The sequence below is a fragment of the Phoenix dactylifera genome, chromosome 2, assembly GCF_051530095.1.
Source record: "Phoenix dactylifera cultivar Ajwa chromosome 2, Ajwa_hap1_PhDact_Kaust_v1.1, whole genome shotgun sequence".
NCBI classification, from domain to species: Eukaryota; Viridiplantae; Streptophyta; class Magnoliopsida; order Arecales; family Arecaceae; genus Phoenix; species Phoenix dactylifera.
This window is the reverse complement of record NC_143191.1, coordinates 5,080,791-5,224,087: the sequence shown is the minus strand read 5'-3', so window position 1 is coordinate 5,224,087 and position 143,297 is coordinate 5,080,791. Positions and strand designations below refer to the sequence as shown.

At 40.8% G+C, this 143,297-nt stretch overlaps 10 protein-coding genes, 1 non-coding gene and 1 pseudogene across 13 annotated transcripts in view; 5 read left to right on the top strand and 7 right to left on the bottom strand.

Moving 5' to 3' along the window:
• TPR8 (Tetratricopeptide repeat (TPR)-like superfamily protein) overlaps positions 1–13,025 on the top strand; it is a 22,997-nt gene extending 9,972 nt beyond the window's left edge. The window contains exons 4-11 of the mRNA XM_008787656.6: positions 1,527–1,666; positions 4,862–4,928; positions 5,000–5,099; positions 8,284–8,447; positions 11,332–11,378; positions 11,491–11,541; positions 12,213–12,657; positions 12,765–13,025. Coding sequence (XP_008785878.4) covers positions 1,527–1,666; positions 4,862–4,928; positions 5,000–5,099; positions 8,284–8,447; positions 11,332–11,378; positions 11,491–11,541; positions 12,213–12,657; positions 12,765–12,796 — 1,046 coding nt within the window. The 3' untranslated portion in view covers positions 12,797–13,025. The remainder of the gene's footprint in view (positions 1–1,526; positions 1,667–4,861; positions 4,929–4,999; positions 5,100–8,283; positions 8,448–11,331; positions 11,379–11,490; positions 11,542–12,212; positions 12,658–12,764) is intronic.
• Positions 13,026–14,952: 1,927 nt separating this feature from the next.
• On the top strand, positions 14,953–27,459 carry LOC120112892 (polyketide cyclase/dehydrase/lipid transporter). Its single transcript, XM_039132928.3, has 10 exons — positions 14,953–15,427; positions 15,526–15,646; positions 19,897–19,982; positions 20,797–21,214; positions 21,312–21,412; positions 21,835–21,901; positions 24,166–24,393; positions 25,315–25,767; positions 26,371–26,443; positions 27,001–27,459. Exons 1-10 carry the CDS (start codon positions 15,009–15,011, stop codon positions 27,243–27,245), a joined length of 2,211 nt encoding a protein of 736 aa, XP_038988856.3. The 5' UTR covers positions 14,953–15,008; the 3' UTR covers positions 27,246–27,459.
• Positions 27,460–32,842: 5,383 nt separating this feature from the next.
• Positions 32,843–37,417, bottom strand: LOC120107008 (F-box/kelch-repeat protein At5g43190-like). The gene is made up of 2 exons (XM_088715084.2): positions 36,261–37,417; positions 32,843–36,001 (listed from the first exon to the last, which is right to left on the bottom strand). The coding sequence occupies exon 1, from the start codon at positions 37,355–37,357 to the stop codon at positions 36,275–36,277; it is 1,083 nt and encodes a 360-aa protein (XP_088571210.2). The 5' UTR covers positions 37,358–37,417; the 3' UTR covers positions 32,843–36,001; positions 36,261–36,274.
• A 140-nt stretch (positions 37,418–37,557) lies between these two features.
• Positions 37,558–40,716, top strand: LOC103704394 (putative splicing factor 3A subunit 1). The gene is made up of 2 exons (XM_008787662.6): positions 37,558–40,013; positions 40,154–40,716. The coding sequence occupies exons 1-2, from the start codon at positions 37,818–37,820 to the stop codon at positions 40,421–40,423; spliced, it is 2,466 nt and encodes an 821-aa protein (XP_008785884.4). The 5' UTR covers positions 37,558–37,817; the 3' UTR covers positions 40,424–40,716.
• Positions 40,717–51,343: 10,627 nt separating this feature from the next.
• Positions 51,344–54,016, bottom strand: LOC149768193 (uncharacterized). Of its 2 annotated transcripts, XM_089928695.1 has the most exons (3): positions 53,146–54,016; positions 52,444–53,051; positions 51,344–52,361 (listed from the first exon to the last, which is right to left on the bottom strand). In XM_089928695.1, exons 2-3 carry the CDS (start codon positions 53,035–53,037, stop codon positions 51,447–51,449), a joined length of 1,509 nt encoding a protein of 502 aa, XP_089784821.1. In that variant the 5' UTR covers positions 53,038–53,051; positions 53,146–54,016; the 3' UTR covers positions 51,344–51,446. The 2 variants fall into 2 exon arrangements, with proteins under 2 accessions (XP_089784821.1, XP_089784820.1); XM_089928694.1 differs by having other exon boundaries at positions 52,444–54,016.
• Positions 54,017–61,196: 7,180 nt separating this feature from the next.
• Positions 61,197–61,269, bottom strand: TRNAA-AGC (transfer RNA alanine (anticodon AGC)). The gene has a single exon. It is a non-coding gene; the product is annotated as a tRNA-Ala (tRNA).
• A 4,523-nt stretch (positions 61,270–65,792) lies between these two features.
• Positions 65,793–67,336, top strand: LOC103704395 (uncharacterized). The gene is made up of 2 exons (XM_008787663.6): positions 65,793–66,180; positions 66,745–67,336. Exons 1-2 carry the CDS (start codon positions 65,895–65,897, stop codon positions 67,089–67,091), a joined length of 633 nt encoding a protein of 210 aa, XP_008785885.2. The 5' UTR covers positions 65,793–65,894; the 3' UTR covers positions 67,092–67,336.
• Positions 67,337–76,399: 9,063 nt separating this feature from the next.
• Positions 76,400–95,043, bottom strand: LOC120103762 (auxin response factor 17-like). Of its 2 annotated transcripts, XR_005508994.3 has the most exons (4): positions 93,771–94,962; positions 88,507–89,246; positions 77,033–77,194; positions 76,400–76,831 (listed from the first exon to the last, which is right to left on the bottom strand). XR_005508994.3 is itself a non-coding variant. In XM_039120156.2 (3 exons), the coding sequence occupies exons 1-2, from the start codon at positions 94,818–94,820 to the stop codon at positions 88,548–88,550; spliced, it is 1,749 nt and encodes a 582-aa protein (XP_038976084.2). In that variant the 5' UTR covers positions 94,821–95,043; the 3' UTR covers positions 76,400–77,194; positions 88,507–88,547. The 2 variants fall into 2 exon arrangements, 1 of the variants encoding a protein (XP_038976084.2); XM_039120156.2 differs by having other exon boundaries at positions 76,400–77,194; positions 93,771–95,043.
• Positions 95,044–99,865: 4,822 nt separating this feature from the next.
• On the bottom strand, positions 99,866–109,302 carry LOC120112889 (V-type proton ATPase 16 kDa proteolipid subunit-like). Its single transcript, XM_008787665.5, has 3 exons — positions 109,071–109,302; positions 108,671–108,956; positions 99,866–100,210 (listed from the first exon to the last, which is right to left on the bottom strand). Exons 1-3 carry the CDS (start codon positions 109,144–109,146, stop codon positions 100,078–100,080), a joined length of 495 nt encoding a protein of 164 aa, XP_008785887.1. The 5' UTR covers positions 109,147–109,302; the 3' UTR covers positions 99,866–100,077.
• Positions 109,303–113,658: 4,356 nt separating this feature from the next.
• Positions 113,659–118,353, bottom strand: LOC103702679 (BTB/POZ domain-containing protein). The gene is made up of 4 exons (XM_039132900.3): positions 118,161–118,353; positions 117,890–118,035; positions 114,965–115,080; positions 113,659–114,519 (listed from the first exon to the last, which is right to left on the bottom strand). The coding sequence occupies exons 1-4, from the start codon at positions 118,292–118,294 to the stop codon at positions 113,914–113,916; spliced, it is 1,002 nt and encodes a 333-aa protein (XP_038988828.1). The 5' UTR covers positions 118,295–118,353; the 3' UTR covers positions 113,659–113,913.
• A 1,376-nt stretch (positions 118,354–119,729) lies between these two features.
• On the top strand, positions 119,730–120,469 carry LOC148714516 (uncharacterized). The gene has a single exon (XM_089928693.1). The coding sequence runs from the start codon at positions 119,821–119,823 to the stop codon at positions 120,187–120,189; it is 369 nt and encodes a 122-aa protein (XP_089784819.1). The 5' UTR covers positions 119,730–119,820; the 3' UTR covers positions 120,190–120,469.
• A 968-nt stretch (positions 120,470–121,437) lies between these two features.
• On the bottom strand, positions 121,438–131,706 carry LOC120112460 (chlorophyllide a oxygenase, chloroplastic-like; annotated as a pseudogene).
• Between the last annotated feature and the right edge of the window lie 11,591 nt (positions 131,707–143,297).

Sequence of the window (143,297 nt, the reverse complement as noted above, 5' to 3'; positions counted from 1 at the left end):
TTGAATGCCAGCCAGTCCGCGCCATGGCGTGCCAGTCTGTGCTGTGCCAGGGGCTTGTTGCATGTGCTGTATGTTGGACCTGCACCATGTGACCTCAACCCTTAGATTTTTGCTTGTTTTTACCAATGAAGAGAAAAAAATGTCTTAGGGTGAACTACAAATAGAACCAAACAATGAGCAAGCCATGTCAATGAGTTGTCATTTATTTGTTTATTTTTCTTTATTTTCTAATTTCTTATATCAATGCTTATACAAAAGAATGTATTAAGTTAGAACATATGGTATAAAACTAAAAGAACTTACTGCTGAAAATATAAAAAATTATTAAGTATACAAGTATTTCTTAAGTACCTTACCAAGATACATATGAATAGAAAATTTATCAAAGAAAACTTTTGAACAGGAAAGAGGACCAATAGAAAAGAAATCTAAAATGATAAAAGAAACAATGTTTTTCAGAAACAAAAGTTAAAGTCTAAACAGAAACAACCCAATTTTTTTTAAAAAATCTTAGTGAGATAATACTGCTTTTGTGCACCGTTTTCTTGAAAAAATGCAATAAAAGAACTGCAGATGTTTAAGAAGCATTCCTGATTAATTGTTGGTGTTAAAATTTCAACAACTATTTACCTACAATCTTTCATTATTAAGAAGGCAATGACAGGCATTTTTGGCATTTTTTAATGGAAACATTGGAAAAAATTTGGAGAGAGAGAAATCTTCCTACGTCCAACCTTTTCCTTTATCCAAATTTCTAAATAGCTCCCATCTTTAACTACCTTATATACCCTCTTTATTTTTTTTATTACATGCCCACACCCCTTAATTCCGACTCCCTCCTCCCCCCCCCTCTCTCTCTCTATATATATATTGCATGCAAAACCACTCTGGTGGGGGAAGGGGCCACGCACAAACAAGGAAAAAAATCAAGGGTTGTAGGGGCGGGCATGCATGATGAAATCAAAAAAATCAGAAAGGCATATATGTACGACATTAAATTTACAAAATCGGGGTTTGGGGCCCTGCACCCCCCAGCCTGTATGTGGCTCTTCCCTTTTCCATGGTTATGGCTAATTTCTCTTTTATAGCAGTTGTTGCTCTTGTACCTTTCACATGCCGTCCGGAAGACTTATGAACCCTATCTTGTGAAGTAGATTGCACCATCAGGGTACCTAATGGAATCAAGTTGTTCCATAGTATCTGTTCAAAATTTGATTGCATCATATATCTGTCTGAAATTTGTTTTTACTGATGACTTTTTTCAAAAGAATGTTCCTTCATAGACTTTTGTTCGACGGAATTGAAAACAGATTTTAATCAGTGTTGACATGATTCTCCCTGTTTGAAGTATGTAGACATTTAATTATTGTTATAGAAAAAATTTCTTATGTCTTTGCATGCTTATTATACTTTTTTGTTTTGATTCTTAAGTTTCTCTCAATGAATGTGTCTTTGATCGTCCTTGTTTGATATGCATGTCAGGCTGCTTAATTTATGTTATATTTGTAATTTATTTCATGTCACAGGAGGCATGCCAAGAGATGAACTATTTGGAAGATTCTATGCTGCACTTGACAAAATCAATTTTTTTATGAGCTCACCTGGTGCAGTTGAAGACCCTGATCAAATTGCCAAAGCAACACGGTTCTTTAATGAAGCTGTAGCAGTATGATCATTTTCTCATTTTTTGTCTCATTACACATTTGTATTACACATGCGTGAATAGCTTGAATACTAGATCTTTTATGTATGTTGTAAACTTTTTTGCTTGCTTGATATTCCGTTAGTGTCTGACTTTGTTTTACTGGCTAATAATGAACTGAACTGGTCATGGGAAAATGATCTGTTTCTTCTGCAACAAGAAACACACACACATGCACCTCACACACACTTCTAGAGCATGGTCCTGTGCAAGATCCCTTATTGCCTGCATAATCACAATAATATCTGTGAGAAAGTGGTGCAGTGAAGATTTTGAGATGCTATTCCAAGCTTGGTTATAGGGCATGTCATACTAATATTCCCAAAAAGTGAAATTATATCTTTATATTATGGTTGTGATGATCTCGTTTCATTAGATATGAGGTGTCGTCCTTTGCAGGGGGGTTATCATTATTTTTGGAATATTTGATTACTTTTTTCAGAAATGCGACAAATAAGAAGTCACTTTTGGGGAAAAAAAGTCGCACTGAGTAGATTTATATGCAGACTTTTTTTTTTAAAAAAATGATCATCTTAAACAAGATCAATATGTGAAAAAAAATAAAATTTTGGTAACTCTGTTCAGTTTTTCTATTTACTTGTGTTTTTTCAACCACATATTACTATATCCGGTATATGTAAGTGCCCACATAAAGTTTACAGTTTCAATTTGTATTGCACTATTGCGTCTGGTCGTTTGTTCTTCTGTAACTTTTGGTATTTGTCTGAGTAGATATATAGTACTTTTGTCCTTTAGTGGTTGCTGGTTTGGTGATCCTTTATGATAGTATGTTTTCACTTTCAAGTTTGGAGCCTTTGGATAAATAGGTATAATTCAAATTTTGCTTAAGGTACCTACATGAGGCGCACCTTGCACGAGTGGCGGGAACACTAAGGCATGTCTCGAGAAACTCAATGTGGTTCTAAAGGAGATATTTGACTAATAGCAAAGACTAGTTCTAAAGAGAGGAATACATATTACCTGAACACTTCAAAACAAGTTTAAATATCGATATTGAACCCCGTACTAGTTTTCCATTGGAATGGTATGGTATCAGTATTGACAGGTATGTATGGAACTGAAAGTCTAACAAAACATTTAGCAAAGACTTTATGAATTCTATGTAAAAACAAAGCAATTAATCCAATACACCATTTATCATATACATATAGTTTTACATATCTAAGGATACATCTATATAATATAGGCATGTCCTCATGCCGGATATTTGAAAGTTCCTGTATCTGATGCTTATGGACACTTGGACACTTCACACCCGTATCACATGTCCAGGTAACTATGGAGGATAATGCTATTTTTCAGGCAATTGTCCAGAAATTTCTGTATAGGATCCGAACCTTAGTTGCTGAGATTGGGAGCAGGTGCAGGCGTGAAAAGCGGATATCTTAGAAACACTTTTAGTAATGAAGTGCTTATGAAGCTGGTGCAGGTTCAAGAATCCAGGAAGATTCCAAAGTGGGTGTGTTATAAGGTAGAAGATTCCAGCTACCAAGATCTGAACCTGCTGTTTGTGTTGCCCTTTTCAATAGGGGTGACAATGCTTAACCTGTTTAACTTGATTCAACCCGTAATTTGTAGGTTGATTCAACCCGTAATTTGAGTTACCTGTTTAATAAAATGGTAAGGTTCTAGTCTGGATTTTTGACCTGTTTAGTAAACGGGTCAGGTTCGGGTTGACAGGTTTTCTGACATAACATGTATGCAATCCGACCCGTACCTGGTTCATCATGACTTGATTGCCACCCCTAGTTTTGAAGCTGCCCCCAGTTCTTGTGCCTACGATGTCTCAACTGAAAATAAAGTAATGCGCAGAAGAGCACCACACATCAATTAATCGGACAGTAGGGTTAGTGTGGATGGCACGTCTGGAGTGCATGAAATTTCTTTGCTCATGTTTGAAAGGAAGCTTTGTGTATCTGAGTTGGTGATCGAGCATGTTGCACTACAAATTGTTATTGGCTACATGCGAAAATAAGCCAAGCTCATCCTGTTTCCATTCAGGAGGATGACAATATGGCATAGAGCATTTTCCAAGAGACCATGGAAAGTATGGACAAGGGTTATTAGGCACAGAGCATGTGTAGTTCTGGTGCAAGAATGCTAATGCTATAAACAGAGTTAGGCATGACACAAGAAGATTTTCAGATCTATTGGTTTACTGATCCCTTCTAACACTATAAACTAATAAAATATTAATAGAATTTATTGCCATGTCACCATCGTTCAATGAGATTTTAGATCTGGAGGGTAGCATTCATTATCGTGATTTGTTTAATACAAAATTTGATTACCTATAGTGTCAGTGCAGCTTGACTCTCTCTAAGAAATGGTTTATTTATCAACTTTCTTATGTATTTTGTGGTAGCAAGCATCACAGGAATACAGTATTTTTAGTTTATTTTCAGCTTATGTAAGTATAATGTGTTTAGATTTTAGATGTCTTAACCAGTGAAAGTTGTGGTTTCGATATTTAGTACATGCCTTTTTTCTTTGGTGATTAACTCTAGAAAAATGTTGATTAAAAAGAGAGAGATTTCACAGATGTATCTTGTGAGAAGCTTGTATATATAAATGTTTTGAATTCTTGGCATGGTATGATTATTTGGTGATTTTGGAAGCCTTGGCATTAACCATGCCAAGAATGAGTAGCGCCCATGACCAAGTTACTTCCTTTTCAACAGTAAAACTGCCATCTAATATCTGCTGACAGTTATCTTTTGAGAAGCTTGCATATATAAATGTTGTCAATCCTTGGCATGGCATGATTATTTGGTGATTTTGGAAGCCTTGGCATTAACAACGCCAAAGAATGGGTAGCGCCCATGACCAAGTTACTTCCTTTTCAACAGTAAAACTGCCATCTAATATCTGCTGACAGTTATTTTATTCAGCATGAGGAAAGCAATACCTAATGTATCTCTTGTTCTGATAACTTCCTCATACCACTTTGGTCCTTGGTGGTGCCACTGCCATACTTTAAAAAGTTAACTCTTTAGCCAATTGCATCAAGGGAACCTTACATGCACTGGAGCAATGCACTTGAGCTCATCTTCCATTTTGGGGTTCATGTGAAAGATTTTGTTGATATTTGGCTGTTTTGATTTTCAAAAATATTGAAAAGCATCTAAATATTGGCAGGAAATTGGGAATTCTCAGGGACAAATAATGAACTTGGGCAGCCTTGCTGAAGCCTTTAAGTCAAAAGGTACTCATACAGCAAAAATCTTTTATGGACAATAGATTAAATTTTTTTCACTAATTTATTATGGTCATCAGGTAATCAATCCATGCAGTTGAAGTTATACTCTGAAGCTATTGAACTATATACCTGTGCCATAGCACTCTGTGAGAAGAACGCTGTTTACTATTGTAACAGGTGTGGAACCATTATGCTAATCAAGTCAGTATAATTTAATTGACAATCAAAACCTGCTTATACTGATATTTCTGATGTATCCTATGTTGGAAACTATCTATCAAGACCTGTTTGGGAGCCTGCTGCCTATCTTCTTGATATCTCCCTGAGTACATAGGGGCATAGGGCAGCATATTGGGAAGTATTAGGGATGATGATGGATCCTAGACTCCCAGAGATTCTCAGGATGCAGAATATCACCATTTTAGGTGGATTTGGTGCCGCTGAATCTTGGGATTACAATTTCTATCGATCTTCTAGATCTCCCTACTTCTTCTCCATCTCTCCAAGCTGCATAATTCTCTCTCCCTCTCCATCTCGTTTTTGGCCAATTCCTTCTCCTGCGAGTGTTGTCATGGGATAAACTAATTGGACATCTATACAACTCTGTTAGTATTTTTGTATATATGCACTAAATGTTCTGGAATGCTGATTTGTGGGGCCCTCTTATTATTCCTAGATCTGTTCTCATAGAATTGGTGCCTGAATTTGTTTAATATGCATGTTCAAATTTCATTCTTCTATATGCTCCAAGCTGTTGCCAATATGCCCATAATTGTGTTTCTTTGGTTGTTGCTTCCAACTTTATTTCAGATTTTGATTACAATTCAATTTTTATTACAATTTGTTGAAGTCTATACCTTAAGAAATGCTAATAGTACACTCTTTTCTCAGTATTTCTGTTGAAATCATACACCGTCAACATTTATCCTATGGATATGCTAACTTTGCTAGGCTAATTGTACTCTCAGTTGTATTGGTTATGCCATGTAGTTTGAGAAGCCAATAATTTCTTTGATTTTGGGGAGAATTAGATAGTTGAAACTACATTTTCCCTATTGAATTTAAAAACACCCTGAACTGGAGAAAGCAACAATGATGGATGGTAAAGTGAGTTACTGTCATGTAATATCTGGAGTGTATTATTGGGTTTTTGAGCTTACACAAAACCATGCCACCGGTGACTAGATGGGATTTAATTCTTAAATATAGCTGTAGTAACCTTACAAAAATCTGACTGCAAGCCCACACTATGTATCCAAGAATGAAACTATAAGAGATTGTATTACCAGAAACAAGGTGACATTTTACCAGTCACAAAATAATAAATTCCTAGGCTTAATTTAGAGATCAAACAACTTTCTAGTCTTATAAATTCATAGAGATAAGAGACATTGTTTAGGATCCTCTATCTATCCTCAACTTTTAATTACTGATTATTATCGTAGATCCGTGCATAAGCTGTGGGGGCATCATGATGTACTCTATTCAATAGAGATCAACAACTACTTGCCATACCATTTTGTGTTGAGAACCCTCATCACAATAAGAACAACTTCTCGTGTTCCATTTCATAACTAAGCATGTGAGAGTAATGAAATTTCGCTCAAGCATAATATAGTACATTTCGATTGCTCTGTGCATGTACTTGGCAAACGTCAACTGAGTTATAAATGAACCATCATGTCTTACATGCTGTTGAGTATTTGTATATGCACATGCCAATCTGTATATTTTTTGGATGCATTCATTGGGAGCAGAGCCTGAATAGTTGGGGCAGGCCTTGATGGTTATAGTAATGTTGATACATTTATTAGGATCTCTAAAGATTTAGTATTTTGTAGATGGAAGAATTCCCTGTGCCTCTTCTTTTCTTCATCTGTTTCTTTTCTGGCTTGTGTACAGTTTTGAACGTCTTGCAAGCCTTCTGCTGATCCTTACTAGCACATGTTCCTGTAGAAGTCAGAGGAGGTTACTGTTCCATTTAAATTAATTGTAAATTACTTCTAAATATTGGCACAGGTTTTTGATGTATTCTTAAAACTACCAATCAATAAAAAAATCGTGAACAAAATATTAGGAGTGGAGGACTGAATCCTATTTATTTCCTTTGATGTGCTGATAATGTTGCTAAATAGTGAAATGAGCTTCTTTTATGTGGTCAACATTGTGTCAGGATTATCTTATTGAGATATCTAACAACTAACATTGCTCTAATGCTTTCCTTAAAAAAAAAAAAGAAAAGTTTCCTCTTGGTTCTAGTGCTCTTTTACTTTTGAATATTTGGTAAAAAGTGGTTTGGAATTTTTTAGCAGTTATATGTGGGATTGGATTATCTTTTGTAAATAAATGTTAGTTTAAAATTTTTGGGATATGTTGTATTGAGTTTTCCATTCATAAGGATGTCTCTCCTAGTAAGAACTTTCTTATATCCTTAGAATTTTCCTCAAGTTACTCATTTAGCAAGAATATGCATACCACTGATTTCTACCCTTTTTTTAATAAAATGCAAATATATAGAGTCTAATAAACAATTCCACCAATGGTAAACTTCAACCGAGGAATTTTGAAAGAATGCACGAGATCAAAACTACCCTGATAGAGAGAATATTAAAGAAATAATTGTTAAATAATTTAAATTTTCAGCATGTGTTATCATAGAAAATGTTCTTAGTCATAGTTGTACCCTCTCTTTCTAGCTGAAGAGTGTTGAAAGGTGATATCTTGTTGTTGAAGAAATGGGAAGGTGTAATGAAAAGATATAATAGGTAGGTGAAGAAACTGGAGTGGGGATTTTAGTTAACAAGAACAGTGAATAATCACTTAAGAAAAAGAGAGAGTAAAGAAACAGCAACTAAGTACTTTAATGTTTTAATATACTTTTTCATAAAAAATCTACATATTCCTCCTTTCTTTCTTTTCTATGAATTTGGACAAGTGATCCAGTCTTGTTGAAGAATGGAATGGATAAAAGAAAAGATACGACATATAGAATGTGAAGTAAAAAATAGATTTTTCAGTTTTAGTTTGAGAGCTCAATTTTCTTGATGGAATTCATCTGGATCAAATGTCTGTAATCAACTTTGCTCCCTTTTTCTCTATCTGATTGTTGAAAAGTTTTATCTTATCATCAAAGAACTGTGAAGGTTTTTAAGAAAAGATACATTGGATAGAATTGAAGCAAAGCTTTCTGTTGACAAGAATAGTGGCAGCTTCAAGCTTTTACTCCAACTCAGAATAGATCATTTATTTTTTCTTGTCGTTTTTTTTCAGTGTTCTGAACTATAATTGTACAGTGTACTGGTAAAATTTTTGATCACGCAGGTAACCTATTAAGAAGTTAACATGCAATATATACTTGCAGGGCTGCTGCTTACACTCAGATTCATGGATATGATGAAGCAATTGAAGACTGCTTAAAGTGCATTGAAATTGATCCTAATTACAGCAAAGCATATAGCCGTCTTGGATCAGCTTATTTTGCTAAAGGGAATTACAATGATGCTTTAAATAAGGGTTACTTGAAAGGTAACTATGTTTCTGTTGCTGCAGGAACTTGAATTTGTGGGGTTAAATGAAAAATTAAGAGTTTGACATCATGGATTGCATCTGCAAAGTCAGACTTATTTTGTGACCTCCAGATCAAATTTTGTTATGATGATTTATATTTGCAAAGTAAGATTTATCATGTGAACTCCAGACTATTGCAAAACTCTTAATGTCTGCAGTTGCATCGTGGTTCTTCATGCATTGTATATTTGTTTTTTCCTGAGTGTATCACTCTCCCTCTTTCTATTTTTCCATCTTTTATATGATTGTTTCTAAGCTCAGAAACTTCTTCAATACAAAGCAAAACTATTAACATTTTGTCATTACTGTACCATGTTTTTAATCCGAGGTTTGTCATTCTACACCTACTATATTCTTAGGACCCTTTTATGTACTTCTTTATTTTTTATTTTGTCAGTGGCTGGCCAAAAAATTTTACCAGTCTTCCAAGACATCAGGCTATTTGTTGTTTAGATGCTTTATTGGTTTCATGTTAGCTTAATTATATTACGTGAGTGTTTATTCCCCTGGTTGGGCTTTGCGCTGAACTGAAAGGTCTCAACTTTCTCATTGAAGTGCTTGATCACATTTGAAGATGAAAGCAGCAGAAAAATATAACGCTGCTAAAACATTTGGTCAAATGAAACCTACAATATGGAAGTTTAAAACAAATAATAAAGCTTCTGAATATTCATTTATTTTCTTATTTAAGTGGGTACTCCCAACATGGTCTATATCTATCGTGACTGTTATTTAAGTGAATATCCACTTCACCTAGTCTTACTCTTAGCAACAATGCACCATCAATCTTAATGTCCATATAAAACTCTCTATAATTAGAATATCTTTGGTATGTTAGAAACTCCTTTATAGCCCTTCATAAGGGGGACCTCTTGAAATTTGAACTGTCAATATCACTAAAGGAATCGAAACATAGAATATTATTGATCTCTTTGAGTAAACCCCAAACATTCTTCATTTAATTAGAAACACTGTAAACTGCAAGGATTAAAAATGTCTCCCATCCATGGATATTGAACTGCTGATAATTGAACTGATGATGGGCTGCATTGGTGCCATATGTTGCTTTAAGTTGCTGAATTTATGCATGCATTTATTGATGCTTATGTCTCCATTTACCATCAGTTACTGTCCATTGCTATCATAATTATATCAAAAATAGCTATGTATTAATTTTATTTTTAAAATTTAATTTCAGATACTTTTGTCTATACTTTTGTCTTTTATTTCAATTTATTTTTTTATTTTCCATTTATAGACAATAGCTGTCGCAAACATGTTTCATTCTAGTTGTTTGGGTTCAATCTTTTTATTCATTCTTTTTATGTAAAATAGGGGCCATATGCTGTGTAAACATACCTTTTTTGAAATCCTTTTGCATGTCCCCTGTTCAGGTTTTGATAACTCAAATCTTATTTTAGACTGTTCCATACAAATTTTACAGCATAAAACAGGACTAATTGTGGGGCTTATGTTGCATTTAATGTTCCATTAACTGATTCTCTGGATCCTTATTCTCCTTTTGTAGAGAGTCTCGAGTTTTTCTTTTTTTAATATATATATATATATATATATATATTATGTTCACCTAATTTTTACCCCATATCTACCTCCCATATCTTCTACCTTCATCTCCAATGCGTTCAGTCACGTAACGTGATGAAATAGTTTATCATTCTTAGCGTGTAATGTAATTTAACCAATGATTGTCACCCTTGGGTTTCCTGAATGACCGTCATCAATGTGAACAGACTGCTAGCTCAGAAGCACTATCTAATTATTACAGGATTGTTATTGGTTATATTTGGTCATCCATACCTCCATTTTAAGTTCCCTGTCAAAGCAAGTCTTCCTAAATCCTTTCTTACTCTGTTTATTTTTTTTAAAAAAATATATGATTTTGTTATTGTATCCACCTCCTTTAAACCTGTTCATGCAAAAAGAAACCTTATTCCTCGATGAAGCACCATCTAGTCTTTTGTCCGACAAACCATGCCATCTTTATTAATTTTTCCTTTCCCGTTCTTTTTGTACACCTCCCAAATTTCTCCTGAAACTTAATCATGCATTCACTTCAACATCCTTGCTTCACGATGCTCATTTTATGTGTTTGCATCTCCTTATTGACATTCTAACATCTACAATATTATGACCTCATTGCAGTCTACTCAGCATCTTGAGATGATGATCAACAATACAGCACATCCTGCTTAAATTGGCCTACAATTCTTTGGCAATATGCTAATGTTTCATTTGCTTTTTGAATTACATAAGCAGGAAAATGGAAGTCAATACTTTAGATGCTTCTACATTTCTACTTATGATGATTAGTGAAATCATGTGGATGCTAAAATTTCAATCATGTCTCGTAGGATGTTAACTAATTGCTGAAGTCCCATGCTAATGTGTGGTAGCAATAACCTGTATGTATCTCTCTAACTGCAGAAGACTTCTTGAAACCATTCTGTTGTATAAATTATTACTCTAGCATATGTATTCATCAGTTAGTTCGGTACCCCCTACTTCTGTGTCGTATTTAAAATTCTTATCATGATATTCCTAGAACTATATTTTAGTGTTAAATCGCCCTCTAGTTGGAAACAATTTATATGTTGGAATCTATGTATAATTGGTGTTTCCTTCTAAATTAAATGTAGTCAATGAGTTTTATGCACTTCATGTATTTCTATATTGAAGAACTTATGCAGCACTAGTTCTAAATTATATGTAAAACTCAGTCTGCTCTGATGGAGCCAAGCACTTTCCTGCGAGCATCAACTTGTGCAATATTTGAAATCCTTAATGCATTGATCCAACCTTTTGCCTGTTTTCACACATGCAGCCCTGCAGTTGGATCCAGGTAACAACACTGTTCGAGAGAATATTCAGGTATGCTTTTATATGTAAAAATTTCATAACACTTGGATGATTTTCTTTGCAAGATCTTTTCTCAGCGTAAATTTCTTGTACTATTTATAATATATGCATAAAAAAATCTCAGGTAACAGTACAGAAATTGATGGAACAACGTGCACAGGCAGATCCAGATCAGGTAATTTCAGTTCACCATGCAATAAGAAATTGTGCCATACGTAAATTTACATAGCTGTAGACTTAATTTCCTTGCTTTAATCTTTGTGGCCATAACTCTTGAAATTAGAACGCCTTCTGGTCACAATTATATTGAATCGAAGCTATTCTATAACCAGCATCACAATACTTTTTCTGCAATTCTTCCTCGTTGTTTGCGCAGCATTATCGTTTCCTAATCAGTAGTTGTTGCTGGTAAAGCATGCGGAATGATCGTTTGCTAATGTTGTGTCCTATAAATGTTTGCTGATGTACTTTATAAAACTATGTCAATTGCGGAGGATTGATTTGTATCATAAAGACCAATTTCTATTGTAAAAGGCATTAAATCTCTATTAAACCTTTATCAATTTGGATAAAGGAGGGTGAACAGATTTCATAATTCGCAAAATTTCATAGTTCCACCTGAAGGGTTTTGCAGGCCTTCAGGTGTTAATCTATCAGGCAATGTATCCTGGAGTAGAGACAATTTCCTAGAAACCATTTGTGGTCCTTTAGTTCTATTGTGGTTTCATCCGTATTACATATGCTCTCAGACCGTGTATATGCAAAATGGTTTGATGCTCTTTTAGCAAACCTGCCTCCACATTTTGATTAATTATGATTTTGTTATTTTGTGCTTTGTTTCTTCAGAACACACGATCAAGTCATGGCCAGGAATCTTCTTCACATTCAGGGTCAACAAACAGCAGCTTTTCATTCCCGTCATTTCCAGTTGGTGCCTCTCCAGATCTTGTGGCTAACATTTTGAGGAACATGACATCAGGTCATGGCCAACAATCAACTTCGCAATCTGCAGGCTCAGCCAACAGCAGTGTCCCATTCACGTCTTTCCCTGTCAACATTCCTCCCGAATTTGCTAACATAATAGGGAACATAGCCGCAGCTACCCAGGGTCACCAGGTTCATGAGAGAATGCCCAATGGAAATGTAGAGGGCTCAAATGAACCTGGTATAAGACTCGATGCAAATATCAACCTGGATGTCGGAGATTCACCAGAACAGGTATCAGATGTGTTGAGGTCTATGATGGAGATGTTTTCACCGCAGCCCGGGTCACAAGGAGGCGCACCTCGAGGTTCAATATGAGTGATTTTTTAACTCGCATTGCATTGCTGGTAAGCAAGGTGTTTTCCTGCTCGTGCATCTCCACTTAAACCATTTTTTTTGGCCTTTATTCTACAGGTTCAGATCGAACTCGAGGAGGTGAGGACTGAGAAAAGGTTTTGCTTTTCAAAAATCGTTAACTTATGTACAAAAGCTTGTGCATACATTATAGGGTGTCTGTCTCTTGGGACGTTGGTTAAATGCTACAAGTTTTGCCTTCACCCCAAAAAAAGAGGATTTGCCAACTTTTCTGCTCTGCTTTCGATTGGTGGCATTGTAATTCTTGGATTATAAACTGGTTAAAAACTATAATCCAAAATGGTAGTGATATATCACCAACCCTGTTCATATTTTGAACTCTGGGCATTTTACTGCGATAGCAAAATAATTGCCTTAAGCAATAGAAGATGACCAAATTGCCTTAAAACTTTCTAATTGAAGATATATAGTTGTTTTTGGTAACGTAGTTTCTCACATTTTCCTGAATTTTTGAAGTTTTAACATGATTATTTTATTATAATCGATGCAGTGCTGGTTATCATCCATAGACCTGGACCATTTGTTTGCAAGCATAATGAATTCTTACTTATTAGACGTGATTTAGGTAAGCAAGAGTAACTTGGCCAAGGGCTCAAATTTGGAATTTGAAGACAATATGGATATATTGTCAATGCCTGGAAAGTATATACTAAAATTTTAAAAATCATGAAAAAGTAATCAATATGAAAAAAATGTGGGATCATGGACATTTGAGAACAAAATGTTACAAAGTTGAAGAGGTATGGATGCATTAAATCTCTAAAGTACTGATCCATATCATTATGGAAACATGGGCTGCTTTGAAAGCTACTGATGTAGAAATCATTTACCTCGGGTTCGCCAAAATTTTGAGGCCGCCTGTCGCCTGATGGTATGTTCATAAAAAGGGACCCCAGATATTCGGTTGTTGGCTATTAGAAGCATGATTATTGTATGATGCATTGATTTTTAAATTTAGTCATAAAAAACTCCTATTAAGATGCTATAAAATTCTGACTGGCATTATTAGCTAATGCCTTAGGATGCATCTGTTTTTCATTGGCCAAGACACAACTAAGAGTGTCCCATAAATAGTGCTGAGAGCCAATATTAATGACCCCATCAATCTGCTAATTTTTATTATATTGCATATACTTGTTCTTGTTGTTTTCCCAATTTAGCGTTTGGTTGAATTTTCTTTTGGGCAAACACTACCTGTTACGGTGCAGTGTGGTGAAATAGAAAAATGTGGATATTTGGATTTGGAAAACATCATTTGATCAGGAACGATAGACCATGTGGTAAAATATGATGTAATATGATCTCATCACTTAATAATATATTACTCCTTTGAACTGATATGAAGATCTAAAATTTTCATTAAACAAATAGCTGGATATTTGAATTTGAAAAACATCATTTTATCAGATGAACAATGAAAGGGGTCAATCAAGAGTAGCTGCACTTGTTGTAAAGCAGTCATCCTAATGAGCTAATAGTTGGCTAGGGCCTTATTCTTTGTGCTTGGTCCCACTGCAACTCTGCAAGGCCCATCTGGTGGAAAAAAACTTCGAGGTAACTGAAGCAAGAGGAGCAAGTTAGCTGAGGCTAAGAGTGCAGTCACTAGAATAGCTACCAATACTTCCTCTTATATGATCATAGACGTGTGTTTTTTCTCATGTGTATCACACGCGAACACTGCTAGTCCAGGTATTTCGCATCTTCTAGTATGCGGTGCTAATTTTAGATGTGCTTCTCTATCGTAGGTCGTGGCCCCGTGTCTTGGCAGTAACCAAACCGCCTCGATACGCATCGCGCGTCTATCTATAATTAAAGAAACGAGGATTTCTGCATCTCAACCATGATGGCCGGTAAACTGTCATGCATCAATATTTTTATGGAACGATCTGATGGTTTAATATATATACATATATATAATAGTATATAAAAAAATATATTTTGTACATATTTTCACGTCGATCGGCGCTGCAATCGAACTATCAAATGACGCTTGGAGTCTCGGCCTAGCCCTTTTCCTGGCAGCCGTCGTTCTAGCGGTGGCCCTCGTGCGTTTCCTCACGAGTAGAACCCCTGGCACAGCAAGCGCCACGTGGAAGCACGTTTATGCGCTTTTCCGCACGAGGAGCACTCCTGGCGCAGCAAACGCTACGTGGAAGCACGTTTATGAATCCACGTGCCACGAGTGGCTGCCACCCTACTCCTTCCCGCCACTCTCCTCCACTAGCTCATCTGCCGCCGAAAAAAAAAAAACGAGAAATAAAAAATAAATTTTGTTCCAACAGGATGGCACTCTACTCGTCTCCACGGCTCCGCTCCTCCCATGAGATGGGAGCCTCCCCCTCTCCAAACCCTGCCTCCTTTCGCCTTCCCTCCTCGTCTCTCCCTCCCAAAAGACCAGGGTTTCTCCCGTCTACCCCGACCTTCCTCCCCAAATCTAGGGTTTTCTCCTCCAATTCCCTCGCCGGAGGCGACCGGAGCCCACCCAAGGAGCAGTCGCCCAAGACGAGGATAGATCGCCGTAGCCAAGCGCAGGGAGGAAGGGAGGAAGAGGACCGGCCCGTGCATTGCGAGGTGGACGTGGTGTCCTGGCGAGAGCGGAGGATTAAAGCTCGGATCTTGGTCGATGCCGATATCGAGGCCGTATGGAGCGTTCTCACCGATTATGAGCGCCTCGCGGATTTCATCCCCAATCTTGTTTCCAGGTGCTTTTGCATTTCCTTTTTCTTGAAACAGAAACGAGACCTTTTTTTTTGGATTTAATTATATTATTTATTCTTTTCTTGGGTTTTGGGGAGTGGAGTGAGAGGATCCCTTGCCCGCATAAGGGGAGGATATGGTTAGAGCAGAGAGGGTTGCAGAGAGCGCTGTATTGGCATATTGAGGCTCGAGTGGTGTTGGATCTTCAGGAGATTCCTGATTCGGTATGTGTTACTAAACTTCAAATTAACATCTTGGTCCTTATAATTTTTCATGAATTTTACAGTAGGGGCTTTAAGACACAGTCGTTTTGGTCTGTTTGAAAAGTTCTACACTAAATGTAGATTGATGGGCACTTTTCTCTATTTAATTTTTGGAGAACAATGAAAATTAAGGTTGAGAACATTGTAATAGGTGCTATAATCTGCTGTAAACAACCATCAGGACCTCTGCAATCGTGTAACCCCTCTTCTAACGTGTTCTCCGCTTCCGCCTCCGCATCCGGTAGACCGCCACCGCCTTCTTGAAAGAAAAATAAATATGAGAATAAGAGGAGGGTCGCACTGGCGTCATGAGACAGAAAATCTCTCTGATATGCTCAGCCAGAATGTGGATGTGGATGGGCTCTCTAGTGGTCATGTCACACGTAATCTCAGAGTCCATCCTTTTTGCAAGTTGTTCAACGTTCAGATTCCATAACTGGGAAGTTGCGCGGCAACTCCATTCCATCCCTTTCTCAATGGATAAATTTTTTCTCCAATGGATAAATCTGTTTCTGACCTACATGTTGTTTTTCAACGAAATACTGAGGTACTCCATCAAATTGGGTTTCATAGACACCATGGTTAACATCTCCCACTTGGACATGAAAGCCAAAAATTCTTCCACTATTTTCAAGCACATATATATAGATATAGAATACAAAGTATTTTGGAGTTTTGCACGCTTAGACGGATTTACCCTTCATAACCACACTAGGCTTGAGGTTTTACATGTCTAGCTGATATATCTCCAAGTACAAATTCTTTTAGTAATTCTCATCTTAGATATTTCTAAGTCCCATCATATCAATGTGCTTAAAAAAATACTTCAGTATTAACACCTTTTGTTAAAGGGTCAGCAACCATATCACCAGAAGGTAAATAACTAACACGAACTTCTTTATTTTCAATAATATCACGTATATAATGATATTCAGCTAGAATATGTTTACCTTTTGAAATATTTGGCCCACTATCAATTAATGCAATTGCTGCTTGATTATTGCAATATATATGAGGAGGTCCAGTAGGAATACCAAGTTTCACGTCACTTATAAAATGTTGTATCCAAACAGCATAAGTAGATGCTATACTATAAACAATATATTCTGCCTCTTATGTATGTCTAGCAGCACAACCTTGTTTCTTGCTAGATCACGAAATGGCAGCACCACCAAAAACAAATACATGTCCAGACATTCATCTAGATCACCGGCAAAATCGGCATCATAGTAATTGGTTACTTTTAATTCATTAGCTTGATAGCATAACTTAAGACTTTTAGTTTTATTGATATATCTAAAAATTCTTTTTACTGATTTCTAATGAGATATACCAGGATTATTTTGATATGTACTAACAAACCTACAACATGACCATATCAGGCCTAGTGCAAAGCATAGCATGCATCAAACTCCCTACTGCTTGTGCATAAGGAACATTTAATTTGCTTGCCCTTTAGGTGGGCAATCTTTTTTACTCAATTTTAAACCCTTTTCAGCAGGAGTAGATAATGGTTTACAATTATCCATTTTAAATCTTTTAGGGACATAATCAAGATATCATTCTTGACTTAGACAAAGCTTTTTAAATTTTCTATCTCTAATGATTTTGATACCTAAAACATAGGATGCATCTCCTATATCATTTATTTCAAATTGAGAGTTTAAACATGATTTAGTTTTCTCAATCATTTCTAAGATATTTCCAGCAAGAACTATATCATCAAAATACAAAGAAAGAATTGTAAAATAGTTCCCACTCTTCATAATGTATACACAATGATCCAACTTATTAACTACATATCCTAATTTTAAAATTGCACTGGGAAAAATAAAATACCATTGATGAGAAGATTGTTTCAATCCATATAAAGATTTCTTTAAATGATACATGTTATTTTCTTGTCCTTCTATTATAAAACTCTCAGATTGTTCCATATAAATATTTCATTCAATTCACCATTAAGAAAAACAATTTTTACATCAATTGTATAAGTTCTAAATCACAAAAAGCAACAATAGCTAAAATTATTCTAATAGAAGTATATTTGCTACAGGAGAATAGGTGCCGGCAAAATCTGTTATCAAATCTAAATTTCTTTTTTAATATCCGTTTGCAACCTATAGCTTTTTTACCTTTTGGTAGATCACATAATTCCCATACTTGGTTCTTTTCAATTGTATCAATTTCTTCATTCATAGCCTTCAACTATTTATTAGATTTAGGTGGGTTATTGCATTTTTAAAGTTAATAGATTCATCAATCTCATCTATATTTATAGAGTTTTCTATTTCTTCACTTAAATAAACATAATTATTATTTAAATATGATGGAGGTCCTCTAGGTCTTTGTCTGCCGCGAAGTTGATTTGAAGTTTGTTCACCATTTTCATTGACATTCTCATTATTTGATTCGAATGGACTTATTTCTTCAATTACTTCAAGAGGGTCATTAATTATTGATTGGTTGTTTTCATTAGGTTCTTCTAGGAATTGCATCTCTGTTTTCTACTAGATCCTTTTCTTCATTATAAAATCTATTATGAAGCTTCGGGATAACCTATAAAGCAATATTTTTTGGACTTAGGATCCAATTTATTTCTAAGAGGTTGTGGTACTAATGCTTAAACTAATGAACCTCATTTTCTTAACTTACTTAGATCAGGTTTTCTACCTGTCCATAATTCATATGAGGTTGACTCTGTAGCTTTAGTAGGAGCCTTATTTAATATATACATTATCGTACTCAATGTTTCACCCCAGAAAATTTTAGGCAAAGAAGCATGAACAAGCATTGATCTAGTCATATCTAAGAGTTCTATTACGCCTTTCGGTGACACCGTTTTATTGTGGAGAGTGCATAATGGTTTGATGAATAATTTCATTTTTTTTTGCAAAATTATCAAATTCAATTGAGTTATACTCACTTCCTTTATCAGTTCTAAGTACTTTAATTTTCCTTCCCAACTGATTTTCTACCTCTCTTTTATATTCTTTAAATACTTCTAGGGCTTCTGATTTTCTACTGATCAGATAAACATAACCATATCTGGAAAAATCATCTATAAATGTGAGAAAATATTTGTTTATTTCCGTGTGTTTTTACGTTCAAAGGACCATATATATTATAATGAATAACATCAAGTAATTCAGCTGCTCTATTTTCTTTTGGAAAAGGAAGTCTAGATATTTTGCCAGACAAACAATATTCACATGTTTCAAATTCAACATTTTCCAGATTTGGTATGAAACCTTTACTGATCATTCTCTTTATTTTATCCTTACCTATATGATCAAGTCTAAGATTGCAAGTGTAAGAATCAACAAACTAAGAACAGTCAATATAAGCAGAAGAAGATGCATTTTCATTATATTCCCAACTACATCAAGCATAAACGAATTATGACCATCAACAAGTCTGCCCAAGCATAAACATGACCATTAGAGATCAAGTGTGATATGACTACTAGAGAGCCCATCCACATCCATGTTTTGGTTGAGCATATCAGAGAGATTTCCTGTCTGGTAACGCCAGTGCGACTCTCCTCTTATTCTCGTATTTATTTTTAAGAATGCACATTGTAAAATATGGCTTGGATTGAAGCCCATGGGGCCAATGCCAAATTGATGGAATAAATGTTATAGTTCTGGTTGTTTATGTACTGTGAAGAATCCATGTTTATCAGAAGCAATGGTATCGACTTCCAACTTGTGTATCAAGGTACAAAAACAAAATGATAGAGTATGCAAAATGCATGGTTTTTGAGTTATATAGTTTATTAGAGTTTGATTCTTATTCCGCAGTTGTTCCTAATATTTTGTTAAAAAAATTTTAAAAGTGGAAAATGAATTTTGAATCCTCTTTTATCTTGATTTCCTTTTCTAGTAGCAGACTTGATAACTTCACCACAGATCTAAATTTTTTTTGTATTATCCAGAAATATTTGTGTTTATGTTCCAAAAAACTTCTTTAACATTGCACTGGATTTGTTTTCTATTGTTTTGCCATTTTTACTAGTTGCATGTGCAAAGATTATAGATATGTGTGTACTGTGTAGCATTTTTGTTTTGAAGTTCGTGTTTGCATATAACATCAGCTACATATCCGTTTGAAGTTTACCCATTATTTATTTGAGAACTCATCCAGTTTTTGTACCCCATATTTTGTTTCACTAAAATCTGTAACGATTGTGAACGAATTCCTGTGCCTAGGCTAATGGGCGTGAGCTACATTACTCCATGGTTGATGGGGACTTTAAGAAGTTTGAGGGGAAATGGTCTGTCAAAGCTGGTCCAAGGTTGGTTTTGAACAAAAAAAGTTGATCTGATTCAGCATCAGACATGCACTGTATTCATGCATTCTCTCTTTCTTATACCTACTTGGACATTTTGTTGAACTCTTTATCTCTGAACAAGCTGATTAGACTCCACCTTTAATAAATGCGAACATTGAATGAAAATTTCTTATGCAACTGAGTTTAGCTAGAAGGTGAAAATATATCCATACTAAGCTATTTTTGTTTCATTTTTCTTTTAAAATCAATTCTCTAAATGGCCTCTTTGTAAAGATCTTGTGATAAAATATTATAATCATAGAGTCCTTGTTTTGTTGAATAATTTGCTATATAGAGTCCTGAGTTGTTTGCTGCAGCTGATTGGGTGATGTTATAGAATTTTTTTCCAGTTGATTTTGAGTTTAGTTGCAGGGAGCTGATGTGACTGACTTGGATCAACCAAAAGCATAAGATGTTTAATCCTATGGGGTTGGATTTGTTTATGTAGCCACAGCTGCTGTTTTTGTTGTTGGTCAATTGTCTGTTACCATGACTATGTGTGCGTGCCGTCTTTTGGTCACGTAATTGTTGTATACAGAATTATATGACTGTTGTCTGATGTTATGATTGCTCATATGTCTTGTTAGATATGTTGCCAATGTTTTATATTTGTGTGTATCTGTGCATGTAATAAACATGGTATTTCAGGTCTAAAGACTGCCTACTGATGCTATTGTTGTTCCTTGTCTATGTTCTTTTAGATGTATTTATGTTGCAAATTGTTATCATTACAGCATTATCTGATCAAAAGTTGCTTGCTTTTATTTCTGTCTCCCAGATCTTCAACAGCGATTTTATCTTATGAAGTCAATGTGATACCAAGATTTAATTTTCCAGCCATTTTTCTTGAAAGAATTATTAGATCTGATCTTCCTGTGAACCTTCGGGCCTTGGCATGTAGAGCTGAAAGAAATTCAGAAGAAAATCAAAAAATGCTTACTGCCAGGAATAGTGTGGGTGCATCTTGTAGGTCCTCCAATCCATCTTCCCTTGGCTTGTCTGCTGCTGCATGTGAGACTGATGCACTCTCCTCTAATAAGTTGAAGGAAAAAGATGCCTCTTCTGCTTTTAGTACTACGCTTGGTTCACCATCAACTGAGTTGAACAGCAAATGGGGTGTTTATGGAAAAGTCTGCAGACTTGATAGGCGATGTATGGTAGATGAAGTCCATCTTCGTAGATTTGATGGCCTATTGGTAACTCATTTATCTTACATTGGTAACCCCTAGAATTCTTATTCATAGGAAACATGTATCATTTCTTAGCTTCTCTGATGATATGGTTTGCATGAAGGAAAATGGAGGGGCTCATCGATGTGTTATTGCTAGCATCACGGTCAAGGCACCAATTCGAGAAGTATGGAATGTGTTGACTACCTACGAGGCATTGCCTGAGTACTCATTTCTTCTTTATGTTTCTTTTTTTCGTTGTGGAAGAGTTCTACTTCTATTATGCAAACATTAAATGTATGCTTTTGTTTTTATTTGTCAGTTTACTTAGCGTAACTGCATTACTTCACACATTAACTAATGCAAACTTCTTCCATGATATCATGATATCAGGAAATGCTGATCCTCTGATAGTCACCTTTTTTAATTATTAAAAAGTAGAGTTGTTGCAAGATTTTTGTCCCAAATGTGTAGCAAAGAAATATCATGCTTCTGTAAATGCTTGTATCTATTACTTGTGTTTTATTCATCTGATAATTTATTTTAACTAATTGCTAAGTACTAATGCATTCCCTTTGTTAAGTTTATTCAGTCTCCTGTACTGTTTAGTATAAACTTGTTCCTAATGGTTTTTTTTTCCTCCACAGGATTGTTCCAAATTTGGCTATCAGTAAAATCCTGTCTCGAGATAATAATAAGGTTCGCATTCTACAGGTATGATGTAGAAGATCTTATGGAATGTTATAATCATTTTGCTGACCTTCTACTTTGATGCATCTATTTTCCTCTCTTTGATCCCTGAAGCCGTCACAGTTGCCAAACTTGAAGTGATTTTCCCCTTTAATATCTTGGATATAATCTTACTTATAGGCACATTTTTTCTTTATCTGCTTTGGTTTTCATTAACTTGCGATGCAACCAACAGCTAAATCTGTACTGATACAACTAATGAAAAGCTAGATGATATAAAGGTGTATGTTTCCCATTTTTGCACCAAAATTGACTGAGTGATCAAGCAATCAACAATGGGCAAGTCCTTGCTTTGCCAATCAACCATCTAATGGGTTGATTCTTCCGATTGGACCATTTGATAAGTCCTTTTTACTTTTATGAAAAAACACTTCAATGAAGAGGACTTCCCATTCACTGTTGGATTGAATAATGATGGGTAGGTTTGTTTGACCCAAGGTTTGCCGTACCGGTACTGGTCGGTGTACCGGTGGCCGGCCGGACCGGTACGTACCGCTGGCCGGTACTGGAACCGTACCGGCCCGGTACGGCACGGCGCTGTGGTTGTTTTGAAAAAAAAATTGACGTACCTGTGCGAACCGGCCGGTTCGTACCGGTACGATGCCGATACCAAGCGGTACCGGCCAGTACCGACGGTACGGACCACGTACCGGTCGGTTCTCCTAAAAAAAACCCGGTACCGGATTCCACGCGGATCCGGTACCGGTCTAGGTCCGTTGGTACGTACCGGCCATGGTTTGACCAATTGAGTGGATCACGCATATAGTTTAAAACAATTCATAAGGTGACTAAAATAAAAATTACAATTTTGAAGATCACTGAAGGTTAAACTGCATTACAGAAGATAACTAAGGATAAAGATAAAATGCCCACCTACTTATCACTTTCTAAGGTAATCTCAATGTGCCATCCATCCACTAGGTAAGTACTTCTAACCCAATCTTCATGTGCCACATTTGTATCTTCACAACTACTTTTCTATGTCATCTCAATGTGCCACATACTTTTCCTCGCAAGTTCCTGCCAAATCCTTCAAAGAAAATTTGAAAATTTTGTTTTGCTCTATAATCAAATCAAATCAAATCAAATTGTCAGTCAAGGTTTTCAATTATTCATCCAATTATTCATCCATATATAATTGATGGTCTTGATTTTGATTTTTGACGCAACCATATCAACTGCAATTTATCTATCTGACTTTGATTTTCAATTACAAAATTAACCCATCAGTCAGATCTTTAGTTGGTTGGCCATGTTTCCAATCCCACAACCATGATCTTGGTTGATAAATAATGAGTGGGATCCATCAGATATAAAACCCCTTTTGAATTTTATCTTAAAATTGATCAATTACCAATCATCGTTATAACTGATGATGCTGATTAGAGAAACACCATAAGAGATCATATAAGATTCAAAAAAGGTGTAATGGAAGTACTGACCTTAAAAGCCATGTTTTTAATAATGATCTCCTGTTAATTTGTTCTTCTTACTGACCAGTAGACTATGATGTTTTTGGCTGTGCCCTCCTTAGCCACCAAAAAGAAAAATGAAACACAGTAGACTATGATGTTGTTGGCTGTGCCCTCCGTAGCCACCAAAAGGAAAAATGAAACACAAACTTTCCACTATTATTGCCTAACCAATAGATAAGTTTTACTTCCAAGGCAAGGTTTCTCTCCTTTTTTGTCCTTAAAATTCCTATCTGTAAGTATGGAGGCATGATCATCTCCTAGAAACGTCTTATTTCAGATTCTACAGCATGTCCACATGTTCACTTGCCAACAACTTTGCTAATGTAAGCACCACATGCCACATAGTTATGTGCTTATTGAAACTGCGGGCATCATGTCTTTCTCCATAGTTACCTTCCTATCTAATCTCCATATTCCACACATCCTTCATAACATCATCATACATCATTTAGTGAAATAATGTGGTTAATAGTTTTCATTGTAAGACTTCCACATTAATTGCATAATGACTTGCCTTATAAGCATTGATGCTGGGCATAATATATAATGTCTCAGTTTGATGCATTGCCTCTTTTTGCAGAATCCTTGTCTCTTTCTCATATTATGTCAGGATGATGTAATTTTCATTCATGAGTACTTTATCTTCATGAAATCTCTAGCTACCTCCTCTGGTGTGTCAGCAGTATGTTCTCACTTAGTTATTACAGTTTTTGAGAGGAAGAAAAGAAAATTTCATTGTTTTTTGTTTTGCAGGAGGGTTGCAAGGGCCTATTATATATGGTTCTTCACGCCCGTGTTGTTTTGGATTTGCATGAAGAACTTGAATGTGAGATTAGCTTTGAGCAAGTTGAAGGGGATTTTGATTCATTTCAAGGAAAATGGATTCTAGAACAGCTTGGAGATCAACATACACTATTGAAGTATATTGTAGAGTCAAAAATGCACAAAGATACCTTCCTATCAGAGGCTATTCTGGAAGAGGTATAAACATTGTGTAGTTTGTACCCTAATGCATGTCTGTATTTTGTGGAGAAGATAAATATCTGTTACAGACGTCTGCATAGAAATTTCTATGCAGGTTAGTATATCTTCAGTCAACAGTTTTGAGAAGCGATCTCACTCACTGTTTGCGAAATATTGAATGCCATATGTGGAAGCTCTTTCAGGCATTTATATTGTGGTTGTTCTTGCAAATTTTCTCTTTTCGTAAAAAGATTGATAAGTTATGCCTGATAAATTTTAATATTTTAGGGCCCTTTTGAATGTTCACGACCTTTTCTTTTAATCAATATTATTTATCAGCAGTGCCTGTAAAACAAGTATAACCTCCTTATGATATTGTGTAACATTCACATCCATTTTGCTTAAAAGTCTATTTTGATCAGCTTCTCTACATGCATATTACATATTTTCTGTTCCTTCTAGTTGGACATAATCCAATCTCTGGTATCCATAGAAGAATCTTCAATTAATATCATTTATTGCCTTCTCTTCAAAATCGATATGAAAACTACTAAGGAATCCTGAATTAGAAGCTTGATTGGCTCTTCAAAAGAGGCATTTTCTGTTTGATTGATCTATTCGTTGTCAAATGAGGCTCGCTGGTGCATTGTTGTTGGAAGGTAGCCTGAATTTGTCAAGTTGTCATGTGACTCTTTGGTAATGACCAGATATCATATCATTTGGGTTATAATCTGGCTCTGCTACTATATGTGTCTGGCTCAGCTCCTATGAGAGTTTTCTTCTATTCTGATCTTCCTTTATGAATGGCAAATTTTGTGGGTTACTGATTTCTCAGGGATGATAGATACTCTTGTAGCTTAATAGGTTTCTTGTGTTGAAACAAATTGGTGAGCATTAATTTCTTGAAGTCTGACAAATTACCAGTTCTTTATATTTCAGGTTATATATGAAGATCTTCCATCCAACTTATGTGCCATTCGTGATTTTGTTGAAAAAAGAGAAGCTGCCGGAAATGAACCCCCAAAGTATCCTGACAAACTAGTGGTTCCAGTTTCCAACTATGTGCATGTCATAGAAAGCAAGCCAGCTGAACATGTTTCTATTACCGATGTCTCAGCAATTCCTTTGAGACAGAGACCCAAGGTTCCAGGTTTACAAAGAGATATTGAAGTTCTCAAAGCTGAGTTGATGTCATTTATCTCAAGGTATGGTCAAGATGGGTTTATGCCTATGAGGAAGCAACTTCGCATGCATGGACGAGTGGATATTGAGAAGGCAATAACTCGCATGGGCGGATTCAGAAAGATTGCAGACTTGATGAACCTTTCACTTGCTTACAAACATCGCAAGCCAAGTGGCTATTGGGATAACCTAGAGAATTTGCAGGAAGAGGTAATGATAAGCTGGATAAGCAATCTTCTCTTCTCCAGCTTCTCTATTGTCCTATATTTGCTGCTTCTTTATTCAGCTTTGTCTAGGAGACTAGGATCTACATCATCGCTGTATCATTTCTTGGGGATATGTGAAAATGGCCCACTTTATTATTCCCTTTGCAAATACAGACCACTTTTATTTTTTCCTTTTGGCACCAATCCGAACAGATACACATTTTGAGTTGAAGGCACATAAATACATTACTTTTATTCAAATGCTTGTATTTTTTATGCAAATGCACATATTTGTTGAGCTTGCAGTGCGCATTCATGGGCTGGAATGCATATTTAAATCCAAGGCAAAATTGTCCAAAAATTTGAAACTTGGTCATTTCCGTGTAAAAAACGAAAAATAGAAGTGGTCCAAATCTGCAAATTCAAAAAATAAAGACGGCCTTTTCTGCAAAGTTCTCTTGGTTCTTTGAACCTCTAGCATCTAGAAAACAAAATGACACTACAAACTGATTGTGCCCAATGCCTGAACTTCGTTGCCATATATCTATCTGTTCTTGTTGATTAAACTATTAATGCTGGCTTTGTAAATGACCTGTTTTCCATGCAGATAAGACGGTTCCAGAAGAGCTGGGGAATGGATCCTGCTTACATGCCCAGTAGGAAGTCTTTTGAGCGTGCAGGTGAGGGACAACTGTGATATTCTTTAAATACCACTTATCTTGCTTGGATGGACCCATGCTGGCTGTCTAACAGATGCTAGATGGCTGTGATGGTAAAGGCCAAACAGAAAGCCATGTCCTGGCAGTAAATTTACTTTCAGTTCTTGCCCAACCTCGATGCCCTGTATAATTATGGCTGACCAGTGGTGGAGCAATGGGTGCTGGTCTATCAATTTATCTGATACCATTGCTTTGCCTGATACATTTTTCAGGCTCTAGATGATTACAATAGGACCCCTGACACCACACATAATAATTGTAAGAAGTAAATCTTGACTCATCGTCTGTTACTATAGGTGATTAATGTATTCTCCATAATCTGGCTGGGTCCAAGTTATCCCTAGTAGCAGATGAAAGGTGTAGCTTTCCAAGTAGTAAATTTAATTTACTGAAAGATGGCTGCAGAAGGGCTGATGGCTTTCAAGTTTCAACTAACGTGACAGCTTAAGCTCTATATCACATTTCTTCCTCATTTCCCCCCTCTATCTTTGTCACCTTTGCTCTATGCATGTTGCTAGGACGCTATGATATTGCTCGGGCATTGGAAAAATGGGGTGGCCTGCAGGAGGTTTGTCGCCTTTTATCTCTTAAGCCGAGACATCCCAGAAGACATTTGGACTTCGACAGAGAAGAGCAACATGATTTCAAGGCACGCAGTGAACCGGATGGTGAAGAAAGGATACAAAGTAAGCCCTATATTCCTCAAGACACAGAGAAATGGCTCAGGAAGCTGAAGGATCTGGACATCAACTGGGTGGAGTAAATTTGCTGTATGTTTTCTGATCAGCATACTTTTGCTTTTTTCTCCTTGCAGCCTCTCTTTTCACCTCACCTTGTAATTCTCCAAATTAGTGTTTGTTAATCTGCTTTCAATGCCTTGTATTCAGTTCAGGGTTGGATAACCTGTTTTGTAATGGTGAGTCTCACACTGTAACCTATTCGAATGATATTAAAGAATTAGTTGTTCTCGAATCCTACTTTAAATGACCAAAAATGAGAGTAGCTGTTATTTTATTTTATTTTTTGTTGTTGTTCTGGAGGACATGCTGAAGGCTTTCGTTTCTTGTAAGCACAGGGTACACGTGTCTGGATGCTTTCAACAGAGGTATTAACAAGAGCCCAAAAAAAAAAAATATTCTCAAGCTGTCAGCAGAAGGTTCTAACTAATGTAGTGCTAAAAATGCTTGTTTATTCTTTGTGTGTGTGTGTGTGTGTGAGAGAGAGAGAGAGAGCACGAAGTTTTGAGGAAACACACGTCCAAAAGCACAGGCTTACTAGTGTTGGAAGTGGGCAAGCCTTGCAGCCAGCTGGTGCAGCCAGCTCAGAATGCTTGCACTTTTAGCACCTTTTGGACAAATTTAGGACCCTTGGAGCCCTAGCATGTCCTTAAGAGGTGAGAGTATCGTTTGCATGCATGATGGCGTAGCTCTGAAAAGGCTGCCCCTGTTAATGAGCACGAGAGATAACCGTAAGGTTTTAGAAGTCATGATTTATTGGTTCTTTTGCACATTAAGATATTAACGACCAATTAGTGAAAGTGCTGCAATAGCCAATCTGATGTTGTCCACGATTTAGCAATAGTTAATTAAGTCCAATATTTTATTGGGTCTTACACAAAGGTAGGTGCATGAGCTGTATAATTATTATCCACTTTGTCTAGAGAAGAACGATTTTTGTTTTGTTTTCTTTATATTTTATTTAAGGAAAACTGAATATTATGATTTTTCTCTCGTTCAATTTGATCGCATTATAGATATATTCAAAATTAGGTCAGCAGCGTATGGTCCCAACCATTTGCCTTATATTAGCAAGTTATGTACTAAGATTTATGTGATAAGCCAGCTAACTACTGAATTAACAGTCCTTGAAGTGCTCCTTTCTAATCTCGACTACTTATAGATGTAGCCGCCGATAGCCCCGACAGGCTTAATGCTTAAAAGCCAACCGAGTTTCAGGAAGAATGCTTATCAGCTTGTTCAACCTTAATGGACATCTGACTTAATCATCTTACAACGTGGTGTACTGTGACCGGATCAAGATTATCCTAGTTTAGCCTTCTACGGACTTCATTTGACAGTGATATATCCTATGTGTTGTGTAAACAAATTGGCAATCAAACTCTTCTTGAAAGAAGAGTGTAAATGAATTGCCACTCTTGTGAAGGATGAAGAAACCTACTTAAATATTGTCATGGCCTCGAGATTTCTCTAAGTTTAGTTTTGGCTGTAGGTTTCTACATTGTCGTTGCTTGGAGATTCCTCTTTAACTTTATTTCTGGCCTGGAAGGTATGATTTCATTGTGGTCATGTGAACTTAAAATTTAGCTGGCTTACCGGAGATGTAAACAAATGCATGAACATTCTAGAATTGTAAACATGCTGAAAAGTTGGATAACACTGAAAGGCCAGTGACTGGCACAAAACAAGCTCTGCCAGATTTCAGGCAGAGATATTGTTCCAAACAAGGACAACTACAAGGAATGACAGTGCGATCTATCTCAGCATGTCTTAACCTGCTCTCATCTATCAGTTAAGAAGCAGACAGCACAGTTCTTTAAACAATTTCACTAATATAATATATTTACAAAAATTAGTTCATCAACTGTCATCAACCTTGACATGATAATGATTCAACTTGATTTTAAATTATATTCATAACTAATTGTCCTAAAGCTGGCACTAAATAGTTGGAAAAAGGTTGATGGTTATGGTAGTCTGTAATTGATTGTCCAATAATCAATTAGAATTCCAGAAGATTGAATAAGAGGAAAACACTCATTAAAAAATAAAAAAAAAACACTGACTCAATATGCACATACTCAGATTGTTCACTGCCAATAATTATCCATATGAAAAAAGGTGTGGAACATAAACCAGGTCGACCAGCTGCTTTAAGGCCGAAAGTGCAATAGAACCAAATTAACGTAATTATCCATATGAAAAAAGGTGTGGAACATAAACCAGGTCGACCAGCTGCTTTAAGGCCGAAAGTGCAATAGAACCAAATTAACGTAATCCAATCTATCGGGGATTGAACTACTACATCTTCAAGATTCTCAAAGCGGTTCCTGAATTAATGCAAGTAACGGTCTAAATAAAATAACATAGCACCAAAAGAATTGTGTCCTCAATTGTCATCTACAACACCGGCTGCCCTTCTGATGATAATCATCTACCTTTTGACTCCAGGCTCATAACAGATATTCTAAATGTCATTGTCCAGCATCAGACCTGTCTGAAATGAGAAACCTAATCTTGCCCTGAGTGTCATAAGATGGTATCATTTTGAAGTTAAGTATGTCTTAAAATATCATATATCAAAGCAAATTCAAAAGAAACTTCTACTCTGCGTCACGTGCAACATACCCTGCTAATCTAAATGGGAATGCAAGTTTGACAAATGCAGGATTGTGGATGCAAATATACGTGCATTAATATTTATATGAACATTCACAGCAAATATTTATATTAACTAAATCATGTAATAATTTCAATAGCTCATGTCAAACCAAGGTCCACCGTACCAGGTTCGGTAGGCGTACCGGTTGCCTACCGGACCGGTACGGGCCGGTTCGTACCGTGCTCCGGGCGGTATGAACCGGAAAGCTCTTCCCCGCCAGAACCGGGGAAGAAGAAGAGAACCAGAGAGAGCACGAGGAAGAAAGGGAGGGAGCCCACCTTCGGCCGCCATCGGAGAGCCGCGGAGGGGCGTCGGAGGCCGGTGGGGGACGGGGGAACCCGCAGGGGCGCTGCGGCGCCGCGGCCTCCGCAGCGCCCCCGCGGGTTCCCCCGTCCCCCGCCGGGCTCCGCCGCCCCCCGCCGGCCTCCGACGCCCCTCCGCGGCTCTCCGATGGCGGCCGAAGGTGGGCTCCCTCTCTCTCTTCCCAGCGCCCCCGCGGGTTCCCCCGTCCCCCGCCGGGCTCCGCCGCCCCCCACCGGCCTCCGACGCCCCTCCGCGGCTCTCCGATGGCGGCCGAAGGTGGGCTCCCTCTCTCTCTTCCCCGCGCTCTCTCTTTTTCTCCTCGTGTTCTTCGTCTCCGGCAAGAAACCGACCTGTACTGGTTTCCAAGGCTCCGGCGTACCGGCCCGTACCGGCCGGTACGGGCCGGTTCGGCATACGCTGTGTCAAACTATACTAGTCCTCTTCTTTGCTCCTTTCTGATTCACATGCTAAATATGAACTCCTACGAGCCAAACATGGACAACCCCAGCATTTAGTCAAATGCATGTGAGGATGAGCCACCTTGCTATTCATTTACCGCTTTAGTCACATCTAGAGTCCCCATCTTTGCATGATAGATTAAAGACATATGATGCCGCTTAGATCATCTAACATCTGTGACAATTATCATATACCAGAATGAATCAGTCTCAGAGAGCTGATGTTTATGAACGAAAACATGAACAAATTCAAAAATCATTAATCGAACTCATTGCCAAGCCCTAACTGCAAGGTATAAAGGCATCCTGATTCGTCACTTTCTTCAGATGAAACAAGCAACCATGCATGTAGAATAGCACTCTAGATTGAGTTGTCCCTTGATATTGCCTTTTCATGCTTGGGCAAGGCAAAACAACTGAAAGTTGGCAATGTTATAGCATGTTGATTAAGACGCAGCTGCCTTGTTTCCTCCTTTGTTTGGGAAACAATTACAATGAAAGGAATAGAAAAAGTCTCTAAATATGCAATGAACTTTTTCTTTTGTAAGAAAAGAAAATCAGATATTAGATGGAAGCATTGCAGAAAGACCAAGATAACAGAAGAATTCCTCAGGGTAACTGATGTTGTACTATTGAAAAATACTTATATAGAAATGGACAAAAAGAGTGATCAGTTTTGACCATCTTAGTTGAGATAGGTAATGCATTATGGAGATCAAGGTCATGTTTAATGATGCCCATGGCCTTGAACCATCAAAGTAATGGAATCCAGAATCTTGATAATAAGCAATCAGTTATGATGATGAAATATGACTGGAAAATGATAAAAAAAGGTGACCATTTCTGATGCAACCACAGTTCTGCGCTGAGTGGCTATGAGACAATTAAAATGAAGTCGTTTCTGTTGTTTTTCTTCTTCTTCCTTCTTTTTATTCTTCTAACTTTTTTGTCTGTGATGGCATAAAAACAATTATACATGTGTTCCAATGCTCACCAGGACCTTCGCCTTACAAGGTGCCTGATGTTAGGAGGGAAGAACAAATGTCTCTAAGGTAGAATTAGTAACATCATCTCTAACATAGAACTAAGGGAGATGAATTGAAAATTTTGTGAAAAGCATGTTCATTTTTAATCCCTAGGGTGAAATTTTTGAAGATTGCAGCACAAACCAGGAAGGGCAAAATATGATCGGGAAAGTCTTAGCAGGGGGAGTACGGAGTTAATTAAGTTCTTCCGAGACAAGCCCAAGTGGGCTGGAGACCATACTAATGTGATAGAACAATAGATTGCCCTGAAGAATACAGCTATCTCAGGAAAGTTATTCTTCAATATTGTTTAAGATTTGGAGTGGAGCAATAAATATAAATAACAAGAGGTAAAGATAGCCTTGAGGCCTAGCCAGTTCCACATCTGGTTGCAGTTTGTAGCTAAGTTTTGCTAGAAGCTCCTCTAGAAATAAGGACAACCATTGATTTTACAGTGCATAATATATTTCTTTCATGGCCTTCTAGAAGCTTTTCCTTTTTGTTAGTTGAAAACCTAAATAAGATAATCATGCCTTCAGATAAACATTACATTACATGCATAAACATTTCCAAAGCAAATTGGTAGCGGACAGGGAACTAAAGATGTTATCACCTAGGCTTAGGGAAGAAAGAAACATTGGCAGCTCAGAAATATTCAATTTTATTACTTGTTCCAGTCAATTATAATCATATTTCAAGTCATGGAAGAGAAGTCTAATATCTTCTATATCAGCAATCATAGTTTCTTACTGCATTATTATCAGTAACCACACACTTCTTAACTATGTTTCTAACAGCCAAGGCCAGTTATTTTTGAATTTCAGTCAATAGCAATAAATTATATAGGAGGATTTGAGTAGAAATGTTCTTTATAAATTCTAGTTTGAACTATTTTAGGTCAGAAAATTTTAAAAAAAATTAGTGACTTGCTTTAACACATACCTTAAAAGCCTTCCTATAAAAGTAAATAGGATGGCATTTTTCTAGAGTGAAATTATTAAAGAAACCTTTTATTTTTTTCCTTTTTCTTCATTTCATGTCAACATAAAAGGAAATTATAGCTCAAATTAGCCCCAATAAATGTAATTTGACCTAACAAATGAAATTAAGATCCAAAATCTGTTGAGGATCCAAGTAACAGACCCATAGAAAATGTTTTCCTCCATACTTCTTCATTCTGAATTACATTTACCAATCAAACTGACTTCCCTATCTATATTTAACAACAAAACACTCAAATTCTTCCTTTCCCTCTTCCCTATGCAACAATTAAGTCTAAATCTATCCCATACTCAGATCTCATCCATTCCAACATCAAGATAAAGACTCTAAGAACCTGCAAAATTGTGGCTTTAGTGGATAAAATCAAATCCTCAAAAAAAAAAGAAGAACTCCATTAAAAAAATGCATGGCATGTTTATTGAAGACATATGACAGTAAATAAACTAACAACATAGTTGAAACTTATTGTACAAAACCAAGATAAACCAAGTGAGGTTCAATAAAACGATCCATAGCATGCCTAAATAACAAAGTCTATTTTTACAATCTGATGTCAATTGTAATGCATATTCCAGCACGAACCTTTTCTACAAGAACTTCAGCTCAACCTTTCATATAGTTGTCAATGCTTAAACTAAACAATAGACCAACAAGTTCATTAAAACTCTTTATACAGAACCAAGAGAAACCAAGTGACATTCAATAACAAGATCCATAATGCACCTAGATAACGAAGTCTTTTTCTGAGTCTGATGTCAATAGTAAGTATTGTAACACATGTTCCAGCAGGAAACCTGATATGCAAAAAAATGCAGCTCAACCTTGCATATAGTTCACAATGCTTAAACTAAGCAATAAAACAGAGTTGAGTTTGAAAAGCTTCCACGAGAAGAATGCCTTGATTTATGACACAGAGGTAGTGCAGTTGTTCATAATTGCCAGCACACAGATAGCATACCCTGATAGAAACTCTCTTAAAAATGTATAAAACTAATATACGATGCACAAAATGCCAGATAACAGATATCACTATTCTAATTACCAGTGACTCCATGTCGAAACTAATTTCTCATATTACAAGTAGACATGGCCAACGAATAATCTCCATTGACAGGGTCAAATCATAACAGTGCTGAGAATATATATACAAAACAAATTTCATAAATTATCAATCATAATTTTCAAATTACAAGAATATTAAAATACATATGTTAGAACAATTAGAATAGTAGTAATAGCATGCTCGATTTGTTTAATCAAATTTAAAATAGAGATCATAATCAAATTTAATAAACTAATTATAATTTTTCAAAGGTCATTAGAAAACATATTTTGAAGTGTTAGGTTACTTACCTTGCGAGCGAAACCAAACTATAGATTCAAAAAATTTCAAAAATCCTTCTCAGAATTTAAAACTCTGGCAAGCGCTCAACTGAAATCTCCAGTGAGCACCGTGAGCTAAGACCGTTGCAAGTTAAGAGGAGGAAGGAGAAGAAATCGACGATGGCGATCAGCAAAACCTATCGCCGGTGAGGCGAAAGGGGGTATGGGGGGTCTTTAAATAGTCGATGGAGGCTAGATTTTCTAGCTCCCATAGGAAATCGATATGAAAAAGGAGTTTGTCTTCTACTCCAAGTCGAACAAGACTTTATCTTTTTCTTCCATCTCCTACTCCAAGGCGAACAAGGCTCTATCTTTTTTTTTTCATCTCCTACTCCAACTTTTACAGCTTGACCAGTCAAGTAGACTATGCCCAATTCTTTATTAGCTGATGAGATGGGTGTTAGACTACCAATGTAGACAAATAGCTTCAACTAAATGTATTCCAGTTTTAGTTTAGCAGTCAATGGTTTTTATGAACAAGCACCAATGGCAGGGTCCTAGCCAACCAAAAGACTAAACAAAAAGGTACATAACAATAGAAAATATATTAGCGTCTCATTGCCAACCAGTTTTAGTTTAGCAGTCAATCGCTTTACTAAATAATGTTTATTGCTTTCAAATGCTCTGCACTCTAGCTCTGCAATTTGGACCAACTCGCGATGGTCCTCTTTATACTTCGCTTGTTGATACTTTATGGCATCATCAGCAACATTCACAATCAAAAAGAAAAACTCTCTTATCCATTGGAATTATTCTGCACCTTCCTAAAAATTCTTGCAATATGAGCACCACTTCTCTCAACCAAAAGAAAGCACTATGTTTAATTCAACAAGGACTAGAAAGAGAGTAAAGAAAATCATCCAAACTTACCATCCAGCAGATAACCACATCTTTAGGTTGAAACTATCAATCTTTAAGGAAAGCCTACCATTCCTAGTTAAACAGCTGAACAATATATCGATAATAGAAGCGTAGGTAATGGACAATATATTTTTGATCTCATATCCTCATGGATGAACATTAATAACATGACACAGCGACAATGAAATAACACTAAGTACTTTTAAATAAGTTCAACCTACAAGCGTATGACAACACTAGAAACATACATGCACCCTGACTAATACTTAAAAAGAATATCATATAAGAAGAAATAATGATGCCAAAACAAGAATACAATTGCTTAATTTGTAAAAAGAGGCTTGAGAGAAGTGGCACTCATCTTGCAAGAATTTTTAGAAAGGTGCAGAATAATTCACATGGATAAGAGAGTTTTTCTTTCTAATTGTGAATGTTGCTGGTGGTGCCATAAAGGTAGCAACAAGCAAAGTATAAAGAGGGCTATCACAAGCCGGTCCAAATTGCAGAGCTAAAGTGTAGAGCATTTGAAAGCAATAAACATCGAAAGGTTTTGCTGGGGGATACAGTTAGTCCTATGATGAAAACTCTATCCATGTCAAGAACTTGATTTTCTTTCACTCATTGTTTAAGGAAGCTAATGATATATCCTTATTTTTGTCATGTTAAATTCATCTCACCCACCTAATGTACAATACCTCTGATTTTCTCCTCTAGGGGTAACATCAGCTTTCTCAAAAATTCTAATAAAATTAAAATTGCAGACTAAATCATAAAAATTCCAAGGATAGATAGCAGATAGATCATCAGTCATAAGAATTCGCCTAGAAAAAAATTCTTCAGTGATAGTTCCCCGGTAAGTCAGATGAACCGACCTCCTGTTGCTCCCTTCAATTCTGCATTCCTGAAAACGCCGCCTGATATCACATATTCTCCCAACTTTCAAGTAACCTCTCCCATAATTGATGCTGGTTAACAGAGCAAGCAGACCAAACACTTGAAAATAGGATCACGTGCAATATGGTACCACAAAGTTTTCTTTTGCTCTTGTGAAACACTGCCCAAGTCTGAATAACTTGTGGCAAGGAAATCTGAATAATTTTCACCGAGTCCATCACTATCAGCAACCTCATTATATATTTTCTTGATGACTCAAACCCAAAGGAAAAAAAATTCAAGCCTTTTCTAGGCCAACCAAAGTTTAGATGAATATAAAATGTTTAAAATATAAAAGACAAATAAAAAAATTAAGAAAATGATAAAATATAGAATAATCTTTCCTTTTTTGTATGAGGTCAAATAATTACAACCTCCTGAAGAACAAAGGAGATAATTCCCAAGAAATATTACCCCTTGTCATCTGTTTACCTTCCACTGGATCCTTTCAACAGATCGATACGAGGCTCTATCGCATGCCCAAACCAAAACATTCTGCTCCTAGTGATTACATCACACGGCGGCGGCCACCACCACCTCCTTGCAGGCAAATCAAACATTAACACAGCAGCATCTAGAGTGTTGTAGAAACAAACAATCCCCCTCCGAGCTACCGTCTCGAAATGATCGAGCCTGCGACCTCCAAATTTTCTGAAAAATCCATCAGGCATGAAGCAGATCAACCTCCATTCTTTCTTTGGCCAATCGAGCTCCCAAATCCCAACCCTAGCCATGCATCCCACCTCCTCCACGCCCCCAACCAAGAACAAACAATGTTCAAGATCAAAGATATGGGAACAAACAACCGGCGGCATCGCCACGTCTATGAGGTTCCAATCGCCGCCGATCGGATCGAAGGTCAATAGATGATCGGGCCCTTGGCTGAGGACGAGCAGTAGGCCATCCAATAACACGGCATTGCCGAGGACGGCGAATCGGCCGGGGAACTGACCCTTGAGCTCCCACCGGCCAGAACGGGAGTCGAAGACCTGTGAATAGACGCGATCGCCGGTGCTGACGGCGACGATCGTGTAATGGGGCCAGGGGAATTCATCGATGAGAGCGAGGGCGTAGGGTTGGAGAACGCTCGCCATGTTAGGAAGGAGGGCGAGGGAGGCACCGGAGAAGAGGTCGTAGACGGCGAGGCGGCCGCAGTCGTCCTCGGCCACGACGAGGCCGCCTGCGGAGGCGAGGGGGGAGAAGAGGGAGGGGGGAAGGGCGAGGGTGAGCCAGCGGTCGCCGGAGGGGCGGTAGGCGGCGGCGCGGGAGAAGTTGTCGGTGAATAGAATGAGGTAGAGGTCGTCGGCGTGGCGGCGGCGGTGGCGGAGGGAGGAGAGGAAGGTGGGTGAGCGGATGGTGGAGCGCCAGGAGCGGGAGACGGACTGGCAGAGGGCGAGGGTGGAGACGGGGAGGAGGGAGAGGATGGATTCTTGGAGGGCGAAGGGGAGGAGGTCCCACGGGAAGAAGGGGGCCGGGTGATGATCGGAGCCCGAAGATTGCTCCATTTCCATGGGGGTTTTTGGTTGAGGGTGCGCAGCGTTCGTTTCTAGTATAATCTTTCTAAATAATATGTAATATTTATACTACAAAAATGAGTTGAGTTGGGTTTAGTTTGGGTTGGATTAGAACGAGGTTCGGGTCTAGTTGAGGTTTAGATTCAAGTCCAATTCTAACCAAAAGCCCACTCAAGCTCGACCCTAGGTTTTATGGACACAACCCGAGTTTATAACCAAAATAATACGCCGGAGCGCAACCCCAAAGACCCCGATCCGTGTCGCCGAGTCGACCTCCATCTCCGTCTCTCCTCGCCATCATCGTCTCAAGGATTTCTTGCCTCCTCCTTCCCTTCCCTCTTCTCCTCCATGGATGCAGCGGCGGTAACAGCGATAGGTCGATCTAGATAGCTTCGTCTTCTATCAATCTCACTTAATTATCTTATCTCCACCTCGAAATAGAAAACCCTAGAGAGAGATGATCGGCACGATCCTCCCCCTTCCGGCCCCGCCCTCCGACGGCAACCTTGGCCCCATTCCCCCCGCCCAGATCACCGACGAGAACAAGGATGACAAGAAGCTCAAAGAGCAACCGCCCGCCGCCGCCGCCCCTCCGGCGCCGGTGGCAACCCACACGAGAACCATTGGCATCATCCACCCGCCTCCCGACATCCGGATGATCATCGAGAAGACGGCCACCTTCGTCGCTAAGAATGGCCCCGAGTTCGAGAAGCGCATCCTTGCCAACAACGCCGGCAACGCTAAGTTCAACTTCCTCATCCCCTCCGACCCTTACCACGCCTACTACCAGCACCGTGTCTCGGAATTCCGCTCCCAGCAGCAGCAGCCCCCCGCCGCTGACTCTGACTCCTCCTCTCAGCAGCAGCAGCTGCAGCAGCCGCCTCCTCCCCCCGATTCCGCCCCCGCTGCACCTTCCGGCGATTCCGCCGCCAAGCCCGACCCCGCCGCCCCGTTTCGCATCCCCGCTCGGAAGGTCCTCGAGCCGCCCGAGGCCGAGCAGTACACAGTCCGGCTCCCGGAGGGGATCACCGGGGAGGAGCTCGACATCATCAAGCTCACCGCCCAGTTCGTCGCTCGGAATGGGAAGGGCTTCTTGAATAATCTCTCGAACCGGGAGGCGACCAACCCGCAGTTCCACTTCCTGCGGCCGACCCACAGCATGTTCACCTTCTTCACTGCGCTCACCGACGCCTACTCGAAGGTGCTGATGCCGCCCAAGGGGGTGACGGAGAAGATACGGAGCAGCACGCGTGACATGACGACGGTGCTCGAGCGGTGCCTGCACCGCCTCGAGTGGGAGCGCTCGCAGGAGCAGGCGAGGCAGAAGGCCGAGGATGAGATCGAGCAGGAGAGGCAGCAGATGGCGATGATCGATTGGCATGATTTTGTCGTGGTGGAGACCATTGAGTTTGCAGATGATGAGGATGAAGAGCTGCCGGTGCCAATGACGCTGGAGGAGGTCATAAGGAGGAGCAAGATGTCGGTTTTGGGTGAAGAGGAAGCCATGGAAACAGCGGAACCAGGAAAGGAGATGGAGATGGAGATGGATGAAGAGGAGGTCCAGCTTGTAGAAGAAGGCATGAGGGCAGCAAGACTTGAAGATGGTGGCCGGGCTGAGAAGAAGGGTGAAGCAGAGGCGACGGCGGCACCTACTGATGAACCAGAGCCTCCAATGAGGATTGTGAAGAACTGGAAGAGGCCCGAGGAGAGGATACCTGCTGAAAGAGACCCGACCAAGTTTGTGATCTCGCCGATCACCGGCGAGCTGATTCCGGTCAGTGAGATGGCCGAGCATATGCGTATTTCACTCATAGACCCCAAGTACAAGGAGCAGAAGGAGAGGATGATGGCAAAGATCCGGGAGACTACTCTTGCTGCGGATGATGAGATCTCTAGAAACATTGTGGGGCTTGCGCGAACCCGTCCCGATATTTTTGGCACTACAGAGGAAGAAGTCTCTAATGCCGTGAAGGCTGAAATTGAGAAGAAAGACGAGCAGCCGAAGCAGGTCATTTGGGATGGGCACTCTGGTAGCATTGGGCGAACTGCGACTCAAGCTTTGTCCCAGAATCTTTCTGGTGAGGAACAAGCTGATACTATCAGTGACGATGGGAGGACCCTTCCAGGCCCTGCTCCGCCTCCGAGACCTGGTGTACCATCAGTGCGCCCTCTCCCGCCCCCACCACCTGGATTAGCTCTGAATATTCCTCGTTTTCCTCCGAGTGTGGCCCCTTACTCTGCTCCTGCTACTAGTGGGGGAATGATGCTGCCACCACCAAGGCCAGGAATTATGTCGATGGCTCCATCTGTGAGGCCTGCAGCTCCACCGATGTCTCTGGCTTCAAACCAGCAGCCTGTTATGATGAGCAGGCCACCGATGCCCCAGGGGATCTCGGTGTCACCTTCTATGCCCATACCGCCACCACCTGGATCGCAGTTCACTCCTTTGATGGCTCCCCGACCATTTGTTCCTATGCCCATGCCACCTCCTAACATGCCAACTGTCCTGCCGCCTCCTCTCCCACAAGGATTGCCACCTCCACCTCCTCCTGAGGAGGCTCCTCCACCTCTACCTGATGAGCCAGAGCCAAAGAGGCCAAGGACTGATGATGTTTCTCTCATACCAGAGGATCATTTCCTCACTCAACATCCTGTAATGCCTTCCGTGACTTTATACATTTCTGTTGTTACATGTTTTTTTCCTTTTCCGTTAAGCATTTATTCTTGTGGTTAATTCAATGGATTAATGGATGATTATAGGATAAATGACCTATACTACTTATTACTTTGCAGGGACTTGCTCGCATTTCTGTATCTGTTCCTAATGTTGATGAGGGGAACTTGAAAGGCCAGCTTCTGGAGATCACAGTACAGTCCTTGTCTGAGACTGTTGGCAGTCTTAAAGAGAAGATTGCTGGAGAGATTCAGCTTCCTGCTAATAAGCAGAAATTGAGCAGCCGGGCAGGTTTTCTAAAGGACAACCTTACACTTGCTTATTACAACATTGGCCCTGGAGAAACGTTATCTCTTGCTCTAAGGGAGCGTGGTGGCAGAAAGAAATGATCTCTCCTTCTTTCTTGTTGCAAGGTCGCTTTGGAAGAAGTAGAGTTGTCGGCTACAAAATAATATTTGGGTCTGTATAAGGTGGTACAATTAGTTGGGTTTGTATGATGAGGAATTTCTCAGACCTATGTTTGGTAGGTGGATTGGAACTTATCCATTACTAGTAGCTGATGAAATTCATGATTTTTAATCCAGATGTGAAATGTGGATGTAATCATGCTCTGATGTGCTATGGTGGAATGTTATATATTCCCCCAAGTGCAAGCTAATCATGACTTGATCAGTTTCTGTCACCATACTCTTGTTGCCTTCTGAGTTTCAGTTTTTATCTCTTTTTGTTGAAACCAGTGCTCTATTGCTGTGTATGGATTATAACTATAAACAAAATTAGGAGTCTATTTAATATTTTTGATGTTAATGCCTATAATTTCTTGTGTATTTTCTCATCGGCTGCACGGTCCATGGGTTCTATTTTTGATGAATCACGAATGCAATTTTTCAAATGTTGGTTAATTTATTACCTATGATGCTTAGTTTTTAATAGAAAGGTCAGTGATGCTCACTATACATGCAATGACTTTTACAATGTGTTCGGCGGTGTCCATTTGGACCAAGTGGACTCTAGCTGGATGTCATATATGCTCTCCAATTTTGTATTTTTTTATTATCGTGTTATTTCAGTCATCATATGAATTATATGTATTAAGCCTATATGTACTGCATATATCCTTTGATTTCTTACATATCGGTTGTCAGGCTCCATGCTTCACACCCTGAAGAGATAACTCATAATCAAAATATGGTTGTGACTTGTGAGAGTTCAAGAACAGTTTACTACTATTTCTCAGCCCAAAGTTCTCCCTCCATGAAGTAGCGTCAATTTATTGATCAAAGCAACTTGCTGGAAGGGAGGGGCCAACAGGCCTGCCATAAATATTGGCAGGTCATTTCAAGGAAGGCAGACCTATTGTGTAGAAATTTTAATCTCATGCAAGCAGAAAAGCAACCTTTGAGATTCCTGGAAGATTAGATCGATCATTAGAGTCGAGATAAAGAGGTGAGAAGATACTGTTTGGTATGCGAACCGGATTCATCTCTGAGGCAAATTATGAGCCAAACTGAAACATGATCCAGTGTCTTCTACCTTGAATATGACTATAAATTATTCTTTTTGCATATCATAGTGACCTTCTCAAATCTACTCTTCCGAAAGAATAGCTGATCTGAGTGCTGCACATTCTTGTTCTTCCCTTCTAAAAGGCACTATATGACACTAAGCTAGTAAGTGCACGATCAGATCATTATTACTACACAGAAGTGCCGTACATAGTTCTGAAGTAAGAATAACATGGCCAATGCCTCTGTTTAACAGGATAGTTTTGCTAGCAATGACATAAGAAGTCCTGCATACAACATTGGTTAAGTTGTAGGAACATTTAAGCTTCCTTAGGCATGTGCATTTTTGTCTTGCATCCCTTGACTTTAGCTTATTAACATTCATCTACTTGAGTCATCTTGCAACTTTCTTATGGAGATTATGCTCAAGGCATGGGAGCACCTTGCTTTGATGTCATGCGGGGTCACGGCCATCTGAACCTGCATCACGTCAGGTATGGAATCTAGTGCACATCATGATGGCGGTAAAGCAGCTGGTCACTGCTGCTTTGGCTCCATCCATGTCTCTTACCATTGTTTTGTCCTTAATTATTCTGTGGTTAAGGGTCATTTCCATGGTGCCGCGTCCCTCCAAGTGCACTGGTGCAGCCTGCCTTCCCAGGCTCTTTCTTTAACCTCCTACCACAGCTGCCCTTACCCACTCCATTGGCCGCAGAAACTGAGGATGATCTATGGTTCTCTGTTACTAGCTTGTCTACAGGTCGGTCAGGGGCTAGAATGCTCCTCCTGCATGCTGGAAGTTGGGTGATCTGAAGTTGGTCTTTGTTGTGGTGTCTATTCTGGGTATTTTGGGGCGATGATTATCTTTTAAATGGTCCTTGTTAGCTGTACTTACTCTCTACCATAATATATAATCCTTGCACAAAAAAGGCTATATATAAATTCATCATTTCAAGTTTATGAAATGAGGCAACTTTATCTTTAAGATTGTTCTGTTTATTTTGTCAGCCTGAAATTGACAAGGGTTGTAGTTGATATTGGAGATGGGACCATGCATGTTATTCCAGTTCGGGATTGTTACATGAGTGGGAGCAGTATCAAATCTTTCCTGATTGCAGGCAGTGATGTAACTCAGTCTGTTCTGCAACTTTTACAGGTACAAGACTTTTCCTTGCTTTTTTTTCAGGTTCATAAGGTATCTAGGATGCTGTTTTTTATAGATGCATGTAATTCGTGCTATGCTTCTGATGTTCTTAAAGTGATATTATGAGTGGCCATTATAGTGGCTAAGCTCTACTTACCATATTGTTATTTCAGGCGGAAATATTTTGCTTTCCTGAATGAAACATTATGAAGTAATATTTGTTATGGGGGAATTGAGCCGCCATGCCCCACGTGATCGGCACGCGTATCCAGGAAAGCTACAGCTGCCCTATGATCCAGCACTCCGACCCCGAGTCGGACCTCCTCGGCTCCGCAGCCCGACCCCGGGTCGGCTGCCCTATGATCCAGCACTCCGACCCCGAGTCGGACCTCCTCGGCTCCGCAGCCCGACCCCGGGTCGGCTGCCCTATGATCTAGCACTCCGACCCCGAGTCGGACCTCCTCGGCTCCGCAGCCCGACCCCGGGTCGGCTGCCCTATGATCCAGCACTCCGACCCCGAATCGGAGATCTTTTGATAACGACAGGCTATTCTCCAGAGGCACGCCGCGGCCTCCTGCTCCACTACTCCCTGCAACGGCTGTACCCGATGCTGCCCACGATCTCCTGTATCGACCGTACAAAGCGGAGCTCCACTACGCCCTGCCATGACCGTACCCGGCGCTGCTCCACGACGCCCCGTAACGGCCATGTCAGTGGCCATTCTATCGTGCCCCACGACGACAAACCCCCCTGAGAGACCTCCCAGCCAGGCATATATGCGGCTGGGGGGAGAAGGGGGGGGTAAGCAATACCTCCCAGAGCACTCTCTCCCACTTGTGATTATCATCTCTCCTCCTCCAATCTCCTCTGACTTGACCGTCGGAGGGCCATCACCACCCTGGTGGTGGTGCAAGGCTTGTTTGCAGGTTCCTTGGCGGAAGGTGGAGCGCAACCAGCACCAACCAAGACAACTCAGGCGGAACCCCGTTCACACCGTCGTGTCAATCGTTCTCGGTTTGGACCACCAGCAACAGTTGGCGCTAGAAGGAGGGCCGAATCTCAGAACGGTCGTAATGGCACGGCGAGGTGGTCGCGGAGCTTCCAATGCTTCCGGTCGCGGAGCCTCTCGCGCCTCTGGCCGGGAGGCTGCTGCGTCCCCAACACACTCTCAGCAGCATTCCACCGCTTCTCCTCCCATTCAGACGGTCGAACCTGCTCAGTTCGACCAGCTAGCCCAGCAGGTTCGCACCCTCGCGGAGGCAGTGCAGAATCTGCAGGGTGTGATCTCTCGGGTGCCGCAGCGGGCTCAGGAGCCGCTGCTCCCCGAGCACTCGCCTCTTCCTCACAACCCGCGCTCCTTCCTCTCCCATGGAGAGGAGCGCCGGCGCGGGGAGGATTCTCGAGTGCGGTCCATTCTGCCAGGACCTTCTCATCGGAGCTGCGCGGGGTACGAGAGGCGGACCCGGGCGCGTTCTCAGACACCCCAGTCCTCGAGGGGCCCGCACTCCAGTCGGTCCCCCTCGCGCCGCTCCTTGTCTCCCACCCACCGGTCGCGCTCCCTGGACCGGCGGGTGGACGATCTCCACAGACAGCTCCAGGTCCTGAAGGGCCACTCCAAAGATCCCTTCGCCGACTTGGAAATCTCCTCCCAGCCGGCGCTTGCCTCAAGGATCCTGCGAACCCTAAACCCGCCGGGGTTCAAAATGCCGGCGATCGAACCCTACGACGGGGCGGCGGACCCACGGGACCACGTGGAGAGTTTCAGGACTCTTATGCTCCTCCATGGAGCATCGGATCCTCTCCTCTGCAAGGCCTTCCCGGCGACCCTCCGCGGCCCGGCAAGGGCGTGGTTCGCCGGCCTGGAGGCTAATTCCATCCAGTCCTTCCACCAGTTCACCCGTCTCTTCATCAGCCATTTCGCCGTCAGTAGCCGGCGAAGACTGGTCTCCGACTCCCTCTTCGATGTCCGGCAGAACGAGGGAGAGAGCCTGCGGGATTATCTCACCCGCTTCAACAAGGCAACACTGGAGGTCCGGAATTTGAGCCAGGAGGTGGCTCTCTCAGCCCTGAAGCGAGGCTTCCGGAAGGGCAGACTCACCTTCTCCCTGGACAAACGTCTGCCGCGGAGCTTCCCGGAGCTGTTGTCTCGGGCAAACCAGTATGCAGACGCCGAGGAGGCAGCCTCCCACCGGAACAAGGAGGCCGCCGAAGCCCCTCTAAAGCCCGGGAAGAAAAGGCGAAAAGAGGCACCCCAGAGGAGGAGCCCGACGCCTCAACGCCGGCGCAGAAGCCCGTCACCAGCAAGGAACCACGGCGCCACACGCCCTCGTTCTCCGCACCGACGCTTCAACCGGTACACCCCACTCCTGGCCCCCCGGGCCCAGATCCTCATGGAGGTCAAGGGGCGGGAGGACCTCCCGGTCCCGAGGCAGATGAAGAAGATCCCTGGGAGGAAGCCTTCTCGGGCGTACTGTGAGTACCACCGAGACCACGGCCACGATACCGAAGACTGCTTCCAGCTTCGGGACGAGATCGAGGCTCTCATTCGCCGAGGACGTCTCGGTCGATATGTAAACGACCGACGTCCCCCCGCAGACCCGCGTCCAGCCAACCCGGCCCCTCAGGAGCCTCGGGAGCAGAATCGACCCGTTGCGGGAGTGATCCACACCATCACTGGGGGCTGCTCTCGGCCCGTGAGGAACGCAGGGGGCTCGGCGGAAGTATCAGGAGTGGCCGTCGCGAAGAGGCAGCGGGTCGGAAATGTAATCACTTTTTGTGATGAAGATGTAAAGGGGGTTCAGACTCCCCACGATGACGCCATGGTGATCTCTCTCACATGGCGGACTATGATGTAAGGCGTGTTCTTGTGGATAGTGGAAGCTCAGCTGATATTTTGTATTACGAGGCCTTCCAAAAGATGGGCTTTCCCCGACAATTGTTGCACAAAACATCCACCCCCCTCATAGGATTCACTGGAGACGCTATCTCGGCCGAAGGTGTCATCGAGCTGCCTGTGACTGCGGGCATTGCACCCGCAGAAGCCACGGTGCGGCTCGGGTTCTTGGTCGTCCGTGTCCCCTCGGCCTACAACGCTATCCTCGGACGACCCGGACTGAACGCCCTTCGCGCGGTGGTTTCTACCTACCATTTGCTCATGCGGTTCCCCACAGCGGCCGGGATTGGAGAGGTCCGAGGTGACCAGCCGACCGCACGGCAGTGTTTCCTAGCAACTCTCAAAGGGAAGAAGCCCATGGAGGCCCTAAGCGTCGAGTCACTTGACGCCAGAGACGAAGTGGCCTTGCGGCACGGGGAGCCGGCCGAGGGCGTAATCGAAGTTCCCCTCGAAGAAGGCCGCCCGGACCGCACGGTCCGGGTCGGTGCCAATCTCGACTTGGAAGCTCGGCTCCGGTTAGTGGAATTCCTCCGAGCCAATGCAGATGTGTTTGCCTGGTCGGCGGCCGATGTACCTGGGATCGACCCGGAGGTCGTTTCTCACGCCCTCAACGTCGACCCGACCCACCGACCGGTAAAGCAAAAGAAGAGACACTGTGCCCCGGATCGGATCCGGGTGGTCGACCAGGAGGTAGACAAACTCTTGGAGGCAGGTTTCATAAGAGAGGTGAGCTACCCCGAGTGGCTGGCAAACGTCGTACTTGTCCGGAAGGCGAGCGGGAAGTGGAGGATGTGCGTCGACTACACCGACCTGAACAAGGCGTGCCCCAAGGATAGCTTTCCGCTTCCACGGATAGACCAACTGGTCGACGCGACTTCCGGATATCAGCTACTGTCTTTTATGGACGCCTTCTCCGGCTACAACCAAATAATGATGGCTCCACAGGACGAGGAGAAAACTGCCTTCATAACAGACCGGGGGCTGTACTGTTACAAGGTAATGCCCTTCGGTCTGAAGAACGCTGGCGCCACTTACCAGCGCCTCGTCAATAAAATCTTCAAGGAGCAGATCGGCCGGAATATGGAGGTGTACGTGGACGATATGCTGGTAAAAAGCCGCCATGCAGACCAGCACATTGCAGATCTGGAGGAGACTTTCACCACCTTGCGAAAGTTTCGCATGAAGCTAAACCCAGCGAAGTGCGCTTTTGGTGCTTCGGCCGGGAGGTTCCTCGGTTTCATTGTCAACCAGCGCGGGATCGAGGCCAACCCGGACAAGATCAAAGCCATCCAAGATATGTCCCCTCCGACCAAAGTGAAGGAGGTTCAGGAGCTCGCTGGAAGGGTCGCCGCGCTCGGACGATTTGTGGCAAAGTCGGCCGAACGCTGCCAACCATTCTTCAAGGTGTTGAAGCGCCCAAAAGACTTCCTCTGGACGGCCGAATGCCATGCGGCGTTCGACCAGCTCAAGGAGTACATGGCGTCTCCTCCCCTGCTGTCCAAGCCGCAAGAGGGGGAGATGCTCTACCTTTACCTGGCGGTCTCCCCAACCGCAGTCAGCGCAGTACTGGTTCGGGAAGAGGCAAGACTTCAGAAGCCTGTATACTACATCAGCCGAGTCCTCCGGGATGCCGAGACGCGGTACACGAAGGCTGAGAAGATCGCCTTCGCGCTGCTGACTGCGACCAGGAGGCTTCGCCCCTATTTCCAGGCTCATTCTGTCACCCTTTTGACCGATCAACCACTGCGGCAGATTCTCAGCAATCCAGAGAATGCGGGACGGCTGGTGAAGTGGGCAGTAGAACTTGGTGAGTTCGACATCCGCTACCAGCCCCGACCAGCCATCAAGGCCCAGGTACTCGCGGACTTTCTCGCTGAGTGCACTGTGCAGGAGGCGGAACCTAAGCCGCCGGAGACACCCAGCCTCGATCTCCCGATCTGGACGCTCCACATTGACGGGTCGTCGAACCCTGAAGGTGGAGGGGCTGGGCTGGTCCTCACCAATCCCGATGGAGTGATAGCCGAGTATGCCTTGAGGTTCGGATTTCCAGTGACCAACAATGAGGCGGAGTACGAGGCCCTAGTCGCGGGACTCAAACTCGCCAAGGAGCTCGGCATCCGGCGTCTGAAAGTCTTCACCGACTCCCAGCTGGTGGTCGGGCAGGTTCGAGGGGAGTTCGAGGCGCGGAGCCCGACCATGCAGAGCTACGTCCGGAAGGTGCAAACACTCATTCCCGACCTCGGCAGTGTTGACATTCAGCAGGTCCCGAGGAGCGAAAATGCCAGGGCCGACAGGTTGTCCCGCCTAGTGGACGCAGACGCGCACAACTTGTCGAGGGCAATCTACCTGGAGACCCTGGATGCCCCGAGCATTGACGGGGCTGAAGCGGTGATGGCAATTGATCCGGAGCCGTCTTGGATGGACCCGCTCGTCGCCTACCTCGCCGAAGGAATCCTCCCTGAAGACGAAGATCAGGCCCGGCGGCTTGTAAAGAAGTCCGCCCACTACGTACTTTATGAAGGGAGGCTGTATCGGACCTCGTTTACCGCCCCCCTCTTAAGGTGCCTCCGCCCCGCGGAAGCGGCCTAAGCCCTCGGCGAAGTCCACGAAGGCATCTGCGGATCGCACTTGGGGGCTAGGTCCTTGGCGCATAAGATCATGAGGCAAGGCTACTATTGGCCGACCTTGATGGAGGACTCGAAGGACCACGTGCGGAAATGCGACGCCTGCCAGCGCCACGCCAACGTCCAGAGAGTCCCCTCTGTCCCCTTGGCGCCAATCACCGCGCCCTGGCCCTTCGCACAATGGGGAATGGATATCCTCGGACCATTCCCCGTCGCTTCGGCCCAGCGGAAATTTTTGATTGTCGCCATCGACTACTTCACCAAGTGGGTGGAGGCAGAGCCACTGGCCACCATCACGGAGGCACAAGTCCGGAAGTTCGTGAAGAAGAACATCATTGTCCGATTTGGAGTACCTCGGGTCCTCATCTCGGATAACGGTCGACAGTTTGATAACAAGCACTTCCGGGACTTCTGCGAGGAATTCGGGATCGAGCATCGGTTCACATCCGTGTCGCATCCCCAAACCAACGGCGAGGCCGAGGTCACAAATCGGACAATCCTCCAAGGTATCAAAGCGCGGATCGGCCGGACGGGGCAAGCTTGGGTCGAGGAACTCGAGAATGTCCTTTGGGCGTATCGGACCACACAACGGACTCCTACTGGAGAGACGCCTTTCAGCCTAACCTATGGCACGGAAGCCGTTGCCCCCGTGGAGCTCGGACTCCCCTCGCCTCGGGTGGCCGCGCACCGACCCGAGGCCAATTCAGAGCAACTCCGAGGGAACTTGGATCTCTTGGAAGAGGCAAGGGAAATGGCTCAGGTACGGATGGCAATGTATCAGCAGAGGGTGGCCCGATATTACAACTCCAAAGTCCGACCGAAGCTTTTCAGAATTGGAGATCTGGTGCTGAGGCGAGCTAAGGCATCTCAACCTACGGAAGGTGGGAAGCTAGCGCCAAATTGGGAAGGCCCGTATAAAGTTCGTTGGGTAAACCGACCTGGCTCCTACCAGTTGGAAGCCCTAGATGGCCGAGAAATTCCAAGGGGCTGGAATTCCGCTAACCTGCGGATGTATTACCAGTAGAACAACAAGGCCAGAAAGACAATTTAAAAAGGACGATCCGGGTGACGTATACCCCTAGGTCCACGTGTCTCCGCTCGCGCCCAGGCCGCATCCTCCTCAAAGAACCCGCGTATCGCGGCCGCTCAACTAACACTCCTCACCAGCAGCAACTGGCGATCCGATTTCCCAGGTAACGCATTAATTAGCGTTTAATACCCTTCTCGTGTTCCCCCCAGGCAACGCTTGGAGGAGAGGAGAAACACGGTCGCGGCTGGGCACAGAGAAACCCCGATGGGCGGCGAGCGACAAGTGGCCGACCAACGAGCGGAATTTCCCTGAGGCTTGACAACCCTCGGATGCCTGGCTAACCCGATGATCATCCCGGGAGCAGACTAGCCGGAAGCCCCGACCGGTCGCCTCGGCTTGCGCCAGCCTTGGCCGACCAACGAGCGGAATTTCCCTGAGGCTTGACAACCCTCAGATGCCTGGCTAACCCGATGATCATCCCGGGAGCAGACTAGCCGGAAGCCCCGACCGGTCGCCTCGGCTTGCGCCAGCCTTGGCCGACCAACGAGCGGAATTTTCCTGAGGCTTGACAACCCTCAGATGCCTGGCTAACCCGATGATCATCCCGGGAGCAGACTAGCCGGAAGCCCCGACCGGTCGCCTCGGCTTGCGCCAGCCTTGGCCGACCAACGAGTGGAATGTCCCGAGGCTCGGCCCTCGGATGACAACCCTCAGATGCCTGGCTAACCCGATGATCATCCCGGGAGCAGACTAGCCGGAAGCCCCGACCGGTCGCCTCGGCTTGCGCCAGCCTTGGCCGACCAACGAGCGGAATTTCCCTGAGGCTTGACAACCCTCAGATGCCTGGCTAACCCGATGATCATCCCGGGAGCAGACTAGCCGGAAGCCCCGACCGGTCGCCTCGGCTTGCGCCAGCCTTGGCCGACCAACGAGCGGAATTTCCCTGAGGCTTGACAACCCTCAGATGCCTGGCTAACCCGATGATCATCCCGGGAGCAGACTAGCCGGAAGCCCCGACCGGTCGCCTCGGCTTGCGCCAGCCTTGGCCGACCAACGAGCGGAATTTCCCTGAGGCTTGACAACCCTCAGATGCCTGGCTAACCCGATGATCATCCCGGGAGCAGACTAGCCGGAAGCCCCGACCGGTCGCCTCGGCTTGCGCCAGCCTTGGCCGACCAACGAGTGGAATCTCCCGAGGCTCGGGCCTCGGATGCCTGGCTAACCCGATGATCATCCCGGGAGCAGACTAGCCGGAAGCCCCGACCGGTCGCTTCGGCTTGCGCCAGCCTTGGTCGACCAGCGAGCGGAAGAATTTCCTGAGGCCTAACCCTCGGATGCCTGGCTTAGCGCCGGAAGAATTCCCTGAGGACTAACCCTCGGATGCCTGGCCTAGCGCCGGAAGAATTCCCTGAGGACTAACCCTCGGATGCCTGGCCTAGCGCCGGAAGAGTTGCCTGAGGCCTAACCCTCGGATGCCTGGCTCAGCGCCGGAAGAGTTTCCTGAGGCCTAACCCTCGGATGCCTGGCCTAGCGCCGGAAGAATTCCCTGAGGACTAACCCTCGGATGCCTGGCCTAGCGCCGGAAGAGTTGCCTGAGGCCTAACCCTCGGATGCCTGGCTCAGCGCCGGAAGAGTTTCCTGAGGCCTAACCCTCGGATGCCTGGCTTAGCGCCGGAAGAATTTCCTGAGGCCTAACCCTCGGATGCCTGGCTTAGCGCCGGAAGAGTTTCCTGAGGCCTAACCCTCGGATGCCTGGCTCAGCGCCGGAAGAGTTTCCTGAGGCCTAACCCTCGGATGCCTGGCTCAGCGCCGGAAGAGTTTCCTGAGGCCTAACCCTCGGATGCCTGGCTCAGCGCCGGAAGAGTTTCCTGAGGCCTAACCCTCGGATGCCTGGCTTAGCGCCGGAAGAATTTCCTGAGGCCTAACCCTCGGATGCCTGGCTTAGCGCCGGAAGAATTTCCTGAGGCCTAACCCTCGGATGCCTGGCTTAGCGCCGGAAGAGTTTCCTGAGGTTTAACCCTCGGATGCCTGGCCTAGTGCCGGAAGAACTTCGGGAATCAAAAGTCAGCAAGAAGCAACCAAGAGCTAAAAAAAAAAGAGGACGAGGGCGAGATGAAGAAATATTCAACGTGCATTAATTTTCAGGGCCGAGGCCCATACAATTGGGCAAAACGCCGACATACAAAAATAAAAAAGACAATGGAAGGTACAAGAGGTCAGCTTGGAGGAACTCCCGAGTCGGGAACGCCGGGCTCGTCCGCGGGAGGTAGGGAAGCAGCAGGAGAACCAGCAGGCGATGGCGCCGGAGAGGAGTCCAGGAGGGAGATCTCGCTCAGGTCAACTTCGGGATACTTAGCCGACACCCTTGCCAGGCCCTCCTCGAAGCCCAAGGTGAAGGCTTCGGCCCCCGCGTCCGACGCGTCATGGACAAACTCGTCAGACTGGCGATAGGTCCGCACTGCCTCCGACATATCATGGGCGAACTCGGCGGACTGGCGATAAGCCTCTACCGCCTGACGCCCGATTTCCGCCCTCTTCTCGGCCAGCTCCGCCTCAGCTCGCTCCATAATCTGAGCCTTGGCCTCCAAGACCTTCGCCACAATCCGGCCTTCGGCCTCAGAGGAGACCCTCAGCAGATCAGCCTGAGCCTCTTTATGCTTTGCCTCGGTAGCAACCCGAGCGGCCTCGGCTTCCTTCAGGCGCGAACGGAGCTCTTGGACGTCCGTGCATGACTTCTCCAGGGCCGACTCCAGTTCGCCTAGTTTGGCTTCAAAAGAGCGGATTCGGTCGCAGGCGTTGTCGGCAGACCGCTGGGCCTTCTCCCACCGCTCTCGATAGTCCGCGATCTTCCGGGACTGCTTTTCAGCCCGTTCCTCCGCCTTCTTGACCCTGCTTTCGAGGCCCGAGGCGGCTTTGAGTTGCTCCCGAGCCTCTGACAGTTGCTCCTCCAGGGCGGCGAAGCCGAGTGCCCGCTCTTCGGCCTCCCGGAGCCTCGCCTCGAGGTCCCCGGTCGTCCTGCCTGCCGCAGCCCGGCCTCCCTCTTCCATTGCTTTCAGCCGGTCCTCGGCCTTCGCCAAAAGCCCCGCCTGTTCCTTGTAGCACTCCTCCAGACGGATCATGTACTGGGCGAGCTAAGAAATAGGAAAAATAAGGGAGTCAGGCGGAGAACAACAGAGCCCATAAATGGTGAAAGACGGCCAAAAGAACACTCACCGACATGAGACAGACGCAGCTGGCGGCCCCGACGTCAGAGACATCCAACTCCCGGACCCGCCGACGGTCCTTCTCCAGCAACACTGTTTCGATGAGATTTCGGGCGCCATCGGTAGTGAAGGCAGACCCCGATTTCTCCCCGGAGCCGGATGGTGGTTCTGCAGCCTTACCCTTATCCATCGCCTGGGGAAGAGTCCGGCTGATCACGCTCGCGGCGGGGGTCGCCCCAGGAATTGATAGGGTCCCGCTCGGCCGGGGCCTCGGCGCGTCCCTCCTCGAGTCATCAGGAGCCGACCGAGTCGAAGGCCGGGTTGGGGACCGATCACGTCCGACCCGTCCGTCTTGAGCAGGCTCAGGTGGCACCTCCGGAGTAGCGGCAACCTTACCACCGGAGGGCTGATACAGCGTCAGCTGCCGGTCGGTGCCCACGACATCTCCCTGACCGGTGGGCCCGGACTCGTCGGTCGGCATCGGAGGTATCTCCTTACGGGACTTCTTCGCCGGTGGGGCCCCGCTCGGAAGAGCTCGTTTCCTCCTCCGGACTGCTTCCAGCAGGGACGCCCTACCAACAGCCTTCGACTTCACCGACCGCATGACGTCGTCGACCTCTGCAAGAAGGACGGGATGGTCAGGGACTGAGAAACCGAAAGGAAGAAGGAACGAAAGAGAAGAAAAGAGCTAAAGAAACGATGGCGGACTCACGGTCGGTGGGGACCGAGCTCAAACCGACGTTCACCAAGGTATCCTCAGAAATGAGGCGGCCCACCGGGGGAAGCTGGCCCTCGGCGACCAACCCCTTCAAGGCGGCGACGCCCTCGGATTCCTCCCTCGACAACTTCGACAGGCCAATTGGGGACTTCACCGGCGTCCCCCAGATTGCCCTGATTTCCCAGGAGGGGTCTGCATCAACGAAAAAGAAGCGCTCCTTCCAGTGGTGAATGGAGGTAGGACCCTCCTTGACAAGGCCGCACCCTCGCCGCGCTGCGAAGCACCACCACCCTTTGTCCTGGGGGTGGCCGCCAGGCCGTAGAGCTCCCAGAAAACGTTCAAGGTGGCGGGAATCGCATGCAAGCGACAGAGAACCTGGAAGACCGTCAGAGCACGCCACGAGTTCGGCACCAGTTGCGTCGGTGCTATTCCTAAACCCCGGAGCACCTGTAAGACTAGGTCTGAAGGGGGAAAGCGGAACCCGGCTTGGAGGATGCCCTCATTGATGGCGATCTTCCCTCGGGGAGGATGAGACATCCTCTCCTCAGGCCCTGGGAGCGTGACATTGCAGGCCTCGGGAAGGTGGTACCGAGCCACAAATCCGTCTAAGTCCTCGGCGACCAGTTTTGACTTGATGCTATCTGCTCCCACTTCGCCCATCCCTAATGGCCAATCTACGGTCAGGACGGGGTCAAGAAGGAGGGAAAGGCCGGAACGACTGGGGTGCACTAGTACAAAAAGAAAAAGTATGAAGAGCTCAAAGTAGAAGAGTGGGAAACTCACTTGAAGAGGAGGAAGAACGGCTCCGAGAGCGTCAAAGGAAAAGCAAGCGAACGTTTCGGCGGCAACAATGGTAGCGCAAAGGAGAAACTCGAAAATGTCCGTAAAGAAGAAGACGGACGGGGGAGGGCCCCCGATTAAATAGGCGAAAGGGCAAGTGACACCTCGATGACGCCAGAAGACGCCTGGCCGCCGAAGGGTCGCTCGCACCCCAAAGGCGAATCGACACCATTAAGGAAGGATGTCCGCCGAAATCCTCAGGTTACCAGGTCAGCAGCAACCGCCATACGCCATAAAGAAGGCGGGAAGCTTGAAGCGCGCGCGCCTCTCCGAAGGATGGCGGCAATCTCGAAACATCACTCCCTTCACCTGTTCCCCTTCTGGTTCCAGGCTCGGAAGTGGGGGGCTACTGTTATGGGGGAATTGAGCCGCCATGCCCCACGTGATCGGCACGCGTATCCAGGAAAGCTACAGCTGCCCTATGATCCAGCACTCCGACCCCGAGTCGGACCTCCTCGGCTCCGCAGCCCGACCCCGGGTCGGCTGCCCTATGATCCAGCACTCCGACCCCGAGTCGGACCTCCTCGGCTCCGCAGCCCGACCCCGGGTCGGCTGCCCTATGATCCAGCACTCCGACCCCGAGTCGGACCTCCTCGGCTCCGCAGCCCGACCCCGGGTCGGCTGCCCTATGATCCAGCATTCCGACCCCGAATCGGAGATCTTTTGATAACGACAGGCTATTCTCCAGAGGCACGCCGCGGCCTCCTGCTCCACTACTCCCTGCAACGGCTGTACCCGATGCTGCCCACGATCTCCTGTATCGACCGTACAAAGCGGAGCTCCACTACGCCCTGCCATGACCGTACCCGGCGCTGCTCCACGACGCCCCGTAACGGCCATGTCAGTGGCCATTCTATCGTGCCCCACGACGACAAACCCCCCTGAGAGACCTCCCAGCCAGGCATATATGCGGCTGGGGGGAGAAGGGGGGGGGTAAGCAATACCTCCCAGAGCACTCTCTCCCACTTGTGATTATCATCTCTCCTCCTCCAATCTCCTCTGACTTGACCGTCGGAGGGCCATCACCACCCTGGTGGTGGTGCAAGGCTTGTTTGCAGGTTCCTTGGCGGAAGGTGGAGCGCAACCAGCACCAACCAAGACAACTCAGGCGGAACCCCGTTCACACCGTCGTGTCAATCGTTCTCGGTTTGGACCACCAGCAACAATATTATTTCTGTATTTTTTTCCTACTTTGATCATTAAACTTGTACAACAACTTATTTTCTATCACAAAATAATATGTTTATTTGGTATTGTTATTTTGATCATTCATCTTGTAGAACAACTCATTTCGTCGCACTTATATTTTAACCTTTCTATATCATTTTGTTATCAACTATGGTTGCTGGCTGGAAGACGATGAGAGTATTGTTTATGTTCATACCTGAATTATGATTTGAGGAATTTGTGTCATTCATTTCCCTGTTCATCAGTTGACTGAAAAACAATCTTGTTGTTGCTGTTATTTGGATTATATTCAGAACATTTATTTTTGAATTATCTTATTTGTTAGATGGCTGCTATTGACCAATTTAACGGCATAACTTATGACTTAGCAGAAAAATAGTTTTTTTAAGGACATTAAGTATTTTTTTCAGGCAACAGGTTCGGTGTTACTAAACAAACATAATAGCCTACAAGTAACGGTCATTGTATGTATGTTTGTAAGTATGTCTGTCTAGATCATGTTAACATGCTCTGTAGCATATGGAATGGAATATTCCTTTTTTTTCCCTGTTATAAGTTGTGAGAGACGGTATGACTAGTTTAAGACAATCAAGTGCGAGATGACCTCAGCCTTAACCATCTAAAATTGACATTGGTGTCACATAGTTGTTGTCTGGCCTCACCTTATACTACACCAAGGCTGTTCTCCAGGCTTTGGCTGAAACTTGATTGTGCTTGAGATGTAACTTAAAAAGGTGACTCTGAAGTGATGTGCAAAGTTCCGAATTAACAAAGCATCCTGTTCATCATGTGGGTGCAAGGACCAATATCTGATAGAGTCTACAAGCATTTGAGGATCAATGTGGTGTATATTATTGATCCATGCAGACATATTGTTTCCAACAGTAAGGACAGTATGTAAATGGCTGCTGTGAGGCTTAAGACATAGGTTAGATCCTCTCACTAGAAGCAAAGAAATGCGTAAATTTCAGAGCATACGGGATATCTTATTAGGGTCATCATTGTTGATTGTAAATGCAAGCAGCATGTCTACACTTCCATGATAATTAGCCTTAGACCAGGAAGATAGGTATTTGGTCTTCGATTCAAGTGCCCTAATTTTGTTACGTATCAATTCCAATGATCTCTGAGTCAATGTACTCTTGTTAGTGTTGCATTATTGCAGGTTTGCATCATCAGGACTTGCACCCTGTGAAGGTGATGATGATCATGTCAATCATGCTCAACCCCTTGCTCTTGTAATTTTCTAATTTTTAGCTAAAAGATATTTCAATATGTGGAACTATGATCAACTATTATTATCTTTTCATTGTCAAATCTGAGCACTAGTAGCTCATGATAAAATAAAGAAATAGATTTCTTGCTTGGCCCATAATTACATTATCTGCCATTGCTCTCTAGAAATGAAATGCTGGCAGTTTGCCTTTTTCTTTTTCTTTTTTTTCTCTCACTTGCAGGTAGAAACCAGTTTGTAATTTGTGAACCCTCAATTTGTTTCTTTTATGATAACCTATGTTATGTTTCAATTCTCGTTATTGTTTCTAATGGCCATGGATCATATCTCTAAATGAATCAAATGACTAGATCATAATCTGCCTTTGAACTCCAAACCAAGTTTGGAAAATTCTGTTTCTGTTTTGTTCATATGAATGGAAACTAGAAAAATGGAAATAGGATAAATAATAGAAGAAAAATGAAAGAAGCCAAGGAAAAAAAATATCACACATCATGTTAGAGTATTTTGTATTTTGATTTTCTTATCTGTAGAGTTTAACAGTTTTAGATTGTACAAAAAAAGGCATTATCCAGTTATAGTCCTAGCAATTTGAGGTCCGGGAAATAAAGTAGCTGCTCTCAGGACTTGAACCCGCTCAATTGTACTTGTCAGCCCGAGCCTTCACCATTCCACCAAGCAATAGCACCTAGTTTTAAGCTGCGTAAAAGCAAAATTTATAGGGTATATTGGAATATATATTATTCACTTCTTAAAGTTTGGTTGTTCAGAAATTCATTGCATATTATGAAGTTATTCACTAATTTAGGTCTTTTTATTCATCATTTTTAAGTAAAACTCAAATATATATTAAGTGCATTTCATTTTTGAGGGCTAGTGGCTATAATAGTTTCAGGCCCCCTCTATTACATTATATATATATATGTATATGTATAGATATTTATGTGTGTGTGTGTGTGTATATCAGTATATGTATATGTAATGTAGCAGCCATTACAATGAGTTATTTAGTGTTACAACGGCTCATTATAAATCAATTAATAGCTGTTATTTACATTTGTACTGTTTCTCTAAATAAAATGCTGCTTTTTTTCTCCAAAATTCAAATTCTTTTTATGAAAAATCTCTTCAAAAAAGTCTGTACCCTCCTGGAAAGTAATAATTATTGAATGGTGATTTGGAACATAATTCTGTTAGTCTTCCAGTATTGCTCGTTATTTTCTGTTGTAACACTGCCATAAATGCCATTATGATGGCGATAAGTTCAATACTAGAAAATGAAAACCCAAACTTTGAGGTAATAATGTCTGTTATAACCACTGCAACAGTAAATGATGGTTTTGGTGGGGCTCTGTTATGATGGAATAATGCCAATATTGAAATCTTGGTTTTGAGGGTCAATTTGGGCCATGATTTCAAACCTTGCTTCAAACCAAGGATTGAAATACTAGCCGTATTGGGCCCCATACTAGCCGATATGGTCAGGGACTAGTACAAGTCTACACGATACTACAGGTACACCCATGGACCCTATATTGATCTGTATCACCTCAAACTGCTCGTACCGACCTCTTACTGCTCTTTTTTTCTTCATTTGTACTGGCTTTATTAATTACCATAACATTTGGTGATAGGTATTGGTCTGTACCTCAATTTTCAAATTCTTGCTCCAAAGAGCTGCAAAACCAGTTCAGCTATTCCAAAGCATTATTGGATGACATTGATATCTCAATACAATTCTTATTGATGATTATCTGGTCATATTTTCCATCAACCTTAGCATCAAATGACAATCATGCATAATTTCAGGAAACAAAAATAATCCGCCCATTTTAGTTAAATTAGATTGGAAATGTCTTCTTGTTCTTCTCGTCTGTTTCTGGAAATCAATTTATATAGGTATCCTTTCTGTTTTGGTTGCTGCATTCCATCATTCTCCACGGAAAGCCATAGCATTGGCGAAAATCCAACATCTTTCTTCTTCTGTTATTATAACCTGCACTTGATTACTCATATTAAATAACTTCTAATTACAAAATTTGTTTTGCATGATGGACTTTTAACCTCAAAGATGAAAAGAACTTTTCCTTATATTATATATTTCAGATCAGCACAAATTGTGCTGTAGGTTCATAGAGCTACTAGTATTCCTGCAACTGCTTAAGTTACATATGCTGACATAAAAGTCTTGCGCATTTATTTCTTGTATATATGTTGGAATGCAAGGCGGTCTCCATATGTGCTTGCTTTTGTAGAACAAGAGATGGTGGTCTGAGTTCTTTTCAAAAAAGATAAGGTAGTTTAAGTGTTGCAGTTGTGTATAGTTTGTGTCAGGCAGCAGATCTTTCTTTTTCAATTTGCATCTTCTTGTCTTGGGTTCTTCTGTTAGAAAAGTACATGGGCTTATTGCCCCAACAGAATAATTTCTGTGTCTCGAACAACTGCAGCACGTTGTTATGCTTTGGTATGTTTTGCTTGCTTATATTGTAAGTTAGATTTTTTTGAGGATCTCATTTCATAGGATATTAGGTCTGTGCAAAAGATAATATTGGCATATTGGCTACATATCTCTTTTGGTGCTGAATGCTACAAGCTTGGCCAAAAAAGAGCAATGGTACTCGCAGATTTAAATACCCCATGTTGTTGCTTTGCTTGTTGGGGCTTTTATGCTCAGCCCCTGGTGCATCCCACAATTTTAGGTTTCACCAAGGGAAACAAAGTGTTTCTCTATTCCATGTATGATCCCATCATTCTGATAATGTTGATTCTCTGATGTTTTGCCAAAGATATTATTCTTCTGCACTTCTAAGACTAAAAATTATACTGACTTGCTGCATTCCAGCAGCTTAGACAATATAAAAACATTAAAGATCCCTTGTACCTGCATTACATTATATGTTCACTCAACAAATAACCATGTACCATTGCAAGTGATTGAACATAAATTACATGGTTCCAACTTGTTTAATGCAGCACATATTCTATGTAATCGATAACTCTGGTTGTCCTAGTAGAGTTCTACCCTCCTGTTTAATGCATACTTTGCTTTTTACTTGCAATTTGCCTTTTAAAGTTTTCACTAGAATCTGCAAGTTTCACTTATATAAATGCCTTTGTTGGAAAATATGATGCTTCAGCTGGTATTAATAAGAATTCTATTTTTTTCCTTTTTCTTATATATGGATTAAACAAGATTTGCAATTTGTGTTTTTTTACGTCATCTAGGTAAGCAAGGGCTTTAGCAGAGGTGGTCATCCATCCATTGTCTCTATTACTTATTCCTCCTAATTTACAATATACACAGTGATTTGGTTTAGCAACAGTACTGCTCATGAGGTTCACCTACTAGTAATCTTTTGTGCTTATCTTACAAAAGTCAACAATGTATCTAGTTTTAGTCTGTGAACTAGATTGATATGATTAGTAAAATAGAGATTGAATGTGCCTATCAAGTTGCCCTTCATATTATAATTTTTCTTTTAGTGATGAACCGGCATGTTAAAAAGAATTGAAGTTCTTATGGGCATTTTCTAAAGCCTGCTTGGGCATTAGCCCCCCCAAAAAAATCTTTATCACAATATATTTACCTCCCATCCAACCTTCTCTGATCTCTGACCAATGTTTCCGACTGACAGGTTATTACTTCATTTCTTGTAATTTCTTCATATAACAACTTCTTTTCAATTATATGATGACTGTATACTGATTTTCCTTTCTTTTGGCATGCTATTCTTTACCCTGCCTCTTTTGATGTGCTCCTAGCACTCAACACCTATTTGAAGTACTGAAACAATACACAAGAGGGAGCTAGCAGAATACTTGGCATTTGCTTCTGACCAAGTGAAGTCTTCTTAAGGTGTGCTACTTGGTGGGATGTTGGCAATGTACATTTTGAGCTTATCCAACTTTTGTATGGGGATAGTTCGAGTGTTCAAACTATGATATGCATTTAGCAGCCGGTTTGGCCGTTGACAAAAAAAGAAAAAAAAAAAGAAAAAAAAGTGCTACTTGGTCTCATGTCATCCATGGTAGGATGGCATGCTGTCCCCGAAGGCCTTGATTTGCAGGGCAGGCACATTTAGTGCATGTATTCATGGCTTGAAATTATCAAAGGTCTCTCTTAACTGTACCAGGATTCCATTTGAACCTTGTCAAGTTTGAACTGGATGTTAATACGAATACTGCTTCGCCATTTGTTCTTGTCAAGGTTTATGTATGAGACCAGCTCTAATTTTTTAAACTCTGAAACTGTGATCAACTGGCCCATGACTGGTTAAATTGCATCAGGATTCCAAGTGTTGCATTGAATGGAAAAGTGAATGTTAGGTTTGTGCGCATCTGTCTTTAGTTTTATTCGCTCTCTTCTGGATGCTGGGAGAGGAATAAATGGAGTTTAGATTGTGATGATTCCAACTGCTAAAATGACCTCTTAAGTATCATTTTTAGCTGATTTCAGCTATTTTAATCCAAAAGCTGTTTAGGTATCGTAATTCCAAGGATAAGTTTGAAACTGAAATTATTTTCTCATCTGATGTCAGAAATATCGTAGACGGATCTTCGATTCTGAACCTCCGCCAGGATCATGGAGATAAACTTATTCTCGTTCGGATTTAAATATCTAATCACAAAAATCTATTCACCTCGGATGGAACCAATGACAGAAATCCTCTGAAGGGTTACAATGCTCGGATCTCACAACATTAGTAAACAAAATGGCCTGGTTTTCTGACGCTAGAAAGCCATTGGGGAACGAAGAGGGGCCAAAACAAAAAAGGAAATGACATGGAGATGCGGGGTATCGATCCCCGTACCTCTCGCATGCTAAGCGAGCGCTCTACCATCTGAGCTACATCCCCATTAATGAATTGTTGATAACGTTCATCTAATATAATCATAACTTCCATAGTCAATCTTCCACAACCAGGATACTTGAATCTTGTTTAGTGTCATAGATGTATCACTTGCTTCACTCATTTCCAAAAAAGTAAAAAACACTTGTTCGTTTATTTTTTTCTGTCATAATATTTTTTGAAGGATGGGATCTTTATATAGTAGGATGTCAAGAAAGAACCTTCAATATGATTTTTCAGATGGGGAGAGTTGTCAAACACAAATCGTTTGTGTATCGCACAACAGCTATCGATAAAACATAACCTGAGACATACACATCATTTTGTGATTTCAGATAATTTTAGCTCAGTAATTTTCTTGACTAAGTAATCTTGTATATTTCTATTCCTTCTTTAGTCTTTGTGTTGTACACAAATTTTGGTGGCATTATGTTGGTCAATTGTGGTAGATTTTGTAGCTTTATAGCTCATTATCTTTCTAATTTTTTTATTTGATATAGTAATGAGACAATATATTCAGGCCTAGACAGGAGCGGCTCAATGCATTTGGGGGCCCAAGGCGAACTCACTAAAAGGGGCCTTTTTCCTTTCTGTTTTATCTTTGAGGTATTTTCTGCACTGGGCCGGCCTAAGGCGAACTCACTAAGGGAGGCCTTTTTCCTTTCTATTTTGTCTTTAAGTCTCTGCGAGGGGCCTTTTTTGGGCCGGAGCCTTAGGCGACCGCCTTAGTCGCCTAAGGGTTGGACCGGCCCTGCTTGGATAACTTTCTGAGACATGCAGGTATTCAGGTTGGTTGTTCCTTTTCGATTTCTTTGCAACTGTTACCTCGGGACCTTAGTAACCTACAGATAGTAATGGGCCCTCATGATGTGGTGTATGATAGTGAGCCCAGTTTCATCATGTAACCATTCATTTTTTTCAATGAATACTATATATTCCAGTTAATGGCATGATATTTGGTATGATAAGCATCAAATTCTCATAATCAAGTATAATCTTATTTGCATCTGTATGGCAACACCGCCAATGTTCTCTAGCTATACATATGTTGTAGTTTGATCATATATACTTGTCAATTGTCATTGATTCTGTCCAGTGAATACTCTATTCACCAATTAGTTGCTTGGTATATAAGTATTGTAAGCATTAAATATCCTTTGTTTCAGAGACAGTCTTATCTGCAGTCTGGTTGGTGAAATCCTCAATACTCTCTAGCTTTATATTGGTAGTTGACATATTTACATGGTGATGAATTTGTAAAGCAACTTTTTCTTCTTATTTCAGGCAATTCATGTTGATGATGATCCAATATACGTCACTTGAAGAAATTCCATTCGGTATGCTGGAATGTACAAGCTATTTTTTTTCCTTGAACTTGTATGCCATGTTCTTTCTCTATCTATCCATTGAACTTCTTTGACCTCTAGATTCGGCGCAATTAAGTCGACAATCTCAGATAGGGTCAGCGCATCAGAGATTGTTCGGAAACACTTCGACAACTTCAGGGGAAAGATTTTTTTTCGTAAATACAAGCATTCTTTTCGTAGGCATTTGTCCCCAATTGGATCGAGGGATCAAATCAATGACGTTTCCAATACTGACAGCAGCTCTGGCTGAAGCAATTGTAGCAACTTCGCACGGGGTAGAACCTCCTCCTTAGGGAATATAAGGTTTTTCATGAGGCTGATCCTGAGCCGCCGTCCAAAAGCATGAATACCTTCGTTTAAGTGTATATTTTTGGTGTAAAAAGTCTCAAATTCAGGATCTTTCATTAAACTTCTTGAATCCATTAAGTTGGCTTTCTCATTAAATATTAAATCCTTAAATGAATGAAAATTATCATTCATTCCTTCATGGTTGTTTTTTCGGTGAAAATATCATAGAGATGCAAAGCAATATAACCAGGATCCATTTTTACTGTTAAACTTCCAGGAACGAAGCAGAGAAACCTTGTGATGCCAGTGCATGCTATGCACTGTTTAACATTTGGCCTCTAATATACTCTTTTTGGGTGTTGTTTTTTATGTAGGAATCTTACATGCATGACCCTCACAACTCCACCATGCATCCAGTTGGCAATACCAAACACAGACATGTAGGCAAAAGAAATGCCGAAGCACAAAAAGGTTAATGATTTTTGACTGTCAGCAGTGATGTTCTAGTTGGACATGCAAAATTCATCTGATATGCTCGAGGAAAAATTACTTTTCCAACATTCTACTTGAATTTTATTTGAATTGTTTTAGAATTCGACATCCGCAACTTGTTGGTTTTACAGTCCAATGTGGACCTACTATCATAAACTCTTAGCACATTTCATCCATGCCTGAAGCTAGCATTGATGGCGTGGAAGTGAACATAATTTGGGAATCTAATTGGCCACATTCTTATTGTGGCTAGCTCATCCCTATACTAAATTACATAGCTTTGCATCATTCCTTTATAAGACAATTCCATAGTTTTGCATCATTTGTGGAACCGAGTCGGAATTGGTTCAGTCACAAAGCAGGATCCAGAACACGACTATCAGGCCGAGCCCGGCCATCCCTTGCTCGACCCTGAGCCTACTTATATTTGTCCAAGCCCGGCTCAACCATCGAATTGTAGCCTAAGATTGGCTTTGCCTAACTCAATTAAACCATAGATCATGCAAACTCATCACTTGGTTTGCACTCCACAGATTTATATATATATATATCAGATAGATAGATAGATGGATAGATAAATAGATAGATAGATGATAGATAGAGATCGATCTTAAATTTTTTTTCTCTACTAACTACTAGGTAGCAACCTATGCAAGTTGTGCAGGATAGTTGATGGGACGGGTCTTAAATTAAATTGCTCATTTAAGTTAAGTTCCCATGGTTCCAGGGTGCAGTTTAATTGGGAGGCAGAAGACCATATGGAGCCACGTTAGTCTTTTTCCTTTGGGGGGGTCCGATGATGTGAACCTCTCACTTGGAAGTGGCCTCCACCGGCCATGTGCGACTCCAACCCATCGCCTTTTGCCCATCCTCTGCACCAACACCAACTCACCTTTTCCACTCACTGAAGCTGTTGATGCTGGTCCATCAATATCTTTTGGATATCTTTGAAGACAAGGAAACCCGGGGACATTTGTGTTAAGGTGTTTCTAGAGGTATATATCAATCACTATGATAAACTATCACTTGATCTTAGCAATTTTTAAATTGGTGAGAAAATGAACTAGTTTAATTAGCATGTTTCATATTCTAAGGCTCGCTAGTCGATCAAGTGCCTTTAGAGATTTTCTGATATATATATTTATATTTGCTGAAATGGATGATTCATACCATTTTAGTACGGATACGTTCAATAAAAAATATAACATATCTCGAAGCGCACAAGGCAGCTCCCTCTCTCCAACCCAAAGGGTGTTTCCGGAGTGGTTGGTTATGTACGAGGCCACCCAATATAAATGTTTTAATCTAGTCTTGTTATTGTAAGTTGGGGAAGTATTACTTCTTTTATCTTAGAAATAAAAGAACCTATAAAACTTTCATGTCACAAAGAAACCTATTCTAGTGTTGTGATTAAGCCATGGCTGATTTGGATAGGAAAAAGTCTGAATTTGACCCATTACATCAAAGTGCATTCAATCTAGCACCGCACCAAATTATTGGAAACTATGGATTGCCGCGGCAACTTTTGACCTGTATTTACCAAATTGCTTGAAATAGAGAGATTGGGATGAGGAGTTTATATTATTAGATTAGGTTTAGGTTTATAGGTTTGGTCCTCCAACCCGGCAAGTAACCACAAGTTGAACAAACTTACCAAATTCTATATGAAATTTGTAAATTGTACAGTGAGTCATGGTCTAGTCAAGGATTAATTTATATGATTGTAAAGGCTAGACAGCGAATGGCCTTAAGATGAAAAAAAATATACCTAAAGAGTTCAGAGGACAACTGGAGATTTAAATTACAGCACTAGAAGAAGTATTGGTACTTGTTTCGGTCTGACTGTAAACTACATGTAATGCAAAAGTTCAAAATACTATTCAAGGCCATACTCATCTGAATCTAATTAATATTTATTTTGCCAATTAGCATATCTTAGATCCATAAAAGAAAACATATATTGGGGTTCAGCTGCTATGGATATTCATGAATTTTGAATTCTTTAGAAAGAAACCAACTACTGAGTTCACAACCCTGGCCTACATAATATTTGTAACATAATAATAACAGTAGTAGTAGTAATAATAAATCATCATCATCATCACCAACAATGACACATAAGTGAGAAGAGCACATAGCAGTTGTAAAAGAATCAAGTCCTGACTAATTAATTATAACCTTGTTTTGCTTCATATCATTATCCTCTTAGAACTTCTACTTCATAAATTCATTTGTACAGTCCTAAGCTTACAATAGCAGTTGGACCATAGGTAATTGAGGATTTCACAAGACTTGATCTCTCTTGTCGTGCATGGTCTTACCTCCTTTTCCAAACCAGCTCACCCAAAAATCTGACTCTTCCACACACTTAAATAGCAACATCCTTCACTTTACATCTGCCTCTTCTTCTCCACCAGTACTTGCTCTTCTTCAATCCTCTTCCCTTTCTCTATTTCCATCTAGTCTTTCTACTCCCTAACGAGCATGGATGGCTATAGAGAAGACTACTTATGTTGCTATTTCCATCCCAAGGAAGTGGTTGTGGGGATATGTGCCCTTTGCTTGAAAGAAAGGCTCCTCTCCTTGGCCGCTAAACAAGGCCACCTTCCTCTATCCAAGGACACTCAAAAGTCCTTCAGAGTCCTAAGGAGGAAGCCCAACATCACCCTCCCTAAAGTATTTGCTCTTGGTTCCTTCTTGCATCGCATCGAGTCCCGACGTCCTCGACCAGACGATGGCTCCGATGAAGGTTCCATTGCCAGCCTTGAAGGTACGTACTTTTTCATCACAATTTCCTCATCAGGGAATAAGGTCTTTAATAAAAACAATAAAACAACTTAAAAGACACCAAGAACCTTCTCACCAATACTTCTTCAATTTGTTCATTTCATGGGCCATCAAGTCTTTTACTTGCTCCAAAAAAAGGTCATCAACCTTGCAATTTGATCTGACTAATAGAAAATGAAGACAGATGTTGCCAAGAAATGATGTCATCGAAAGAAATTTAACACAGCTTTATTACCTTCTAATAGTTTTATTGCCCATACATAGTTAGGAGATTAAACTTCAAGAATTCTAAGGAGATATCAATGAATAGAGCTGTTTTATCTCACATTATCAATTATTATGAATTACTACTGATCAAAATGTTCTATTTTAGCTCCTTTCCATGAGCATAGCACACTCTTGCAATAATGAAGTCGAAAATTTGTGACAAGTTAACCCAGTAGGACTTTCTATGTGCATTGAATTCATAAGTTGGTGGATTCCAAGTAGAAACTTGTAGAGCGGCATGTTCTCACTGATTTAAGAGCACTGCCTTTGCTTAAATTAGACTCCTTCATATCGATCAAGTTTGAGGACAATGGGCACGCTTCATGGGATAACAAGAAAGCAGCAAGCATGAATCCAACCATGAACACCATCAGCATCACCACCGACAAGATCCAGGCCCCCGGGAAAGAGAGGAAGGGACCAAGGAGCATGGTGGAACATGCAAAGGCTCGTGGGATGCTGAGGTGGCGCAAGCGGATTGGCCACCTTCTCCAGCTGGCGCGATGGAAGAGGTCCAGCAAGGCAGGGACATGCCATGTGGCACTGGGGGGTAAGGTAGAAGGGGCGAAAGGGAGGAGAGGCTGGATCAGGAATCTAACAAGGAGGAGGACCGCCACCATAGGCTAAGTTGGGATAGGCCTCTCATTTACTTGCCTTCCACCCAAATTGTGTGCCTTGTCACAATTGGTACATAGATATGTAAATTTATGTGCTTGTCTGAAATAGAGTTTTATTGACACCATACTTGAAGAATATCAAGATAGCACATGGCAAGTTGTGAACTCCCATGATGATGAGCTGCTCTTCTGTCTTTTAGTCATTTGTTTGTTATTATTTTGCACTTAGAAGGGATTAGATATTTTGGCTTCTTCTGCTCTGATTTCTTGGTGATATCTTTTGCCCCTGAGTTCTGTGATTATTATTGGCATTATTATTATTATTATTTTCTATTTCAGTGAGTCATGGGAACTAATGGCTTGTTTGGTTGGCGGGAAGGGGGGGGGGGGGGGGGGGAATGTCGTCAATAGGAAAGTAATGAGATGCCTCTTGTTTGGTTGGAGTTTTCAAATAAGAGACGGAAAACTTGTATTCCCATAAGAATATGATTCCCACATTTCATAGGAAAGTCTTTCCTATGAGAAACATGGGAAAGTTACTTTCTCATGAGGCGGAAATCACTCCATTTTTACTTTTTTCTAAAAATGCCCTTCAGCATTAAAGAAGCATTAAAGAGGCATTAAAGACCTAATTTTTATTAAGGGCATAATAGGAATGATATGAAACTTTCTCAGGAAAGTGGATGGTCAACCAAACATAAGCACTTTGGAAATTTGTCACTTTCCCATGGTCAACCAAATATGCCAAAAGTACTTTCATAGGCATTCTCTTTCTAGGAATTTGTTTTCCAGAAATCATATTCATAGAAGGAAAAATGCTTTCCGCGAACCAAACGAGCCCTAAGAGACTAAGATGGTGGATGTTTAGGTGATTTTGTACTTATAAGGTTTTTTTAATTGACTCTAGTCAATTCAAAAAAAAAAAAAGAATAAACATTATGTGCTTTTTTTCATCACTACAATTGAGAGGGAGACATGATCCATTTTCAAACTGAATAATCCCCTGTGACTTCAAAAATAAAGTTTTAGGACCTTGATTTGGGTGGAAAGAATTCTTATTAAAAAAAAAAATAAGGGGGGAGGGAATGACCTTGTATGGATGAGAGAATTGTCCCTATTTTTGCTGTTTGATGAAAATATAAAGAGCAGGCAGACATTCTTAACCATGTTTTTTTTAATATGGGCATTATAGGAGCTACAACCGTTACTGGATTGGTGCCTAATTTACATTACAATATTATCCACTCATTTGTACATAATGGTGTTATATATATATATATATATATATATATATATATATATATATATATATATATATATATATATATGGATTATGACAGCAACGATAGGATTTTGTCTTAGGAAGCTATACATGGATACAGAGCGGATTTTTATTCAAATCTAGTTAGATCTATATTGGATAATGAAAATTCCATATTGACAATTTGAACTATTAAATGAGATCTATTATCTCTAAATTACTTACATACAAAAAAATATATTTGATTTACAGACTCCTAGCCTATGCATCAAATGATAAAAAAAAACATATAATTTAATTTTATATAGATTATATATTTTTGTGACCAATTAATGCATAGGCTAGAGGTCTCTAAGTCACACAATTTTTAGTATATTAGTAATTTGGAGGTAGTAGTTTGCATCCAACTGTTCGGATCATCGATAGGGAACCCCTATCAACCAATATAGATCTAATTGAATTTGAATGGAGATTCATTTGAGAGTAGCCAAGTTTGGTTTTTTTTTCTCTTTCTCTATATGTATATATGTGTGTGTGTATATATATATATGTATAACAACCACTTCAACTAATATGCATTAGGATCAAGAGTCCGTATAATGTCCAATTAAGCTGTCATATAATTGCTTAATTTATGACTATAACATTATGATTCATGTTCAAAATTAATAATACGAAAATAAGGAATATCCACAAGTAATTTTTATTGTTTTATGATGTCCAGTTAAAAATGACCGGCTTGGCATGTTTGTCAATGAATTGCAAAATTAGGTTTCTAAAATTTTGTAGGCTAATTAAGGTTTACTTAAAAAGTTAACCTTAACTATATGGAACCGATATATATAACATCCCATAATATTTGGCAAAAAGAATAAAAGGATCCCAAAACATTTTTAGGCATCATAGAGCAATGATGGCATTACCAAGACACTGTTTTAGGAGTCGGCACCAGAAAGCCAACCACACCTTTTTCACATATAACACTAAGAACTGGCATCTCTTGCTTAACTTTCTCATGCGTTCAGATGTATTATTATAATATATATCACACTTTACAAGCTTGAATCCATAAAAATATTCACTTCGATCTCTTAGCCTTTGTCGTCACTCAATTAAAAATATAATTATGTGAACGGATATATGTGCTCCCCATCATATGCGCACGTGCGACCAATACATTTCTCTTTCACACGAGCCTTCCACAAGCCAGCTCTTATCAAAGGACCTTATCTTTGGGGTCTATCAAAAGAACCATATATAATTAAGTAATACAAATTACGACAGATCATGAAACTTTCAGGAAACACTAAAAGCATAAATGAGCCGAGTAACTCGTTGGCTTCTTGAGCTCGATTTGGATTTAAGTTCGACTTAATTTGATTATTATCGAACGCGAGTCGAATTTGAGTAGCTCAAATAATTTTTCAAGTTGAGCTCGGACAATAATATACTCAACTTTATGAATCTATGGATATGCGAGCTCATACGTTTCAACATGGTTGTGGAGACGTGCCAATTGGTGGAAACCCCAGCTTAAATTCATTTTGGGATTTGGGAACTTGCTTACAATTTTTTTGGTAATTAGTTAGTGAATAACATGTAACATGTAATTTTCATTTACAAGTAAAAGTCTTTATTTATTATTTATTAGATATTCATGGTTATTAAAAATTATATCTCGATATTCATGGCTATTATTTATTTTTTGGTAATTTTCGTTTTCTTTCTTTCTTTCTTTTTAACATCCTTTGAGTATGGTCCTACAATTTCTACCTTTTCGTGGGCTGAGATCTAGACTTCATCAATTTGGTGGTGATAAATTACAATCATACAAAATTGTGCAAGTATATTACGAGAAAACTTTTATAAAGAATGGCTGCAGGCCAGTGAGGCTGTGGACTGAGTAACTTCGTATGTGACTAACTATTTCAGAAATACTTTTTGAATTGAGGAGAGAGTTGTCTAGTGCGCTCCGAAATCTGTTATTTTTCGATTTTTTTTGGATGTATCTGCATCTAAACTATATGAATCATCCGATTCAGCAGCGGACAAGCACCCGTGCAAGCTAGGTTAAATGGTAGTCCAAATTGCAACAAGGAGAAAGCCAAGGATGCTTGAGTGGACTGCATAATTTGGTGGAGGATTGCTTGGCATCATATAACGAATTATAGAGCTCAATTATGCAAGCAAGAGGGGGCCGGGTCACGGGCCCTTTCATCTGTCAATGTCTTTGAATTTCTTTTTTTTTTTTTTTCAAGTAAAGCGAATAAACTATGTCAGTCTATGAGTTTTAAATCTAATACGGCTAACATCCATTCTGTTTTAAGTCTAGTCACCCTTATACTTTGCAACCCCCTTCAGTGTATTAGTCATCATGCAAACTATGACCGTTGGTATAGAGTCGTATAACGGCTTAACAGTCATTGACATTATCAATCGCTATTGGTGATAAATGCTAGTTTTCATATTCATTAGTATTTAAGAGACTAGTTAAATACTAGATAACCAATAACAGACCTAACTCAAAAATTATTAGTTAACTTTTATCTTCAGAACAAAAAAGAAAAAAAAGATTGCTATTTTAGATGAAGGATATTAGAGTTTTGGACCATGATCATTATGTAACAACATTATTAACTCCGTGGTCCAGTCTCCAAAATTTCCTCAAAACAGAAAAAGCTATGGAGACTTGTGTATGCTAGATGAGCGTGGGTTCTCGCACATACTTAGGATGTGGCAACAATTTGGTGTCTATTTGGAAAATCAAGTAAGATTGGGTTGGATTTCCTACTGGATTTATGGAGTAAGCAAATTATTTGAGTAGGCTCATATCAATTATAGAGTTGCAATCGGGTCGGGTCGCGTTGGATATAGATCGGGTTGGATGTAAATCGGATCAAAAAATTCGTCAACTCAAACCCGACTTGTTTATTAAATAGGTCAAAATTCAGATCTGAACCCGGCCTATTTATTAACCCTATAACTTGATCCGATCGGTATAATTCGTTTATTAAATAGGTCAAGTTAGGTTAAACGGATTAAATAAATTAAGTAGATTTTTAACAGGTTAAATAGGTTAAGTGGGTCGATTAAACAAGATAAAAATAGGCTAAGCAAGTTTTAAACAGGTTAAAAAGATCGTCCGATTCAATCCGATCCGAATGTTAAATAGGTTAAATAGGTCTGATGTCTGAAACCCAAATCCAATCTGAATGTTAAATAGATTATATGGGTCAATCTGTTTACGACCCGAACTTATTTAGTCCAAATCTAAACCTGCTTATTTCAGGTTGAACATGATTGGATTGATGAGTTGGGTCATATTTTGCCAGCCTTAATATCAATCCAATACCTCTTTAGTCCAAAAATTCTATAGAAGAAAAAAAAAGATTTATGGAGATTTTTTTTTCTTCACACAGGCCACATACTTACAGATAGAATTTAAGCTAAAGCTAGGACAGACTTTTAAATGAATATGAGCTGGATAGGCAACAAACCCAATTTCTAAAAAAAAAATCTAGCCCATTCTGCTGGATTTTCCGAACATACTTTTAACAATTACACAAGTATTTTATCATGACCGAGCTTTAAAAATTAACAATCATATTTATTTAAATAAGTTATCCTTGTCACCTTTTAGAAATCAGGTCAAGCATATCAACATCACATTGGCTGTCCGCCTTGTGAGTGTGGTGGATGTCCACCTCATGACATGATTTAAGATACTTGGACGGTGTGGGTAGGGCTCGCATGGGAAAGCCTTTTTTTTTTTCTGGTACTATAACTTATCCTTAATGTCCAAGCTAATTCCCAACCATGTGGGATGGCTCCTGTTGGCCCATGCATCATTGTTTGATTCAGCCATTGAACCTTCTCCACTATTGAAGCTTTCCTGCTAACCCTTGGTCATAGTTGTACATAGGAGAACAATAATGTCAATAGATTTCAAGCCATTAACATGAGAGGACCCATTGATCAATCAAGATCATGAGGAAGCCTATTAACCTGAAATTGAAGTCAGTAGTAAAAGTTGATTCGAGTTTGAGATATAGAAGTGCCAAAACTTCTTACAGTGGCTGGATTGCCGTCCTCTGATCATTGGCTAGCAAAATTGGTGTCCAGCATACTGAAATATAACTAGATCCCAAGTTTCTATCTTCTGCATGGAAATATGATTGTTAAGAAAGCTGCCTTGAGCTATTGGACAGCTCGGGCATGTCCACCAGATCCCTCTTCCTGGAGTCCCACGTTCGGCATCTCGGGCTCCAAACCCTCCTGGTGCAGCTGGTCGGCGCAGCCCCGTCCGATGACACCTTCCACCCGAGCTGTTAATTTAAGCCCTATTGACTCCATCCTCGGCACTTCACCAGTTGCCAACAACTTACTGGAGCCGATCATCGCCCCAACAACCTCATTCATTTATTCATTCTTCTTCTTCTTTACATCCCCCAAGAAACCCTCTTGGAGTTAAGCATCGGAGGGTTTGACTGGAGCCAAACTGGCGAGCTCTCTAACCCTTGTTTGTTGCCTTACAAATCCATGGAGACGGTCCACATCATCATGTCAGGATCAGCAACAACAAATTGGCATCATCTATGAAAAATGAAGGAAGAATTGCTCTGAGACTTAGGAGAAACAACCGTTGAGTATCCCTCTAGCTTACTTTAGATTGATCCTCATGCAGCCCTCTAAGAACCTCGTCTTCTTAGCAAGTTATGGGAGCTATCAATGCCATACAATTTGACCTGCTCACCCAGCAAGTGTAGGCCCTAAGAATTGTGGTGCAGAACATACAATAACATGCCCATCGATTAAGTCGTTGACGTGGAAGGAGCGCATGATGCTCTTGTCAGCACGTAATTGAATAGCTCGGGCCACATCTTTGGCCACCCGAGGAGTTGTCAAGGCCGAATCAGACCCTTTGGCACACCACCTCGGGATATAGACCATGCAAGGGCGAGCCCGAGCTAAAGGGATTTCTTTTGCAAGAGCCAAAGAGCTCGAACTAGCCCGTGCTAAGGTACAAGCCTTGGATGTTGACAGATAGAAAGAAGCAGCAACGACAGATGGTTGGGCAAGGATGACTCCCTCCGGAGGAGCCGACCTAATCGGCGATGCAATCTCAACCTTGGGGTCGAGATCCACATTCTCCACCCGAGGTACCGGCACGTCGGGAGAAACCTCGAGAACCAAGGCCTCAGCAACTGCATCAGTAAAGGTGGATTCTCCCCTCAACTTCTTCTTCCTCTAAGGGGTTTCATCCCCGAACGCTGCAACCGACCTCTTGCACATTTTCTTCTAAATTAGTGCCAGATCGGTCTTTATAGCTACAACAGCTGCAAGGCCAAGGACGAGGTTAGATAAGAATATGATGACGAGGAGAAAAGATAAAAATTATGAAAAAAAAATTTCTGAGGATCGGCTAGTTTTAGACTGACGTTAATTAGTGTCTCCTCAGACAATAATTCTTGCAGAGGAGGAATTTTAGATTTAAGGAGAGTATCCTAGGATCGTTGATCGTTGCCAAACAACTTTGGGGGTCGGTTTAAAAATCTTCGAGGTGTCCTCCATAGGGTTTCCAACTGCCATCGTTGCTTGAAGAAAACAAAAAAAAAACTCTCTTCCATCCATGAATAGAAGAGAGAGTATCTCGGATCAATTGGCGGCTTTTCTGAGGAGAGAAATACCATCAATTTCTTTTCTGAGGATGCCCCTTTAAAGTAAAGCATTCTCGGAAAAGAAAAATCGAGGCCCGAATGTTCAAAAGAAAACAAAGAAAAAGAAAACCTACAATGACCTGCCAAGAGTTCAGAACCAACTAGGTTGGGATGAGGTTGTAAACCCTCATGAACTAAATGAAAAAGGATGAAGAGGTAATCTCAATCCAACCCTCAGAATTTCCTCATATAGGCTGAGCTGAGCTGGAGGAGGATTTGTTATTTGGTCTTCAAGACTGGCAAGCTCAAAAGTAAACTCGAGAAGTATGAAGTGCTGGGCTTGGATGAAGCCATCTCCTCTTGGTGAGGACAGATGCTTCAAAGTCTGGGCTTGAGCAGACCTTAGACTCAACCTCACTTGGAGGTGAGGACTCTCGAGCTCAAGGAGAATGGTCAGACGACCAACTCTCCACCGAGGTGTTGACCTCGGCATCACTCATGGTGGTAGAAAAAGTGAGGAAAAGAGTCAAAGGAGAAAGCAAGAAAAGAAATCCGAGCAGCTAAGAGCAGACACCCACTAGAAATTAGAAGAAACATAGAGCACGCTGGAGCCAAAAGAGAAGAGTTTCGTCGAAGCACCACCCGGAAGGGAGCTTGAGCACTTTGGGAGATTTGCCAAAGAAACAAGAGCGAGAAATGAGGGAGGGGGTTACCCTTATAAAGGAGTACGGATGGTCTTGATCAAAGCAACGGTTTGACCACCCGAGCTGATTCATCCACGTGTTAACTCGGGATACGACGTGAGCAATTCACCAGGATCATCGCATTAATGGCGCCTTGAAAAAAATTCCAAAATAATAGTGCCTCAGGATAGCTTTGATATGGTGACGCTTCGAGAAGATCAACTGACACATTCGTACTCTCTTCTGGAAGCCTTGTCCTCGATTGAGATGATGATATGACTTCCATCACCCGAATTAAGATGCAGCTCGGCCTCCAAAGTAGGGGGCAAGTGATGGGAAAAATGTTGGACATCTCAACCTCATATTAGACCGACCTCGTTGACCTTGGTATAAACCTAGGCAAACAACTTCAGCGAAGACCGAGGAGCCAATTTGCACGTGCTAATAAAGATCGGCAGTTATGGCAATGCTATTGGCAATGCACGATCAGCATAATCACCGTCGTATACCGCTCACCCGAAATGTTTCTCACATTATAAACGTGTAGCTGACCGTTACCTAGCAATTAAAACATGACCTAGCAATTAAAACATGTTGCGCCAAATCAGGTAACAAACTGATAGACTACCCTATAAAAAGAGGTAGCCCAAGGCTCCTCAGGTAAGTCCATTCAGAGATTACTTTATAAAATTCATCCCTTCCACACTATTTTCTCATCATTCTAACTTAAAAATTAGAGAGTCTCCTACCGAAAATTTTTCAGCAAGCGGACTTTTAATAGATCATCCCGAAAGAAGACCAGTTCTTTTACACCTCGATCACCCCAATCAATTCGGCTCTCACTGACCTAAGAGCAAATTGAGCAGTGCTCCAACCTCGGTCTGGGATTCTGTGGCAACACCTCCTAACCAAATCCTTGCTAGGATTTAAGATTCACAAGGGAAATAACCTCATCAGGCAACTATCTCCAGGGACGTGATTATGTCATGCTCATCAAAACATTTGCAACACTAAATGCACCATTACACATAACTGGTTCAAACGCACAACGCAATGCATTCAACATAACGCATAATTGACCATGGAATCCATGTAAAGCAAGTAATACAGAGAAGAAAGTCAAATGTGCAACATTTGTTGCATTTATGCCCTTGGATCATGCCCTTTCCAAGACGACGAATGCAGTTGGCCGCATCTCTAAAAATACATAGTCCAAGCTAGCAGCAATTTATTGATGCAATTATGCGAACAAGGCAGATCAGGTTCGACAAAATCTTGACTGGCTCATACTGGATTTATGTAGTCTTCCCATGCCAGGTTTTTTGGGAACACTTCGGATCCAGGTCAATCCAACAATTGGAGACCACAGCCACTTCCACAGACATGAGACCAGTTTCCCGGCAACTTCCTTCTATCAACTACTGTATCAGTTTCACCCCATATTAGAAGAAAAAAAAATTTCACAGCTGCAGAAAATCGCAAGGCACGGCATTTCTTTTCTTGTGAAGCTGAAGCCCCAAAGATATATTCTACATGCTTGAGAGATGATTAGATAAGGGAAGGCCTGACATTAACTGAATTCAGTAATATCACAACCCAAACCAGCACAACTTCAAAGAGGTAACGTCAGGGTACCTAACTGCAGTATGGATCATCCAGCCACTAAAGTTTGCATCAAAACTGTAGCATCAGTAACTAACGAGTCTAGGACAGCAGGAGAGATTAACACTAATGTTCTTGTTAATGCTGCAGATGAATGCAAATCCATTAAATATACATATATCATAAAGCTTCCCAAGTTGTGCAAGGAGTACAAGTACAGATACCAAACCATTCAAAGCAGGGTCGACCTTCATAATTTATATTTCCTCCCCTTTAATATAAATTTCCTTCCATCAGCATCACTCTTCTTTCCTCTGTGCTACCCACAAACCCTTGTTATCTTTTTCGCACCAGGCATACTCAAAACAGCGAAAACCTTTAGGATCAATGTGAATAGAAAAGACCATCAAAAGAAGGATAATTTTGGATATCTTTGAAATAGCATCTCTTCTCATTCTTTTTTCCTTCTTCTTCCTGACTTCCCTGAGAAAAGGAGGAAATGGAAGAGACTAGTCCCACCCAATCACAGCATCTCTTCTCATTCTTACTGCCATCAGTGGATGCAATCATGTCAACGTAACCATAGAGCCATGTCTGTGGCAAATTGTATGGGTAGATTTCTAAAACAACTACCGATATTAATCGGTAAAGTAAGCTCAAAAGGAAAAAATGATGTACCAAAACAGAAGAGTAAGACATCAGTGACAGTATGAACTAGACTAGCTTTAAAATGTCAAACAGCTAGTACCTCAACAACGACTCGGAAATTTCAGACAAGCGAGTTCAACAGTAACATGAAGAAGTCAACATAACAGTTGGAAACACACTAGGTTAACACACTGCTCAAGACAACGCATTAGGATGATTTAGTTGCAAGAGGCAACATTCATGTTGTCTTCAACAAGGACACCTGCAGTGGAAACAACAGCACAACATTCAGGTTGTAAACAAGCATATTATATCCTAATAAACAGCAGAAATGCTCACTTGAACTCATGCAAATTCTTATGTGAAGAAACAAAAAAGCCAGAAAGAATAAAACATCCCGCCATTTCTATCAGACTTATGAAGGCACTTCGATTATTCATGCATACGAATTCATGCCGTCCTCATACTAAATATTTCTTCTTAAAAAAAGAAAAAATAAAAAGAAACAAAGTAGAAAAAATGGCAGCACATATTTTGCCTTCTCAACACTAAGCACTGCTCATGTACTTAAATATTTCGAAAAAGTTCATGTTCTGGGGTGCATTGACTTGTAGTTTCAAAGGCACAGAAAGTTGTTTGGATATAAATCTTCTAACTCAAAATTCTGGTTAATAAATGCTTGCATTTATTTCATAGAACACATGGAAGACATTAGAAGCCCTATCGATTGATAATTTTTCTGAAGGCTTCTACTATATTCTAAGATCAACTTTTCTCCACCACAGTTATGACATATATATAGCATGGGGTTGCCTATAAACAAGCTGAACTTATGATAGAGGACAAAATTGGTATAATACTAAGCATACTTTGGCTATTACCCAATTCTAGTCCCAACAATATGCTGTCTTGGGAGGGGTTAACTAGGAACAAACCTAATCTCTCCCTCTCTTTCCCTCTCTCTATCTTTTCATTTTGGCTTTTCTTTTTCTTTTTCTTTTTTTTTTTTGCTCAAAGTGGTTGCTCTAGGATCAAGCCCGTGCCATTGCACTTGTTAGCCAAGCCTTTTACTAAGGTTTGCAATACTAGTTTTGGTATCCATACCGATACGATGTCGGTACAATATCCTTATGAGTCAAATAGCTATACTGATGCTCGATATGTCCCCTGTACCAAGTATTGGTTCGGTATTAGTACGGTGCTTAGGGCAATACACCGGCATGGGGCACTTTGCCTTATATCATTGCACCAAGCAATGGCACCTAATTCAAGATATCATAAAACCTCCAAAATATCAAATGGTTACTACCCTTAATCCATGAAAACAAATCCCAGCTCAAAATAACATATATCATAAGGGATATTGGATAAATATATATAAAGAATCATTTATATTCCATATCAAACAACTATTTTCTTTTATTTTGCCCTCTCCAAAAATAAGCTATACACTTCTGCTAATTCAAAAGCAAGCATTGGAGATTATATAAAAAATTCTGCAGTTGAATCCATTCCTTGGGCAAATGAGAATAATAACCTTCCTCGCAAGCTTCTTGGACATTATCTTGCTTATAATCCATCAACAGTTTTCCTACCTCTCACACTTTGTAAGTGAACATTTATCTTATAAAATGCAAACCCTCAACGTAATTAAAAGAAAGAACTTGGCCCAATTAGCAGCATCAATCATTTTAGGAAAGTGAAGCATGAAGCATCAAATTGAACACTAGAGTTGAAAAGATTCTGTTGATGCAGATTATCAATCACTATTCACTACACATTTTGTATCATTATTTTCCTGATTTTGGATTATTTACCTGAATTTAGCTTGTAATGTTGCTTGTGTTTAACCATTAAAGTAACAAATCATAAGACATTATAATTATAGAACAGGCAAAGATGGAAAAGTTTCGAACTAATTGATAACAAAGCATTAAGATAAAAGGCAAGTTACTGGCCAAATTCATGCTACAGACATCATAGACACAGATCCGGAAGAGTCCATATGAAAATCAATTTGGTTCAAGGATAAAACATACCTTCCACGAAACTTAAATAGCTTCATAAATTAAGTTTACACATACACTACAATTAAAAGACAGATTAACAGCATTCACCTTCTGGCATTTCTACTTGCAGTCATAAAAGATCCATCAGTAAGAAAATGAGTTCACTTCCTCAATAAGATCATCATGACCAACAAAGAACATGAGGACCAAAATATAGCAAAATGGACAAAAGAGGGTAGAAAACAAGGTAGCAAGAAAAAATAGGTATTGCCATCCTTTAAATTTCACACTTCAATAATGGCTAGTCCCGTGTCTCATTAAAAAGTATCACATGCATCTTATTCTCAAACCTCAAACTATCTTAAAATTAAATCACATAAAAAAGATTTGCAACAATATTTTAGACATGCAAAATTGAGAACTTTAGCTACAGAACAAGGTGAAGGGCCAGAGTGGTGGGCCTCCTAAAAAATTTGAAAATAAGAACACTTAGGAAGCAGGTTTGCAAACAAATTTCCAAGGAGATTCCAGAGTGGGTATGCAATCCTAAATGGAAATTTCCTACTGCCAAGGGAGGAACATGTTCATGCCAAAACATAATACAATCTCATGAAATCAAAATAAGGAAGAACTTGATTTTCATGACCATAACTAGGAGTGCAAATAAGCCGAGCAACTCATGAGATGCTTGAGCACGACTTAACTCGTATGTTACCAAGCTCCAGTCGAGCTAAGTAGTGAAGTACTCAGCTCGAAGGATTGCAGGCCTAATCGAGTATATTTATATTTAATAATATTATATTTTACTTATAATATATATTACTAATTTAATATTTTAAAATATAATATTACATTATATTTTTTAAACCATATTTTTTGATTATGACTAAGGCTTGAGTTCAAGCTCAAGTATAGCTCGGTTGATATTTGAGTTGATCTCGAGTATTGTTTTTTTTTTTAATCGAGTCAAGCTCGAGCTTCCATATTAAGATTTGATCGATCTCGAGTCGAGTTTTGAGCCCGAGTATTTTGAATCGAGTTGAGCTCGAGCCTCTAGCTACTCGACTCAACTTGGCTTGATTGCACCCCTAACCATATCTTCAACCCATCAATACTCTATCCAAACTAAATTGTCTCACAATTCATGCATCTTCTTCTTTTTCATTTTTCTTTTTCTTTTTTGGGAAGGAGGTTATGAGGGTCACTATGGTCCCCATTTGCACCATAATGCCCAATCCTATTATCTCCCATTTTTCTATATCCATTTTACGGTTCCTCTTGATTCACTCCATGTATTCAAAATTTGTCTTGCACACATAGAAACACATCCTAAAAAGTAGAGGGCAGCAACCACTAAGCCATGCCGCCTCAATGCCATTCATTCACGATAAGGATAATATCAACATAGATACATTTCTTAAGGACATGTTCAGATGCAGGAATTACTTATCTGTATTATAAGTTGTTATTAGAGAAGAATTTCTCTTAAGAAAGGGGATGAGAGAGGAAGAGTTGAAAGCAATTGGTGTGCAATTGGGAATGTACCATCTTGATTTTTCAAGATAATACAACCCACCCAAAATGGTGGTTTATCCAGTCCCCAAGAAACTAGGATATATCTTTCCTGCTGTCTTCTCTTCTCCCCTATTTTCCCACGTTTTTTGTTGTGTTGTCAATTCCATTCTTCCTTAAAACTATAAATTCCATTTGCAATAGATTATCCATGGATCGTGCATTCGAGCATCCAAACAGCCCTTAAATCTATTTTCGTATCTTTCGATCAAATCATCTTTGGTTTTTTCCTCCACATTCCTAACCTTCACGATAAATTCAAGCCCAATCTTACCAAGGCCACCTACAATCTGTCTTAAACATCCATATCAATGCAATATAGGTCAAAATTCAGTCAACATTTAGCAATTTACTTTTGTGATTTTTTTATTTGATTTGTTATATTGAATCTCATTAGTCTTTTATATAATTCTTTTGAGAGAAGGTCAGGATTTTCTAATCTCTAGAGATTTTCATACTTATTTTTGGGGTTATTTTTGTGGTGAGTTTTGAAAACTTATTCCGCGAAGGGATATTATCTAAATATCCTACTTTATGGTATAGGATAGATCAGGAAAACTCAAAACTCATCAGGATTGTGACTCAAAAAGATTGCGATGGCCTTTCATGGGGAATCCTCTAGCATTACAAATTTTTCTATTTTAGTAAAGTATTTGGTTGTTCATTTTACCAGAAATGTGTAGGAAAATGTCTAGAAAAATCCTACTCATTTAATGAGTCATACTTGTAAGGTCATATGGCATCTTTAGCTATAAAAGGTACGGGTGCAACAAAGCTCAGGTTGGTTTCTGTTAGAACTACCTAGAAATGACCCAACCCTAGTGGTCATCGATTTTTGGAATTAGAATCAACCAATCAAGGTCAAAACCAACCAAACCCAATCCAAATAAGATTGTCCATGTCAATTTTTAGTCACCCAATTTTTTTAAAAAAAAATATAGCAAAAAGAAACTATTGATTTTATTCAAGAAAACACATCAAGGATAAAAGTCATATAAGTCCTTTATCTTGATATTGGAAAATATTGAATAATAATCTTTTTATTTGTTTTTATTGTTCAAAAATTGTAAAAAAAGGGAATATCAAGATTTTTCATTTTATGGGGGAAAAAAAAGATAACATAAAGATTGAACCTTTTTTTTGTAACTCCTCTTTCCAGATGTGATGAGGTTGAAAAATTACATATGGATTGGGTGAAGATGATGATACTGGTCATTTTGCAGTGTCATGAACTCACAACAAGATGATAGCAACCCTGATGAGCAACAAGTTAGGGCCAGGGTTCGAGACTTAGGGTTTGTTCTTTATGAGAGGAAGAAATGTAAGAGGGTTTTGGGGCTTCAAGTTAGAGATTAGAGAGGAAAAAAGAAAGTGGAAATGGAAGTGCCTAAGGAAGTGTCGAGTGGTGTATCATGGATCTGGCACCTTGATGGCGAAGCATGGAGTTAAGGACCGATCACTATTTGTGATGCTTTAGGCCACAAGGAATGCCATTAGTTTTGAGGAGAATCATTGATTAGGCGAGAATTTGTGGTAATATTGGGAGGATTGTAAAGTTTTGATGGAGGCTATGGTTTTTTTTGAGAAAGGGGAGACAACTCAGGTGGACAATTGGTAGGACTTTTACTGTCTTGTTGTTTATGATGACTGTCTTCTTGTTTATGAAGACTATGTAGTTATATAAGAAACAAGTCCCACCTTTTGTTTGGAGTAAAGTGAAGGAGAGTGCTCTAGCCCAAACTTGAAACAGATGTATATACCTACATTATAATGTAATATGTATGTATATATGTATGTATCACTTGTCTGAATTTGAACCAATTTGTATAAAATTTGAACCAGTTTGTATGATACATGTACACACAGACGTACATATGTACATACAAATGCACATATACACATATGTACATACAAGTGGAATAACTGGTAGGACTTCCACTGTCTTGTTGTTTATGAAGACTGTAGTTACATAAGAAACAAGCCCACCTTCTATTTGGAGGAAGGTGAAGGAGAGTGCTCTCGCCGCCTAAATTTGAAGTGAAGGAGAATGAACTCAACTAAATTTGAACCAGATATAAATAACTACATTGTAATGTAGTATGCATTTATATATGTATGCATCACTCATCTAAATTGGAACCAATTTGTATATTACCTATACAGACAGATACACACATACACACATAATACATACATACATTCATATATACAGGTGGAACGATTGGTAGGACTTCCACTATCTCGTTGGTTATGAAGACAATGTAGTTACAAAAGAAAAAAAAAGTCCCACCTTTTGTTTGAAGGAAAGTAGAGACTGCTCTCGCTGCCTAACCTTTTAGTAAAGGAGAATGTTCTCGCTAGGGCTGGAAATGGGCTCTGGTCCCAGGCCAATTGGGCTAGGCTGCTTTTAGTTCGGGCTACAGGCTAAGCCCGAAAGATTTCAGGCTAGGTTTGGGCTTAAATATAGAACTCATTTATTTTTCGGGCCAGGCTTGGATACATCACTAGCCTAGCTCGAGTCCGGCCCCTAAGCTCGAGCTCGAACAAGGCTCGAAACAGAGCCCGAATTCAGGTCCGAACAAGTCTCAAACCCTTCATCATCCTTCCTTAAATCTTTGGGCTCATAACTATTAAATATTGGTGTTTTCAAACTTCTATCGAATCTTCCGAAGGCATAATAGTTGGATGCAATTCGCAACATGTTAAAATGATTAGAATTCTAAATTATCAATGAGGAAACCATTTGTGATTCAATGAACCCCAGTTCACTCCACAAACTCGGGCTGGCCCAATCGGGTTCGGGTTGGGCTCGGGCCAAGGCTCAGGCTTGGGTTTTTAAAAAAAATTCGGGCCTAAGCCTAGCCCAAAGCCCGAAAAAATTTCAGGCTGGACTCAGGTAGGGGTGTGGCCCCATCCAGCCCAGCCCATTTCTAACTTTGGTTCTCGCCTAAATTTGAACCAAATGTATATAACTACATTCTAATTTAGTGTACACATGTATATATGTATCACTCGTCTAAATTTGAACCAATTTGTATAATACATACACATATACAGACATATAGACTCACACACAGACATGTATAAATTTAGTTTACATTCGGGTCACCCAGCTGTTCCAACCCCCAAACCTAGGCTCAAATTGGTCCAATTGGGTCTGTGAATGTTAGAAGGGAGACCAACCCAATCCTCGTACGAACGTGAACCAAACCAACCAAATAAGGGCATTTCAGTTTGCCTCTCTGATTGACCCAAACAAAAGTGCACAATAATAAAAGATGACAGGTGCAAAATGAATATTGATGATAGATATTGAATGGGTTGAAGTGTTTTTCCTCTCAAGTGAGCTATGTAAATGGAGAGATCTAAATATCAGCACTGCTTATAAATATCGAACGGATGGAACTTCTTTACCTCTCTATTGAGCAATGAAGTTCTCCACCTGTTTCTCTCTAGCCTCTATTCTTCTCTCATTTATCATTTCTTCACTTTTCTCCCTTCAATTACTCTCTTTTGCTGATTTTGCTATTTAAAAGGTAGAAAAATTCGACAAAACCAGGATTGCAAATTATCTACAATTAAAATAATAATAATTTTACAATTTGATACTATGTTAGGCTGCATTAATATACTATGTTAGGCTGATTATAGAATATTAAGAGCATTTGATACTAAAGATTTCTCCTATTTCTGTCAAGCCAATTATGATCTCTGTGTAGAATCAAGAGAAATTAATTTCTTTGGGATATAATTATGGCATTTTAATCCAAGGTTGGGAGTTTGGAATTCTTTTGAAAGAGATCAAAAGAACTTACTACGTGTGGTAAATAGAAAAGATCAAGTTTTGAGATGCTGTGATTTTTGTATGTCAAAATCTTGTGAGTAGGTGCTCCGAGAGGGAGACTATTAGAGATCTCAGGGATGATATGATGGATGTATATTTTAAAAGTTTGAGGCTTCAAGTAAGTTAATTTCGAGGACGAAATTTTTTTTTAAGGGGGAGAGTATGTAATATCCAGGAAAAAAAAAGGGGGGGAGGGGAAAGGTGGATGGGCCGGCCCGAAAAGACCGGGCCCATCCACCTATTACAATCATGCCCTAGGCATGATCGTGGGAGGAGGCCGTTTGAGGGGTGGGGGCGGCGGCGTTGGAGAGGGCTCGCTGGAGGGCTTTGAGCGCCGAGGAGAGGCGACCAAGAGCTGGCCGGCCGTGGAGAAAGCCGGAAAAGCCTTCCTCCTTCAAGAAGATCCCCACAAATCGGTGAAGAGATCTTGGACCCGTGCGTGTTTGCTCACGGATTTCCTCCTCCGATTTCTCGCCGGAAAGGTCGCCGGAACACCCATCGGACCGAGGTAAGCATGGCTCGCCCCTTTGCGCTGCATTTGCTAGATTTTTTTTGGGTCATGTGGGTGAGGTTTTGGCCGGTGAATCGTCGGAGAAGAGTCCGAAACAGGGGTATTCTTTCCGGAGCTTGCCGCCGTCGGCCGCCGGGTTGGCAAGATCTATGGTCTTGGGGGTTGAATCGGGACTGTGGGTTGGTTGAGAGGGATTTCTAGGGTTGTAGAGGGGATGGGAAGAGGTGGACCGAGATCTCCTTCCTTGTGATCCCACCTCCTTTCCTTCCCCTCGTTGGTTGGCCGCCGGCTGATCACCGTCGCCGGGGGTGCCGCAGTTGATGGCCATCACTGACCGGCCGTCGTCGTCGAGGATGGGCACCTTGGTGGTTGTGCCATCCTGATCCGAGAAGAGAGGGAGGGATCGGTCCCCCTATTTTGAGGAGGAAGAGTTTTCTCTCTCCTAGGTTCTCTCTCTTGTTTATTAGTTCCTCTCCCTCTACTTGGATTATTTCTCTCTCCAGTTTCTCTCTCTAGATTGGAGTCTTCTCTCTCTAGTTTGATAGGAGGAGACCATTGTTTGTAAAGACTGCTGGATAGTCGTAGGTCAATGGAGGGTTTTGGGTTGTCAGATACTCCGGATAATTTTTAATATTGTCTTGGTTATATAGAAGAACAATCTGTTAACAGACGAAAGGACGCTGAGCAGGGTTCTGCATATCCGGATTTATAGATGGCCGTGAGGACGGGTGATTAGTCTGTCTGAGTTAACAAAGGTAAGAATCCCTACATCTGATGCACTTTTATTTATGCATATATTGGATTTATCGTTGGATATATTTTATCAGTATGTTGCTATTAATTTTTGAGCTTGTATGACACTATGAGGTGTGCATTTTGTTTATTATGAAAGTATTGAAATAATTAAATTGGGAAAGAATAACATATTTTTGAGAATTTATGAAAATATGTGCTGTGATGGAAATGTGATTAAACATGTAAAACTAGACATGTAAAATGGGTTGGACTAACCTTGTCATGAGATAGCCTCTACGAGCTTATGCGTAGGATAGCTGCCACGAGCTTATGCGTGGGATAGCCTCTACGAGCTTATGCGTAGGATAGCCTCCACGGGCTTACGCGTGGGATAGCTGCCACGAGCTTATGCGTGGGATTTGTGCAGTCTTGGACTGGGTCATGAACTTGGTTAGTCCAAAGCCAGAAGTGAAAAACTTTGAAACTTGGGAATCAGAGTAATACGAAAATTGATCACATAATGTGAAAAAGGATTCATATGTATGAAATGGTTACATATATTTGCTGTTTGTTAAGCCTTTGAAATGATGAAATGATATTATTTTGATGTTTTGATCATTTTATTATTATTACTGTGTGTAGCTGTTGGGCTTCTTACTGGGCTGGAAAAGCTCATACTACACCTACTTTTTTTTTCAGAGGCACTGGATTTGTAGAGACTATTGGATGGGACGAGAAATAAGAACAGCATAGAGTCTGATTGCTGGATGGATAGAAGTTAATCTATCTTTTATTTATGGACATTTGAAATTATGTAATAAATCAGTACATTTTAGTTGGATTTGATTGAATTACATTAATCTTTGATTTTGGCATATATGTGAATATTGTACCTTTTAGGCCTTGCATGATCTTTAGGGTACTGCTCTAGGGCTCATGCGACCGGTCGCGTGCCGGACCCGGGAATTGGGTTCGGGGCGTGACAATAGCTTTACAAGATTCTTCATCCATCAAATTCTTCAAAAGCTGTCAAGAAGGTGATGATTGATGGTTATAAAAGATGCGGCAAGTTATAAAAGATAAAGGGCAGGAATTAGAGAGGGCTTTCGAAGCCCTCTCTCCCCCCTCCCTTGTCCTTGTTCCAGCCGGCTGCTCTCTCTCTCCTCCTCCTCTCTTCCTCTCTCTATCTTCCTCTCTTTTTCTCCCTCTCCTCTTCCACCAGTTTCAAGTCCGGAACTATCACGTTCTGCTGCTAGTACGGTTCGGTTCCAGTTTGGGACAGTTCCACGATGTTGCTATAGAATATTATATTATAATGTTATAATTATATTATATTATAGTATATTATACTAATATTATGATAATACTATGTTACTATCATTAGTATATCATGACAATCATATTTTGATAGCATAAAATTATTATTCCTATGATATTATATTATTATATTACAATATGATACTACTATAATATTATACTATCTGAAATAAGTAAATTAAGAATATTTTCCCATAACAGTTCTCAATAATACAAAGAGTTAAAAAATTGAAAGCACTATACAATGTTCTTTATTGCCATTTTCTCATACTAAAAATACTTTCTCAATTTGGTTACAAAATAGATGTTAAAGTTCTACAGCACTTCAAAAATATAGTTACCGAACAACAAACAACTTTTTGTTAAAAGCTCTACTAGCAAAAGCTCTACTATCAATAGCAATCCCAAATAGGACCTTAGTCTCAAAGACATTGTGCTTGTATCATAATAAAACATTAACGAAGCACCTCTTCTCTCAACTAAATTAGTCCAAACCTATTAGGTGAGTCTCATCCACCACTATTATTTTATGGTAGATCCAAATGGATGGGTTAATCGTATTGTATTATTTTTTTGCCACCAATTTTTAACTGATTGGGCCATAAATATTGTTTATTTTTCCACTCGATTTGTATCTCTTGGCTATCATTCCATATTTGTTTTATTTCACTCAATCTGCATCCTAGTCCCTATTATTGGCCTCTCAAGTACATTTAATCATCTCCAAACAATATACTCCATACTATATGCTACTAATATATGGTCCAAAGTAATAATAGTTAAATTCTTACCAGAGGTTGATTTAGTACTCCTCCATTTATATATATATATATAGGGGAGGGAGCAGACCAATGCCCACCTCCCAATTGCATTACACTACAACTCTACAAAAGCATCATGACCAAGTTGACTTAGTAAGAAGATAAAAAAGGTCTTGACATTGTATGTTCATTAAATCAGTATGAGAAAATTTTAGCAATCAATGGGTAGGAAATTGTAGAACATTCAGAATACAGTATAGAGACGTCAAGTGGAAGTTTCAAAGAGGAAATTCAAATAGCAATGAAAACAAATCAAATTTAGAGACAGGCCTTGGGATGATCTTAGGTGACAGAGTATCCATTTAAGTTTTCATATCCTCGATACTTAAGATGATTACAGAAAAATGATGTTTGGTGAATAACAGTCATCAATATATGCAAGGGCATACATTGTCAAATTGTCATTTGAGCATGTTTGAAACAGAAAAAGTTACAAGGAATGTCGAATAGAATCAGAAGGCACCTTATCCTGCCGTAGCTTTATATTGAGATACAAAGCACTATCAAATCCTAATTTATATGGCCACATATTCCTTGCAGAGCATTAATCAACCTTAAAACTAGAACCCAGATACATATATAGCCTGGATAAGTACATAAGCATAAACAAAATACCGAATCTTGAGTTAAATAGTAAGACCAGATATTTCACATATAGGAACACCACTTTGACATTAAATTCAATGTGAACTATTACAAATTTGAAAAATTTGAAATAATTAAATTATATAAAAACAAACAAAAGCATGTTTCGCTGACTCATACCTGTAGAGGCTGCATGTGGTAAGATGCAGACATCATTTCTTTTACATAGAACATGCTTCCAAAGCAGAAACTCTTTGACGTTGCACATCAAGACCATCAAGCAACTGCTTATGTTGGTAGGAGAGAGAAAAATCATGCGGTAGGACTCCACCTGTGGTCTCTCTATACTCTTTATCTGCAGCAACATCAACAGGCTGCTCAGTCTGGATAATCTGACCAAACAACTGAAAAGATCCTCCCCTAGTCTTCCTAGTCGGATTGCAAGCCACAGTTTTGAGGAGATCTGTGCCACAGTCCAGGATACTTCCATTGCTCAGTGGGGATGAGCCCTCTGAAATTAACGTACTTCCAACATTCGAATTAGTGGATACATTATTTAACTTCTGTTGCATCTTAGCGCCATACAGATTCTCAGAGAGTGTTTGTTGGCCATTCAAGGGTATGAAATTGAATAAAGTGGGGACACAGATTTGATCATGCCTGGCTCCCTGCATGCCAGCAGGAAATGTATTGTTATTGATCAATGGGGATAGATTCCCCATGGATTTACTCTTAAAACCTGTTACTGGAAAGAGCATGCTGCCCTCTCCAACATCAGAAAAGTCTTGACTTTGTGGCCCCCTTAGTTTCTTCATGAGGGGATATGGAGTTTGTATCTGAGGAGGGGCTGAAACTAGCTCCACCTGCCAGGGATTTACACTTCTGACATTCTGCAAAACCTCTGGTTCATCCCAGGTAACCTAAGAGAAATATCAAGAATAAAGTTAGAATAAGCTTGAACTTTCCAGCCAAATTATACTGGCTTTTGACTTGTATCTTTTGAATGTGCCAAAGAGAAGTTGCAAGAGAACAAAGAAAGAGATTTTCATCAAATGATTTGGCCGAAAAATAGCAGACTATTTCCTGACGTGCTTTCACATTTGACATGTAAAACGTGCAATCATTTTATTGATTTGATGTAATTAACTTTTGAGATGCCCATGTCGACAGACTAATAATGTATTACAGTAAGTTATGAACCTGGATCTGTCAAACTACTTCAAAGGTGCCACAAATGGTTTGCTAGAAAAATTATAGATAAAATCAATTGATATAGGAAGAAATACCTTAAATAACAAGATACAAAATTTAAAATAATTGTTTCCCAGCTTTCAATATACCATCATATTACTGTTTCGGAATATAACCTCATAGAAGAAAGGCCAAAAAGCATGTCAGAATCTTTTTAAATTACCATGATGGAACCGCACCACCATCCATTCATAACTAAGAAAAGCTTTATGTGTCATAAAAAAAGGTTCGGCTTTGAGAAAAAAGAAAGAAAAAAAAAAGACAGTAGAAAGAAAGATCAAATTACTTAGCAGTTTCCACTGTTTAGTTCTTTTTTATGAATTTGATTGAAAAGAATCGTTCAAAATTATTTATATCTATGATATAGTCATCTACTTAAATCATGTTCTGGACGGGGGGAAAAACTAAAGTGATTCAATTTCTATATGACAAAGGCCCCAGATGACACATTCTCTATATTACGGGCAACCAAGGATTTATTCTTAGAGGGGTTCTAGTAATCTGACCAAAGAGGTGTTGCACATCCAATTCGCTGGCAACGCTGTTACTGCAACAAAAATCTAGCCTGATGGTGTAATTAATGTTAATTTTGACTCTTGAAGGGGTATCAATTTAGAACTTTCAATGCCACCCATCCTTCCTACTACCAAAGAAGACCAAATTGCCAAAGACCAATCCAAACATGCCTGAACCCCTTTCCTCGGCCCCTTTTTTCAAACATCATCACCATCATCTCAGCTGCTTGGCACAAGTCCAGACATCACGATATTCAAAGTTAGAAATATTTCCAATTAGCTTTCTACATTATTCATATATAACACATTTCTTATAATTCTTATAAACTTTTTAGTATTTCAATCCAACAAGTTATATGAGTTGAAAGAAACTAAAAGATATCCCAAAGAATTTTTTTTCTTGAAAAGTAATGATGACAAGTGAGGTAGATACTGTCTAGTTTACAGAAGATATAGATGTAAAGACTAAAGAGGCATGTAAATATGAAGCATTGCCATATGAAAAAAGAAGGTAGGCATTGAGGGACAATTTGACAATACAGAGAGTGTACAACAACCAACCAGTATATAATGAACAAGCAACAAAGATAATTTAAATAAGATAAATAAAAAAAATAACAAAGTAAATGTATTTTGATGTTTCTTAACTATATATTGCAGCTAACATGTCTAGCTTTATAAAATTCAGCAAAACCTATCTGCAACATGTTACTAAATAGCAAATTGTAATGGCATGGTACAACAATTTCGCACCTGTACCAACCCTAGTTGAGATGCATAATGATGCAGGACTAGCTAAAGGTTTTGACAAGTTGCCAGTTGTATTTTCACAGATGCAACTAGCTCATATGACTATGGTTCCAAGCATAAATATTGTGTTCCTAACACCTTTGACTCAAAGTTGTCAAAGGCTCAAGACACACTAAGGCACCCACATCTCCTGAAGACTAGGCGTAAGGCCCAAAGGAAGGTGTAGAAGAAGCAAATGCACAGCAAAAGAAGCAGAGGCAGAAACAAGAAGAAGAAAGATAACTTCCAGTCCATCTCCCAAAAGAAAAAAGAAAAAAGGAGAAGAAAAAGACAGAGGTGAAGAGGAGGAGAACCAGGGAGCTTACCAGATGGAAGAAGAAGAAAAACGTCTCTAGTTTTTTTCTTTTCCCTTATCTCTTTTGGCCATGTAAGCCCCAAGCCCTCGATCCAAATGATGGATGCTGGGACTAAATATAGAAATGACAAACTTTTCACACCTGGTTAAGAGGCAAGGAAAAGGCGTGCATTTTGAGCACCTAAGTGTAGTTGAAATCACCTATTCAAGGTCTAAAAATTTCCTAACTTACTATTTGTTTTTTTATTTTCATTCTTAGCTAGCAAGTCATGATTGAATTCACTAAATTCACTCAAATTCAGTTCACAGAGAACTAGCTGGGACAACTTCTGATACTAGCAAGATACCATGTATCATGACTGACTAAAATAATGTGTGGCATCAACAATTAAATCCTTTCTTTGTAATAACTACGTTTAGGGCCTGTTTGGCTAGGTCCAGCTGGATAGGCGAGGATTGGACTACTAGGGGAAAGGAGGGAGGGAGTGGGAGAGAAAGAGAGGGAGAACACAGGGGTTGTGGGGCCCGATCTCCAGCCGATTCTGGCATGAAGTTCCCAAACAGACCTTTAATCATGCAAAGTTCCTAAAGATAAAATTTCAAAATTCTTTTTTCTTAATTCTACATATAAAAAACAAAGAAGTACTATCCTTTATTTGGTAAATAAAACAACTAAAATCCTTTAAAGTATCCACTATGTTTAATCTTGATCATTTACTCCTATTATCCTACTCTTGGAATAAAAGAGTAAGAACATTTAAACTTATGGGCTCAAGGAACTAGATATGCCGTTCAATTAACAGGGTGACCATTTAAGTTGAGATTCAAAGTAAGAATAAAAGGGAAATAGTTTCTCAATTTCCTCTGAAGAAGCTAAAGTTTATGATTAATTCAAGGTGCAGATAGAAGAGATTTTGTTCTACAATACATCTTGCAAAGAGATCTCATGAGTGAAGAATTTGAAGAATATACCGCCTTAGTTGTGACCTTGCAAAGTTAAAACCTTCAAGACTTGGTAACAAGTGTGAGCTTAAAGATGCAATTAATTCTACACAATGTCTTTCTATCCTAACAAATGGGGTCCATTTTTGCGGCTTACCAGACTAAACAATATAGGTGCTTGGAGGAGATGAATGTTCATCAAGCTACCTATAATAAACTAATAATAAAGGGGGTCAAGGATGGAGGTTTACCAAGCTCTATGATAGATTTTATGAGAGCATTTCATTCTTATTTATTTCCCTTGTCATTTCCATACCTAAAGTTTCAGAAAGTTTTGCACTATCACATATACACCTTGGACAATCATCGGCGTTGTGCCAATTACATGTGATATAAGATGAAACAAGAGTTGTTAGTCAGTTCAATTCAAATCTCATATGGCATGGTGGTAAGTGGTAACCACAGGGAGTGAACTGATATGCTAAGAGAGGCTAGAAGTTTGAGAAAAGGATTTAGTCGCACGTATATACCAAGCCACATTATACGACGTAAGCACAGTATACAAGAGGTCTATCAATGTATATTACTTGCCAATGTTGCCAATTTGCAAAATATTATACTTTGCTAGATCGTGAGAGACACTGGTGTAGAATACCTTAGTTCATGTTCAAGAGAGTATATGCATAAGATCAAGCTAAGTATCAATGCTTGGAGTGGATGACTGACGTTTGGCTTGATTCTTTTTAATATTGGTTTTTTTTTAATATTTTCTTTGCAGTAAAGAGGCAACAAGGAAACCCAAACACGCCCTATAAAATGCCCTTTTCCTGCTCTATTTTTTATTACATCTCAAAAGTTATCAATATGAGGTTGTGCCTCAACTTTTAATAATATCACTCTGCTTTTGATATTCTTTTTAACCAATCAAATCAAAGATGAAAAAGGGTGGCATACTCAAAGAGCTCACATGAAATGGGGTATAGTTAAAGATGATCATTTGTCCAATCTTTCGATTTGAATCCGCACGTCAAATTGCGTAGTTGACTTACATGATCTACATCACATGAAGTCACAATGTGTCCCAACCAGGGGATATGAACTCACAAGACATTAGATTATTCTCCAAATGTATAAATTTGATTACTCAATCATGTAATGCCGGGATAAGTTGAAAAACGATGCCATGACATGACTATAATATGACCTCTCATTGATTTTATTATATCAGATTCAACAACTGAAGGTACGGCAAACAGTCTCTATCCTAGAACTCCAGGAATGAGTAAAACGAAAACAAAATGTGAGCACTTTACAGTCTGATGCCATAGCAGCCATGCGTGGAACAACAAAATAAAAAATGCAATTATAATCTCCGAAGAAACATGCGGCAGTCACCATACCTTAAGAAACAATACCCAGAAAGACAAATAAAAAGGCAAAGCTACAGCAGAATCAAACAGTTCTAGCGCAATTCTTTATAAGCTAAGAATGGGGCATGGCGGCAAACTAAATTTATTTTTATAAATAATCAACCTCGTCAATGTCACCAAGCCAGATCAACAACAACAAGAGAACAAATAAAGCAAGACAAGCAAAAGATATGACAAGATAAGATGGAAATAAATAACTACCTGAAGCATACGCCATGGTGAACCGGGCCATGGGCCCACATCCTTGAGCGCAGCCGACGACACCGTCCCCTGAAACCAGGTCATCCTGGACATATCTTCCGTGTCCACGGACATCTTAACCCGCATTCCGGCAGTCCAATACACCCTCATCGCCGACTCTACAACCTCCTCGGCCACCACAAAGTCCGGCGACCCGGACCTCGGGTAGTAAAGGACCTCAAACGGGCAGTTCATCTCCGCCAATCGGACCGCGTCCACCACCGACGAAGCCGGAACCCGGCCCCTCACATTCCTCGAGAACCCTTCACCGCTGCCGAGGCTCTCTTCGAGTTTAACCCCCGCTCCTGCCGGGGGGCTATAGGGCAGATAGTCCAACGAGCCACAGGACCGGCCGTTGCGGCGTACACCGACGAAGAGCTCGCCGGCCTGGTTCTTGATGAACACGACCGAGTCCCCGGCGACGAGCTTCTTGCAGTTGACGAACTTGCTCCAGCCGGTGGTCAGCAGGTGCCGCCGCGGCGTGCCCCGGTAGATGTGCCGGAAATCCCACCGGGCCCCATGCACATCCCGAACCGAGATGGTCTGGACCGGCGGGTCCGCCTTGAAGTCCAGCCCCGGAAAAATCGAGTCCGCGCAGAACCTCGGCACCGAGAAGCCCCCGCCGTTGTTCGCGTCGCTCGGAGTCAGGATCTTCGCGAACGACACCACTCCCCCACCCCCGCCGCCGCCGCTGCCGCCGTCGACGATGTCCGCCGGGGGCGGCGCAGCCGCCGGCGGGAGAAAGCGGGGGTCGAGGTCGATCTGGGCGAAGACCTCGTCGGAATCGGGGTTGGCGAGAAAGCGGACGGCGGAGACCGAGCATAGGACGAAGGGGCGGCGGCAGGGGACGGCGGAGAAGTCCGGCGTGGAGGAGGACTGCTCGGCATGACCCTGGGGGAAATAGTACACGCGCGAACCGACGGAGGGGATTTTGGCAGCGGTTCCGGCGCAGGCCTTCCAGACATGTGGATCGACCAACCGGAGCTCCTTTGCAGCGGCCGCCTGCGCCATTAGGGCTAGGGTTCCTGCCGGGTTTCGGTGATCGCAGTGGTGCTAGGGTTTCCAATCGCGCGCCTCCGGCGGCGATCGGTAAGGGTATTTATAGTGCCAGGGAAGGATTTTTTTTTTTTTTTTTTTTTGGCCAGAGAGAGAGAAGCTTCGAAGAGTTCAGGGGAGGGATGGGGAGGTGACGGGAGAGTGGGACAGTGCCGTCTTGAGGTTGGGGGCCGGGCACGGAAAGAGGAGGGGTAAGTGCCCCTGGGGAAATTACAATTACCGGAGGGGGAGTGCCACTAGGGGATAGGAGGGGATGAGTTGGTTACAGGTTGTCTTCTATGTGACCGTTTTGCCCTTAGGGGACTTCCCGTTCTGTCCCGCCTACGTGGCGTTCCGTTTTAAGAAAAAAAAAAAGAGAGAGAGAGAGAAGATAACGGGACCCAGAAGGACTAAATTCCTAATTCCTCGGTCTCTGTTTCGGTCCAACCTGACCCAGGGATTCAATTCACAAGTAACACATATCGTCCGGATGATTGGGACGGGCACGGCAACTAGACCACTTGTGTCCAAAATATTGAACTGTGAGGGTATTTTTTGTCATTTCAGTAAATATACACGGAACGATAGCTCTGCTAGGATGTATAAAAATTTCCACAGGAGCTAGATTGATGCCATTAGATCAGTGAACTCATCACGAAACCATCCTGTCGGATGACCTGGTAGAATTAGTTATATAGTTTGTTTTGTAGTTACCTTAATTTTTCACCAAATTTACAGAATTGATTTGATCTTAAAATTAATGGAAGAATTAGTTACATTGTTTGTTTTGATAAGGCTTTGAAACTCTAGAATTTAGATTGAATAGAAATTATTGGTGTTGTTACGAGCACTGATTTATTACATCATGATGTACTAGTTTTAAGTGTATTTTTTTGTTGCACTATTTCATTCTTTTTTTTTCTGTCTAATTTTGTTATAAATATTTTTGTTATGCTAAATTTATATTTTTTGCCAAGCAAAAAGAGAATTTGTTTAGATATATACAATTCTGAAAAGGATAAAACAAACTTCAACAACTACCACGAAACAAAAAAAATATGCTTGATTGGTGATGGGATGTAAAATATGCATGCACAAACTAAAATTTATGATAGAATTTATGAACCGGGACATATTGGATACCTAAAAAATTCTAAAATGCTAAATGACTATCAAGAGATGATGAGAAACATTGAAAACGAAATTTTATAATATTATCTACGTGCAACTATCTAATTTCTTTGATGACAAATTTTAGCCCACCTTGTTTGCAGACCTACGGAGGAATAAAACCCTACATAGAGACTCGACAATGAAAAAAGTCTTGAGAATACGTGGCTTAGTTTGACATCGATGGGATGACAACCTCCAAGATGCGGACATAATAAACTCACATGCTTGTCTTTATAGTTGTGAGAAGAAATTATACTCTACACCACATGCACTACGTCAGCGGTGCACTATAGAAATAATCCAAGTTTCATGATAAGTTGAGAGGGCAACAATCTGAGATGAGCTACATAAAGCTGGCGTGGTGCACTACTAACATGGGGCATATGGTGTAGAGTATAATTTCTCGGATATGAGTGGAGCAATATTTTTGCCCGACGTCCCTAGGCAAAGCCCGCTTGACTACCCTCAAGCATGGAGCATGGTAGTCATTGTTAGAGAAATTAATTAGTTGCGCGAGAGTCAAATTAGCTCAATGTAGTTTTGCTCAAGAGAGAGAATTACCTTGCTTTATTTTTCCATGTCTCTATGAATAAGGTTTTAAATATTAGGAATGGTGAGATACCAATACAATTATTGGTGTGTACCAGGATTCCTCGAATTAAAAATGAAAAGCAATTGATACAGTATTAGTATAGACTGCAGGTTACCGACCGATATACAGCGATCTTTTTTTCATGCCAAAGATGGTATTAGCATGATAATGATAAAAAAAGTGCTGGTATCATCCCGTTCGAATGATATTTGATTCCTTATTTACAAGCCTATTTAGATGACTAAGTATTCTTCATATGATTGGCTCTCAAGAGATACTAGCTGCAAAGAGGAAAGAATTTTTCTAACAGAGAGTGTCCTAGATCACAGAGTTTTGAGAGTTTCCATGACAAGAATTTTGCCATAAATGACATCGCAGATTGTGCTTTGGATTCCCGATACAATCCCATCTCTTCTGCCTCTCACGCCAGAGTTTGGGCTTATGCAAGAAAGCCCTTAATCATCCAAAGAGACCATAGAGGTATGAGAGAGAGTCCAATACCGACAAATAATATCAAATTTTGATAAAGATGGTTTAAACTATAAATTTAAAAAGCTGTTCGGCAACTCTAAAATATAGATTTAATAGACATTATTGGTGTTGTTACGAGCACTGCATCTATTACGTCATCCTAGTTTTAAGTGTAATTTTTGTCGTACTATTTCATTCTCTTTTTTCTGTTTAAGTTTGTTAGAATTTTTTATTGCAGGCTAAATTCATACGCTTTGTGAGAGGATTTGTTTAGATGTGCACAGTTCTAAAAACGATAAACATACCTCAACCGCCACAACTTTTATTGAAACGCTCACCGAGATTTATGAGAGAAGTTACAGGGAAATACTGGACACCAGAAAATTCTAAAATGCTAAACAACTATGAGGAAAATTCTTGAAAACGATACTACTAAGCCATACGGCAGAACAGCAAATTTAATATTATCTACATGGAACTATCTAATTTCTTTGATGACAAATTTCAGAGTAAAATCCTACATAGAGACAGGCATCAAAAAAGTCTCAACGATGGGATAGCAGCCCAAGATGCGGACCCCATGAACTCTCTAAACCTCCACATGCCTGTCCATACGGATGGAGAAATTATATGCTACACAAATAAACAATCCAAGTTCCGAGATGAGGTGAGAGGGTGACAATCCGAGACGAGCCATACGGAGCCCACAGAAATTCAATACTTGGCATAATGCACTACTAATATGGGACATATGGTGTAGGGTATAATTTTTTATAATTTTTTAAATATAAGTGAAGCAATAATTTTGCCTGACATTTTTCTACAGAATAAGATTGTCCTAGGCAAAGCCTCCAGTATAGGTATGGCATAAAGCATGGTGGTCATTGTTGAAGAAATAACTCGGCATGAGTCAAATTAGCTCAATGTAGTTTGGCTTAGGTTGCAATTGTTGGATACAGTTCAGGTGCAATTTGGACAAGCGCTACAATGTGATAATTCAATAGGCTACAGTTGAGAACAAGGAGACTAATCATTGTACTAGTTAAGTCGCATAGGTATCTCTCAAGTCTCAACTACCACACGAGAGAACCTCGCTGTCTCTATGGAGATACCAATACAGTTGGTGTACACCAGGATTCCTCGAATTAAAAATTAAAATCAACTGATACGGTGTTACTATAGACTGCAAAAAGTGCTGGTAACATCCCATTTGAATAATATTTGATTCCTTATTTACAAGCCTATTTAGATGACTACTGAAATTATTCAAAAAATATTCTTCATATGATTGGCTCCCAAGAGATACTAGCTGCGAGGAGGAAAGAATTTTTCTAACTGAAAGAACCCTAAATCACAAAGTTTGTAGAGTTTCCATGACAACAAGGAGTTTTCATGACAACAAGAATGCCATAAATCACATTGCAGACGCTGCTCTGGACTCCGACACAATCTCATCTCTTCTGCCTCTCAAAACCTAAATACCTTAATCAAGATATCCGAAGAGACTATGAGATAGTCCCGTGCCAACAAATGATATCAAATTCAGCAAAGCAATGCATAAGATGTAAAACCCTTTAATCAGGCATCTGAAGAGACGGCAATCCAAATCTAACAAACCATATCAAATTCTATGTAACAACAGTAAAACCTATCCCTTCCCCGCTTCCTTGGGAACCAGTATAACAAACAGCATACATATATATATACATCGGCGTATTGGATATAGAGACTCCAACTGTTGGGTAATTGGGTAAATTCGTCCACATCTTGAATCAGACAAGCTGTTTTCCAAGTTCCATATTTATGGGACCATGCTTAGGGCAATCATACAATTAGGTTTAAATGATTTCACTGGCATAACTCCATTCATGAACAATAATTATCTATTTACGGCAACAGTTGCTCCAGAGATTTTTTTAACAGCTCCGCTTGCACATCTAATCCTATATCATCATTTGACTATAAATTTTTTTGCCATAGATGTCCTTGAATACTAAAAACTTGTTGATAGCCTCTTCACTTGCAAGAACATCAATCAGATGGAATCAAATTTATGAGTTCTCCTGCCACTCTGTCATGACAATCACACAATCCTGCATGCTACGATCAACCAGGGCCCACTTCTCTGATAAATGCTTATTACATTGCACAGACTTTTGGATAATAACTAATTAAAGACAGTTGACAACCACCAACACTGAGACATTAGTCTAGCCTGGAAGCAAAATGGAATAAGCAAGGCCACCCAGCATCTTATTCTTTCTTTCTTTCTTTCTTTTTTCTTTTTTTTTTTGAAAAAAAAGAGAAAGGGGAGGAAGGAACAAGCCCACCCCGTATAGCAGCCCCCACCCACCAAGAGAATATTCGATGTGGACAGAAATGACCGTATGTTGGACACTCCGGCCGATTTTACTCATACATTCCCTACCCGTGGGTCTGGTTCGATATCCCTCCGGACTCCGGCACAAACCTTCCATGTGAATACGTTATACTTGACACCACTGAGACTATCAGCGGATCAATAAACCCTTCCAAACCTCGTGTCTAAGCAGGGAGCATCCGGTCTCCACAATTTAATCGACATCTGTTTCAAATTTGAAACCACTTAGTTGAAAGTAAGGCCTCATTCCACTGAGCTACCACCTCAGTGGCACTCAGCATCTCTCTACCTATCTGACTTAGCAGGGACTTTGTCTGCATCTCTTCACCTATCTAATTTAGCTGAGACTTTCTAATAACAGCAGCAATCGAGACCCACTTCCTTCACACAGGGGAGCCACATGTATAAGTGCGGAAAAATGTCATTAGCTTGCATTACAAGCAGATAAAAAACGTCACCTTATAGAAAAGACTGCAGACAAGTTAAACAATTGAGGCCCCAATCATAACAAAGTCCTTAAATAAATCGCAGTATAATGACAAATAATTAGAAAGCTTTAATCATGTCCTATATGAAAATAAGAAGAGCAGAGAGCACATGGCCAGCTGCACGTGTTCTTAGTCTGCACGGGATTGACCAGCCCGAGATGAAAGGATGATGCCGACAATGAGACCATAGAGGGCAAGAGCTTCCGCAAAAATGAGAATGAGAATCATGCCGACAAATAGCTTTGGCTGCTGTGCGTTGGCCCTGCAATGACATATAAACCCAATTATTAAAATACAGTGCAAATAAGTATAAACTACATGTAAAATAACATGCATTAGAACAGGCCCATACAATATAAACCATTGTATGCAAGTTAGGCCATACATATTTGATACTAATATACAGATCAGATCTTTTGGCATACCAATAAAAACTACAGTTGCGAAAGCCTGCTTTTTTGCGGAAAATGCAAAATAATATGACCTCCCACAGCCAATTTTCTCTTTCCCTCAATTTCAGCAGCCAAACATAGACAACATTCGAATCATAAGAAAAAGATATAGGCGGAGCAAAAATATGTCAAACACCCCTGAAAAATTCCCATGTCTGCGGGCAAGTAATTGATCACAAATCTAGGAGAGGAGAGCGCCAAGTCTATCTCCGGCTTCATCGACCATGCTAACATCAAAATCAAGACAGTGACTCATTTCGCAAGGTGCAAACATGCATATCAATAGCATCAGCCTTCACCACAGGATTAATATATGAAAGGTAAAGTATTGTCGTATATGACTGATTAAATGAACCAGTGATAGGTCCCACTGAGACTCAATGTCGACATCAACATGATCAAAAATATTAAATACAATTACTGACTAGGCTACAACTCCCACCTACCATACAACTACAAATCCCACCTCAACATTTAGGCCAACTCCTTCAGGCTACAATAACTAGGTCTAAATCATGGCATGTAATCATGTGTTTCTACCGATAACACTACAGTAGCCAATAACATTCAAGGTGCCAGTGGTGAAGTCATTACAATACTATGAAACAAAATTTGCAAAGTTTAGCAGAAGATTAATACGATACCTTAATGGGTAGAAGGATATGCAAATTAAACATAACAACAAAAATTATGCTGATGCCAAGCCAATGAGGTTTGTTTAGGTTCAACAAGTAAAATCAAATATCCAAAACAATTTGATAGGGAAATTGCTCATATAACCACAAGGACAGATCACTAGTTTTCTTTTTTTTTTTTAATTTAAAAAAAATGTGTATCCCTATTGCACAACACTTCCAGACCATGAGATCTTAGTTGAAAAATCATACGTTTGGTGCTTCTAATACTTTCAAGAGATGTCATGTCGAAGTGTCTCTTGTACACCCAACTTCAAGAGGATTGTATCTCATAAAATTTTTATCATACCAGATGGCATTTTCAAGGGCCATCATATAAACATCAAATACTTTTTCAACTTGTATGTGATAACAATGATACAATTGCATGAAACTGCGCCTTTGTTTTTCAGATGAGTAATCTGTAGGACAGTATATCAATTTGACAAACTATGGTGTTGTTATTCTAACCAGAAGATTTGTTGATGAACTCTTACATCATAAGCTTCATCAGTCATACATTTACTTGATGGTCTCAAAACACTCAGTGATGCTTATATTGTCTATTTCACCTGCTACCAATGTTCCTTCTACCTAATCTAGAGCCCCATCCACTAGATTTCCAACTTGTCCAAAATGAAATGGACTATCCTGGATGCACCTAGTAATACAATCAAGCAAATGATACTGAAACTAAATCAGCATCATAATCAATATTTTAACCCTGAAGTTATCTTGGATAAGCCAACAAAATGCATCCCAATAAAATTCCACCTATAATGAAGTATGACATAAAAGAAAAAAATGTTGATGTAATGATCACATCATTTGTGATCAATTGACACCCTTTATTTCCATTTTTTATAACTTGATGTCAAGTTTAATGTCAATATTTTAATAATTTTTGGCAATAGAAGGGCCACCTTTGATAAATCAGACAAATGGCATCATTGTTGTGAAGACATATGAACTTTTTGAATGATGTTCCAAAATAACATGTCTTGGAATTTCATTAAGGTATACCACATGCTATAAGCAGTGACCTCACATTGCTGCAACATCAAATATATGACGTTCAATATCAGATCTGAAATAATGCATTTAAAGATATTAATAAAAGCAAAAATGAAGGAAACTTTTTGATCAATCAGGTATGGTAATTGAATTAATTACAGGTATAATCTAAACAAACAAAGAATAAAGAATACATAAAATTCAAGATAACATGGACATCAAACCAGGGGAACATAAAACCAGGGGAAAAGGAGAATCCAACTGTGCTAAGCAAAATAATCAAAATTTCAGATAGTAACAACAAATGTTCATTTCCTTCATGATAAAACATTCATGTTTAAAGCCCAAAGAACAACACAAACAAAATATTATGGCGGTATCTTCAATATTTTACAACACAAACATATGCAAATACTTTCACCTTAAAGCTCCCCCCGATAACACCCCAAAAAATGAAGAACAACAGAAAAAAAGAAAAACAACAAGGTACTCCTTGCTTTGCATTCATCCATGATCATAAATGCAAAACAATTTATCAGCAAATTAGACCTCCAATTACCATGAGCCACCCAAATAAGACTTGAAAAATTGCAAGTGGGGAATGTTGTTTCCTTTGCTCTAGCACAATGTGCAACTCTATACCCTACCCAGCATCCTCCAAGGAGACTTCAACATGTTAAGAACTAACATAAGACTATATCTAAAACAGAACCTGGATCATGTTAATGTAGTCGGGCCTCTAGATCTCCCAAACATAAAAGTATTCCCCTGTCCATGATGCAAGGGCCAATAAGTCTCATCAAATTTCCTAACAGGTTACCCATTTCCCTAAGCTAAAGTCTTCACCTACAAATATAACAGGTATTTGATGAGGATTGCAACAGTTTTCAAGACTAAAAAAGGCATTCGAGGAGAAATCAAAGTTTGTGGAACAACATTAACAACCTAGTGGCTTAATTAAAGACTGTTAGAGCACTCAATCATAACCCAAGTCACAAAGGAGTTCTTTTAGAGTCTATTTTTGCGGGTGCGGGGGATAGAAGAGAGGACCTCGTAGAAAGGTTCGCTGTCTCGTTACTGGACCCATACCGAACTATCCGAACCGTTCCAGCTCTTGACCGAGTCAGTTTGGTACAGCCCGAATCATTTGGTTCGGACTAGTTCAGCCTTCCTTGACAAAAAAGTTGTCTATTTCATGCTTAGAACTAAATAGAACAGAAAATACACAAACCTCCCTCCCTCCCCCGCTTTTTTTCCTCTCCCCCTCTCTTTCCTTTTTTCTATACTTCCCGAAATGGTATGGACCCGTACTGTACCATGTTGGTTGTCAACCATTGCAAGCCCCAATACCAGTTCAGTGAACCTTATTTTTCGTAAATTAAACCTTTAGGTATTAAATTCTAGATGCAAAGAAATATTACGATCAAAACGGATGGACTGGCTTTACTTATAGGTGTTGGCTGGCCATCGGAGTTGTCAAAGCAACAAGGCTAGCAGCAGCAATAGCAATAGAAGGTGTTCTTTGTTGTGACTAAGCTTTTCTATGAGGCGCAAAAATGGCACATTGGCCTAAGCAAAGTTGCCTCTCATACCATGTACCAGTACCAAACCAGTTCAGTATGGTACGCCCTGTATTGCTCGGTTCAGCCCGATACGGCGAATGTTGGCCTAAGCAAAGTTACCTCGCCTAGGGTAGGTGAGGTGCGAAGGTGGTAGCACTGTGTGCCTTGCACCTTAGGTCCAACTTTAACAGCATTGATAGCCACATGGCCCTTTAAGATTTTCATTATGCATGAATTTGCTACTTAACAACAAGAATCTCTGTTTTTCCCCTCTAACTGTGGTGCATGGGTGTAAGGTCCATAGAGCGATTCTCTAGTTTATCAATGTAAGATTGATAGGTTGTTATCCCCTCTCTCCCTTCTTTGCTATTTTCCCTGTTACCTTCGATTCCTTCTCTGTTTTCCCATTATCTCACAACCTTAAACAGTCCCTCTCACAACCGTAACAGCATCTAACTGCTGTCTCAACAAAGTAATAGCCAACAACTGCTAAACCACCCCATTACAAGAAAAGAACCAACTAAGAGTCCCTACAGGTCCTGACCAAATAGCAGCCTGTAGTGGACTATTTGACAGTCCAACCAATCCCCAACAGCTCCCAATTTTATTTCCTATATAACCTCATAGCACCAAATATTCAACTCTAATTCATCCTTGCCTGAGCACAAAGCTTTCCTTGTTTGCAAAAAGTTCAGATTTGAAATTTCACTTTCAATCACTACAAAGATATAAGCCAAATCTGACTCATAGGGCTTTGGAGAATGATCCTCATACATGATTTGAAAAATTAGTTCGCAGGTCATTAATGAAGTATATGATCTAAAAGCATGGAAGGAAATGTGATTTATTTTTGAAAAGCAGCCGCAAAATCCTGAAGGAACACAGATCCTTTCTTTTGATTCATTTGATTCCCTTCAGCAACCCTTTAATTGATGCTTTAACTTGCTGGACTTAAGGTTATTTGCATATACTCTATCAGCTGATGCCAAATTATAGAAACAAGCATGCGTACAATATCTCTTCGCATCAATCCTCCTATCAAGATTACTTTCTAGTTAATTTTCTGCATATTAGTAACATTGTATTTTAATTTCAGGTAACTTTATACACTTTCATGTTGTTTCATGATTAAAACCTGCAGAGTTTCTTCACATGTGCTATCCTACTTCTCATATCCAGAGTTTGTGTTAATTATAGAGCAGAACTTCATCATGTATGCATGACATTGCATATTAGGGTTCCACGCAGTTGTCTTGAATCAATAAACTTAGAAGAAATTTATGAACCAAAACTCCTTAACCACCCTCCTAAGAATTTCTTTGAGAGAGAGACCTTGATAATTCATTACATCTCAGCTATGGAAATATCTTGAACTAGAAACACCTTAAATGCCCAATATAAAATGTTCAAGAGTGCAACCTCAATAAATTGATTTAATCACAAGAACATTCATAAATCACATTACAGTTATCGTATGTACCTTAATGTGGTAACCCAAATTGCCACAGTTCTCTTCCAGAGAGTAGAGAGAAACTCTAAGTGTTGGATTTAATTCCATGCTGCAAAATTAGAACCAAAATCAATCACAACCTCCACCATCATCCCCGCCCCTCACTGCTGACTAAAGCTACCTAATTTATTAGCTGTTTCTGTTGGCATGTCTTTCCATTTGCTTAGGTAAGAGCTTCTGTAGAAGTGCCCCTCGCTAACGCTCTTCCACATCAAAATTTTCCTTGCGTGTTTAGTGACTGATGAGAACATATTACAAGAAAATTACTTTAATGAGCTTTAAGTTAGTTTGTGTTGGTGCTGAAAAATCAGCTAGTAAACACTGGCTTCGACAAGTTCAAGGTTTACCAAACCCATCCAGAGCTATATCTGTACTACCATAGAAAAAGGAAGCTTCTTACATAAAAGCAGCCACATACACAAACCTAATACAATTTATTTTAAATCTTGCACAAATCACTAGGAACAAAGTTCTAGCCCTTCCATTTGACATTGCAGGAACAATTAAAAGAATATATATATTCATTTTAAACTTTGTCCAAGGACTTTACAAGGAATATTGAACACACTCTAATGCTAGGCCACTCACTCTAGGCTTCTGCCAAGCAAGACCCCTTTTACCATGCAAAATCTACAGCCCTATTTAATGACAACATAATATTGCTCTTCTCCCTCAGATTAATTATATTTGCACACAAAACAGCCTCTGCACTCCTTTGAGCCTATACGTTATAAGCTACCACCACAAGCATCCTAGATATATCTAAAGGTGAATTTGAAAGGATGGATGAATAAGAGTCAACACAAGAGAGAAGTTTCCCTTTCCAACCATGGAGCCACCAGTTAAATTCCATAGATAGAACTAAACCATGGCGTTATTGTAAAACCTATCAAACTTTCTTATGGCATGAGGCTACCTAGAATATATGGTATTTGATGTCCATTCAGGGTTCCTACACAAGATGAATGAAATTTCAGAAGTTTCCATGTTAAATCATTGCAGCTTGAGATTCACGTCCTCTATATGCCCATTCTCTTTAGGACAATGATATAGAAATATTCAATATGGAATTTTAACTGACTGTGATCCTATTGTTCAAGTATATGAGGCCATGGACTAAAAATTTTAGATTGCACAGATGATCCAACAACAAAAGGTACTTGCATGATGCCAAAAGAAACTTCTCCTTTTAGTTTCATTATATTCTAGAAATGGAAGATCAAATTTAATTCTCAGAATTTATTCTATAGAAAAGTAATTAACCATTTTTTCAGATAAATGAAATAGCTTTCTTATACATGATAATTTATATAGGAAAATGAGTCAACTCCTCCAAGCATTTCTATATATTTTTTCCTAGCGCATCTGTTATAGAAAGGGGAAAAGTTAACATTTCTCTTTTAATTAAAAATCTTTGAACTCATGCCTAACCTAAAGTGCATTTGATAAAAATGGACAAAAGCATTTTAAATCTATATTTAGAACATTTATTTACTGTCATTTACATCTCAAAAAAGGGACTAAAAATGATACTAAAATGCGTGGTAAAAGATTTCCCATAAGATTACAGTTAAATCTTGCTATTCTAGAACTTAAAATAATAAAGTGGAACAAACTGCAAAAAAATTCAACCACAATTCAAGCTACCAAAGGAGGGATCTTGCACCACAAGGGTACTATACAAAACCACAAGAGACAAAAGTCCACATCATTTGGAGTCAACAGAATAAAAATAACAAATAAGAATATGGCCAGGATCTTAAAGCCTCAGATTTGAATCTCATCAAATTTCTTTCCCTCAATAGACAGTCTTGACTAAGCAGCAACTGCAAGGTACCAGATTCAAATCTGTAGTTTAAAACATCATTCACTATGTTATAGAAAATGTCTTGGTGCATTTTCATATCCAGATTAAGTTTACAAAACTTAAGCATTCTTCCATCTTGCGTTATATAGATTTTATTCATCTTGCATCAGAAGAGATGTTTCTTCGGCCCATGCCAGGGTGATCATTGTCTTATAATTTGTTTCTGCAATACCTCAACTTGGAGATTGTTTCTTAGACACATGCCACCTATATCAGTTGTCTGTTATCTGCAGTAATTTAACTTGCAGATGTATTTTCTGGACGAAATCCATCATAATAACAAACACAATCAAAAGATCAGTTAAAGATGAAATTTAGAATTAGCACCAATGACAAAGCATTCATAGGCAGTCCATAAAATAGATATCCCTCACTGCCTTCCAAGATGTGTTACCCAAACACTTTAACTTTTGAAAATAAGGGTTTACCCTTCTAGGCATTTAAATATGACACAACATGGCAGAACACCCTATGACACTCCAAAAGCGAAGAGTCCTGCTTACATCAACCAGAAGTGCTGGCACTTGGCACTTTTGGAGTAACCTGTCAAAACTAATTCATTGCAATATCTGACATTTGAACTTCTTTACTATGTTACCACTAGACAAATATTAGTGGAAATTGTCCAGAGACTTCTAGTAAAGTATCATACATCGCTGTTTTTCTTTAACATCATGATGGCAAGAATGTAAGTTTTCTCCATATCAGAAGTACAATTCATTAGTAAACCTGCCCTGTCATCTCTATATTTCAACATATTTATTTTTTATTTTTATAAATTGTGTTATACAGAAGTAACCCCATGCTATGATTTTCATAGGTTAAAGTGTCAGACACCTCCACACCTGGGACAGATTCTTCGAAAACATTTGCACTCGGACGTAGTCATGGTTCACCTATATGCTTAACATAGCAAAACTTGTCAATCTCACATTTATCATAAAATACATATATTATCCCAGAATATTTTCATATCTTTGTTCCCTTATATTTTCATAGAGATATGCATAAAAGACTTTAAGTGAAATCTTCATTAAGTTCCTGAACGAGCAAGCAAGCATATAATGGAATATACTACAGGATCTTTTGTTAAGTAGCAGAATTACGGACAGAGGTATCAGGCTCGACTACACCATGAAAAGAAAATATAGAAAAAAAAACTAACAAGCAAATATTCTAAACCATCAAAACAATCTCATTTAACCCCACTATGACAACAGAATAGAAGAATACTTAATCAGGAGGCCTTTGTCCAAATAAAAGAGACATTCAGCCAGCCAAAAAAAAAACTCAGATAGATCTCTCAACTGATTCTTAGGAACCATAATAATAAGCATCAAGCTAGATCCAATCCAATCATCCCTCTTTTGATAATAAATTTGCATCAAATAAACCCTTGGCTGAATTATTGCTAAGAACCAATAAAGCCAGAGCTATAATCCTTCAACTGGCTTGCAAAACAATAAATTAAGCATTCAATCACATAGAAAAAGAACAATTTTGGCAGATCAGGTCAAAAAAATACACTAAGAGATCAAAACAAAGCCACTTACTGAAATCAATGAAAAATCTAAAATTTGCAGATCATCTAGACAGAGAGAGAATCGGGCTTAGAGATTTTAAACAAAGAAAAAAAAAATTACCTGACTCCTGCATCACCAACAATCCCGATCGCCATGCCTGCAGAGAGGCCAGCAAGGCCACAAGCGAGCCCGGACGAGAGGTGCGCATATCCATCGAATAGGTAGTAAGACTTGGCCTTGGGGTTAATCCCCGTGCTTATGATCACAGCTATGATCAACCCGTAGATCCCGAGCACTCCAGCCATGACCACGGGCACGATCGACTTCATCACGAGCTCCGGCCGCATCACGCCCATCGACGCCACCCCGACTCCACTCTTCGCCGTCCCGTACGCCGCTCCCATGCCTTCAAATAATAATAAAAAAAAGCCATCAAAATTCAAAAAATAAGAACCTTGGAATGGGAGAAGCCCAACAATTCGACTAAACCCTACAAAGGGGATAGAGATCGAGGGATTACAGGAGAAGACGAGCGCTGCCGCGGCTCCAAGGAAGCCAAAGAAGGGGGCGGTCTCGTCGCCGCTGAAGTTCGACATGGGTGGAGAGATTGGAGAAACCCTAGATCTTGGAAACCCTAATTTCTATCTCTTCGAAGGAGAGGAACTGGGGATGAAGAGGAGGAGACGACTGGCTTATCGGCAGCAGATGGAGAGTTCTGGTCCGAATAATCATTGTTGTAATAGTAATGCCCCTATCTTTGATTTCATTTACGTAATTTACCATCATTGACATGTAATGAGAAGTATGCCGTTTCCAAAAATGAAATTCCTTTTGTACATGCACCAAGGGGAATTGCGTAAAGCCATATTCCTTTTTTTACCATAAACCTTGTCACATACATCTTAAAATAGAAATCAAAAAGTTAAATCGAGATGGGCTCTGAATCTATCTTATGATATTTTAAAAAATAAAAATAAAAAAAGGTAAAGCATCCTCTATAATACCGTCCATCCTTATATCTCACTTCTTTATTGCCATCAGTTCGTGCTGCCTTTCTCTTCCTCCCCAATTTTCTTTCTCCTCCAAAGTTTTTTTCCTTGTAAAAGTATTCGTTCTAAATATATATATTAGTTTACTCGAAAATATCTATTAAGTCGCTGCTGAATATGTATCAAAAAAGCTTAAATTATGAATTAGAAACCCATGAATATGTATCACCTATATATATACACACATACTATATACTGGTAAACATGATATTTTAGAAACTATGTATCACTTTATCTAAATATATATTAATTTGTTTAGAAAAGTGTATTGAATTGTTGCTGGGTGTATATCAAAGAGGCTTAAAATATATATCAAAAATTCATCGAGTATGTATCACTTGAATATATACTATATACTGGTGAACACAATTTCTGGAAACTGTTTATCAATTTATTTAGAGATGTGTATAGATCGTTGGATGAGTAATTTACTAGGTGTGTATCATCAGACCAAGTCCCGTGTATTGGTAAACACAATCTATGCGAAGAAAGGGACTCCATATTTTGGAGGAAAAAGAGACTCGGAGAGGAAGAGGATGGCCTCACCAACGAGGCTTCACAAATATTTTTTTTTAATTAAGTCACAGGATGGATGAACTTCATTAGTAAGAGAAGTCTCGTCCTACTTTTAACTCTTGAGTTTTTACTTTAAAATGGATATTATAAGTTACATGGTAAAAAGGGAAGACGGCTCAATACGACCTTCTCTACTGCGTGCGCTAAAATAATTTTATTCTATCTTTCTAATGAGGAATATTTTTTTATTTTCTTTTTCGATTTCTATCTAATTAGCATTCAATAACAGGTTCATTTTGTCTTTTTGGCCATTTTAGGTGCCTGATACCAGTTACATTCTACTAAAATATCTTTGGAAAGTCAAGGAAGGTAAGTTTCAATTTCTAACTTCCTCGCTTCCCATGTTTTAATTTTATTTTTCTTATGAAGAAAGTGATTTATTTATTTATGGGGTTAAGATGGGAGAAAAAATGAACTTACGAAGCAAATGATTTTTTTTCATAGAAATACTTCTTAGCCCTCCATGTTTTGACAAGAAGCATATTGATCTTGAAAATTTAAAAATTTTCAATTAATTTTAAAATTTATTTTTTTATATTACTGTGGTCCAATAGTTCATCTGGCGGTTAATAAAGGGACTAAAATGACTAAAATATTTTTGATCTTCCATAGAGGTTATTGAGTCCACCAACTATTTTTGGAGAGAAATTTGGCTAGGCTCCCATCATAATTCTTCTCATCCATCACCATCTCCTCCCCCTTTCCGCCTTAATCTAAACCTTAGTAAACTAACCCACTAAAGCAATTCAATCATCTTTTGCTTGACCAAAATTAGTAATTTTCTGATTTAAAATAGAATGAAAATTTAACAACACAGAATTATTAATTTTAAGATAATCCACCCATGAATCGCACCTCAATTCTTGTTAAAAAAAAAATAAAATTTACACATTGCACTGATTTAAATCACTTATATCCTCAAACTGATAAAAAGAACCCTAAATCTAGCGAAAATCTGACCAAAATTTTATTTGGCATGAAAATCATTCTACTACAGCCACTCAAAACCTTGAAAAACAATTTAGGAACTCGGAGAATTGAGCTAACATGGAAGATGCTGACAGGCTTGGAGATCGGCTGAGGTGAAGAGCACTAGGAGCATGAAATCAATGACAAACTAGTACACTATGTGACTGCATTATTGGTCGATACATTTGCAGACCCCTTGGAAATGATCCCACATGGCCAGGGTGTACATGTAGTCGAGCCCCGCATTCGGGGCCTTGAACCCTACCTCTAAACCCTTAACAACATCCTTGAGCTCATGTAGCATCGCCCCTATACGAATTGCTCCCGAAAGAAAAGGCTCTATTATTCCAAAAACCTGACCTAATGGAGATGGAGATCTGACAGTCGGTGGTGGCTTTGCTTAGAAAGGGAGCTCAACCTACGAGCAGAGAGAAGATGAGATATTGCTGAAGCTAATCCGACAGTGGATTCTCCGATACCTAAGTCAGTCGAATTTCATTTCTTTACTGGGTGTAATAACAGTACTATTAGGAGCTACTTTTTCTCTTGCTCAAACATACATTAAAAGAAGTTTAGCCTATTCTACAATGTCTCAATTAGGTTATATTATGTTAGCTCTAGGTATAGGTTCTTATCGAGCAGCTTTATTCCATTTGATCACTCATGCCTATTCTAAAGCTTATTGTTTTTGGGATCTGGATCTATTATTCATTCAATAGAACCTATTGTTGGATATTCACCAGAAAAAAGTCAGAATATGGTTTTTATGGGTGGTTTAACAAGATATGTTCTAATTACAAGAACTACTTTTTATTAGGTACACTTCTTTAGTAGAACAGGAGATAAAAGAAAAAAAGATCCGAAAAACAAAATGATAGTATAAGCTAATAGATGAGCTATATGTTTGATGCATACTTGGGTCGCCTAGCCCTGTTTATATAGAGGCTAGGGCGTAGATGGTTATGCTTGGGCTCCGAGATCAGAAGACGAGCTGTAACTGTCCTTTCTTATTTCGATCCTCTTAATCACATGGAGCAGTAATTGGTCCTCCTGATCCACCTAGAATTTAAATCCGCATGCTAGATGTCAAAATATCACTGGACACCTAATCTAGGCTGTAATTGTCTCTAGGCATCTAATCCGAGCTACATCAGGCTCTGCATGGCGAGCATGCACCAGTGGATGTGGACTTCGGCGGGGGGGTCGCCGGTGATGACGGATCCAACGTTGATGCAAGGGTCGAGGCAAAACACTAGGTCCAGCTAGTGGAGGAGGGCCTTGATGTGCTCCAAGAGGTGGCGAAGGGCCACGACTTCGGCTGGGCACCGGTTTGCTGCCGGTGCCAGGGTCACAGACATTACTCCTGAGATCCGGATCCGCGTAGAGGTGGCTCGTCTCCATTTCTGACGAGATCCGTGTCCAATAAACAGCAAGGAAAGGGAGCCTACAGAGAGACAAAAGACTATTATCTTATCTAAAACAGTAGATTTAAACCCTTCTCTCAAATGTAGAAAAACGATAATTACATGACTGCTTGGTGACTCTTCTTTTCTTGGTGCCCAAATGTAAGCCTGATGGTAATTAAAAAGCAAGATTTTTTCTAGAATAAGATAAGTATTAACTTGTAGCCTGATGATTAATAGAGATGGACAGCTGTGCCTTTTTGACACAAAAGAAAGGTTTCAGAGGTTAATTGAAAATTTTTAATTTTTGGACCGACATATTTCTCACCAAAACTTGAAAGGATGTTATTGTATTTTTATCTAACATAAAATCTATTCTGGCTAGCAACCACTTCCTAATGCATATGTGAGAAATATAACAGTTCTCATTGTATTTTTTTAAAGAAGTTTGGCTCGTCCACTATTTCCCTCTAGAAGACATCTAATTTTCTACATCAAATCCTATTTGTAAATGCATTTTAGGCTAATCATCAGCCAAATAATGATGGCTCAAGGCTAGAGTTGATAGACTAATAAGTGTTATGGGGTTCATTGATAGCAAGGACGGCAACAAAAAAGGTGAGAGTGGTAAACAAGCAAGAAGGATCCTTCACCTTTTGTTGCGTGGGACGCAAAGGATTCACCCTCCTTCACACAAATGTACCATTAAATCACCCACTGCATACAAATCTACCATTAAATCACCCACTGCATAGATCTCAAAGCACTCTAAACTCTATCATCCATCCATCTGCATAAATTCCAAAGCAACCAATCAGTGATCCAACGATGAATTCGCAAGAAAGGTGATTCCTTCTTTTGCACCAAAGATACAACCCTTATCCTTGTTGTGCACCAATCTGTGCTAATTCAACCAGAACTTGGTGAGTTTAGTTCTTATACATGACAGCTTGGAATGAAACCGTCTTGATAGCCATAACCAAGAAAATCCTCTCTTCGATATCTTGATCTATAGTCAGCAGCAATACATAGAGAATCCACAACTTTATAACTTTCTGCACCTCTACAACCGGCATCGACAGCTAAACAATTAACAGACAAACAAACAGAGTCAGGGACAAAAGATAGAGTTGGAACAAAATGGCTCATAGTTCAAACAACAAAATTCATATGAACTGCACAACCCAACAGCTCACCATCAATATACCGCAACCCACTCTAACATGAATCTTCAAAGGTCTGAAAAAAGGAAAATCAAACATAATACAACCAAAAGCATGCCGTAACTTATCAAACAGGGACCCCATCACGTATTTACAGCAGTTCTGGAACAATTAAAAACATTTCAACTTGCCCGAGTAGAATGTCACACAGGCTTCCAAACAGTTAGGACCTCTTGGAACATTTCCAACATCAGCTCCCTATCTGCATGGCGGAAGAAGCTATTTATCTCATCTCTCACATCATATATCTTTCCGAAATCAAACAAGTACATCATGCACCCCTTCTTTAGCTTGCTAAGTTGATAAAGCCATGCCTCATGAAGCCGCTCAAGGACATTACTGGAGTTGATATCCTCCAAGAGGCTCTCCTCGCAGCACTCTTTAAGGTCAGCAATATCGTACTTGTTTGCTGCACCAAGCAACGAGAGGCGGTGCTTCCAGAACTCATCCTGCTTAATGGTTCCATAAATATAGTTGAGAAGAGCCGAGCAAGATTCAAGCGACATGTCCTCTATATCTATTATGGAGGATTCTTTCTCTTTGAGATCGTGCAAGAACATGCTCTCAAATACAGGAGAGCTTGCAGAAAGTACAGCCTTGTGGGCCTTCAACACACCATTGGAAGTGTTGATGGTGACATCAGAATGGATGCCTTCTTCTAGCATGCGAGAGAGGCATCGGAGAGTGCTTTTGCTTGCAAGAGACTGCATCATGCTTTCGTTAGGCCATATAGAGTATGGGTCACCTCCCTGCATTTCCATATGAAATACGAAATTACACTTATTTGAAAGTTTATGAACTCACTTCAGAATTCTTGCTCAACATATTTCTTTACTCCGGTCTTCTACTAAAAACTAACAATAAAAAGTAAAAAATCTCCAGGGAATAAAATACTTCATAACCCCCCTCCCCCCTCAAAAAAAAGATGAAAACTAGACCAGAAAAATTTTTAAAAAAATGAAAGCAAGAAAAAGGATATGAATTAAGAAAAAGATAAATATTTTTTTTCTTTTGCCAACCTACCACCAAGTTGTCACAAATATCATGTGAGCACTGCTGCAGCTATTATCCTCATTTCGCATTTACTATATCACTTAGAAAAGATTGGTCAATTTTCTTCTTATATTAGGAATGACAAGAACACAACTGCTACATGTTAAAAGGCCTAAAACATTAACATGAAGAAATCCTTACATTTAACGGGGATATCTTCAGGTCCAGAAACTCTACATCGATTATGAAACGCCCATGAAAAGTAGAATCAATGGGCCAAACAAAGTCATCACTGGTCCGGAGAAGTCTTTCATGAACTGCAATTAACCAGACAACCAGAGCATTGTTGTTGAAATAGATCTTCATGCAAAAAATCTATATTTATATTTATATTTTTTCTATTTTTAATGTTGCATACAAAGCAGAAGGAATCCAGTCAAGAACAATAATAAGTAAAAACAGACTTAGTAGATTTAGCACATATTGCTGCAAGGTCAACTATAAGAGTGTGCAATGTACAACATCTTAGCATACAGTCAGCTGAAAAGCAAGTACAACACAACTCTTTTTCCTTTTGCTCATTCATTCATTTGTTCATTTGTGAGAGTAAGAGATAGATGAGAGAGAGAGAGAGAGAGAACAAAAGGTCCTTTATCATATCTTGTCAAACTACAGGGATCAAGTGGCATAAATTGGCTTTTCAAAGGTTTCTGACATCTGGGCTTGAACATTGAGGATTTAGTATCACCAGTTGAGATTTCAAAATATTTCAAAACCTAGTTACCAGATTCTGGAACAAGTTAAGTGCAGGTGCAGAGAAGTGAATATTTTAGAAACACTTTCAAGTACGATGGCTCTCAAGAAGTGGATAGTAGTTCGAGATTCCAGGAAAATTCTGAAAGAGTACCATACTCTAGGTAGAAGGTTAAAAGGTGTTACCTAACAAAATTCTCTCAACTGAGATGGTATTCTTAAACATTTAGCCATCGGAATGAGATTAATTTTCTTTTGATATTCTATCCTCATTTTACAGGGATCAAACAAACAAGATATCAAGATGCAGTTCGATGTACAACAATGCAGCCCAAATCCCTTTTTTTGGGCAATTAGCCCAGAGCTTTGTTCATTATATATAAATATCCCAAAATTTTCCCCCTAGGTGGTTTGAAATCCTTACAACATACAATATAATGTATTTGTCACTGGTGTGCCCCTTGCCTTGCAACAGCCTCTTCTCATATCTTTATTTGGCACTTCTCATTCTACCTTAGCACAGAGAGAGAGGAGGAGGAGGAGGGGGAGGGTGGGCTGGTTGAACAAGTGGTGGTTCAGAGGACCATATGAGTGGTTGTACAAGAAGGAGAGAAGGGGGGAAGAGAAGAGAGCGGGGGGAGGGGTGTTGTGGAGGAGTGTGGCCAGGTGGGAAGGTTGGCTGAACACAAATAAGCTCAAGGAGGATGCACATGTCTGGCAATCATGATTGTAAACTTCCGAGTTCCTCCCTATTCTTTGTCATGTTTCAATATGATCTCCTCACATTTCACATTCAGTAATTGGATGGCCGAATGTGGATGAGTTTGAAGAGTCCAACATTGAGGGCCCGAGGCATAGTGAAGTCTGATTCAGTGAAGGTGGGACCAAAAGGGACAGAAATAAGTAAGTGAGATGAAAGGGGAGCAACATCTAGTGCTCTAACAAGCTTGCCCAAATTTCCTTGTTCTTCTCTTTCCACTGTGTTTGGGAGAGGGACCTTTGTTTGTTCCCTGAGCTCACAGGAGAAAGCACAATATAGAATAGAGAGAAGTATTTTTACTTAGTCTCACATGGATCACTATTCACTAGCCGATTGACCCAATCAAACTTGAAAGTTACTCTTCTACCCTTTAGCAAATCAAGGGCTACAGTTAAACCTCAAAACAACTGAAAAAATGAGAGAATTATCAAAGCAAAACTCTATAATGTAATAGTATACTATGTTATGTTGTAGGTAATTTAAGCTTAGAATGGGGACCAAGGTTGGTGCATAGTTGGCCAAGCTCAAACGTCAAATTTGTTGAGCCCAAACCCGTTCATTGAATGTCACAATGGCTAGAACCAAGCTGGCTAGCTCTATTACCAACCTTAACTGTAACTTTCCATAACACCATAACAATAGCCGGTAAGTAACCTTACTCTAATTGGACCATTCTCTATATAGTTTTCCTATTTCTTACTATGTACAGTGTCTACATATGCCTAAGGTGCGTGACTATATGGTGCCTAAAATGCACTGCGATGTGATAATATACAACTTCAATGACCACATTGCTTAATTATGTATTGCAAGTAGTTTGAGCTTACCTATATGAAACATGGTTGTTGACATGTCAACTGATGGACATCCTGAAGTTTAGAACAAATCACCATTGTTTTCATCAATATATGCATCCATTGCAACCTCCATAATCCATAATATATCCAGCAAACCATTATTGCCAACATGTAAATTTCATTGTTGCTAACGTCAGCACTCCATAAAGTCAAATCAACTTTAATGAATAACAGCATGACCTTTACTCTCTTGAAGCTCTCCAGATGGTTCCCATCAGTACTTTCTAATTTCCAAAGTTGCCATTGAAGCCCAATGAATCACGGTATTTTTTATCAAGCTGTAGATAACACCCACAAACACTTTTTTCCCATAAAACAGTATCAATTATTGATGTGTGAATTAGAAATTAACAAGAGCCTCATTCCTCCAAACTATGCAATCCACGCTAGAGATGCCATCTGCAAGCATAAGTTTCCTTTGAGTCTTGCTCACTGTCAACCCACGAGTCGGACTTCTTTAAAAGGTTCTTATTAACCAAGCTTCGATAGAACACGCAGAGACACACACACACACACACACACACACACACACACATATAGCTCTTACACATTTTCTAATGACGTTTTCTTGTCCAATAAAACCAAAACCGCTTTAACATGGAAAATTCATCAACATGAATCCTTAAAACACTAAAAATCCCATCTTAACAAGCAATTACAATAAAAAAGCAGGAATTCAAATAAAAATTTACTAATGTTAACAAAACAATATTGTTGACCAAAAATCAAATCAAGTTAAGGCAGCAGCGAGAGTACCAGGTGAGATATAGGGCCGGCGGCCAGGCCCGGGGTTGGAGACCCGAAGCACGAACCGAGCCATGGGGGGCTGCTCCTTTGAGATCCGGCATGGCTCCGGGAAGAGCCGGATGTACATGTATCGGTTCTTCTCGACCGATAAGAACCTGCAACCCAGAAATATTTATAAAAAAAACAAAATTTTCCCAAAAAACATCAAGGATTAAGCATTAAAAATCGATTTTTTAACCCAAAAATTCCCAAAAAAATGCAAAAAAAAAAAAGGAGTCACCAGTTCCAGATGCCGAGCTTGAAGGCATCGGAGCGGCGGTAGGAGCAGGGACCGAAGCTCTCGATCTTCCACTGCGCCAACCTCGAGATGGTTTCCACCTTCGAGTCGCTCCCGTTTGCCCCTCCTCCACTCATCTCTTTCCCACCGAGCTTTCCCCCTCTCCATCTGGAAAGAGTAGGAAGAAAGGAGCCCAGCAATGCAAAGCAGCAGTGGTTGTACCGAAAACGACGTGTGCAATAGCGGCGTGCACTGCGTCGCCGTCGCGCTGATAATCACAGCCGCTCGCTGACATGGGGTTCACAGGAACGACCGGCTGCGATTGGCGGCGTGCACGGCACGTGGTGCACGCAGTCTAGGATATAATTTCTTCCTCTACCGTCGACTTGGTTTGCGTTCAAGCTAATGACACGTGTTCTCACACGCCCGGTATATAGAGGATAGGCTTTCTAGCAAACGAACAGCTGACACGTACGTGATACTCTTCCATGAAATATCTCATGTCGACCCAAGTCGGGATCGTCGGGTCTTGGAATACTGGGAGGTCGCTTGTTGACCCGGTCAGAGAAGACTCCTTTCTAGAGGAGACAACCAAACTGATATAGGATTTGGCACCGTCGGATTTGAGTACTGATGGTGATGATGAAGATCCATGTTTCATGGGCAATTAGGATGATTGGGCAGTGGAATAATCAGCACTTTTCTTTTTTATTTTTTTATTTTTTTTTATTTTTTTCCTGAAACGAAAGAACAGGCTTTATCTCATTTCGGCTTTTAGTGAATTATAGGTACTACTAGTAAAATTGTACTTATACATTATGTCTATACACATAAGAATCCTTAGCATGACTACATATTGTAAAAAATTACTATATGCTTACATGTTAGTTGACAACACTTGTGCTTGAGATAAAATGCTATTCAATATTCACGTGGAACTTTGGCCTTTCCCTGCCTCTTCCAAATATTGCATGCATAAAAGTTTAAAAAGAACCAAAATAAGTCGTCATTCTCTTGAATTTCATGCTTAACTTGCTAAGAGGTCACTAGGTGTTGACTAACCAGAAAAAAATTTAATTGTAATCTAATTTGATTTGGCAATTAATCTCTCAAACAAACTCACACCAGATCAAACCAAGAATATTAATTGGATATCATTCAGGTCAAGTTTCGCTAAGCTGGATTGTCCCAAAAAAACAAAAAACTTGAGTTATATTTTTGGTTTGGGTCTAGTCACTAAGCAGATCCATTAAGCTATTGTCTCGACCTCTTAATAGAGGAGAGGGGGAAGGTTTCATGAACACCGACACCTCGTCACCCTTTTCTTTCCTCGAGCCAAATACCAAGTCAATTAGGCAAACTTGGGTTGGCCCAGTATTGTGGTCCAAATCGACATTCAAGTCGGCTTGATTACGTTTCAATCCGAGTCGGGGGGCCCAGGATCGGATCAGACTTGAGCCATAAGTTTGGAGAAATCTTCTGGCCTAAGGCTGGCCCAAATACCAAAAAAGTCTGGGCCCGGCCCGATTCCAGTCCTAAATCGAAGAGAGGCCTCTAGAAGGCTCCATACCATTCCTCTAACCTCGAACTCCTGCCTTCTCCGTCGAGTGTCGACGTTAAGAGACCAAACGACCGATCGTCGGCCGCAGCGATAGAGAAAAAGATGTTCTTCTTCTTCGTGGGAGGTTTGGAGCAGCAGGCGGGGCGGGTGCTCAAGGAGAGCGCCGGCCGCTGCATCCGGTGTGGCTCCTACGCCGACCTGGTGGAGTACGAGAAGGTGCTCAAGCTCTTCTTCGTCCCCGTCTGGCGCTGGCCTGGCAAGGAGCCCACCTTCTACTGCCGCGACTGTTCCTTCCTCTTCCCCAGATCCCTCCCTTCTGGTCCCTCCTCCGCCGCCGATGATGGCCGAGGGGGCTTCCTCGATGAGGGCGCGCGGCGGCCGTCCGTTGCCGACGCTCTCCGGTGCTACTCCTGCGATCGCGTCGTCGAGCCCCACTTCCGCTTCTGCCCCTTCTGCGGGGCCGCCCTCTGAAGGAGGCGTCTCCGGCTGTGGTTTTGGGTCTGAGGGTGGAGGAAAGGTGGAACTTTTGGCTAGCTTTGCAAGAGTTATGGCTTGCTAGGGTTAGGGTTCCCACTCCCTTTTCTTTTCGTTTCGTTTTCTTTGATGTGGCTGCTCCATATGTCAAATGAAGTTGCAGTATATACAGAGGTCGACAGTGTTAATAAAAAAAATCCTTTTTTTTCTTGTAATACAATTTAAGCTACAGTTTTTTGTAAATAAAATAAAATTCCTCCTGTTTTCCTTTCCTTGACTCAATGAATCTTGGGGTAGTTTTTCCTCCCTATATTTCAAAGAAAAAATATTACGCTCAAATTTGGGCAAGTTTTTTATTGTAAACAACTAAGCGATGATGAAGAATGTTGTGGTACAGTGGCACTCAAAAGCTGGTTATACATAAATAAATAAATAAGTAGAGTTGTCACTGGAAGTGCTGCTGATCTACTGTGGGTAAAAATTGCGAACTTTAACCTATACCATTGCAATCCGAGAAACTATTTACATGGGATGAAAGTGATTAAAGCTTGGAAAGTTTGTAAAATGCTGACTAAGTTGATAGTGCAGTTGTAGTACTTATCCCATCCACCATTTTGTGAAAAACAGTTAAAACAGAGCTTAATAAGTCTGCTTCACCAATTTTGGATCTAACTGTTGAAATTAAGAAAATATGAAGGCCAGACAGGTGGATGATTAGGAAAGAAGGGAAAGGGATAATTGGGAGAGGTTAAAAAAGAAAGGCTGAAACATAGAATGCAAAAAAGCTATCATACCGAGTAACTTCTTTGTGTGTTGGTTTTGCCGAGATAAATGGAAAAAAGAAGACTTCTCCTATTTTCCAGAGGGGTAATAAACAAAAAGTCAGGAACTAAGATAACATAAATCAGTAAAGAACGTGCAAAAACAAAGAAAAATGAGGAGCAATTGAAGTCCAAAATTAGGATCCTCTCTGTACACCAAAAACAATCAAGGCATACTAGCATGCCTCCATATTCAGACTAGTGTACAGTTTATTTTTATAGGGAATGGACCGGTTATCTTCTGTTTGCTCCCGGAGCTACTGCTTGCAGTCCTCCTCAATGGATCATCTGTGAATCAGTGATTGGTTCTGAGGCCGTTGTACCTTCCATCATATATGATAGATGGTTTATTGCATTCGTATTACAAAGAATGATGATGGAAGAACCCGAAGTAGTATGTTAAGGAGCTTGCTGCCTTCCTGGGCTATTTATCTTGTTTGCTGAATGGCAATCTCTTGGCTCTGCTCTCAACTGCATCTCTCCACAATCTGTACCATACCCCAAGTTTGTCATATAATACTGGCAGGTTCCATACATTGGCCCCGTTGATCATCCGGTCCTGCTGGCCGATGACAAGCCGCATATCCTCATTCAGCACCTGGGTACGAGAGTTAACACCACGCAAGGAGAATGTAAGTTTGAAAGCACTAATAGCAACAAGCATTATCACAAAGAAGGCTCACAGTCACCGTATGATCTCTGGCAACCGAGGATATGCTTGGTATGATTTTTTGACTTTTCTAGGAGAGAAGATATGTTTTTGCTATGAATTGTGTTATATTCCCAAATCTCACTCCAGCACTCCAAAATAGTCTTTTAACAGATTGGGTTATACGCATGTTACTTCCCAAGCATATGAAAGATAGCCTTCTCGTTAATCACCGTAATATACTGCAGCTCTAGGTTATCGAAACTCTAATCCTATATGAATGCCTTTTGTACATGTGATTCATCGGTTATTTTTTTGAATAAAGCTTCAGTTGCTCACAAAGATTGCTTTGCATGAGCCACTTTGTATAGTTTTGACAATTACAGAATTGTGCACTAGCTTCGTATTAGATATACTTTCTCAGATCTGAACAAAATAGGCGTTTTCCTCTCCTTTTTAATCTATATGTTTTTGTTGCTAAATACTCATATCGTTATGAAGCTTTTGTCAACATGGAGGCAACAAAGTGCAGGAATTTGCCCTAAGTTGGTTTTCGGGCTTGAAGTGGTTGCTAGATATGGTGTGAAAACAAAGTGAGTGCACCATATGGTAATATCTTTCATGGTGATATGATCCAGTGATAGAAGTGGAGACGCCAAGGTTCTGTTGTGATCATATTATCAAATAAGAGGCATGCTTCAGTCCAAAATTTATTTTGTGTTCTGATGCTTCTTAACACTCAATTATGTGTAGGCTAATAGATATATGACATGCTGAACTCTAATTAAGGAAAGAAAACTTTCACTACACTATGCTGCTTACCTTCTCTGCAAAGTGCCTCCACAACATGTGCACGAAGGGGATGTGTTGAAGAAATGGGGCAAAATCCAAAGACATTCTGTACAGTAACCTTGTTTTCTGTCTAGAGGAGGGCAAGCACACATGAAGCTGATGTAAATGTGTGGAGCATTCCCTAGTATTCTGCCCCTCCAGTTTTCCAGGCTTTGATATCCCAATTGTAGAGAGGACCATGCATGGGGGTCGGAACTCCATGTCAATAGGGTAAGGATCCCAGTATCCTTGGAGACCTGATGCAGGTGTTAGGAACTTCACCAAGCTGTAATTTTTCAGATGCAATGTGTTAGCCCAAGATCAGCACGAAAGGAGGTACTCTTTCCTTATATTTCTAAGAAGCATCAAAGAGATAAGAACAATTGTTTTTCTCAAAAAAAAGGAGGGGTAAGAAAAATTTCCTTTTGACATATGAGGTGTATGAAAACTGGAGGCATCTATCGACAAAAAACAAATTTTCATCAAAATATAACACTGAAGCAATTTTATTCGCACTAGCCTTATTTCTGTGTAGAAATTCTGTTCCACATCAGTTTACAAGTGCAAATGTTTAGCTAGATGTATAACTGCAAATGAACTAGCAGTCGAAAATCATAATAGCAATATAGTTTTTAGTCCGAAAAGGAAATTATAATTAATTGTGGTGAAAAGGTCGCAAATCCACTTTTGACATTTTTCGTTGCCACTTTCATGGAGGATTTCTTTGGCATATTTCAATATTTTGTAAGGTGTTTACGAAGAAAAACTGATATTGTCCTTTTCATAGTATGGTGTTTGGGTGAGAGGGAAGTACCTCGGAACACTCCATCCCTTGGCAAAAGTGGAGGTGTGAGTAAATGGTGCATGAGCAAGGTCTAGAAGATTATCCAAAAGAAGCGCATGCTCATTTGGGAGCTCCATCACAATCTGTTGATATAAACATGGTGAGAACTGCATACAATACAACCCACTAGGTGAATGCTGCATGATTGATGCAAGAAAATAACTCTAAATAGGTTCAATTATTAGGATATTTATGATGCTTTAAAGTGAAAATTGTGGTAGAAATTTCTGGTTATTTTATATTCAGTATTTTATAATCATGCGATATCAGTCTGCACAATTTTACCTCTGCATGAACTTTAAATTCAGGAGGATGTTGCAAGGAAGGGATAGTAGCCATAGGGGAGCGTCACCTGGCCAAATCCAGACCATTCCTTCTTGTTCAAAACAGGGCAATGATCCTATCCGCACATTCAGCATTTTAGTAGATGGCATCTTTTCACATTTTCCATCAGTTGAGTACTCCCAACCTGAAATATATGCCCACCAAGAAAATTACTTGCATGAATCTTTTTCTGTTCTCTCTTTGAGCAGATACGAGGACTGTATGTATGACGTCAATAACAGTGCTTTGCCAGTTTGCACTGTTGTATTGTATTCGAATGCATGACGACAACAAATCTCCAATCTAAGAAAGTAAATATATACATAATAATGTAAACTTCAGTACAAGAAACTATATCCAAGAAAGTCCATTACAGGGTCAACTTACAATGCATGATATCCTAAATGCACATTTTGCGTAAGCTGTTATTATGTCTTAAATATTTTAAGGCTCCCACTCATGAAATAACTACTTTCAAAAAATAACAACCAAGTTTATTGGTTCCTGCAAATAAGTTAAATTTTGCAGATAAATTACCATGGTAAGGACATTCGATGCGGCCCTCAGTCACAGATCCAAGGTGACGTGGGCAGCCTCTATGAGCACATGTATTCTTCACACAGCCTGGTTTTTCATCTTTCCCACGAAATAAGACCCATGGTTCCTCAAAACAATCTGTTGGTATCTGGAAAAAAAAGGGAACAGGTCACAGACCGAACAACAAAAACAATCTTTAATAAACTTTCCCTCTTTAAGGAGGAACAGGGCTTACTTACCATGATATCGTTCCTCAGATCGCTAGAGAATGCCACTGGATACCAAAAGTTCTTTAGGTTTGTTGGCGTCCGACCGCACCGGAACCCACTCACACCGGCACTGCCCACCAACGTCGGAAAACAAAGAGAGAATAACTCTCTCGCTCCCTCGACACCGGACTCAAGGATCACCGCTCCGCTTATCCCTACGAAGGGCAAAAGATTACCCCGTGGTATCAATAGGGTAAAACACTTGAGCACCGCAGCGGATTATCAAACCAAAGGAAGAAGAAATAGGAAGAAGATAGCAAAGCAAACACAAAGATGTAACGAGGTTCGGCTACAAATAGCCTACGTCCTCCACCGCTCCAAATCTCAACTAGGATGAATAGATTACAGAGATGGCACACACCCGAACGATCACACGAGATCGCTCTACAAGAGATTCACACAGAATTCCCTTTGCACAAGAAGTAGGATCCCAATCCTCTTCTTCTCTAGAACCCTAGCCTCACAAACAAGAGTCTCTCTCAAATATACGGCCAATCGCTATACCCTAGGGCTCTCATGAGTCCTATATATAGTCTCAAGACCTTCAGATGATCATAGCCGTCGAAACGCCAACAAAACACCAAAAGAAAACTCATCCGTATGATTTCCGCGAGTTCGAGTCGACTCGGCTTTAGTTCGAGTCGACTCGGGCACGTCTGGACAACTTCCAGTATGACTGGCACGATCTCGAGTCGACTCGACTGTGGCTCGAGTCGACTCGACTGTGGCTCGAGTCGACTCGACGATGCTTCGAGTCGACTCGACTGTAGCTCGAGTCGACTCTGACAGTCCAGACAGAAACATGGTTTTTCGGCCTTTCTTCTCCCGGGTCGACTCGATGGACCTCGAGTCGACTCGACTGTTCCCGAGTCGACTCGACTGAAGCTCGAGTCGACTCCGACAGTCCGCCAGACAGAAAACTATGCAGAATTGATTTTTTCTTCAATTCTCTTCATCACCAAAGGTCTCCACATACCCCAACAATCTCCCACTTGGAGACCTTGGGTATATCCTCTTGTTACTTGGCTCTCCTCTGTGCTCCCACTGAAACTGAATCATCCTAGTGAAATAGGTACGATGCCTCCTCAACGTCTTCAAGCATGAAGACCAGCAGAAGCTGAACAACTCCTCAGCTTCTCCACCGTGACGACCTTCGTCAGCATATCTGCAGGATTCTGACTTGTATGAATCTTCTCCAACTTGACGAGTCCCTGCTCGAGCAATGACCTCACGAAGTGGTACCGTATGTCAATATGCTTCGTCCTCGAATGGAAAGCTGAATTCTTCGCCAGATGAATTGCACTTTGACTATCTGAATATAACATGCAATCCTTCTGCTCCTTCCCAAGCTCCTTCATCAAGCCTTGAAGCCATATTAGTTCCTTGCACGCCTCTGTGGCTGCCACATACTCCGCCTCCGTAGTCGACAATGCAACAACTGGTTGCAACCTGGAAATCCAACTGACGGCTCCACTGCCCAAGGTGAACAAGTACCCTGTCGTGCTTCTCCTGCCGTCCAAGTCCCCTGCCATGTCTGAGTCCACAAAGCCCTGTAACTGGATCTCAGAACCTCCATAGCACAATGACATGTGCTCCGTGCCCTTCAGATACCTCAGTATCCATTTGACCGCGCGCCAATGCTCCAAGCCTGGGCAGCTCATAAAGCGACTCACAACTCCCACTGCTTGAGCAATGTCTGGTCTTGTACACACCATAGCGTACATCAAGCTCCCCACCGCCGATGCATACGGAATTTTTGACATATTGAGCTCCTCCACCCGCGTCTTCGGACTTTGCCCTTTGGAAAGCTTTAAGTGGGCACCCAGTGGTGTGCCAACAGGTTTGGCACCCTCCATGCAGAATCTCCTGAGTACTCGGCTGATGTACTCCGCCTGAGATAGTCTGAGGATATGTTTAGACCTATCTCTGCTGATCCGCATTCCAAGGATCTGTTTCGCTGCTCCTAGATCCTTCATTGCAAATTTTCTTGACAGCTTCAGCTTCAATTTTGCAATCTCATGCATGCTAGCTCCTGCAACTAACATGTCATCAACATACAATAGCAAGATAATGTAAGATGTACCGAAGTCCCGGAAGTAGCAACAGTGATCCTCCTGACATCTCCTGTATCCTATCTTAAGCATGTAGCTATCGAACTTGAGATACCATTGCCTGGGCGCTTGTTTCAAACCATAGAGGCTTTTCTTTAATTTGCAAACCAAGTCACCCGTGCCAGCTGCAATGTATCCCTCCGGCTGCTGCATATATATCTCCTCATCGAGATCTCCGTGGAGAAAAGCCGTCTTCACATCAAGCTGCTCTAAGTGAAGATCCTCTTCTGCCACCATGCTCAGCACCGCCCGAATAGAACTCATCTTGACTACAGGAGAAAAGATCTCCGTGAAGTCGATACCTGCTCTCTGCTGAAACCCTTTTACAACCAGCCTGGCCTTGTATCGCTTCTTCCCATTCTGCTCTTCCTTCAGCCTGTAAACCCATTTGTTTGACAGTGCTTTCTTCCCCTTGGGCAGATCCACCAAATCCCACGTTTGATCTGCTCCAATGACTTCATCTCATCATCCATGGCCAACTCCCACTCCTTCCTGGTATCAACCTCCAATGCCTCCGTGAAGCATTCAGGTTCGCCATTATCTGTGAGCAGCAAATAACTAAGAGTCCCATCATACCTTTGAGGAGGCTTCCCATGAGTACTACGAGTGGACCTTCTTAGTTGTGGAGGGGGTGCCAATACTTCAGGTTCTTGCTCGACTGAGTCTTCTGACCAGAATTTGTAGACTCCTCTTCAGGATCCACAAAACACGGCTCAACAGGTTTTGTTTCTGATTCAGTGCTCTGCTGCATTTTCTCATTGAATACCACATTATTACTACGAATGATCTTCCTGTGTTCGGGATCCCAAAACCGATACCCAAACTGTTGACCTCCGTATCCAACGAAAATGCACTTCTTTGATTTGGCGTCTAGTTTGCTTCTTTGACTGGAATCAACATGGACATAACTGGTACAACCGAATACTCGTAAGTGCGCCAAATCAATCTTCTTTGCTGTCCATGCTTCCTCAGGAATCCCAAATTCAAGTTTCTTTGATGGCCCTCTGTTGATCAAATAGGCAGCAGTGTTAACTGCTTCCGCCCAAAACTGCTGTGGCAATCCAACATGTATCCTCATACTCCTGGCACGCTCATTAATTGTTCTGTTCATCCTTTCAGCAACTCCATTTTGTTGTGGTGTCCCTGGAACTGTCCTCTGCCTGACGATCCCAGCCTCTGCACAGTAGTCCTCAAACTCCCTGCTACAATACTCACCACCGTTGTCTGACCTCAGGCATTTTAACCTCCTTCCTGTCTCGAGTTCTACCATTGCCTGCCATCTCCTGAAGACCCCAAATACCTCTGACTTGTGCTTCAAGAAGAACACCCAAAGCTTCCTGGTAGCATCATCAATAAAAGTAACATAGTACTGAGATCCACCAATAGAAGAAACCGGTGCAGGCCCCCACACGTCCGTGTGCACGAGATCTAGCTTTTCTTGCTTCCGAGGTTTACCTTCTTTGTTGAATGAAACACGCTTCTGCTTTCCGAGAATACAATCCTCACAGAAGTCCATCTCAACACTCCTGAGATCCTGCAGCTTTCCCAACTGGTGCATCACCTCCAGTCCCTGATAACTCATGTGCCCAAGTCTGCAATGCCATAACTTGGCGTCCACATCTGCTGCAGCAACTCCAATAGAGTTTTCTGTGCCATTGGCGACATAAAGTGTCCCAATCTTCTTGCCACTAGCCACCGTCAACGAACCTCTGGATACCTTCCACTGATCAGCTGTGAAAGTAGTCTTGTACCCTTTGCTCGCCAACTGTCCAACAGAGATCAGATTCCTCTGCAGTTGAGGCACGTGCCGTACGTCCTCAAGCTCAAGTGAAGATCCAGAAATCAACTTCACTTCCGCGCTTCCCCTTCCTTGTATAGTGCAAGGCTCTCCATCCCCTAGGTAGACTTTGCCGAAGTCTCCCTTCTCATATCCTCCAAGAAGCTTCCGTTGGGATGTAGCATGGAAGGACGCGCCCGAGTCTATCACCCAAGACTCGTCACCGGTAGATAAAGATAGAACGAGGGCATCCATGTCACCGTTTTCAGCAAGATTTGCCAGATCCTTGCTGACTCCTTCGGTGTGGTCGCCTTGCTTCCCTTTAGGAGATTTGCAGTCCCTCCTAAAGTGCCCCATCTTCCCGTAGTTCCAGCACTTCGCTCCCTTGTTCTGAGGTGCTCGAGACCTGCTGGATCTCGACTTCGAGTCGCTTCGAAATCGACCGTCCTTCTTTTGTCTTCCCCGGTCAGAGGTGTTTAGTGCACTTCCAGACGACTCCGCAGCTCCAGAAGATTTCCTTCTTGCTTCTTCACTCAGAAGCACTCCCACAACGTCATCAAAGATCAACTTCCCCGTTGCCGAAGAGTTGCTCACCGCCATCACCAGGCCCTCCCAGTTATCAGGTAATCCGGAGAGAATTAGCAATGCCCGAATCTCATCGTCAAAACTAATCTCCACTGACTCCAACTGGGCCGTGAGTCCATTGAACTCGTTGAGGTATTCTGCTACGCTGCCGCCATTTTTCATACGAAGATTAAACAACCTCTTCATGAGAAATACCTTGTTTGATGCTGAGGGTTTCTCGTACATCCGCGACAATGTTGCCATCAACTCCATCGTCGTCTTCTCGTTTTTGATGTTGAATGCCACTTGGGATGCAAGTGACAATCTTATGGTGCCGAGCGTCTTCCGATCGAGGACCTCCCAGTCTTCATCGGACATCTTCTCTGGTTTCTTCGCTCTACCTCCAAGAGGTAAATAGAGATCCTTCTGGTAAAGGTAATCCTCTATTTGCATCTTCCAAAACCCGAAGTTCGTTCCATTGAACTTCTCAATTCGCAACTTCCCTTCATCCGCCATTGAAGAAAACCAATAGCTCTGATACCAATTGTTGGCGTCCGACCGCACCGGAACCCACTCACACCGGCACTGCCCACCAACGTCGGAAAACAAAGAGAGAATAACTCTCTCGCTCCCTCGACACCGGACTCAAGGATCACCGCTCCGCTTATCCCTACGAAGGGCAAAAGATTACCCCGTGGTATCAATAGGGTAAAACACTTGAGCACCGCAGCGGATTATCAAACCAAAGAAAGAAGAAATAGGAAGAAGATAGCAAAGCAAACACAAAGATGTAACGAGGTTCGGCTACAAATAGCCTACGTCCTCCACCGCTCCAAATCTCAACTAGGATGAATAGATTACAGAGATGGCACACACCCGAACGATCACACGAGATCGCTCTACAAGAGATTCACACAGAATTCCCTTTGCACAAGAAGTAGGATCCCAATCCTCTTCTTCTCTAGAACCCTAGCCTCACAAATAAGAGTCTCTCTCAAATATACGGCCAATCGCTATACCCTAGGGCTCTCATGAGTCCTATATATAGTCTCAAGACCTTCAGATGATCATAGCCGTCGAAACGCCAACAAAACACCAAAAGAAAACTCATCTGTATGATTTCCGCGAGCTCGAGTCGACTCGGCTTTAGTTCGAGTCGACTCGGCTTTAGTTCGAGTCGACTCGGGCACGTCTGGACAACTTCCAGTATGACTGGCACGATCTCGAGTCGACTCGACTGTGGCTCGAGTCGACTCGACGATGCTTCGAGTCGACTCGACTGTAGCTCGAGTCGACTCTGACAGTCGAGACAGAAACATGGTTTTTCGGCCTTTCTTCTCCCGGGTCGACTCGATGGACCTCGAGTCGACTCGACTGTTCCCGAGTCGACTCGACTGAAGCTCGAGTCGACTCCGACAGTCCGCCAGACAGAAAATTATGCAGAATTGATTTTTTCTTCAATTCTCTTCATCACCAAAGGTCTCCACATACCCCAACAAGGTTGGGGTGGTAGGATTGAACAGGACCTGAAACATTTAAACCTCTTCGATGTGGCTTAGCTTTTAAAGAAGCTCTTTTTTTTTTTTTTTGGTAAAAAGGGGGGAGGGGGTGGAGAGGAAACCTCACCCGCATAGCAACCACCACTGGGCCCTCCTTCCACCAGAAAATGTTCGATGCGGGTAGAAATTTTTGCTTATACTCTCTCCGACCCGTGGGTCACCCCACGTATGAGTACGTCAGCCCAGCACCACCTCAGTGCCAGCTGGACCAGATAGCGTTCTCACCGAGCGTGTCCAGACGAAGGACATCCAATCCCCAACATTTAATCGACGCCTGCATGTTTTGTACCTGGACTACACCGGTGGAAACAAAGCTTTTAAAGCTTTTAAGGTTTCTGTAGATGCTGAGGAAGTGCTTCGAGTAAGTGCTGTGCAGTTGGAACTGGATTCAGTTGAGTTTCTTGCATGTAGTAGTCTATCATTCACCAATGTTTCCATGTATACTAGCTTATCTAGTGCTGCAGCTACCCTGGCTTCTGATAAATGAGCCTGATAAAATTTTTATAGCAGGGTTATGCAAATGTGCATTAAAATGGAGACTAATCCATAATTAAAATATATGAGATGGCTTATGTCAGTTGTAATATTTATAAGGATTTTTTGCATAAATACCCTCCTAAATATCGGATTTTGCATGAATACCCTTCCAAAATTGATATTTGCATGTATACCCTCGTAAAACATTTGTTTTGCCATTCTATCCTTTTTTTTATTTTTGTTTTTGCATATGTACCCATGCTATCTAACAACGTTAAAAAATTAACAGTTTCAAATTAAACTGACTAAAATACCCTTAATGGGTAGACATGCAAATAGATCGTGATCCCGCTAGCAGAAAAAGAAGACATGGACAATAGCATAATTTTAAAATTTTATTTTATTTTTAATTAATATAAATATAATTTTTCTTAACACCGTTAGAACAACTATTATATTACGAGCATTTGTACAATAATAGAGTTTTATGAGGGTATACATGCAAATATCAATTTTGGAAGAGTATTCACGCAAAATCCGATATTTAAAAGGGTATCCATGTAAAAAATCCTATTTATAAACCTGTAGCCTGTGCAAGTTCCTACTGCAGCTATGCAAGCTCTTTCTTCATGGTCCCTATTGACTTGTACTCACGAGCTAAAGGGTTGAGGACCTCTGCCACCTGAACAAATAACTTTGCTAAGCTAGTGAACTGGAAATAGTCAATGTTAAGTATTTTCAGACTTAAATTTCACAAACCTAGCTTCTGAACCTAGCTTTGGTCAATTTTCTTCTCATATTAGGAATGACAAGAACACAACAGCTACATGTTAAAAGGCCTAAAAACATTAACATGAAGAAATCCTTACATTTAACGGGCATATCTTCAGGTCCAGAAACTCTACATCGATTATGAAACGCCCATGAAAAGTAGAATCAATGGGCCAAAAAAAGTCATCACTGGTCCGGAGAAGTCTTTCATGAACTGCAATAAACCAGACAACCAGAGCATTGTTGTTGAAATAGATCTTCATGCAAAAAATCTATATTTATATTCATTGTTGTTGCATACAAAGCAGAAGGAATCCAGTCAAGAACAATAATTATCAACTATCATCATCTCAGCAACACAGCCGGTTGAAGATCGATTCTAGAATTCTCTACTCAGCTGGACAGCTGGCACTCCACCACAGCTGGCTTCTTCTTCTTCCTCAGCAAGATACCAAGCTTGTCTTCTTCCCTTGCAAGCTACCAGGTTTCTTCCAGAGCAAGACTCAGCAGGGCAGCTCTTCACAAGTCTATAAATACTTGATTCCTGTAAGCATTGTTCAATTTTTTACTGAAGTAAGGCACTGTAGCCGAGCACTGTAGCTCGTGCCATGCCAGTGAGAGGAATATAACGTTTTAGTGAGAGAAGCCTAATACATCAGTTCTCTTTTCATCTCAGCTCTTCTCTGTTCTATACATTCTGAGAATCCTTTTATGGTATCAGAGCAGGCGGTCCTCCCTTCCATCAACTTCCCACCCTCCTTCTTCCCAACTATCACTCGAATCTCTATATCCCACCCCAAGTAACTACTCTCAGCGGCAGATACTGCAAAAGAGTCAATGACATCCTCAGTTCGATCGGATGAAGTTCAACACTCATCCGACTCGATATTCTCTCCAAAACTCAAGTTCCTGATTGCAAGAATCACATCTCTTGTTTCCATTCAACTTGCATCGGACAACTACCTTACATGGAAATCGCAGATCTCCCGGGTATTTCGAGCATCAGGTTTTTTCGGTTTCCTCGATGGATCAATTGTATGTAAACCTCCCTCAGGCCCTTCCAGCAGCTCAGAAGAATATGATAATTGGCTTCTGACTGATCAGTTCTTAGCCACTGCTCTTAATTCAACAATTTCCCCTGCTATTCTGCACTATGTAGTAAACTTAGACCATAGCTTTCAAATTTGGTCTGCTTTAGAAACAAGGCTAAACTCTGCCTCCAGATCACACATCATTCAAATTAAGAATGAGCTCCACAATTTGAAAAAGGATGACAAATCCATGCAACAATATCTGGGAGAGATCAAGATAAAGGTAGATACCCTGGCAGCAGCCGGTTCCACAATGGAATCAGAAGATATAATCCTCTACATTCTAAATGGTCTTCCACCAGCCTACGACGCCTTCTCTACTGCTATCCGAATTAGATCCTCCTCTCTTCCACTAGATGAATTTTATGCATTATTGAACAGTGAGGAAATTATCCTGCTTAACAAAGAATTACAGCATTCTAGTACAGCGTCGTCTTTTGCTCTCTCTACTGTTCGTGGAAGGGGCCGATCAAGAAACCAATTCCCCCGAGGACGTGGACGATGGTCCTATGACCAAAATAGAGGCAGATGGCAGGGAAGAGGATGGCAAGGAAGTGGACGGTCCGGGCGTAACAACTCAAACTTCATTGAGTGTCAAATCTGCAAGAAGACTGGGCACTCAGCTACAAATTGCTGGTTCCGCCTATACCCAAATGCTCAGTATTCCCCTCCAGATACAACTCATCAGGTGCTGTTTACAGCACCTCCCTCCACACAAACAAGAAACTGGATCATCGACAGTGGAGCGTCTTCCCACATTACAGCTGACCCTGCTGCTCTTCACAATGCATCACCATTCCCCGGTACAGATCAGATTTCAGTAGGTGATGGCAATTCGATTCCCATTACCCATTCCGGTTCTGGTACGATTACTACTGACTCTCACAGTTTTCGCCTCTCTCAATTGCTTCATTCACCACAAATTTCACACAATCTTCTGTTAGTACATAAATTAGCTGTTGATAATGATTGTGTTGTCATTTTCGACTCGGGTGGATGTGTGATTAAGGACAAGAAAACAGGGCAGATACTATTTCAGGGTCAGTGTACTGATGGTCTCTACTCCATTTCATCTTCCACAACGACCACAAAACCCTTCACTACCTCTACAACAGCACTACAAGCTTCACCAAACTCAAGTGTCCTCTGGCATCACAGATTAGGCCACCCCAATTCTGCTACCGTATCACAAGTGTGCAGGCTGCAGGGAGTGCCCTACTCAGAGATGCCATCATGTGTCACATGTAATCAATCAAAGAGCCACAAATTACCTTTTCAAGCTGCAGAGAAGCATACCAGGCAACCTCTTGCCTTAGTCCATTCAGACGTTTGGGGTCTCTCACCCATGTCTTCAGGGAAAGGTTTCAGATATTATGTAGTCTTCATTGATGACCACTCAAGATTTAATTGGGTGTACCCCATTGTTGCTAAGTCAGACGTGTTCTCCTGCTTTGTCCACTTTAAAGCAATGGCTGAAAATCAGCTTTCTACATCCATTAAAAAACTTCGCTCTGATGGCGGAGGAGAATTTCAGAATCATCAGTTTCATACCTTATGCTCTAAACATGGGATTGTTCAGCAGTTCTCTTCACCATACACACCGGAACAGAATGGGATCGCGGAACGCAAACACAAGCACTTGATTGAGATGGTTCGCAGTCTGCTCCTTCAAGCTTCCATGCCCTCACATTTCTGGGTTGAGGCTCTTCTTACTGCATTATTTTTAATCAACAGACTACCCTCTGAATCCCTGGACCACATATCCCCCTATGAAATTTTATTTCATCAGGTCCCGGATTATGGGTTCCTCAAAGTGTTTGGATGCCGGTGCTTTCCTTGGCTTAAACTATACACCACCAGTAAGCTTCAGCCCCGATCCACACCATGTGTCTTCTTAGGCTATTCCACTTCTCATAAAGGGTACAGATGCTACAGTCCCACAAATGGTCGAGTTTTTGTGTCCAGACATGTGAAATTTGATGAAACTCACTTCCCTTTCTCTGAAGCTAAGAAGTCTACATCTACTCAGCCTCCTATTCTACCCTATCCTCTGTTACTTCCTAGCTCATTATGCTTTCCACCTTCTTCCAGTTCCTACAATACTTCTGCATCCACATCTACAAAACCTGCATCTCCGCCTCTACTTTTAGATCCCACAAATACATCAACCACTTCATCTTCCTCCCTACCCAACCCCACTTCAGCACCTTCATCCACTCCTCAAAATCCAAAACGACACCCCATGGTCACAAGAGCCCAAACCAGATCACTTAAGCCTAAACGAGTTTTTTCTTTACTGGCAAACGATTCAGCAGCTGAAGTAGCTACTTGCTTCACTAAGGCAGCGTCTGATTCAGCTTGGAGAATGGCTATGTCTCAAGAGATTACTGCTCTCATGGATCAACAAACATGGGATCTGGTCCCGCGACTACCAAATCAACATGTACTGGGCTGCCGCTGGATATTCAAGCTCAAAAAGAATTCTGATGGCTCTATTGCAAGGCATAAGGCAAGGCTAAAGGCTCAAGGATTTAAACAAGAGTATGGACTTGATTACACTGAAACTTTTAGCCATGTAGCAAAGTTCCCAACCATTCGAGCACTCATCACACTAGCTCTCACATACAAATGGCAGATCACACAGTTAGATGTATCCAACGCCTTCTTGCATGGGAAGCTTGATGAAATTGTCTTCATGGAACAGCCGCAAGGCTTTGCGGACCCTGTATTTCCCAATCACATTTGCAGGCTCAAGAAGGCTTTATATGGTCTCAAACAAGCCCCTCGTCAATGGTACGCTACTCTGTCCGGATTCTTACTCAACAAGGGCTTTCGAACAAGTTCGGATGATCCCTCACTTCTTCTATATCAGCAGACTGGCGTTCAAATTTATGTTCTCATATATGTTGATGACATTCTTGTCACTGGAAGTGATCCCTCTGCTACTTCTGATTTGATTGCCCAACTTCACCTCCAATTTAAGATGAAAAATCTGGGTCAGCTCTCTTATTTCTTGGGCATTTCTGCAACCTACATTGATAGTGGTGTTATTCTGAGTCAGAGGACATATGCCACTAGGATTCTTGAAAAAGCCGGGATGCAAGACTGTAAGCCACTCACATCTCCTCTCTCTACATCATCTTGCATAGCTTCAGAGGACTCCACTCCCTTCTCCAATCCAGATTTCTATCGAAGTCTGGCTGGGTCACTGCAATATCTTACTGTGACCAGACCTGACATATCATTTGCAACAAACTTCCTTTGTCAGTTCATGCATAACCCTTTACAAGTTCACTTTCAACACCTTAAAAGGGTTCTTCGCTACATCAAGGGTACTCTGGACTACTCATTGACCTACGTTCCCAGCCCATTGGTCCTAACTGCATTCAGTGATGCAGACTGGGCAGGGAATACTTCAGATAGACGCTCAACATCTGGCTTCTGCATTTACTTGGGCTCTAATCCAATTTCCTGGTGTGCAAAAAAACAACCCACAGTTGCCAGGTCCTCCACAGAAGCCGAGTATCGCGCACTTGCAGTAGCAGCCTCTGAAATAATTTGGCTTCGCAGACTGCTATCCGAACTAATTGGCAAATTCACAACGCCTACTAAAATCTTTTGCGACAACGTTTCAGCCATGTCTCTTGCCAATAACCCGGTCTTCCATGCTCGCACCAAGCACATAGAGATAGACTATCATTTCATTCGTGAAAAGGTACTCTCCAAAGAAGTTCACCTGTCTTATATCACCTCTTCTGATCAACCGGCTGACATATTCACGAAGCCCCTTTCGACTCAGCGTCATCTTCTTCTTACAACCAAGCTTCGGATTCTTCCAATATCCTCGGCTTGAGGGGGCCTATCAACTATCATCATCTCAGCAACACAGCCGGTTGAAGATCGATTCTAGAATTCTCTACTCAGCTGGACAGCTGGCACTCCACCACAGCTGGCTTCTTCTTCTTCCTCAGCAAGATACCAAGCTTGTCTTCTTCCCTTGCAAGCTACCAGGTTTCTTCCAGAGCAAGACTCAGCAGGGCAGCTCTTCACAAGTCTATAAATACTTGATTCCTGTAAGCATTGTTCAATTTTTTACTGAAGTAAGGCACTGTAGCCGAGCACTGTAGCTCGTGCCATGCCAGTGAGAGGAATATAACGTTTTAGTGAGAGAAGCCTAATACATCAGTTCTCTTTTCATCTCAGCTCTTCTCTGTTCTATACGTTCTGAGAATCCCTTTAAGTAAAAACAGACTTGGTATATTTAGCACATATTGCTGCAAGGTCAACTATAAAAGTGTGCAATGTACAACATCTTAGCATACAGTCAGTTGAAAAGCAAGTACAACACATGACTCTTTTTCCTTTTGCTCGTTCATTTATTTGTTCATTTGAGAGAGAGAGAGAGAGAGAGAGAGAGAGAGAGAGAGAACAAAAGGTCCTTTATCACATGTTGTCAAACCACAGGGATCAAGTGGCATAAATTGGCTTTTGAAAGGTTTCTGACATCTGGGCTTGAACATTGAGGATTTACCATCACAAGTTGAGATTTCGAACTCTTTCAAAACCTAGTTACCAGATTCTGGAACAAGTTAAGTGCAAGTGCAGAGAATTGAATATTTTAGAAACACATTCAAGTACGATGGCTCTCAAGAAGTGGATAGTAGTTCGAGATTCCAGAAAAATTCTGAAAGAGTACCATACTCTAGTATGTAGAATGTTAAAAGGTGTTACTTAACAAAATTCTCTCACCTGAGATGGTATTGTTAAACATTTAGCCATCGGAACAAGATTAATTTTCCTTTGATATTCTATCCTCATTTTACAGGGACAAGTGGCAGTTCAGAGGACCATATTAGCGGTTGTATAAGAAGGAGAGGATGGGGGAAGAGAAAGGGGGCGTGGAAGAGGAGGGGTGTTTTGGAGAGTGGGGCCACGTGGGAAGGTTGGCTGAACACAGATAAGTTCAAGGAGGATGCTCATGTCTGGCAATCATGATTGTAAACTTCAGAGTTCCTCCCTATTCTTTGTCATGTTTCAAAACACAATTCAAGCTGTTACTTGGATATATCCTGCTGACGGATTTGTTCAATTGATTTATGATGGTTCTTTCAGCCCATCTTACAGGCTAATATTGGAAGATTAGCTCAATTTGGGAATGGAAAACTCTGGAAGTTGGGTACCAAAGAGTTTAATTTTACCCTAAGATGATTTTAATGATAATAATAGCACTAATTGATAACATTAATGTGGATATTATTACTTAACATTGATATTTAAGCATCTATTCTATTTCTGCTGACCTGGTTTTCAACATCGTATAGCCAGTATTTGTTGACAGCTGGGCCTTATAATCTTAGTTGATTTGTTGCCAGTGAGGATGATGTCCTGCATAAGGGCGTATATTTTTTCTGTTTCGAATGGTGTCGGCAGGAGCAGCTCAATACATTTGAAGACCTAAGGTGAACTCACTAAGAAGGGACTTTTTTTCTTTTCATTATTTTTTAGGCCTTCCCTATAGTGGATCGGCCTAAGGCAAATTTATTAAAGGAGCCTTTTTTCTTTCCGTTTTGTCTTTAAGGCCTTCCCTGCTGTAGACCTTTTTTGGGGTCAGGATCTTAGGCGGCCGTCTCAGTTTTTTAGAGATTGAGCCGGCCCTAGGTCTCGGTAAATTGTTGTCTCGATCTTTGTGAGGGGCAAGGTGGTACAATTTGGTTTGCACTCTCTGGTTTATTGGAGGATTTGAGGCTTGAGCACGTAATGCCTCAACAGGATTTAATGGCCATCATGGACCTAAGATGATTTTACCGTAGGTCCATCTTTGTTCATTTGTGTGAATGCTTGATAGTACTAGCTGTCAGATCAACAGTGTGACGGGATTGTATGTTTCATGCAAAACCACCATTGGATCACCCGCTAACCAGATCTCCAAACACTTGGAACTTGGTTGTTCATCCATTGGCATAGATCTAGGAGGAGATGATCCAATGATAGATTCATGCGAAGCAAGTTGAATCTTTCTGTAGAACAATGGTAACTTTTTTGGAAAAAAAAGGGCGTTATTTTTTTTTTAATTCGTTATATCCCACTCGAGGTGGGAATGCATTATGGGATAACGCGAAGAGGGAACACGAGTTTTCGCTTCATGGGGGACCTCAACTGCACCCTAGTCTTCACCGACTTTCTAAACCAAAACAAAACTATATACAGAATCTTATGGACAATATTAATTCATCACATTCAAAGGTATCCGAAAAGACCTGCAAACTGACTTCCCAATGCAACTCGAACGCATAACAGATGTGTATGGTCTGCTTTTCTTTCGATCATCTCACCATCATCTTAAAGTCTCTAGTGAGAAGAACATGTTGTGTTGTCTTGGTTTATGCTAAAAAAAAAGGAAATGGAAAGATATGTTGTGAAGTTTTTTCCATAAATTATAATAGATGTAAAGAAAACATTGTATCCAAATTACATAAATTATACAAAACATTGTATCAAGAAGATCTGTTCACGGGCTGGATGGTTTCGAAAGTCAAGTGGCCATGGGCTTGGATGTTAAGCCTAGCGGCCCGGGCCAGTCCGAGCTTAAAATATTATTATTCTATAGACTAGCAAGTTACCCATGCTATGCGGCGGAATTAAGTTGAATAACAAAAAAATTAGCAGAAATATAGTGATGAGCAAAAGTTATAGTTGTATTGAACATCGGATGATGTATAAAATTCTGACATATCTATGTAGGATGACTGTTTCATGAAAAATTGCTATTATATCAGAATCTAGATGGTATCTAGATATAGATGTCTTTTTTTCTCAACAATCAAGACTTTCTTGTATGCAAAGAACTCTATTTGTTTTTTTTTGTTTTTTTTTACCTTGGTTGAGGAAAATGCTGGAATCTTTCTTTGTACGTTGCTTCTCCCGTCTCATCCTTGTTATGCATAAAAAAGAAAGAAAAAGTTGAAGAAGATTATTAGCATTGAAGAGAAAAAAATTAAATAAATATAATGAGATCTATATTTTTCATTTTATGTCATTCGATTTGGGTTCATTGTACAGAAAAATATCAGTTAAGCAATTTGTAGCTTGACCACCATTAGTAGGATTTAGTAAAAATAATAGCTAAAATATACGTGCATACAAAACAATATAAGTAGCAAAGAAAGATTAATAAACAAAATAATGTAACGTATGACATAGTATTAGTTTAATAATTTCTTTCATTTTTTTTTTGATGAAATTTCCACAAGGTACATTTCTACAATTATAATCAAGAGAAATATCTAATATTTATAGATAAAAAAAGACTCTAACCAACTATTTGAAAATAAATCCATCAATCTTCATTTTTTCTCTCCTTATTCTAATGCAAACAATAAATTGAGAATGTCTCCACCAAAATACAAGCTTACAACTATTTTTTATTAGCATGAACATCAAATGATAGGGCAGACACCAATAAGCAAGACTATTAAGCTAGGATCACTAAAAATATCTTGCTTAAAACTCCAAAATTTGATGTTCATTCTTTATTCTTAAGCCTACCTACCATTTTACACACTACAACTCTTTAGAATAATAATTCTATTTTGGCTTAGAAAATCTATTTAATTTAACTTATAAAGCTAAATATAATAGGGAAGAAAAAAACCACAAATAATCTAATACTTGCACAATCAAGTGATATGAGTAGTCTGCAAACATTACTAAATTAACAAAATCACTTTAAGACATGAAAAAAGAAATCACTCAATTAATTGCTCTAATAATAAATAATATAATAAAATAATTTTTAAGAAAATAAAAGTTTGAAAACGTTATGGCAATTTTTGTTTATTAGTATAGAAATCAAGAGTAAAATATAATAAATATCTTACCACTACAAGAAAAATGGATTTTACCGACGCTTTTTTGCCGACGCTTGTCACAAGCGTCGGCAAGTTTTGGTATAGCACCATAATTTATCGTCGGTTTAAAAAAGCGTCGGCAACAGACGACGCTTCTTGGGCTAAGACGACGCTAAATAGCATCGTCGGAAAATAATAAAAAGGCCGACGCTTTTGAAAGCGTCGTCGGAGACCAATGCGTCGTCAGAGGCCGCACCCCCCTCCCCTCCTCTCTTCTTCATTGCTCTTTCTCGATCTCAGTTAAATAAAACCAGTTGAATGATAAAAGACGTGTTTGACCCGTTGCCCTTCCTCCCTTCCTCTCCTCTCGGGATAATAGAACAAAAGCAGGAGAAAAGATCCCATCCTGACCTCCCCAAAAGGATCTAGAGATCAAGAGAAGGGTAGAACTAATTAGGTCCTCGATTTAGCCCCACATCGGTGGATCAACAAGTGGTGGTGGGGAATTAGGAGGGCGGAGGTAAGAAAGAAAGAAGACGGGTTCGTTGAAGGGAAGGGAGGGAAGGCGGAATGCGATTGGGGGTTGGGGGGAGAGAGAAGGCGGGGAAGGACCTCTTTTTCGTTGTACATGGGGATCTGTACGAGGACCATGGGGAGTTGCCGAGCTCGAGGTCATCCCGCATTGGCTCCCACTTGTAGCGCTTCTTGGGGCACTTTCCGAAGAGCTTGAGGATGACGATGACGACAGCCATGTAGACCTTCTCCACGAACAGCATCAGCGACATGGCCAGGCATAGGAACACCGCGAGGCGGAGCAGCGGGACGATGACCGGCGCCTTGATCTGCTGCCACACCAGCCCCATCTGCTCCGTGATGTCGTCCCGAGCCCCCTGGAACGCCTTCGGGAGCAGCGCAGTCGACGATGTCGTCTCCATGATCTCTCTCCGGAGGAGGGGGAGGAAGGTGAAAAAGGAGATTGGGAATGGCCGCCGGGGGGCTGATCTGGACGGATTTAAAAGGGCCTTCCCTCTCTCCCTTCTCTCTGTTTTTCTTTTTCTCCCTTTTCTCTATGATTGATTGTTCGTTGCTATGAGCTTTGCTGGGGAACTACGCTTTTCTCTACGACTATTTAGCGACACTTTTAAGCATCGCTAAAATATTTTTTAGCGACGCTTTTGGAAAGCATCGGCAAATATTTTTCCCACTCTTACATAGCCGACGCTTTGGAAAGCGTCAGGAAGAAATGTGCCGACGCTTATAAGCATCGGTAAAGACCTTAAAAAGCATCGTCAAAGCTTCTTTTTCTTGTAGTGTACGCAGCATGTCTACTCAATAAATTGAGATGCAATTGCATTGTCACCTACAAAGAGTAGACAACTTTAAATCACTCTCTTTTTTAAAAAATTATTAAATCATAAATCTTACTTCCTTTGTTGATGGGCTAATTGAGATAGTGGGAAAATCTATAATTTTTAAATTAAGTTTTATATTAACTAAGGCAAAAAAATTGCAGATGAATTATTTAGAGGAAAATTTGCAATTCTTCATAAATTAATCAATAAAAATGCAAACCATAGCTACAGCATTTTGCAGTAGATTTTTTAAATAAAAGCTGTGGAAGACTTTTATCTTCATTAACTTACCATCAAGCTGCTTAATCTGGAAATCAAACAAACATCTAAGGTAGTAATAATTTTTTTAAACTAAAAATAATAGTAAAAAAATCTGAAAAATAATAAAAAATTGCAATGTTCATATATATATATATATATAATGGATTCATATTTCATCAAGTCCAATGCAAATCTCTAAAGAATGAAACAAATTTAATAATATTTAAATTTTAAACATGTAAACAAATATCTAAACCTCTACATTAAATGTTATTAAATATGTAAACAAATATGTAAGCAAATTTCTATATGTTAACATATTTTAGTTGTAAGAATTCCTGGATGCATTATGTAGAACCCTCATAACTGCCAGACAAAAATCAGCATTTAATGTCTAAATATCTTACTATGTCAGCAAGGGCTGCTAGTTAATTTGTATATTTTAAAATCTATGAATATGATGTATCAACCTTAGGGATGACTTGATTGGTAGATCATATATGATCCATCAGTTGAGCAGTTATTAATTTGTAAAATCATTATGTCAAAATAGTTTATGGAATATGGTTTGGGGGTCAGGATGTTTTGCAATTTTAGGGTTCATACCTTTTAAATATGTAATGGAATTAGCTCGACATAAATTCAGAATGATAATGGTAAGATCCTAATGATTATTGGAACTGATTTAGATCACAACTAGTTGAAGATATTATCAATGAGCGAACTAATCTTGGGGAACCTACGCCCTATGGGAGGTAGGGGATCTCAATTTGTAAGCCCCATCTCATTATGTCCTACCTTATTGGACGATGACTAATAAGGTGACTCTGCTTGCAATTTTCTTGAAAAAGAGAAGTTCAGATATGGATTCATAGATTGGCCCATGCAACGTGATTCACGATAAACTTTGCAGCACAAAATTACTTATGGATGCCCCAATTTGGCTAAATGGTTACAGAGAAAATGTTAAATACCAAATTTAATTTGGTGATACAACTTAACTTTTTTTTTATCCCTTGC

What these genes read in the sequence shown, in the direction of transcription:
- LOC120112892 (XM_039132928.3), top strand. Translation starts at nt 15,009, where the DNA reads ATGGCACTCTACTCGTCTCCACGGCTCCGCTCCTCCCATGAGATGGGA. An exon ending in TCTGTCAAAGCTGGTCCAAG is followed by an intron (nt 19,983 to 20,796) that starts GTTGGTTTTGAA and finishes TCTGTCTCCCAG; the next exon opens with ATCTTCAACAGCGATTTTAT. An exon ending in TAGAGAATTTGCAGGAAGAG is followed by an intron (nt 25,768 to 26,370) that starts GTAATGATAAGC and finishes TTTTCCATGCAG; the next exon opens with ATAAGACGGTTCCAGAAGAG.
- LOC120107008 (XM_088715084.2), bottom strand. Translation starts at nt 37,357, where the DNA reads ATGGAAATGGAGCAATCTTCGGGCTCCGATCATCACCCGGCCCCCTTC.
- LOC103704394 (XM_008787662.6), top strand. Translation starts at nt 37,818, where the DNA reads ATGATCGGCACGATCCTCCCCCTTCCGGCCCCGCCCTCCGACGGCAAC. An exon ending in ATTTCCTCACTCAACATCCT is followed by an intron (nt 40,014 to 40,153) that starts GTAATGCCTTCC and finishes ATTACTTTGCAG; the next exon opens with GGACTTGCTCGCATTTCTGT.
- LOC149768193 (XM_089928694.1), bottom strand. Translation starts at nt 53,037, where the DNA reads ATGCGGTCGGTGAAGTCGAAGGCTGTTGGTAGGGCGTCCCTGCTGGAA. An exon ending in GCTGCGTCTGTCTCATGTCG is followed by an intron (nt 52,362 to 52,443) that starts GTGAGTGTTCTT and finishes CCTATTTCTTAG; the next exon opens with CTCGCCCAGTACATGATCCG.
- LOC103704395 (XM_008787663.6), top strand. Translation starts at nt 65,895, where the DNA reads ATGGATGGCTATAGAGAAGACTACTTATGTTGCTATTTCCATCCCAAG. An exon ending in TTCCATTGCCAGCCTTGAAG is followed by an intron (nt 66,181 to 66,744) that starts GTACGTACTTTT and finishes TGCTTAAATTAG; the next exon opens with ACTCCTTCATATCGATCAAG.
- LOC120103762 (XM_039120156.2), bottom strand. Translation starts at nt 94,820, where the DNA reads ATGGCGCAGGCGGCCGCTGCAAAGGAGCTCCGGTTGGTCGATCCACAT. An exon ending in CACCATGGCGTATGCTTCAG is followed by an intron (nt 89,247 to 93,770) that starts GTAGTTATTTAT and finishes TATTTCTCTTAG; the next exon opens with GTTACCTGGGATGAACCAGA.
- LOC120112889 (XM_008787665.5), bottom strand. Translation starts at nt 109,146, where the DNA reads ATGTCGAACTTCAGCGGCGACGAGACCGCCCCCTTCTTTGGCTTCCTT. An exon ending in GGCAGCGCTCGTCTTCTCCT is followed by an intron (nt 108,957 to 109,070) that starts GTAATCCCTCGA and finishes TATTATTTGAAG; the next exon opens with GCATGGGAGCGGCGTACGGG. An exon ending in GTTGGTGATGCAGGAGTCAG is followed by an intron (nt 100,211 to 108,670) that starts GTAATTTTTTTT and finishes ATGTCATTGCAG; the next exon opens with GGCCAACGCACAGCAGCCAA.
- LOC103702679 (XM_039132900.3), bottom strand. Translation starts at nt 118,294, where the DNA reads ATGAGTGGAGGAGGGGCAAACGGGAGCGACTCGAAGGTGGAAACCATC. An exon ending in AAGCTCGGCATCTGGAACTG is followed by an intron (nt 118,036 to 118,160) that starts GTGACTCCTTTT and finishes TCTGGGTTGCAG; the next exon opens with GTTCTTATCGGTCGAGAAGA. An exon ending in TGAAGATATCCCCGTTAAAT is followed by an intron (nt 114,520 to 114,964) that starts GTAAGGATTTCT and finishes ATGGAAATGCAG; the next exon opens with GGAGGTGACCCATACTCTAT.
- LOC148714516 (XM_089928693.1), top strand. Translation starts at nt 119,821, where the DNA reads ATGTTCTTCTTCTTCGTGGGAGGTTTGGAGCAGCAGGCGGGGCGGGTG.